The 126,504-nt window shown below is 38.9% G+C and overlaps 1 protein-coding gene across 2 annotated transcripts; it reads left to right on the top strand.

The window, feature by feature from the left end:
• The first annotated feature begins 13,577 nt into the window (after nt 1–13,577).
• Nucleotides 13,578–75,764, top strand: jag2b (jagged canonical Notch ligand 2b). 2 transcript variants are annotated; one of them, XM_028439320.1, is made up of 26 exons: nt 13,578–13,929; nt 14,461–14,772; nt 36,034–36,088; nt 45,745–46,002; nt 47,673–47,733; nt 53,303–53,433; nt 55,151–55,270; nt 55,427–55,540; nt 55,618–55,731; nt 58,369–58,482; nt 58,844–58,890; nt 58,982–59,155; nt 63,921–64,083; nt 64,175–64,336; nt 65,065–65,178; nt 65,272–65,385; nt 65,563–65,676; nt 65,871–65,987; nt 67,093–67,120; nt 67,671–67,756; nt 70,071–70,184; nt 70,297–70,412; nt 71,512–71,766; nt 71,861–71,992; nt 72,875–73,025; nt 73,126–75,764. In XM_028439320.1, the coding sequence occupies exons 1-26, from the start codon at nt 13,861–13,863 to the stop codon at nt 73,635–73,637; spliced, it is 3,747 nt and encodes a 1,248-aa protein (XP_028295121.1). In that variant the 5' UTR covers nt 13,578–13,860; the 3' UTR covers nt 73,638–75,764. The 2 variants fall into 2 exon arrangements, with proteins under 2 accessions (XP_028295121.1, XP_028295123.1); XM_028439322.1 differs by lacking the exon at nt 58,369–58,482 and having other exon boundaries at nt 13,579–13,929.
• Nucleotides 75,765–126,504: the final 50,740 nt, after the last annotated feature.

Raw genomic sequence — 126,504 nt, 5'->3', positions numbered from 1 at the left:
GTTCTTCAATATGAACAATCGTGATAAGATGGGGAATTTTGCACTTGCAAGCTCTGATGTGGGAGAGCAGACTGGCTGCGCAAAATAAAATGTTGGTGTTTTTGTGATAGAAGTGGATCAATAACCATGTTTTTGAATTACAGCAAACAAATGTGAATATAAGCAAGAGAAACGCCATAAGGGAGGCGGTCAGTGAAAAAGTCAATACTGTGGGGAAAACAAGAACATTAGATTGGGTCACATTTTCTCTTGAGGAAAAATTTACATTGTTACCTTCGTCAAGGTAATAGTTTCACCGGAATTTATGTTTGTTTGTTTGTTTGTTAGCAGGTTTAGTTACAAGGTACTATACAGATTTTGACAAAATGTTAACCAAAGATGGACCTCACACCATGGAACATTCCATTACATTTTGGAGGAGATCTGGATACTGATTATATCTCCATGGCTTTCTCTCATCATTAGCTAAATTTCAAAAATCCATATCACGTTTCATCATTGACGAATCTTTAAGAAATTTGACTCAGTTGCGTTGGGTCAGTTCCTCAATTACCCCACCAAGTTTCATCCAGGTCTAGCCGTTCCTTCAGTGCTCATGTTTTTGATTCATTCATTCCAGAATTTTTTACTCTTGAGGATGGTTATTTTTGACTCAACGTGTAACCCTTTCTTTTCAGTAGGAGAACGTTATTTCATTATGGTTTTATGTGTCAAAGGTTGGTACTACTACCACTGCTGCACAAAGGCTCATAAATCCAAATGCGGTTATTCTACTTTCTAAATCAGCGGTCTTTTGAAAGCTCGAGTTGCATGATTCATATTTTCAACCCTAAGCTGACGTTCAGCCTGTCATAATAAATAATCACATTTTTAAAAGCAATCTATGGATTATTAACTTATTGCTGATCTTTCCATCTCAAAAATTGTATCCGAAAAGCTTCTTCTCAAGAGTTTAGTCAGTGTAAGAAGTTCAGAGTATGTTATCTACTTTTTCCACTGAATCCTTCCATTAAATTACAACAAGATGTGCTTTCCTTCCCTAAACGTAGGCTCTAGACAGGTGAGGTCATGACCTTGGATCAAAAGCACAGGATGGACGGCGTGCTTCCGACTGATAAACAGTCTATGATAGGATCCAGGGGAATGCCCTCAGCCTGTTTCTGTTTTAAAGGCCTAATATCAAGCAGGCTGCAAAGGGTATGCAGCTCTTCTTTGGTCAATCTACATCGTCTGCTTGTCTTAACAGTGAGTCAAATTTATGAGGGCCCTGGGTTTTGTGATTTGGGTTTAGAGCATGTCTGGTTTCTGGTAGCTCCATATTTTAAAGGAGGCGAATGGAAAAAAATGTGTTGTGCCATGTTAACAGTGACAGGAAAGACATCTGAGTAATTCACCTTGTGCTGTGTTTAAGCGTGTCCTTAAATCAGTGATTTAAAGTCAAACCAGCAGCATTTCAGTAACCTGAGGATCATATCTCATCTCTTACAGATTGGTGAGGGTAGAGGGAGGAAGCAAAGAAGACAATAAATAAGGATCAGAGGGATTAGGGATGCAGTCGCTCCTCAAAGTCTTCCGCATTCAAGTTGATTGCCGTGTAAACAATATATTTCCAGTGCCAGGATGTCACTGTAGAAGCTGAATAAGAGAGCGTCTGTTTGAAAGATTAAGTGAGGAGTGCCACGCGCGAACAGGAAAAGCTAGACATACTCTGTGAATTGTCATCAACTGGCTCGACCTGTTGACCTTACAAATGTTTCTTTTCTCAGTTGTAAGACCATTGTTAAAAACGTGCACAAGTGTCCCCGCAGGTCAACTGTGCATTTCCAGTTTGTCTAAGCTGTAACATGTCAGTCAGACCAGCATGCTTTAGAAAACAGATACAGTAACATCAACAGAGCAGAACATATGAGGGCACATATGAAAGGCACGCCTCAGAGTTTGAGGAGATACAATCCTTCTCTTATCGCAGCGGAAATGCTTTTTAACACATACTTTTTTTTTTTTTTCTTTAACACACATAATGGCTGGGTTAACACACACGAGGGTAAAACAAAGGGTGGAATGCAGACTTTGAATATTTAAGGAAATACCTTTCTGACTTTAGGTTTTGTCAAGGAGCTGCGCCAAATGCCAATGAAGTGCTTAGGGGACGACTTTCAAGGCTGCACCTGTTCATGTGTTAAAGGAAATAGTAGGGGCACACACCTTTACAATGGATAATTAGTAACTTTGTTTTGTAAGCGTGCAAGAATGATAAGCCCTTCGGAATGATTTCAGCAATGTGAAATATACTTTATAGGCCAAGCCTAACCAACATGAGTTCTCCTGTTTTTAACGGTTCCTGTAGAGAACTTTAAAGATTGTGAATAATACAAGAGGTTTAGTCGGCTGACGTTCCTCGGGCTTGTTAGAATGCAACATGTGCCCGTCTCTGGAAAAAGTTTTCTCCTGTGAATCACTATATTTTCTTTGTGACTTCCGGTCTCTCTCCCTCTCGCTCCCGTTGTGCACAATGATCAGCAGCTGCAGGTCGTCTGTAAACATGCAGACAGTAGAAGTTACATTAACAGCAAAAGTAACTTCAACACATCGTTGCGCTGTCCTCCGTAATAAATAAAAACTGGGTGAAATGGTCCTTCCATCCTTAGAGTAGTCGATTGTGTATTCAGAAAAAGGAACGAAAAGAATCAGACTTTTGTAGCAGCTGGAAACCTGTAAAAATTTGAACCAATCCCTGTCATTCGGTCTGAAAAGAAAGCACCAATCAGATGCCTTCATGTCTCGTCTATGGATACTTCAAAATGTGCTGAAATGTTGAGTTGGCTCTTGTCTCCCCTCACTTTCAAGCTTGTGGGGGTGTGGCTTTGGATGGAGCTTTGGCGAGAGCATATGGGAAGGGGAGGAGGGGGTGGAGCTTAGAGGAAGTCTTGCTAGCTGTCCAATATTGCGGACTGCACCTTTAAGGAAAATGTGGTTTTATTTCAAGAAATTCCATAGTTCAGAAAAGCACTTTTAGGACTTTTGTTTCCTACACCATGGAGGTTATGTGTTATTTTATCTATTTACTTATTTATTTGTCTGTGAACAGTCTAAATAAAAAAAATAAAATATTTGCGGATTTTGACAACATTTACAGGATATATCTGAAATGGGGATGATCCGGATCAATAAACTGATTTGGCATCAGTTTGAAAAATCGATAAATCCCTATGTTCAGCTCTTTGAGCTGGTTCTACAACACCTCCTGCTGGTGACTTGGTCCATTACATGCTCTAGTCATAAGTTCCATTTTACTTTCTGTTTTGAGCATAAAACAGCACAGCTACATGCTAGAAATTTAACAAAAAGTAATGCGTTACTGGAAAAAGTAACTTTTGAAGATTAAAGATTGTATTATTTATTTTGGGTCATTTGTGTCCATACAGCTTCATATTAGTGCTGTAAAAATATAATAATCCACTGTTGATCAACTGCTATAAAACAACCATAAATGATGTGCATATAAAGCACAAAACAGCTGCTCCAAATTAAAACAGTAATTTTTCAGCCTTGGCACAGTAATGTAAAGTAAGCTGTGCATATTCCAGGTGCACATTCTGCTGTTGAAAATGCTTGTAAAAATAAATGTGGGAAAACAAATTCACAGCTCATTAACCTGATATGCTAAACATATCAGGTTAATGAGCTGCTGTTAGCAGTGACTCAGCAGTACCGACAGGCTGCATATTTACAAAGCATACCGTGCAATAGTTTGGCTGACCTGTCCCTGGGTCACAGTCACAGTCTGTTAAAATCCAGCCGCATTGACTCGCCATGATTGGCACACGTGATGTAAACAGAAACACGCTGACAGTGCTTCTTCTTCTACTGTTTAACGTGTTTGGCACGGCATCCCGTAAAAATATGTAGCACCACTGTAAACAGGAAGTACACTGCAGCTAGCAAAGTAACGGACAAACGCACCATATTGTAACGGTAACGGTGTTATTTCTTTAAAAACATATTGCGTTACAGTACTAGTTACTGTCAAAAGTGACTTGGCGCAGGTTTGCACTCTCTGAGTGCTCTGGTTTAATACATGAAACACAACTGATGTTATAAGCATGACTAGCACAGCTAGCTTACATGCTACTTAATTTGCTCATTGCTCTTGTTCACTTTCTGTAATAGTTTGAAGGTCTTCAAATGTTGGATTTAATGGAGTTACGAATAATGTTGGAACTCAAAACAAGAGGATCACACTCATCATTCCTGACTTTCACTGGGCTTTACATTATATAAACTGTAAAATGGGTTTAATTAGGTTCTACTAGTGCACAAATTTAGAATACATACTGTATGTACTCAGTTTTGTTTTACTAGAGAGTGAGTATACTTTACTAGTGATGTAAGTGTAAACTAGTAAAACAAAACTGACTACATATGCACTCTAAATGTGTGCACTAGTAGAACTTAACTAATCCCATTTTATAGTTTCTATAGTAAGTGTCACTTGTACTGCAAGTAATGCTAATAAGTGGGCGGGGAAAACAAATTCAGGCTTGCCATTGGTTTTCAAATATACTACAACCAATCAGGGTGCTGGGTTTTTGTTATAATGCCTCCTACTAAAAAAAATGTTTTACTAGTGAAGCTTCTTGGTGCAATAGTGTGCTAGTAGACCTTACTAGTAAAGCAAAATCGGTTACTAGGCGACAATTTTGTGTTATTACAAGTACTTGTACACTTAAAATATATTACTAGTAAAAGCTCCAAGCTTTATTAGTACTACTAGTGACACATTTTGTACTTGTGCACTAGTTAAAATCGCCTAACTATGGTTGATATCTTTGATATCACATTTAAGTTCAAAAAGCGTTCCATAGTGCACTGCTATGCTGAGTCATGGTTGACATAAGGACCACTTTTTAACATCTACCATCGAAGTGTGGCCTTCGAGGGTATTTCCACAGTTTGGGATGCAGAAAGTCGAGAGTGAGTGTTTCTTTTTGTGTGTGTGTGTTCAAGTAAGTTCAGGTCACGTCAACACTGTTGCTTGGCAACCATTCTCCTGCTAGATGATGAGTTCTTCAGAAGCTAAACACATTGCTCAAGGGCACGCTTAGGTGGTGGTCACACTACTGGGATTTATTTGATGACAGTTGTGTTATTGTTGAACTGTAAATTAATACAGTCAAAAAATGACTCTAGTTCCCATGGTAACCAGAATGAATCCCCTACAGCTGAGTAGCATTAGCTGTCATTGACAGAATAAACACTAATCTGATTCAAACTGCATCATGTAACTACCTAATTAAGGTAAACCATTCTGACCATTCATCTAAAATGATTGTTCTGTGAGTTTGTCCGTGTTCATGTAACCACAACAATCTAATCTTTTAATTTGGAATCAAAGCAATATATTAGGTTACTTGTAACCCAATATCCAGGCTAGTTTCCTCTTCTGAGGAGGAAATATTTTCACTGGCGCTTACATTTTTTATTGGTTTGTCAATCAGCAGGATTACAACAAAAGTATTTCAACCAAAGATAGACCTTACGCCATAGAAGACGCAATTACATTTTTGGAGGGGATCAGAACCAGAATTAGAACCAGATACTTTAATAATCCCAGGTGGAAATTATTTTGTTTTTAATCAATATACAGCTTCTGGATTAGTTTGAAAAATCAAAATGTCGCGAAATTTCTTGTTCCTAATTGACCGATCTTTATGAATTTTGACTGTTATGTTGGGTTTATTTTTCAATTACCTCATACAATGTCATCTGGATCAGATCCGGATTATGCATTTCATCGCAATTTTTCAAAAAATGGGAAAGCCCATACATTTGGACATACAGTATCGTTATTAATGGGGATATAATGTTCTCCAAAGCCCTTTAATGTTATGGTACCATGATCATTATCACTGATTCAAAAAATTAGTTCTGTTTTGACGGTATTGATGATATACAATCCCTGATTTCCATTTAGTGTAGCAAAATAGTATATATATTTGACAGAAATCATGCTTTCAAATCATGTCATAAGCCAAGCAACAAAAGCAGCAAGAAATTAAGTTGATCTAATTTGAAGCTTGTGCATGCTCATCTGCAAATCCTTTATGTTTTTTAATTACAAATGTGCTGCATTCCTCTTTTGACTGGTGCAACAACACTGTGCTTTGATATGCTTTGGTGTTTGTGTACGTGAAGACACTGATTCACACGTCTTTTTAATGTTCTTTGGCTTTCCTTCATTGAAAAAATCTATTTTAAGTTCTGCTGATAATATAGCATTGCAATTATTGGGTGCTGCATAAATGTCACTTGAGCTCAGAGGGACTGATGTCACCTAGGAACCAGAGGGTCAATGATGCTGAACCCTAGAGGTCACAGAAACTATTTATTATTCAAAGCTCCCTTCAAAAGGCATATGTGTTTGGAATAAAACACAAAGGAACCAAACCAGCATTATACATAACTGTTTATTCACAGGTCGTGCGGAAAGACTTCCTCCTTTGAAAAGTAGCTAAATGTGCGCAATGTCCTGTGACTGTCAAAGAAGACACTGGAGCTGCTAACCTGAGAAATAAAAACTACACACATCAGCAAACGAGCACCACCGTGTGCAGAGATAGTCATTATAGCTTAATGAAAACCAGCACGCTTTGCCTTGACACCGCGAAACGTAACTAGGCTCATGCAGAGTCCCCAAAAGATGCTTAAAGATAAAAGGGAATCGACCCGGCAGCCGCATGTACAGAGACTGGAGATCTGAAAGGAGCAAAGCCATGAAAAATGGATGAGAGAAGAAATCCACTTCACCTCCCCCCCTGGTGGCTGGCAAACCCCCCACAGTGCTCCCACTCATAATCCTCACTCCTCCTACACACACACACACACACTTCTTGCTATGCGCCTTACACACAATCTTGTGGTGTGTGCAAACAGAGAGACAAGGTATAGCACACGCCACCTGAGGCCTGCAGCTAGGTGTTAGAATTCAGGAGGTACTTTCATTTCACTGCTAATATTAGTCTTTCACGGCATTACACATTTAATCCATGACTAATGAGATGAAGTCAGGTCTCATGAAGCAATTAAAATTCACATTTATCTCACGATAATACTTTTCTATGCTTTGGTTCTTTAAGATGTTTTTTTTTTTTTCATATATTGGTAGATAAGAAGTTCCTAAAGTCTGGTGCTGGAGGTCGCCTGCATGTGTTGGAGCGGGGTGAACATCTAAAGCTTGCATTACAGAATATAGCCCTGATACTGATAGTGTGGGTTTTAAAAAGCTGATATATCGACTTATATATGAAACACTTAATATTTACTTTCTATGAACATGAATTCTTATAATACCCTTAGCATGATTTTAGACAAAGGAACCAGAACAATACAAAATGATAAGGAAATTTAATTAGTAACACAGTCAACATAAGAACCGTAAACTAAAGCCACTGATGAATAAGAAAAGGCAAACTTGTGCAAACTGTATTTCTGGAAAACAATGTAGAAAGAATATTCGAAAATAAATTTGCTCATATCGCAAACAGTAAACATGGATAAATCAAAAGAGACAAAATGTAACTGTAAACGAGGAACTAGTGATTTCTCCCTGTGTTGTCATTTTGTAATATAATCACTACCAATTCAAAAGTGGCAGCTTATAATGTAGAAAGCATAGAGTCACAGAAGTTCCACACAGCAATAGAGTGAATACATCACTTACGTATTATAACCTGACCAATTAATTAGCTTTTAATGTCAATTCATCTGTGATAGCTAAAATCATCTTGATTAATCGGTCGGGCTTTATTAATGGAGCTCTGAAGGACCACACGTTAACGTTTAGTTGTGATAGAAAAAAACAAACTGATTCCTTTGATTGTAGACAAAGTCCAACAAACAAAAGACCTGTATTTCAGTCTTATGTTTTTTTTTTTTTTTTTGTTGTTTTTTTTTAAAAGCATAGCACGCTAAAATCTGCAGCATGGAATGATTAATAGTACCAGAAGTAGTACTTTATATACAGTATGGTGGAACCATCTACAATATGAATGTTAGCATTTATTGTATTGTACGTAGGCTACCAGAGTTAGCCTCCAGTCCGCAGCGTAGGCAAAAGGTGGCTCACATGTCACGCACACACTTCACCTACACGTGCACTGAAAGGAACTCCTTTGATACATCGTTCTGTTGTAAGTTTTAGGTTTATTTGTCTTTTTTTTTACTGCATTTTTAAGACATGTTTTGTCATTCTTGTTAGCCTCATTAGCATCTAGAACCATTAGCTTGTAGCTGTTTAGCAGATACGTGTACGATACAAAAGCAAATTTACTCACTCACTCTTTATTATTATACGAATCCATGAAAAGGCCTTCGCTGTCCTTATGAAAGTCTCGTTCCACCACTGCTAATAATAACAAGACTACGGTTTTTATGCATTTTCTCATTGATATTAGTGGCTGCTCAGTACATTGTTAGCAATACTATGTCTGCGTCTAAACTGAGTTGATTTTTTTCTTCCAACATGCTTACGATAATGCTTAAAAAACGTGTCAGCTAGTGCCACTTCTGACGCTTTCATAAAGAATAAGCATTTTGGAAAACATTAGAAGGGTTTTTACTGCATTTTTAAGCGAAAAAATTAGCAAAATGTTGACAATGGTGTAGTTTAGCCGCTGCAATATAATATGGTGTGGATTTGTACGGAAAACCCCCGGTGCTATTGGTACGGTTACTGAAGTACACGTACGTAGCGTCTTAGGGTTAGGGTTAGGGATAAGATTAAGGTTAGAGTTAGGTTATAACCCAATATCACAACAATTTTTAGGGTTGGGGGAAGGTTTGAGTCTTAGTCATGTGACCTAAACTGGCCAATGACTGACCTATCACTTGACGTAAACTGGCCAAATACGGGCATTGTGTACGGATAGAATGTCGGTATATTGATACGGCAACCGTACAGATAGCCACTGCCTATAATTTAACACCATTTGGGCAGATTTTTGTTAAAATTTCTGAAGGGAAAAAAAAAGATAAAAATAGTCAATGATCATAATTGATGATCTACGAAAGATATATTTAATTTTCTGTGTAGTTGTGGAGTTATATCAAAGCATTTATTGGACACTTATCTACTCGCACAAGTTGTGTCTTGGTCACCCAAAGTCCTCCAGTTGGTGTGATCCAGTTTGAGGACCTCTCAGGCTTCTGTGACAGCGTGTGAAATGTTCAAGTCAAAGTGCCTGCAGCCGCTCAGGATATCGGCCTATCTGACGAGCTGGCAGTCGTGTGACGAGAAGGAGACATTGCCATGGGAGGAGGAGGAGGAAGAACACACAGTGTGCTGGTGGCTGCTTCCATGTTGAGCTGAGTTTTTGAACAGATACATTTCTAATAAAGATCAGTTTATTTTCCAAGAGGCTGCACTCAGGACTAATATATTCTAAAGCCTAGGTTCCCAAAGTGGGGTACGGGTACCCCCTGGGGTACCCAAATTTACATATGGGGTACGTGAATGAAAATTAAAAACAATGACAACATTGGAAACTACAATATAAATAGAGCAGTTGATGTTAATGCTATGTTAATGCTATTACTAGGCTAATGTTAGCTTACTGCTAATGCTAGATTATTGTTATTGCTATAGGTCAATGCTGTGTTAATGCTAGGCTTATGTTAATGCTAGGTTAAGGCTAGTGCTATGTCAATGTTAATATTAGGTTAATGCTAATGCTAGGCTAATTCTATTGCTCGGTTAATGTTAATGCTAGGTTAATGCTATTGCTAGACTAGTAATAATGCTATGTTAAAGCTAATACTTGGTCAATTTTAATGCTAGGCTAATGTTATTGCTAGGTTATTTCTATTGCTAAGTTAATGCTAATGCTAGATAATGCTAATGTCAATGATAAGCTAATGCTAGGTTAAAGCTAATGCTAGGTCAATGTTAATATTAGGCTAATGCTAATGCTAGGCTAATTCTATTGCTATGTTAATGTTAATGCTAGGTTAATGCTATTGCTAGACTAGTAATAATGCTATGTTAAAGCTGATACTTGGTCAATTTTAATGTTAGGCTAATGTTATTGCTAGGTTATTTCTATTGCTAAGCTAATGCTAAATAATGCTAATGTCAATGCTAAGCTAATGCAGTGCAACGCGGGCCAGCACCTGCAACCTCACTTGCATTTTCTTGAGGAAATCCAAATATTCTAATTATTATAATATATTATTCCTCAACAGGATATAGGTAAAATTCCCTGTAGGGCTGTATATACATTATTATGGTTTTTTGCAGGAGTAGGGGTACATGGTTTCTGGTTAAATGTCTGAAGGGGACATGACTGTAAAACGTTTGGGAACCACTGTCCTAAAGTCCATCATCTACTTGCTAAAATGTAAAAAATTATTTTTTATAGTTAATATGATAATAATCTGACACTATAAATCAATTTATGTATCATTAACTTGATTTTTCGGTCCTTTATCAGCTTTTATTTCTTTATACAGAAGTGTTTGACTTCCATTGTGAACAATAGAAACATTTTACATTTGTGCTGAAATGTGACTTAACTTTCTTCAGAGCAAACATAGTTTTACTGACAGTTTGAGTCAATGAAAATTTAGAAAATCAGTGAAACAGAACAAATATTTCAGCAATCATTACAGATTATTGGACAACCAAAAGCAGAGAAAATTAAAGAAACGTAACATGAATGAAAATCAAACTCGTGATTTTGTCTGAAACAGTCCTAAAATGCTGCACTGTTATCTCCTGTGATAATGTGCATTTATGCCTTAAATCACGGCTGTCAAACTCATTTTAGTTCAGGGGACAAACTCAGACAGTTTTGATATCAAATGGGCCACAGATCATAAGTGGAGACATTAATGTGCACTAGTTTGTAATTCTATGTAATCATGATATCGCATCGAAAATATCCAAGCAATAAATGACAGATAGCAGTCCCTGCAGAATATTCACTTAAGTTTAACATTTTTTAAATCTATTTTAAGGTAATTATTTAGAAAAATGTATGGAAAATTGCAGAACTTTGGAAAAATTGAAAGTTCTTTCAAAGATTTGAGATTTTAAAAAAATGCCATCATGAGCATGGGGAGCAACTGTGAGCCCTGCAAATATTGTGGAGTAATATTACATTAAAGCAACATAGTGTAACTTTTAGCCAGTAGGGGCGCTAGACCTGTAACTTTCACGTCAAGCGCTCCTAGTGGCCACAAGCACTGCAGCACTGTCGCAAAAATCAACAGTCGGGCCAGCCTCCCTCATCTTACGATTGTGTATACAGACAGTAGTTGACCTGTTGGTTGAAGAGAGATCATTGACTCACTATTAAAGAAAAGTAAAGTTTGTTTTATGTAAGTAGGAATCTGTCGCTTGAGCAAAATGCCTGAAGGCACGTTCAATTTAAACGCGACTGAAATGACTAGATTTCATTCAAATCAATGTAAATGACGTGACCTCAAGACTCAAGTTATCCCCCCTCAGGCGATGTGACTTGCGTGATTTGAGCGACTAGGTCAAGCGTGACCTCGTCGCTCAAAGTTAGAAAATTTGAACGGCAACTCTCCCGTCCTTCACTGTGTGTAGAGCTGAGTCAGCAGTTCCTTCCTGGTCCCTCCCACTACAGTGAGACGGCTGCAGTGGAGGGCTGTACTACACTTCCTCAATTTATCAGAGCAAAATAAAGTGGTTCACTTCTTGAATAAGCTTACATAGTACATACATAGTAACTCCGTAAGTTGATCATTTAAACCGTAAAAGCAGAGCTGTTTATAATAAGTGCTGTAAACGTACGGTCAGAGAAGAAGGAAAAGAAGTGATCAGACCTCTCTCTCTCTCCTCTGTCACCGCTTCTACACACACACACACACACACACACACACACACACACACACACACACACACACACACTGCTCCCTGGTCATTGCGTCAGTGGAGCGATAAAGTGATAAAGTGACCAAAAAGCACCGCTTAGTGAAAAACTGTAGCTAAAGCCTTACCTCCATGAATATATATCAGAGCCTATGGTCACATGACTGCCGTAAAGTGAAACGTTCTCCAGGCATTCTCCAGGTCACATGACCTGGTCAACAACGATCCGTCTTCTCCAAACTTACATAGTCGGTATTTCAAGAGGGAAACCCCGCTCGGAGCATTGATACTGTCAAGCGCTGTATATTAGCCTGAGGAATCATTTAAAATAACTCATTTGCGTCAACGCTTTAGGTCACAAAGTCCACGGTGTGGTTTTAAATGTGTGGATTTGGAGGGGCTGAGATATCTACAACTGAATTACTTGGTAATTTACACAATGATTCATGTGTTTGCTCTCATTTTCACACTCCCCTGCGAACCACATAGGATGCTGTAAAGGGCCAGATTTGGCCCTCCAACCTTGAGTTTGACACTTATGCCTTGAATGCTTTCCTTGTGCTGTCAGTAGTGAAACGTACAACAATTATCTTTTCAAATGTCCAAAAAAATTTGAGCGTCTAAAATCAATGTTGGATTGACAGTGTGTGTAGGTATGACAGTGACGGACCATGCACATGCAAAGTTTGTACGTTCTTCCTGATTAAGTCTATTTTTTATTTTTGTATTTATATATTTTATTTTATTGTTTAAAAATGTAGCTCTTACCTTATCAGTTTATTGTAATTGTGATATAAGTTACCATACATTGAAATAAATCATACAGATTGCAAACAACTGAAATAGTTGAAAAGCAATAGTTGATGTTAGTGGATCTTGTGTGGAATATTATTATTAATTCAAATATACAATGTGTTGCTATTTCTTAACAGTCATCCTGATTAAATTAATATACCATCAGAATAAATCTGCAAATGAACTAAAAGTACATCTTGTTTCAGTTCACATCCAACGCAGTGAAGCGTGCAAAAAAAAAAAAGAAAAAAAAGAAAAAAGGTGTCAACACACCTGCCAGTAGAGGACGCTATACACTGTTTTTCCAACCATTATTGCAGCAGAAACATAACAGACAGAAGAATAAAATAGTGCACATCTTTCCTGTACATTTATATATAACTGGGCCAAAATCTAAATGTATCAGGGGAGACTGACATTTCCAAATGTGTTTAAAGAAAATATGATTAAACTTCATTTAGAATAGGACTAATATTAGAAAAGAGGTTTTTGGTATTAATTTGAATTATAAAATATTTAAATATGTATTATTTGTAGAACCAAAGGAAACAACATTTTTAATAATAATGGCAAGATTGTCCCCTTTAAAATAATAACAAAAAGAAGTAGAAACAGACTACTAAATATTTCTTAGGGAGAAATTGTGAGAATTTTGGTTCCGCGGTCCACTTTTGTGTCGCGACCCATGAGTTGAGAAACTGTGAATTAAAGTGTTGGTTAGTGATGTGCATGAAAATCCTGCATAAGTCAAGTTTTGGGAGTAGGCGGAGGAGAGGGGGGGTGGAGGTGGTGCTGTGGGTGGGGGTGCTTTATACTATTGTCCGCCCCTTAATCCGGTTGGTTCTCACACTGCCCGCAGGCCAATTTGTCAGTGGTTAGCGGAGCTGCCAATCACAGCGCGGTCCTCTCCTCAGGCTGTGCCTACGAAGCCTCTCAGTTGCTGTGTGGAGGGATACGCTCCTGTTTCATGGACCGTCACCACTGCACTACCACACACACACACAGGCGTGTAATGCTGCCTCGGTGAAGGCTCGGACGGTGGAGAAATTACGCATGTGAATATTGCATTTTTGCATGTCAGCAGAGGAGGACCCAGATCAGACGCCGGCTCCGCGGCTGCTTGTCTTTTCTTATCGTTTCTTCCCCTCATGTCACTCTAATTAATCGGAGGCATGTGGGATCGCACCAGGATTAGGACCTGCCTCTCCACACTGTGCCTGCTGTTGACGTTCTGGTCGGAGGTAAGGTGTACCCCAGTTATTATTACTACCCAATTACATTTAAAGCCACTAATCAATAATTAATTAGATCATTGCCTAATACGAGCAGAAGTTGGTATCCGTGCGCAGATGGACTGGCCCCCCCTTTGCGTTGCACACATTCGCATTCATGGATAATTAAATTGCGTGTATTATAGCCGTCACTTGCGCAGCGTGTTTGATTGCGTTACCACAAACTGCTCCAAAATGAATTGAAATAAGCCCCTCTTCCATTTTGGTTCAACCCTGACCTCCATGTGTTCAATTTGGGAAGGTGACATTAAATAGGCCCCGAACCAATAAAGGAGTTGCATCAATTGGCCCCTGAGCGTGTTTGATAAGGTGAAGGCTGCCCATGTGCTCCATTCATAGAACAAACACTCTCCTCTTAAACCTGAGGAGCTTTTATCACCAAAGCCGTTTTGGACACTTGCGCACCTTTTTACGCACATGTTTAGAAGCGCGCAGCCCTGTGTGCGCAGCCTGTTTACACCTGCTTGTGTTCTCGTGCAGGTGGCCCAGTCAACCGGATATTTCGAGCTGCAGCTGATCTCATTGGAGAACGTGAACGGTGAACTGGCGGACGGGGAATGCTGCGACGGGTCCCGGAGCCCCTCGGACGGCCGCTGCACCCGAGACGAGTGCGACACCTACCTGAAGGTGTGCCTGAAGGAGTACCAGATGGAGGTGGCCACCACCGGCCAGTGCACGTTTGGAGTTGGATCTACGCAAGTTCTCGGTGGGAATACCTTTTCATTTAAAAGCACCAAAGGCAAGATCGAAGAAACTGGGAAGATCTTGATTCCATTCGATTTTTCGTGGCTGGTGAGTGTTTTTTTTTTTTCTTTTCTTTTTTCTTCTTCTTACTTTGCTGTGATGCGTTCACTGACACCAAAGTGGACCTCAGATCTAAGCATCGGAGTCCTCTGTATATCATCATCATCAGTGTTTTCCACCTGAGGGAACACATCCACACCACACTGATTCACTCTCTTTGTGTCCAAACATGCATCATACCTGAACCCTCCTGATTAAATCCAAGCGCTTTAGTCACTTCTGATGCCTGTAACTTCTTGTCTTCATCTTTGATGTAGTAAAAGATAAATAAATAAAAACTCTGAGCATTAAGTCGACTGTCAAGCAAAAAAAGGTGCAACTTTTTTATGTTGTGCAGCTGAAAGCCTTCAATGTAATCAGCAGCTTTTATTCATATGAATTCCGACAACATATTTGGATTGAGTTTGTCATTGTCTTTTGACTAAAATGCAACTTAGTTTTAGTCAAAATGGATTTTTTAAATCTATTTCACTTTTTTTTAGTCAACTAAAATATAAAGAATAAGAGTTTATGCATTAAAAAAAAAAGAAAAAAATTATTAAAATTAAATTAGCATTGATCAACCTGATATGTGATGGTATCAATTAGGGGTGTGTATTGCCTGGCATCTGGCGATACAGTTCGTATCCCAATACATAGGTCACGATACGATATATCCCAATATTGATGTCTAAGGCGACTATTGCGATTTTTTTTTTATATTCATGCATATATATATATTACTTAAACAACTAATCTGTAAATGTGTACACCTTCATGAGAACATTATGTATGAAAAATATTTTATTGGCATATTTTACATTCAAAACATTGTCTTTAACATGTCATGTGCCAACAACTTTAATTAAAAAAATAATATACAATCTGCCTGTGGCTTTTGAACCAACTTTGACTTTAGTGCAACATGACTTTAGTGCAACTTAACTGAGGTATATGCCTAAAATAACAAATAAATGCAGAAAGTTTGTACTTTCTTTTTAGATTTTATTGAATAAACACAAGCTGGTCAACATGCCCAGGTTTCAGTGCACTTCTTTGTGCAGTTACAATGTCTCCTGCAGTGGAAACGACTTTCCTGGTTAAATAAAGGTAATATATATATATTTTTTTTTTTATTAAAAAAAAATTCATATGGATGCATTTAGAATCAATCTGAGAATTGCGCGACGTGATATGTCGCTGAATCGATTTTTTTCAACACCCCTAGTATCAATGCGTAAAACCATAAGTTTTGTTACGTCCACAAACACTTACTTACCTCCTATTAGATCACTTACCAGCTCGTCCCGCCTTCCACGCTGAAAAATGAGTATTGATGGGATACCTTCCAAATAAGAAATGTAGTTCTGATTGGATTTTGTACCATGCAAACATTGAAGTTTAGTTATTATTATTAGTTGGCGAAAATATCAATATGTTTTATTACAGTTTTCATTCACATGCATTTTACTAAATTAGTTGCCATTTTTTTTTTTTGCCACATAAAAAACTAGTCGACGAAAACTGACAGAAACTTTTAGTCAACAACGTTAACACTGATATTGTGAGAGATCTATTTAGATCTGTTCATAAAATATACACAAACTAGCCAAAAATGATTAATAATCTTAATCACATCTGACTTCTCATGAAATGTGTTTATTTCTTTACTCTGGTTCATGAGACTCAACACCAGACACACAAAGAAACATGTCTTTAGGACTCAAAAGTATTAAACTGCAGATTTCAAGCAAGTCTGTTCCACAACTTTATCCTGATTTTGGAAATCACCTAAATAAATCATGGAGCAGTATTCAACATTGCCACCATCCAGTTATTCTCGCTCAAATGATAAATAATTGCACTTAACTTGATCCCACATGGCGACAAACTCACACTAACTCCCACTAACTCCCTATCTATGATGCTACAGTGTCGGATGCCTCTGTGTGGGATCTTTCTTGTGAACAGGCTGCTGTTGTTAACATGATGATGGACACAACATCAGGACTAAATGATGGCTTATGGCTTCCTCAGGATCCGATTGCAGCTGAAGTGTTTAGCTGTGTCATCTGGGCCGTCTTTAAAACCTGCCCTGATATATGAGGGTTGGCTCCAGTCCACCAGCTGGCACCTGTCAGAAGGTTGATGTAGTGATTAGATCCTGGAGGGGGAAGCTGTCACTTCTTATATAGTGGAAATTCAGTTTTTACCTCAAAAATGTGCTGATTCCAGGATCTTCTGCACTTTAAAAGTTATTCCATATGAATTCTGTTGATGTTTGTAGACCAGTGTGGGAAGGCACAAAGTAGATCAGGAAATGGTGATTAGTGAAGGACTTCATGAGGTCTTAGTCAATGTCGTATGCAGCCATTGTAAAGTGAGGAGCGTTCCCAGGCGTAGAATAATGAGGTTGGGGTTGGTTGGAGGTTTGAGATGGATGTTTCAATCACACCTCCATTAAAATGATGAACGGGTTTGATTCCTGTGCAGAGCTGAAGTGAACGACGCCCCCAGGCGCTGCTTCTGTCCTCTTGCCCCCCCTTTCCACAGCCTCCTTTCCTGCTGTGTGGTGCCAGGCGGTCCCTCCTCGTCCCCCCAGGGTGTTTAGATTCTTCTAACTGCAAATGAGGGGGGGAATCTGTTTGATATATACACTTGAAGTAAAAAAAATTAACAATAAGTAAATCGGTCCTCAATCCGATCTGTTTCTGTGAGTTTTTAGAGAATGAAAAAAACACCTTTCAGAATAAAATAGGCTTTATTCAGGTAGCAGTAGAGAAGGGATTCGTGCATTGTGCTAGTCATGAAACACACTGTGTTGTTAAGTGTGGCTAAATATCAACAGGCAGAGAAACGTCACTGTGGTTGCCAAACCTTTTCATCTCCAAACCCAAAACATAAATTTGGTGACTCTCAGGAAGGAAAACCAAATATTAGACTCTAAAGGGCTAAAAAAAAACTCTACTATTCTCCTATTAAATGTTCAACTTAGAGTCAAGTTATTTGCCTAAATTGCCCAAAAAATATCTCTTAAATTGTATTTTATATCAATAAACATGAAGTTGGGAAAACTGAACCCTGAAAACAATTGTCGGCAGATCTACTGTTGCATTTCTAAATTATATTTTGTGTCCTTATTAATACATACAGTAGCTGTTTAAAGGACTAATAAATAATGTTTCTCTGAAAACAAAATCCTGATTATTCATATGTCATTTTTACCTCCAGCAAGGTATTTTCTTCACTGCCGTTTGTTTGTTGCCATGATTACGTCACACTACTTAACAGATGTTGACAGAATTTTGGCCAGGCAGACCTTACACCATGAAAGATTGCATTGCACTTTTAAGGGGAACCAGATCAATATATTGATTCTGGATCAGTTTGAAAAAGAAAAAAAAAAAACCCCTATCTCTCATCATTGGTGAAATTTCAAATATTCATATTTTGGTTTGTAAATTGACAGATTTTTATGGAATTTGACTCAATTTTGTCGGATTGGTTCCTCAATTACCAATCCGACTTTCACCCGGATTGTGCATTTCATTGTGATTTTTTTTTAAAAAGATGGAGGTGCCCAGACATTAGGACCTACTGTATTGTTACCTCAGCGAAGCGCAGAGCGGGAGGTTATGTTTTACCCTGCGTGTGTTCGTCTGTCTGTTAGCAAGATAACTTGAAAAGTTATGAACAAATTTGGATTACATTTTCAGGAAATGTTGATAATAGGACAAGGAACGAGTGATTACGTTTTGGTGATGTTTTGGCTCACCGAAAAATAGGAGCTGGGCCTGCTCCTTTAAGCGCGGTGGCTATGACGATACTGTCAGTATCGATATATTGGTCAGAAATCAATCTACCATAATCTATGACATAAGAAAACAAAAAGATTAAGTAAAAAAAATCTAATTTTTATTTTATCTCAGAAAGACAATACATTTAAAAAGTGTCCTATGAACAGTGACACTATTTTAGTGCAACATTTCTGTAAATAAGTGTCAACATATCAATGTAAACGAATAAGTATCTCCAATAGTGCTTTATGTAAACAAAAAATAGGGTCTTTTTTACCAGTGACACCATTATAGTGCAATATTCCAGTAAACAATATATTGGTTCCTTTAACTGAGACAACATTTCTGTGAAGTCTACCTGCACATTTTATTAAAAAAGCAAAAAAGGTTTTGAAAAAAATAAAAGATAAAAAAAAAGTTAAATCAATATTTAGCGCGAGCATATCGATTATCGATCGTGGGAAAAAATATCGCCGTATCGAGATATCGTCACACTCCTAGTAGTGGTAGGGAAGTGCATTGTGTGTATGTCCCGCCTGGTACTGGTGCTGGACTTGGTGGAGGTCTGCGCTCTCCAAGTGCTCTAGTTTTTATTGTGCTTCAAAATGAGAATGATGCGTTCCATGTGCTCTTATTTGTTCCATCATAATGTAAATCCCTTTTACTGCAGATATAATAATCATCAGCACTGAAGATTAGCAGTTGACAATAGTAGGCGTCTCCATGTTCACTCGTCTAAGCCAAGGTGGATAATATCCACTGAATGAATATGATCGGCTTTTTCATACTGAGGTTTTTTTGTGCTAATCATTAAGTGTTAGTTCACTTGAGGCAACGCTGGATGTTGGCAGGCGCCACTAATGATCAACCTGCTGTGCTCCAGCTGTTGTATTCAAAGCGTCACCAGCCTCAGGTTGTCTCTTTGTGCGTCTGATTGGTGGTTTGTCGAACGCAGCTCGTTATTTACCTTTTGTGACTTAACAACCGTCCTGGCTCTGAAGTTTGTGGCGGAAAATAGGAGAGGTGTGATTTCACACGTGTATTTAATGCAGGCAGGGTTTTGTTCAGGTCGTCAGGTGGCGTAGCTCGAGGCCATCCATGGATTCATCAGGATTAACTGCTTGGTTCTCGTCACACAGACAATGATAAAAGGCAGTCTTGTGTTTTAGACCTGATAGGAGCAGATTGAGGAGGTGTTCTGGTGTGTTGTCCTGCTGTTGAGGACTTTGGCTGATAACCGTGCACTGTTCCACGGCCAGATGTCCCAGCAGGCCAGTGCGCTCACTGTTTGGGTGTTGTTACTCTCCTCATTGACAAACAAAGATGCAGTGTACGATTGACCGTTATCTCAACAACTGGCCTTTTTGCAGCTCATGGGAACCAGTGAGGGTTAGACACATCCTGCGTGTTTGGGAAATCTGGGACTACTGGGAACAGACATCACTGCATCACTGTCTTCCTAAGTCTACATCACCTCAGGTGATTTTAGTCAAAGTTAACATGATTCATCAATTTTATGGAAATCTATGACTGACTGTCTGAAGACTAATCCATGCAGCCAACCAGCCGTCCTCTGGTTCACCTCCAACCTTTTTTTTTTTTACTTTAAGTTTAAGAAAAACTTTTTAAATGTAATAAGTTACATTTAACTTTTTTTACTTCTCAGAAAGTGTCTGCTGCTGCTTGTATTTTTATGGAAAAGACTTCAACCCTTTACATGAGCTTTTGTTTCATGGATAATGACGTTTCAAAGCGAAGTTTGTACGTGACTTTTTGAAATCTGAGAGTGTGATTTTCTGCCAATTTGTTAAGGAAGGTAGGGCTGCTTGACTATAGAACAAAATAGTAATCACGATGATTTGTCATAATTGAAGTCATGATTATTCAAACAATTGTTTTAAGCAAAAAGTTATTATTTTTTGTACAAAAAAACATAAAATACATTATTTAAAAAACTTCAAACACTAAAATCAAGTATGTTCACTTTTGCACAAAACAAAACACTTGTTGCACGTGATGTGTCTGTGCTCTAGGTCTTCATCATCAAACCCAAAGTGTTCCCATAAAGAGACTTGCCTTGTTTACCAAGTGTTTTTGCTGCGTTTCTCCTGCCTTGTTTCAAGACCACTAGCAACAACTTTCTCTCGACATTAAATGGTGATTTCAGATTACATCTCCTGGCCTTCGTTGGGAATCTTGCATTTTTCTGATTTCACACCTGTATTAATTATCGTTTCCAAAAGCCCACATTTTCATTTAGCCTAAACGTGCTCATCTGTTCTCAGCCATTAATCAAATCAATCTTTATTTATCAAAAGCGCTTTTCATACAATAAAATGCAACTCAAAGTAGAGGTGTCCAATTCGATATTAATATCGGATATTAGTCCGATATCAGCCAGAAAATGAATATCGGATTTTATCGGACTGCATTTAAAATCACAGATATAAGCGCTCCGATAAAGTTTTCTGCTCCAGCGCTTCTATTCATGGGTGACTGTAATTCACACTCCAACAAAGTAACCTACTGTTGCTGACTATTGTTTTCTGTTTGAGTAACATTACTTGATCAAACCGTTTCTAACGTTCCACACTATAAAATAAGTAATAAAAGTTTGTATGATTCATGCTGATATCGTATCGGATCAATATCTGTATCATATCGGAAATGAAAAAGTTGTATCGCGACACCCCTAGCTCAAAGTGCTTTGACAAAGTTTAAAAAATAAAATTGTATGTATGTGTGTGTGTATATATATATATATATATATATATATATATATATATATATATATATACACAGTATTAAAATTAATTCAGTTCTGTTTTATCAGCTTTCCATAATATGAAGAAGTTACTGAAATGCTGAACATGCGTAAATCATGCCAATAATCCCTAATTTGAGTTCATTAGTTCAATAAATTACTCTAAGCTACAAAAATGTGGAACAAAACAACTCGCTTAAATCACGTCATAATAAACCTTAAAAGATTGATCGTAGCAGAGCAGTTTTACGAGATTTCGTAGCATTGCCAAATTAAAGGCTTTCATTATGCACCAATTGCCCTGCAGGTGTAACCTATGTGTTAAGGTCATAACTTCAACCAAGGTATTTCATAGCTTTGTGGCTAACAGCTAGCAGCTAAATAGGAGCAAATCACTTTGTTTTTCTCTGAAACATTATGAAAAACATGTTGTAAAGTCTTCTTGTTCCAGAACAAGGAAACATTCCAAAGTTAATCATAAATGGTGGAAGACGATGCTTAAATGCTAAATATGACGCAGTATACTAGTTTTTTTTTTTTTTTTTTTTTTATTTTTATCTAGCCTAAGACAGAAATACTGAGTTTGGTGCCTTAAATGTTTTCCTAAACTAGATTATCTGACATTAGCTGGATGCTACAGAATAGACGTCAATCATTAAGCTGGCCAAGTTAGCAGCCTGACTCCATTTGTGTGTTACTGATGTCTGTGCACAGCCGGAGCAAAAGCGAGACACGTCTTACACACATTTGATTGCTGATAAAATTGTCGGTGGAATTTTTTGTGCCCCCGCTTTTGGTTCCTCCCCGCCCTACAGCTACATCATTTGGGCGTCCTTTGGATGCAAGCCTGCCTCTCTATGGCTGCTGTGAGCCTGGGCATGTATCATTCATCCTTTCATATTCACACTGTAATTTGATGCACGCAGTTGGCCAGAACTGTCACTGTGAAAAATCACTGACTATAAAATGATATTTAATAACTGTTTTAATTGCTTTTATGGTGTTGTTAAAGCTAATTTCTTCAAATAGACAATCAGAGCAGTTTATTTTAGAACAGTGTACTTGTTAACTCCCCCTCCCCTTCTGCTGTGTATCTATGATCATGGGATAAAGTGTGTGTGTGTATGCGTGTGTGTGCACCAGGCTGCTCTGTTTGGTCTGCTGCTCATGCGCTCCCTCTGTGTGTAGATAGATAGTCGCACCACAAGGCTGATGGTTGCAGCCGCAGCGCGGTGCGTTTGCTGTCATTATAGGAGGGTTTTCATCTGCACAGACCTGCTACAGATTGTTTTTCCTGGAGCAAACCCAAGCTATTTGAACGGTTTCGACTTGTTGCCCTGCCCACTTGAATGTCAAACATGCTCGCTGTTGCATTAATGCTTATTATGAGCAATAGGCATTAGATTTCTGAAACTTGATTGACCTGTAAACTATTCGCTTTGATCGTTTATCGTCCAGCACGGAGCGTACATGTCGCAAAAGATGAGTTTTACAGAGAATTTAAAGTGTTGTCCATTCGTTCTCTTTTGCATGTTTTACGACTAAGGCTGAACGATTTTAGAAAATCTAATCTCAATATTGCGATTGCGATTTAATATGCGATTATTTTTCAATGAACACAAGCAATAAATCAATCTGTTTCATATTAAACAATACACTTTAAATAAATATAAAATATACATTTGAAAGCACAGATTACAACAATAAAGCAAACAAATCTGTGGCTTTACCTCTTCAACATATCTAACTTCACGTTTCATTAAACATGCGGACTGCACTTTTTAAACACTCTCTGAACTTAACAGGACAGTAAAAGACAGGACAAGAGAAAAAAAAAACAAAAAACTGCAGCCTTTGCAATAAAAAAAAAAAGAAAATCACGATTTGTGATATTGCGATAATATCGCAAATGCATTTAATCGTTCAGCCCTATTTAAGACGAGGAACCATTTGAACTAGGGATAGACCGATATGGATTTTTAAAAATAATAATACATTTTATTTGTAATGCACTTTACATTTGATGCCAAACCTCAAAGTGTTACAGAATTAAAACAATACAACACAACATATATGAAAAAACAGGACTTAAAAAGGCATTTTAGGGCCGATACCGATTTTTTTTTTCTTCCCCCATCAGCCTTTGCCGATGACCGATGTGGATTGCCGATTTTCTTAAGCCGATTCTACTTTTGCTCCCGCAATTTACATTATAAAAATCACACAATGATGATAACAAATAGTACTTTTATTGAAATGAACAAAGGTGAGGTAGAACCACAGCAAGTAAAAATATTTAACAAATATTAAAAATGGATGATGTAGAACAAGTAAAACATATTTCTGCTCTCTTTGAATAATGCGGATCGGCAAACGAAGCAGCCCTCATCGCTTGATGCCGATGCACATAAACAACGGAAAAATCAGCCGATAATATCACTAATATCACTAATTACTGCGTGAATTTGTTGAAAAAGTTTAATTCAGCGACCAGTATAATCCTAATGGTTTGTCACATGGACTGACGTTGTGTCCCTTTTGCCTTTCATTGTTTGTCCATTGGTTGTATAAGCATTTCTTTAAGTCATGGGTTTAACACCTTGTGGTTAAACCCATAAAACCATTTCAAAGCAGTGTTGTGTTTTGGTGCTGTTCAATGTGCCAGAGATTGGAGAAACAATATCATGATGTTGGTATAAATCTGTTGACTATTAATATTATGTCCTGATCATTGGTCATCAATGTATAATCAAGTGATTATTCTCTTTTTTCATTGTGCCTCCTGGGTATCATCAGCAGTTTTCTCAGATGATAAAACAGTGTGTGTGACTTCACACTGATGGTGCTGAGATTAGAACAAGGACACTGTTTTTATTAGAGGTTCATTAATGGGTTTTGGTCTCCCTCCTCCATCGTTCCTCCCTCTTTGACAGCAGTTAGGCTATATGTTGGATGCACTGGCAAGCCAAAGGCTAATGGAGGGTGCCCTGGTTAGCCACACCTGATACGGAGCTTGACGGCGCTGTTGCTAGGAGACCTGCGCGTAGGCCTCTCGTAAACAATTATCCTCCCTCCCCCATCCATCCTCTGCTGGTCCCATGGATGCTGCATGGGAGCCACTCACACAAGGGTCACCTGTGATGCAGCTATTGATTATGCAATTAGACCGTGAACTCCTGAGGGAGGGAACAGTCATTTTCCTAAAAGTGGCACCAGGTGTTCAGTGTTTGCATTTGAAGGACATGTTTGGTTTAATTGTATAGAGAGGGTTTGCTGTGCGTTAATTCATTATTTCACCTTTTGAAAATGTGATATCTTAACAAACATCAGCACTAACAGGAAACTGTTAAAGAGTGACTCTCCCCAGCTTTTCTTTATTGTTCAGCTTCAGTATCTGATGGATATTTTTAGAGGTGTCCCAATCCGATATTGATATCGGATATCTGTCCAATATTAGCCTGAAAATGAATATCGGATTCAAATTTCCGGATTTTCCAATTTTATTTATTTTTTCCCAATTTGTTTTTTATTTATTTTATTCAATTGTAGATATTATGTTGAAGGTTAAAATGTATGTAACCAATTGGTTAATAATAAATAGGTCAGTTTTTCTCATACCTACTGTGGCTGACTATTGTTCTCTGTTTGAATAACATCACTTGATCAAACCTTTTCTAACGTTCCACACTACAAAATAAGTGATTATTATTTTTCTTTATTAAAAAAGAAATAAAAGTATGTATGATTCATGCTGATGTCAGATCAGTATCAATATCGGCCATAACGCAAGGGTGCAATATCGGTATCATATCAGAAATGAAAAAGTTGTATAAAAGCATGTGTGAATGGCGTGTAGGCCCTTGTGGCTAATTATGATTCATGCTGATATCTATATCGGCCAGGGTATCAATACCTTGATGGAGTTAAAAAATGAGAAGCACGCATTTTTTTTCCCCCAGAGTTCTTGCCCTTGTTTTTTTTTTTTTTTTTTTTTTTTTTGGCGGGGGATGTTGATGACTGTATTCTTGATAGATCTGCCCTGAGGTTAGTAGTCGCACACATCTGGCAGACTTTTCCTCCTGGGAATTACTATATTATGAAGATGTGTGCTAATGATAAACGCTGCCCATGGGTCGACTGGACTGCATCACATCCAGCTGATAAAGGTCTCCATCAGTTATATTTCAAAAACACAGAGCTTTTAAGGTGTTCTTTGAATGAATGTGCAGAGCTTTTGTTTTCTGGTAATACTGACTAGTACAGTTATCCTTTAAGTATGCATACACTGTAAAGCATCAACAGAATACCAACATTAGATAGGACACGCGGAATAGTCAAAAAAAAACAACAAAAAAACACAGAAACTGTGGCATTCGTGTAGAGCAGGGGTATTCAATTAAAAGTCACCGAGGTCCAGTTACTAGAATTTCCTCCAAGTAAAAGGTCCGAACATTTTCATTTCAACACACATTTTCATATGGTTTCGATAATATTTATTGTCAATGCAGGAAACCTTTAACAGAGTGAACTTGTATAGTAAACTCGCTCTTTTACCATAAATAAAAGTAGTCCTGCAGGCAAATAAATTTAAGGCCTTTTTTTCAAGAAAACAGAAACCTCAGAATAAAATAAATAAAACAGAGCCTAATAACCATTTTTTCTCTTAAATTAAAGGAAATAATAAATAAAAAGTGGCTCTTTTAGGGACAAAACAAGAGCAAACAGAGCACTGACTACATTTTTCTTAAATCAAAGAGGTCCCAGCCTAAAAAACTGACAGGTCAACATCTTAAGAACATAATAAATAATAAATTGCTCTTTTAGGGGGAAAAAAATGAGAACAGAGCTTGGACATCACCTTTCTCTTTTGATTGTTCTTTTTCTCTTAATGAGAACCCTAACCCTAACTGTCCCATCACTAAATGGTTTTTTTTGTTGCCCCAAAATCCACGATACCTTTAGAGAGCATTCGTTTGCACGTTGCTGGGCTGTAAATGTATGCGTGATGAGTCGGGTAGACCTGTCATACTGGGCTTGCAGTTCGGTTATTTTGCTTGCCCTCAGCTCGGACTTCAGGGGAAAACTTTGCTCAAACGAGCTGTGCTTTGTTTCGTAGTGCCGCTTCACGTTGCCACTTTTAATTAATGCGACGTTTTCGGAGCATATGAGGCACACTGGTTTTGAACTGCCTGCCGGAAGAATGAACATAAACTTCTCCGTCCATTCATCTTTAAAACAACGGTTTTCCGCATCGACCTTCCTTCTTTTGGAACAAGCCATGTCTCTTCCTCTCTGCTCTGGTGCGCCGGCCGTGCAGGGTAAACAAAGGATTTGATTGGCTCAACGGAGTGAAGCAATTGCCGTATTGACTCGAGTAGCAGCGCCCGCCGTCTATAGTTCAGACCGTCAGAAAAAATGCTCCATGAAAATCGTCTATTCTCGTAAATTTATCAGAGATTGGTCACGGCTCACGGGTCCGGACAGAACCATCACTCGGTCCGAGTCCGGACCGAGGTCCGCCATTTGGTGATGCGTGGTGTAGAGCAATGAGGAAAGATGTGCGTTTGATGCCTTGCCCCTTGCTGTTCTACTTAACTTTCACTGTCTAAGGATTGGTGTAAGTTATGTGTACATGTATGTTTGTTCCTGTCATCACCGAGTGTTTAGGACTGTCTTTAAATATTAGATGCATGCATTCATTGCTTTTTGTTATTAATTAATGAATGACTTGATGGGAATCAAACCATGACCTGTGATGCGTTCCAGTCAGATGTCCTGTTTGGATCAGAATTTGGCAGCTATGGTGTTGTTGCATCACAATTATTCGTCTCTGTGTATTTCTATGTTTTATCTTTACATGTATTGAGCATTTAGGGATCAACAAAACTCCAAATCTTAAGGAAAAACTAGAGCGTTTTCAGAGTTACGGTAAAAAAAATCAATAGATGCGTCAATATGTGAAAAAATAGACAATAATGGTTATAACGCAGAATGTATACTAAGTGGTTTTCACTTTTAAATCTTAGACTTGTGAATTACTCTTTCTCTTTTAAGGTGTACTCTTTTTTGCAATGAACAAACAACCCACATTGTTAAAAATAAAACACTCACTGTTTCATCAAATACGAGAGAGTTCAATGATGCTTTTAAAAAAGGGAGAGCAACTCGTGCATTTTTGAATGATGTTTGGTTACAAACCAACATCATGTTGCATAATAAAGAGAAATCCCGGAGTCCATATTTCCGGTAAAACCTGATTGGTAAACCTTTGAATAATCCGTTACCCGTTTTTCCTGGCACATGGTAGACGTTGTAACTCTGTGACTGTCAGTCTTGTCAGACTGGTATGTTTAGGTAAGGTACAACTTCACTTTGATACTCAAACATCCTCAAGACCCTGGACTGAAAGATTTCCTCTGGTCAGTAATTTCATTTCATTTGTTCATTTTATCAAATATAAACTTACTTCTTAGCCACAAATGTAAACACTTTTCTTCTATTTTGTAATAATTTCATTTTAATTGGTCAAAATCCAGCAGTAGTTTTTTCTTGGCGTCTGTAATATCAAACCCATTTTTGCTGACTTTATAACTGTGCGTGAACTCATTTAGCCTCTCTATGTAAATGTGCTTATGCCAGTGTTTGTTTTACATCCCGCATGGCTTTGGATCATGTGGGTTAATTAGTGCCAATAGGGGGAGGGGTTTGTTTTATTAGAAGTGCATGGGTAATGACCCTGTTGGCATAGTAGCAGCATGCTTAATCGTCTGCGTGTGTGCACGCACAGCCAGTGCACACCAACCAAGCCAACTAACTGCCTTACCTTCTGTGCATAGGACTCTGACAACAAGTAATTAGGTACAAGCCTTTTGCATAGTCGTGTAGTGTAGAAATAATTGACAATCAATGAATGTTCTGCTTTGAACGTCTTGTTTTCTTGGTAATTATTTTTGCTTTTGTTATGTTTGTTAATTGCATGAATGTTTATTTCCAGGCAACGTGACCATATTAATGTGAAATAAACTATTGGCTCCTGGACCTCAGTCATGCATTTTCTCCTGTCATATTTGTTTCTCTGTTAGCAGGGTTACATCAAAGTACTTAACTGATTTTGACATAATTTTAACCAAATGTGACCTCATGCCTTGGAAGATTCCATTAAATTTTGGAGGCAATCCACATCAATTTGCTAATTCTTGATTAGTGGCAAAAAGTCAAGAAATCCCTCTCTAATCATTGGCATAATTTTATAAATTCATATCTCGGTTCGTAATTGACCAATCTTTTTGAAAATTCACTGTTTATTTCAGGTTGGTTCGTCAATCACTCCACTGACTTCCGTCTGGATCGGATCTGGGTTCCACATTTGATCTATATGTTTCTTTAAAAAAAAACATTTCGACCTATTGCTTTGTCATTAATGAGGGTAGAATCCAGATTGCTGCCAATATCCGACAAAGAGGATATTCGGTGCTTGGCGGAGGTTGGCGCTCTCTGAATGCTGAATTTTGCTCCTTCCCATTGCATTAGCCGACCTTTAGGACTAGACATCATTTTGCTCAGTTATCCACATGCTATGAGTTCATTGTGATACACATGCATGTCTATTACTATCAGTGATGGTGGTCTGGATAAGAGCTAAAGCCTGTTTGCACACGGCAAGCTTAGTGCAAGAGAAAGAGCATTTTAGAATTGCATTGCACTCACTAAGCTATATTAAATGTGCATTTCTGTAGCAGTGAGGGACCGACTAAATGGGTCCATGTTCTGTAGCTTGCTCATACGTGCTTTAGACTGTGTTCAGTGGGTATGTCTCATGTGCCAGACATCCTCCTCTTAATCTTGCCAACATCATATGGTTTCTCCCATTTGAGGACTTTGATCTTTATCTTGGATTCTGACCCAAAGAGATTTACTTTCTCTCTCCTCAGTGTGTTTCGTCTGTAAAGAATGGGAGGAAACTAAATATTGAAAAGCTGGTTCATTACTTCTCAGATTCTGATTCTATTAAGCTTCGTGGAAATGCTTCAAAGATGCAACAATCATCCTCTTCAATTTGCTTTGCAATAATGACCCTCGGCGTCATTAGGTGTTAATGACACTCAATGAGGTACCTCTCGTTTGTAGTTGTAATTAAATGCAACAGGACTGTTCTAAGTGGATGTCATTGATGAGCCTGTCTTTCATTCTGTGTAACGCTCCTTGAGAGACTGCTTTAATGAATTCCTCTCATTAGGGCTAAAGAACTGATTCAAATTCAGATTTTTACCAGAATGAAGTGTCACTTTTTTTGCCATTCTGGTTTCTCCTATCCTCATGTTCTCACTGGAGTAGTGTAAACTCAGCCCTAGTAAAACCAAAAGCTGGGATTGACATCACAGATTAATGAAGATTACATGCAGCGATTAGTGGCTGCTGGATGAAATGTGATGGCCTCAAGTCCCATCAGAGGGCAATAAATCAGGAGATATCAGACCAAGTCCTTGAAATGGACCTAGAGGTAAATTCTCTTTAGGAAGCATCAGTGGCATAAGTTGAGTTTGCATGGTGTGTTCGTTCAGGGGGTGTAAGCCCTATTAGTGTTATAGGTAATGCATGAAACTAGCTTCTAGTGGAGAGTCTCGGAAACCTAATTAGCATAAAATACAGAAATAAGTCAATCAAAGATCAGGTTTACAAGAAAGACACGCCCCCTGGTGATAATGAATTGTTGGCAGACTGGGATCTTGCATGGGATTACACACCAGGCCTGGATCTCACATTCTTGGTATTCTTCGAACGCAAACACGCACAACACACCACATGCAGAGGGCTGACCCTTCCTTTTAGAGTGAAGCGTGCAGATCCCATGCTTAGTGACCCCGACCTGCCCTGGCTTCCACTTCCCATTGCCACCACTGTTTTTTTTTTTTTTTAAATCTCAATGACCACCTTCTACCCATTCATCCCCTCATCTGGCGTGGGAACCTTCACCTGTGGCTCTCCCCAGACATCAACAATCAGCACCACCCAATCAGTCTTTACAAAAGTGGCCCATTGTAATGGCTGAGTTTGAATGATGACTTGATTCCAGGCTGTTTTGTAACGTGATGTAAAACTGATACATCAACTTACCATTTGATTCACCGTTTGCATGACACAGAAACATTGCTTTTTTTTTAACCATGCCCCCCTTCTTGATCTTAGAACTAAATCCTCTAATCCAGGAGGGGAAGGGCCAGGCAGGGTTTGGGAGACTTCGTCGTCTGGAATTTGATGCTGTCAGAATGTAACTGAAATGTGTTTTGCTTTAGGAAGGGATGTGGCATGTTTGTTGCACATTGGGATGTAACACTGGTGTTCATGCAACCCTAGCAGCTTGTTTTGACTTGGCCCGTGCAGCCATCCTGCTCGGGCTCAGTGGCACACATGCTGATACTAATTGTCCCCGTGCTGACTGCGTCTCTTGATGGACAATGGTTTTGATTGGAATGGGGGTGAATTACGGTGTTGGGACAAGAGTCTTTGTTAGAAAACCTCCATCCCTCCCCCACTCCTCCCCTTTATCCCTCTGCCCATCCATCTATCTTGTTCCGACCATTTGAGCAGCTGTCACTTAATCCAGCTAATCACAGACAGGGATGGTCTGTGGGAAACCAGACTATTCTGTGGATTTGCTCATCCCCAACGTGCACTGACTCCACGAACTATTTAGCCGCACATTTACAACATGCAGGCATGTAAGCCAGTATGGATAGGTTGTGTATCCTGAATGGTGCGAGTCAGTGTGTGAACACCTGTTTGTTTCCTGGTCTTTGAATGTGCCTCACTGTGAGCCTTGCATCTTACATGGTGTCATCAATTACGCACACTGTCGAGCACATGCAACGCCACTTTTGGTTATACTTGTGTGCATGTGCACAAACCTGTGCACATGCTTAGACTGTGGCAACCCGCCCACCCTTTTGTGTTGGGGGGAGGGGGATGGTGGAAAGGTCAGAAGCCGAGCTACATGTCGTGGGATGATCCACGTTCATGTCAAATAATCCATCTTTGTGGCTGCATCTGTTGTGCGTCTGCGGTTGGACGGGTTGGCAGCGCTTCTGGCAACAGCAGCATCGCTTCGAGGCACCAAACCCCCCAGTAGAGCTTTTTGTCTCTTCAAGCAAGGCCCGTTTTGGTCTCTTATACCCTTTACCTATAGATATCCCAAGCTCCTTTGCTCTCCCCTGTCCCATCATCTATCACCTCGTCTCTTGTCATCCCCTCCAAAACAACGCTCCCCTCCCCTTCCTCCTGCCGCCACATTCAGCCAGACAAGCCTTCTTAATCCCACAGCACAGCAGCAACCAGCCTACCAGCTTGCTGGTCCCCTAGATCAACAACGTGCACTCACTCTACGGCTCCTCTCCTTACCTTTTTGCTTCAGTCATGCTACCAACAAGTCCCTGAAATACTTTTTAATGCTTTTTAAAGCGCCTTAAACCCCGCCGCCCTTAGGGCAACTTCCCATCAATGACCGTACACTAGAGGTCACAGCAGTCACTCTACTACAACTGTCACTGTTGGTGACGTAATGAATGCTATTTAGGTCAGCTGGTTGCCTAGCAGTGTGCCCTGCAACACACCAGCTACATTACTCCTGATCAGTTTCTATCTCTGTGCACAAGGGTGTGTTTATTGATTGAACAGTGTTTGCTCTGCTTTCCTCCATCTGTTGAAAAGGATTTGCATTTAATTTTCTAACTCTTAACAGTTTCCTTGAATTGCATAATTTGCAGATAATCTTCATTGTGGAGTAACTAATGTTGAAGGGAAAACATTTTTAAACAATAATTATAATTGGGTGTGATGATTTAAGTTTAACCCATGCAAACCGGGCAAACTATTTTATTCCAGCTTTTCTAAGAAATTATTTATTCTAGTCATTTACAATACAGGACATGAAAGGTTGGAAAAATCAAAGTTCTCTGCAAAGAGGGTGTTCCTTAGCGTACTCTGTGGGTAAAGATGAGGTTGTTTATCAATGGACTAACTTATAAAGCCCATTTACCAGCACAGAGCTACAGTTAACCTGGTCAACAGTAAGGCTTGGTGTGAAACCACATAATCCACTTAGCTGCTGATTTACTGCACTGTCTGACAACCAAGGACAAAGGCTGCTCATCTCATCCAGCTAATACAGGCAAAGGCGACTGCCTGTTAAACGTGACGCAAGAATTTAACAATGACGATGACATTTTTAAGTATATTATACAGTCAGATTCTGATGATCAGTCATGTAATGATGTATAAAAGCACAGATGATCTTTAAGCAGTGTTGTTTCCGTTGATGATGATGAAATTATTTCGTTGACGCCCCTTTTTTCATCAGTGACGATCTAAACATGGCTCTTTTATGACTAAAACATGACAGGGTTGAGTTTTCGTTGACAAGACCTTTCACATGTTCATAATGCATGATAATTCCTTCTACTGTGCCGGTAACCTGTCTGTCAAAAGCTAAAAAAAATATATCAGCAATGCCTAGTTAGTTTACGGCCACCACTGCGGTCACTAGTTACACATACGCACAATGGAATTTATTAAGTCATTGATGGAGCATGAGCCGGAGATTGGCACCGGCAGACCCCCGTGACCCTGAACAGGATAAAGTGGGTCTGAAAATGAATGAATGAATGATGGAGCATGATGGCAGCGTCAACAAAGGGGCTTGGTGGTCAGAAACGACTGATCCATGCGTAACCGTTCCTGTTCAACAGCCTGATGGTGGTCAAAGAGCACAGGGAGGCTTTCAGGGCTGAAGTTACTGTCATTCACTCCAGGGTTAACCTCCTTCACTTTAGCAGCAGCATTAGAGCAGCACACAGGTGTGTTTAAAGCTCCAGAGTTTCTGAGAAATCTATGTTTATGTATGATTCTTTTGAAATTCATAAAAATATTTAACTAGTGTTTTACTATGGTCTACTGCTGGTGGTCATTCTTATACATTAATGTATATAAGTCCCTCCTTTGTCCTAGAGACCCCTATATAAATGGAAACGATCTTTGACTGTGCCCAGCCAATAGGCTTTGATTTCCTGTTTTTGAGACTGTCAATCAAAGTGAATGATGAACTGTGCACCGAAACAAGGTCGCGCGTCACAACAGCAAACGGGTAAATATAATTTTGGCTCTTACCTGACCCATAGACCTATATCAATGTGATCCAATGCAACCTTGTTATGTTCTGCGATGCGCTTGCAGAAAAGTAGAGGCGTGGCTTCTGGTAGTTTGGGAGAGGCAGTGGGAAGAAGTGAGGCTGTTGAGGGCGAGGCATCGAGACGTTTCTCAGAAACTCCGGAGAAATGGACATGAATGGTTGGACACATTTTGTGATTGTTTGAAGAATTTGGACCAATGAGCTTATTTTCCGTTTCAAAATTTCTCCAATTCTATTCTAGAGTTTGAAACTCTCCACATCATCTCTGCCTCAGTTATCATTTCATCGGCTTTCCCTGAAGTCATGCAAAACAAGCTTAATACGGTTAATGGAGTTAACAATTGTTGGTGTCATAGTTCATATGAACTTTGTTTTAAAACAGAGGCTTTGAACTCATTGGATTGAAAAGTATGTGGCGAAGCTTAATTTTCTGATTATGTATTGTTTATTTTTTTATCAGGCAGATATGGCAATATCATTTTGTTATTTTACAAGATTTTCCCTTGTAAAACAGGGATGTCTAGCAAGTGTCACAAACAGATGGACGTGTGATTTCACCCCCATATTTTATTCTGTTCTACTGAAGCATAGAAACATACAATTACTAACAATACTTTTTTAACCCCACTTATTATGGTTGACACAATTTTGGAAATGTAATAGCCAGTGGGGACATCTCATTAGGGAAAGCAGATTAAGCGAAAACTGAATTTCTGAATTGTAGAAAATTTGAAACGGAGAATGGGACTCGTTGTTGTGTAGGTGGTGATGATGTGATACCAAATGTTCTGATAGTTGACTAAAAATTGGTTGTTCAAATTGACCTTTTTTGATAACTGTTAAAGTTTTTCCTTGGCTTAAATCTAAGTTATGGCTAAAAAAAAAAACAGCTAATCTAAAAATAAATAAATAAAAAATGATTTCTGGTAACCCCTCCAACTACTGTACTTAAATAAGGCCATGTATGGTTAAGAGCCATGAACTTATAAACTGATTCCCATCATTCTCTCTGTTGAGAGGTGCTCAGAGATTCAGCGTCTTCTATTTTGTCTCCAGGAGATTGTCTGATTATCACTACAATGCACTAAGGTGTGCTATTTAATGATTCTAAAGTGATTTAAACGTTTCATCAGATTGAAGCTAAATTTGTTGGAGTAGCTCTTTCCTCAGCTGACTCCTGGTCGATCCTTAGCGCAGCTACAAAGCTCCCACTCACAAAGCAGCATGGGTCCATGCGGGCAGATGCCACTACAGCGCTGCACACTGAGCCAGGGAAAGGTTGCTCCATGCCAGGCGGTTTGATGTTGCTGCTTGTCTTGGCTCCTTCCCACCTTTGCACTTACCGTATCTCTACTCTCTGATTTCTGAATCATTGGATTTCATTGGGAGCGTAACTCAAGCTCTTCTCTCTGTAATGGGGCCAAGTTGCACACGAGTCTCTGTAGTAGCAAGGAAATTGATTTTTGCCTCATCGTGGTGCGTATTTCAGTATCATCTGATGTTTGTGGAGGAGCTGCAACACCAAGGCTTTAGATTTCACACCAAATGGGAATATTCTAGCAAATTTAGAAGTGAAATATTCAACAGTGTGTCATTTAGAGCAACCATACTTACCTTAAAAGTTAATTGGCATCTTGTCATGCTTTATCCAATGTACTGTGTGTTTGCCAGTGCAGTTGAAAATGGGCTTAAAAGTTCTTTCACAGTTCACCAAGACAAATTCCTCGTGTGTATTCAATACATTACTTGGTCATTAAAGTTGATTCTGATTCTGATTTTTAGTATGAGGATTTGTGCTCGCAAACTGGTGTGGAACGCAGCGAAGCTGAGAGGAGGACCACACACACAAACCAGACTTTAGATTTTACTTGCCCGAATTAAATATAGGAGATTTTGGGAAAATGTCCTATTTCCATTCTATATAAATGTATTTTCGGGGTTGGTATTGTTTTCGCATTCATCTTACAGGGATGTATTGGGTGCATTGAACAGTCGTAGTGCGCAATAGAAACTGCTTTGTGAAGTACCTCTGACGTAGAACCGAGAAGAATAAAAGCTGCTGAAAAGAATGTGAATATAAGCAGGGCATGCACAATATTGGAGGCTATCTGTGTGAAAGTCATGTTGGAAAAACAAGAAGAACAGCAGAGGAAGTCTAGATAAGATAAGTCAGATCAAAGGAGAAGAAGGTTGATAAGAAATACTTTTCAATTCATTCCTTTAACAATATTGGGTCAACCTGAAAAGATCTCACCTCCTCCTCTCAATAATGTCTGCTGCCATTGTGCACTTAAAGCTAACAGCTAACACCTGCCCTTTAAATGTGCTAAATAAATACACAAAACAATAAATCTGTTCTTCTTTTAATAAATCACACTGCCTGTGCTAATTTGATCTATTTGCATCTCCCTCCCCACTATTTAGTGCACCATAGCTGACCTGCCCAAACCTCATGCAAACTAAAAGTGCAGATCTGATAAAGGATGAGAACGTGTCATATCTGATCTTTTATCTTCTCTTCCTTCCAGCGAACGTACACGCTGATTGTAGAGGCCTGGGATTGGGACAACGACACACGAAACGGTAAGTACACGTTTACAAGTGATACATTCTTACATTAAGGCTCTCTAAGCCTACTTTTACATAGCATGTCTTCATGCTCACTGACAGTTCATGAGTACTGATTAGTCCAAATAAACTTAATAATAATTTTTTTCTTTTTTTTCTTCTTCTTCTGCCGCCGCCTTTTGGGCTGTTTTGTGTTAGAGTATCTGTTCTAATCATGCTTATTGCATCAAATGTGTTTTTGTATTACCAAAAAACAAGACGTGCACATTCTTTAAAAAAAAAAAAACTTTCATGATCAATTTTATTCCTTAAAATGCAACACACTGGACGCTCTGCAGATCACTCAGCAGGATAGAGGCTGAACAGGTATTCACTAGGGATATTATAGTAATTCTGAGGAGGAATCGAGGAATAGATGTGTTCTATGACATATCTAATCCAACAACGTTTCTCTAGCAGTATATTGATTTTATTGGATTTATTGAAGTTACTTTTCAGTCTTGTGATTATTTTATTTAATGTGTTTTATTCAATTGTAGAATATTCTTATGTTTAAGGTTAAAATGTATGTAACCCATTGGTTTATAACAGTTTTACTCTTACCACCGTTGCTGACAATTGTCTGAGTAATATCAATTGGTCGGTTTCTAATATTCCACACTACACAATAAGTAATAAGATCATTATAAAAGTGTATAGGAGGTTGCCTTTTGTGCCGTAATTCATCTCAATCTATGGATTACTGTGAATTGCAGTTACTATGGATTCCTTCTACAGGTTAGAAAGGACTCTGACCTGTACATATCTTATAATCTAGATAGATGAATGTATTGATTGATGATGTGGTCGCAAAGGGGGGTGTACAGTACGTCCTTCATTTCTTTAATTCCGTTTCAGGGTTTACCCATTTCTGCGTCACGTACGCATCACCTTGCACTTTTCCATTTTGTTTCAATTTCATCATCTCTTGCTATGAAGATGACTTTACTGGATATTACACTATTAGGGTTGTAGAGTCAACTATTGTTAATAATTATTAACATTTTATATGCTTCAGATGATTTACAGAATCCGGGAGTGTCACACTGAAATTACGCGAGATCTCGTTGCAAGACGTTAGGCATGTCCATTCACAACTTTGAACCTATTCTATGGGTTAAAATCCAATGGAAATGCATGATATGGTTCCAGAACATTATTTGTAAAACCTTTTAAATACAGCAAAACAGTGAATGACCCCCATATTTTACACAAAATTATGCCGTGTGATTGGATTTTTATTCACAGGACATGATCCCTAGTCGAACTGTAAATTTTCGAGACATTCAGTCACCCATTTCCAGGGAAAAATAGTGTGTAAATGTGTAAGGCTGGGATAAACGATTATTTTTTAAACGATTAATCTAGCTATGATTTTTTTTGATGCATTGATTAATCTAACAATTCTTTTTTCCAGTTCGATTCGACTCGATTCGATTATCAATTATCTCCTCATTAATTGACTATAAGTAATTTATACATTTTGATTTCCATATCTAAAATGGAAAAAAAAAAAAACATGAATTCCTTATGTTTGTTGCTCTTCAACTCAAAATACCAAAAATAAAGTTCAAGTAAGAATAAAAATAATGCATTCAGAGTCAGAAGTAGCATTAAAATAAACTTTCATTTTACCTTAAGAATTGTGCGTGTGCGTGTGTGTGGTCCTTTAGGAAGTTTAAAGGAAAAATAAAAGGTCAGAGTGCAAAGGAAAAACTCCAATAGATGCCTATGTGTACAGCAGACATACATTGTGTTTAGTTTACAAATCAGGACGGACTACTAGGGTATCATAGTGGTATGTAAATGTGTTCATCGTGTGTGCGCATGTGCGGCTGCTGCTTCTGCTGATGTCACGGCGGGTGTTTCCTCCTTGTCCCGTTGATGTGATGCCGTCTGGTCACACCTGGGATAAAGGACGAGGGTTACAGGGAACAGCTACCTTCGACGAACGAATGCGTGTCTTCAGTGCCTTGCGCTTTTGAAACTTGAAGGAGCCACTCGCGTTAGTTTTTCCCCGGCTACGCCATCTTTGTTTTGCTCAGACGATACATCGGCGCGCGCATTTTGCGTATTTTTAGCATCCACATCATCGATTACGTAAACGCGTTGTTCCGGCCATACAATGGAGGTATTTCCATTTTAATTTGGGTCCAGATTTTAAATTGCTTTTTCCTTTCAGAACATAAATTCTGTGTTTTCGATTCTCTGTGTGTTGGAGGAAACCTTGCACTAGTGTTATCGTTAAATCTTTGAATTCATTTTAGACGTCATAAAGAACTTGGACTTTATTGCACTACACACTGTGATCGCCTCTCATCTTTTCATGTTTAATGTTTGGTCCTTCTTTGCTGTGTTGGTTCAGACCGGCTGTATCCTGTTTGTTCTTCAGCTATGTCCGCTGGATGCACTTTTTTCCCACCTGAGCAGTAGTTCAGTCTGGGAGGAAAAGCTCCCATTCAGTGCTATAATGTCTGTATATGTGGACATACCTTTGATCTGTGTACATGGTGACATTTCTTATGGAGATTAATTTATGTACATGAACAGAAAGGTGCTAGTAATTCATAGCAGACCGTATTGTCTTTTCACCGGAATGCCTGTTTCTTAATTATGAGCTCATTCCTTCCTCTTCATTCCATGACATCAAACGCACTTCCACTCATGAACGTAGACAATGGAGAAGAAATAGATGTCAACATCACTGCTCTTTGATTAGACTGCTGCATGCTTTGTGTCAGCATTGTGTACATTTAGAGTCATTGGTCTTTGTGTTTCTGATGGATGGGAGGTCTAGAAATGGAACTGGACCTGTTTTTGTTTGCATACATTTGCCAAAAAGATCAGAAAAGGCGTTTGGCTCTAGGCTGCAGAAAAGGTTCCCAGGCAAGGTTTTTTGTAAGGCTTTTATTTTGAAACCCAAAGTGCAACTGCAGTTTTTTCCCCCGTGGTTTATACCAGTGAAAAACCCCAGCAAAACAACATAAAAACTTGTATGAAATAATGCTGCTGCCTCTTAATTTGGAGATTAAGTTTTTCTTTAAACTTTACAAACTTGTTCTACATATACAGTAGGGATGTCCCAATACAACTTTTTCACTTCCGATATGATACTGATATTGCAGCCTTGCGTATCGGCCGATACCCATATTTATTCGATACGATATCAGCACAAATCATACATACTTTTATTACTTATTTATTAGTATGGAATGTTAGAAAAGGCTTGATCAAGTGATGTTACTCAATCAGAGAACAATAGTCAGCAACAGTAGGTTACTTTGTTAGAGTGTGAATTACAGTCACCTATGGGTAGAAGTGCTGGAGGGGAAATTTTTATCAGAGAGCTCATATCTGGGATTTTAGATGCAGTCCAATAAAATCTGATACTCGTTTTCTGGCTGATATCGGACCAATATCTGATATCAATATCGGATCGAGACACCTCTAATATACAGACTTTAAAGCTGCTGAAGACAAAATTGTATTTTTTAGGTCAGCTAAATTTATAGTCTAGACTGCTGCTCGTTAATGCTGACCCAAGATGGATCTGTCTGCTGCAAAGAACTTCTTCATGACGTCTATGAATCAGCAGAGTTGGAACTGTCGCCCCCTGTGGTCACAGATTTTTTCGGGTCACGGATTTTGTTTATCAAATTTCAGCAAACAAAAGAGATTTCCATTGACTTTTTTAATTTTTACTGATGTTTAGAGCAACCCAAAGCAGCAGAAATGATCCTGAATGCTTCACCTCCTATAGAACTCAATGGACTGATTGACGTCGTCAATGACGTCATTTCGACATGGCGGCACAGGCTCTCAAACGGTAAACTGGTCCCATTTTTAAAAGTGAATAAACCAAATATGGTGCAAAATAATGCGTTTTGTTAAGCATAGATCTTCTAATAAGGATGTTTCAAAGGTTTTAGGCCACATTTGTAAAAACAGTGAAGGATCCCTTTAATAAACAAACATGCTATAAATGAGCCAGAGTTAGCCAAAAGAGGCTAGTTTTCATCTGGTGTCCCTGGCCAGATTTTGAAACGCAACCTAAAATGTATTAATACACTGAAGGAGAAAACAGGTATGACAAATGACAAATTAATTGCTGATAAAACAAAGCACAAAAACTGTCAGAACTGCCACACAGTAAATTACAACTGGAACACAGTTCAAACAAAAATGTGTCCATACTTAACACTAGAGAAACAAGCAATGTACAAAACTCAAAATAAAATAAAAACAGGCAAGACCTGTATTCGCAAGCCGAATACGTATTTGGCAATTGAAAATTGGCAAATGGAATTGTTCATGTGAAAGAAATTTTATTGTGTGTATTTTGTTGTTGAGTAATGTCCCTTTATGTTCTTTTTACATATTAAATTGAAAGTAATCATGCAGGAAAAACAGAAGACTGACCTTGACCCTAAATATGACCTTGAACAAAGGTCAAGGTCACACATTCAAAAGAAATGTTCAGTGGCACCAGTCTGAGCACTGTATCATAATTTGTGGCTAAGTTATAGGGGGGAAATTTTTTTTTTTTTTTGTGACATCATGAACTTTGACCCCTACCAATCTTTTTACTGGTTGATCGTACAGCTTCAATCCAGTTAAAATTTCCAATAAAATACTCCACTTGAGATGAACTTTTCATAAATGTAAGCATCAAAGATGTACGGTAAATATTCGTAGAGATATGGAAAATGTTGGTTTTTGACACTTGACGCAACCTTGACCTTGACAATTTGGCTCCAAAAAAGGTTGACTGCAGATTCTTGACATTGCCCCTAAAAGATGACATACATGTCATTAGTGCTGCATTAATAGCCTAGGAGGAGTTCCAGGACAAAGGGTTGCAGAAGAAAGAAAAAAAGAAACTCCTACGAGAACAATAAAATGAATGCTGTCAGTGTGAACGTAATTTGTGGTCAAGGAGCCATATTTTTGTTGTTGTTTGGTCCCAGTATTCCCTGTTAAATCACCTAAAACCGTGAGACGCTTTATTTCGTCCAAGATTCTGAACTTTTGGAAAGTGTGCACCGGAAAATAAACATACATTATTGTTTTGCATCAACTTTCAGTCCATGAAAACACCGGAAATATTTTGGTCATTTTGGCAGAGGTTTTCGGGCAAACAAAATAAATCCCTGTAAGAATAAAGTAAAAACACTTCCATGCATCCCTCTGTTGGACTAAACATCCCACAATGCATTGCAGGAAACTTCTGTAAAGGTCAATAAGTGGAGTGTCTATTGCAGCTTTAAAGAGGCAGTATTATGAAAAATTCACTTTCTAATGGTTTTGCTACAGTGATACACATTTCTTTAGGGACGGAGTTGAGAAAGCTCTGTTTTTAGCCTCCCTTGTTATTCCATATTTTGTATAAAGTCAGCTACAAATGGAAGAGTTGGATTTTTCTTGCGTTATGTCACAACATAGAAACTCCTCCTCTTGACAATCCTGGCTCCTCCTACCCTACATTGGAATGTGAGCTCCTCCCTCTCAAACTACCTCACAGGTAAAACAAACATAGTGAAGGCAGGTTGATATTACAGTTAATATCACAGTTAATATCTTTACATTCAGTATATAGATAATCCAGTATAAACTGTAGATAAACCGAAGAGCGCTCACAATCCGTTTCACTTTTAGTAGCCGTTATACCACCTTGTATTGCCTTTATGGGAGGATCTGACATGTCTGTGATCCAATGAGATGCAGCAGTTGGATAAAACAATGGGCTATCATCCTAAATGGACTATTTCTGTGACCAGAAGGGGTAGGGAAAGTGGCGTAACAGCTCATGTGAGCGTAACGATTGAGAGTTTACTTCCCTGCGGCACAGAGCGAGCGGTCGCAATCAGTTCCATTTTTAGTAGCCGTTATCACCTTGTACTGCCTTGGAGGTGATCTGATGTGTTTCTGACCCAATGTGACACAGCAGTAGGACAAAACAATGGAATATCGTCTTAAATGGACTATTTCTGTAGTCAGTAGATGTAAGGAGGAGAAGGAAGACTGAATAATTTACTGTTGCTGTGATAAACCAGCGTGTGTGTTTACTCCCACTCATGCATATGCATGAAGGCCCAAAAAACAGCCTGTTTTTAGGAGCGCTCTGTAAGTTATTATTATATCCTTTATTTAACCAGATAAAAGCCTCATTGAGATTAGGAATCTTTTTTTCAAGAGGGACCTGGCAACAGGTGAGTGAAAACAGGTGAGTTTAACCTCAAATACTATGTTGTTGGGGTTCTTAGAACAAATTAAAATAAAAAATAACAAAATAAGATTTTTAAGCCATAACGTACTGGCCACACCTCCATAGCAGACTATGCCTTAAGTGTTTAAATCTGTTTCTTTTTTTCAAAAAGCCAAAAAAGGAAAAGCTTGTTGTTGCAGATTGGTTTCTCTTTGATTACCAATTATAACTTGATAAAAGATTTTTGCCTTTTTATAGTGCAAAGACATGTTTTTTTTTTCAACTCTTATTCTATTTAAAAAAACCTGTCAGTTTAAGTGTTTAAAGCGCTTTAAGATAACATCCAGTGTAGGCCTGAACGTCGCTCTTGGTTGAGCTCTTGTGTGTGTGCTCGTTGTCTGGCCTGACTCAGCAGTGAGCTTTTGTCTGGTCTGATGTGAGTCTCCCAGTGTGTCTGTCACCATGATTCCTCTCCTCCATGTTCCCCCCTCCTCCTCAGGAAAGGCAGCCGGCTGTTTTCCTTGTGTTTATCGAGCAGGAAGCGGAGTGGACTGGCCGGCCCGGCTCAGTGTTTAGACACTTAACAGCAGCCGCCGGCTCGAGCCCAGAGCCCATTGTTCTCCATCTAGCGACGGCCGGGGTTATTTCTGTTTTTGTTGCTTAATTCTGTCTGACATTGTGTCAGTCGCCAGCAGAGGAAGGTGTGTGTGTGTGGTGCGTGTGCGCGTGTGTGTTCCTGCTTCGGCATGTCTGGGGTGCACTGAGGCCAGAGCCATAGGGAAAAGCAAATCACAGAGCCCTTATTTCCACAGAGGTTGTTTAGCTGCTTTGCTCCATCTGTGAAGGAGATTGCTTTTTTTATTTTCTGAAAGTGAGAGATGTCTATTGGAGGAGTGTTTGCATACTGGAGGCTGTGCAGCACAGATGCTTTATGTTAATCCACATGTGATGTGAGTCTTGTAAAGTGTGTGATCACCAACAACAGCATTGACTGAGCAGACAATGAATTTAAATGGCATACTTAACATTCAGTACTCGGTACTTTCCACTACACCAAGGGCTGAAAGGAATTACACTTTCTGCTTTCATTGAGAAACGTAGCAGATTTGTGCACCTCCATTGATTCCTCTAATCCTAATATATTAGGGTTTTTGTTTAAAGACAACTCAAATGAAAGAAAATAAATGTGATTTCAATCAGTACCAATGAAAGATGATTTAGAAGCTGGATATGCAATAAAAAGCACTTCAAGCTTGTGGATGTCGTAATTTCACCATTAGGCAGTTGTTTCCAATGATGAACGTCAGGTCCTCTTTTTGCTGATATTTGAAGACCCTCTGCCCATTTACATTTACCTTTAAACAAAAATAATCATTTTTCCACTTTGGTAAAACTGAAGAATAGGGGTGTCCCGATCCAATATTTATATCGGACATCGTTCTGATATTAGTCTGAAAACGAATCAGATTGAAAATTCTGGATTTTCTGATTTTTTTTTCTTTTTCTTTTTTTTTTTTTTTCTCCTCCTCCCAATTCATTATTAATTTATTTTATTCGATTGTAGAATACTGTAGATATTATGTTGAAGGTTAAAATTGGTTAATAATAAATGTGTCAGTTTTTCTCATACCTACTGTTGCTGACTATTGTTCTCTGTTTGAGTGACATCAGTTGATCAAACCTTTTCTATTGTTCTACACTTCAAAATAAGTCATTATTTTTTTATAAAAGAGGAAACAAAATAAATAAATATTGATATACTGATATTGGATCAATATCGGTATCGGCCGATACGCAAGGCTGCAATATTGGTATCATATCAGGAATGAACTGTGACTTTATCATTTATGTTTAAATATATTTAGAAGCAAAATTCCTATTTTTGATCCATTTTAACCAAGACAAAAAGACAAATGTTGGAGCAATGACATAAAAAAAAAAGTGGGAACATTTAGGATCTCCAATTTCATTGTATTTAAGTTTTATCAACTGTGCCTATGGCTGCTCGATTGTAGAAAAAATAATAATCACAATTATTTTAATCATAATTTTTCAAACAATTATCTGTCAACCAAAAAGTTCTTTCTTTTTTGTACAAAAAAACCAAAATAAATTCCTTCAAACACTAAAATCAAGTGAGTTCACTTTGGCTCTTTGCTCTAGGTCTTCATTATCAAACCCAAAGTGTTCCATAAGAGAATTTAACTGGCCTTGTTTGTTTACCAGCCATTTTTCATAACCGCTAGCAACAACTTTCCTTGTGTTGGCCTGTATGCTAGGCTAGCTTTAGCTTTGAGGGGGCGGGGCTTAGTAGATGGCATGCACTTGCATTAAACAACTCAAAATTAGTATTAATATTCTGTGTTTATAGATGTTCGTGATTATGGAAGTTTGTTTGATTTGGCAAATAAAATGTCTGTAAAATGAAGTGAATTTTTGTTTTCTTCTTGATTATGTTATTTTTGTAATTGTTGGGTGTAATAATTGAAATCGAATTTCTGTCAGCTGTGCCTTATTTGTGACATAGCAGTTAGCAATTTGTCTAATGTGATATAATGGTAGCTCTTTGTAATGATCCATTTCTTTTTTTTTCCTTCAGCTTTATAGATTTTAAAAAGCAGTAGTTGGATGTTTCTATTAATAGAGGTGCACAGTTGTTCATACAGCTCAACCTTAGCTTTGTATATCTTTATTAGTATTTTTCTGTTTCTAAACCCTTAAACATGAGGTTTATGTTCAAGGTATTGCCTGTGTTTGATCTGAACGTCATGCAGGTTTAAAATTGATTGAATAAAGTGAGTGAGAGAAATCATATTTGTTTGTGTGTTAATAGTTTACTGCCTTACTGATGTTAATAATTTCAAAGCAAAAATGACAAAGTTTGACAGACAACAGTAGAATCGAGGACCCAAAGGTTCACTTTGCACAATTAATGGTAGAATGTGGGTTAAATTGTCCGAGTAGCTTCCTTTATTTTTTTAAGCCTCTTCTCTAGGGCTGGGTCAAATGGACCGAAACTCACATTTCAATATATTTTCTCAAAATAGCAATGTACAATAAAAATCTCAATATATTTATTTCAAAGTCTGACCAGAAAAACCATTCTGAGTTAAATGTGCTGATGCAAAATGCCACACAAGCACTTTTATTAACAAACAGCTGTACAATAAGTGCCACTTTGGACTCTTTCTCATGTAAAAGACAGCATGTGTGAGTGAGTTCTGTAGTTTATGTGAAGTAGCAAATACAGTGACTCCTAAAATGAGTATTTCAATGCAAAATAAGCTATAAAATAAAAATATATCGTTCTAGGTGATATTGTGATTGCCAAAACAGAAATCTCGATATATCTTGAATCTCGATATATTGCCCCTTCTTGCTCTTTTTCCGTTTTCCTGACTCGTCTTCATCATTTCCTTTCTCTCAGATGACGTGGAGCTACTGATCGAGCGCAACATTCACACCGGTATGATCAACCCCGGCGACCAATGGCAAACCATCCCACACGATGGACCCGTGGCTCGCCTCATGTACCGTATTCGGGTGCGCTGCGACGAGAACTACTACGGCAACACGTGCACCAAGCTGTGTGTGCCTCGGGATGACAAATTTGGTCACTACCGCTGTGACCCTTCAGGCGCTCTGGTGTGTCTGGATGGTTGGATGGGACCCTACTGCACTAAAGGTGAGCTGCAATGTTCCACACGCCTCTTTCACACGTTCCCTTTTACAAAGATCATCTAGAGACCAGACTGTCCAGTTTTATCTGAAGTAGGCCACACCAGACAACATCTTTAGCAACTTTAAAAATCATGTTTGCTAAAAGCAATTGGAAAATTGTACAGAATCCTTGAACTGCAGGACTGAGCAACATCCCTCATTTGTGCAACATGATTGATACATTTTGTGTTCGAGTCGAATCAGTGAAAAACGTTGAACTGAGATAAACTGTTTGACTTTACATCTGCAAATAGAGCAACAATTGAAAAACATAATGCAATTTAAAGAGTGTGAATCAAATGTATTCCAAAACTGAACAAACTTAATAATAACTTAATAAAATAATGTATTTGTTTGGGTTTGTTTGATTAACTACATCTCAACATATTTGAAATATTCCCTATTATTGAACACAACTTTGAAAATTTATGCAGTAAGTTGTACTATACCACTGGTCATTTTCTAGTATACTGATACTATCAGACATTAAAGGGTACCTGGAGTGAAAATGTATATGACAAAAAATGTATTTAATGTATAACCAATAAACAAAATATGTCCACCTTTTTACAAAATAACTTGTTTTTTGAATGATTTTTTACCTTTGGGCATCAACTATTGAGAGTCGGAAATGACGCACGTTCGTTGATTCCTGTTAGCTGTTGCTAGGCTACGGTTTATAAACAATGGCGCAGTGTAAAGCTAATGATTGCGATAACAACAAGAGAGACACCCCCACAAAATATATATATATATCTTTTGCGTCTCTAAGCCAAATAATGACACTAAGTCAAAGTTATCCAGACGTTGGCTCCATAATATTGGTACAGGATGCAAATTGAAAACGTTTCCGTTGGGACGAAATGCGGTGATATGAGAGGGATCTGCGGGCTAAGCTAATGAGCTAAGCTAATGGGTCACGACAGAATTTAATTTCATTGTCATGGCACTAACCACACCCCCACCAGAATGTCGGGTGCTGATCCTTGGCGCATCGTCCCATCTGAACAGATATCCTTTCACACAGCTTTTATCACAGTTGCTCGCCAGTGCAATTCCAATACCGAACTACGCCGCCTCGTTTCTGCTACTAACAGCTCTGTATAATTCTGCATGCTGAATTGGTGCCGAGCCACATACGAGAAGCAGAAAGTTGGTGAGAAAGGTGACATTTAATCCTCTCCTAACACACAACCTGGATGCTGCACTTTTATCACTGAAGGAGTGGTGGCGCACAGCTGCTTAGCGCCCAGAGCTAACAGAAAAACTACACTTCCCACAATGTGAACAGACCTGTTATGCCTCTACCTCCCACAATGCACCATTTCATTTAACAACAGGCCAGGCCGATGAACGAAAATGCCTCATATCCTGTCCAAAATGGCGCCTCTCCATAGTTCATGCCTAAAAGTATAAAATCATTCTAAAAAGTTTAGTGTAATACATTAAAAAAAAATTTTGTTGCGTACATTTTCATTACATGTACACTTTACCTGATGCAAAATTAGAACTTTTCTTTCCAAAAATGAAAGCTTAATAAATGTAGTGTCATGCATACCATGTTTTTTTTTAATTGTATTTAAATGTAAACAACATCTACATGCCATGTGTGTAATTGGTTTCTGTCTGTTTCAGCGATCTGCAAACAAGGCTGCAACGTGTTACACGGCGGCTGCTCTGTTCCTGGTGAATGCAGGTAAGAGTGCACACACACGACGGTGTGGGTGCATTTTTTGTGATGCCTTTTGTGTGTATGGGTATCACGTACATGAGGCTTTGTTTTAATGAACATCACCGGATGTGCAGGAGGCAGATGGTTTTTAGGATTCCAGAGAAGGATTCACTTGTTGAAGCCTGTATTTTCCTCCCTTGTGGGCTTTTCCAACTCAGCTCAGAATCAAAGACCAGTGCACGACCTGCTTCCTGTATTTTTAGCCTTCTCCAAATGTTCCTCAGAATAACAAGCGGGTTCTGAGTTCTCCGGCTCGATCCAAACAATAGAACATGTCAGTGTGTGTGTTTGGGATCTGCTCAGACGTTCCGGAAGTTGTCAGACACCTTCCCCATCCGCATCTCAGTCTTCCCCAAAGGGCAAGGGGTCAGGAGAGGAAATGAATATCCCACCATGCTATGTATGTTGTCCAGAGTGGAAATGACACAGAAAATGACGTTGTGTTTCCAGGATGTGTTGCTTCCTGTCATCCTTCGTTTAAAAAAAAACTCCCCCCACCTGCCAGATGTAAAGAGATGAGAGTAAAAATAAAAAGGTTTTTGGCTACGAGCCGAGGAAATACAGGGGCGACCACTTTAGGACACATCCTCATTATAATTTAATAGCATTATTCCTATAGCTCTAATACAAAAAGACTTTGTACTGAAATAATACCAAACATACTAAGAATCGGGTCAATACAGTCAGCTACTGTTGTTAATATATATATATATATATATATTTTTGCATCAGATGAAGAAGGCTACCATGAAAATGTGAGATGGTTTTAAAACATAGGGTTTAGTCCATGCTATATAGCTATTTCATTTTCATTTTACAAGAAATCTCACTCAGCTTTATTACGTAATGCAATATTTTGAACTAGATTATGAGCAAAATTTCACATTAATCTGTTTACTACAAACTGGTGACATTCAGTCACCCGTGTGTAAATGCGTCATGTTATCCCAAATGCATGTTGGGTATTTTCGTGCCATACTGGGGCCGGATTTTAGATAAAGTAAAAAAAAAAAAAAAAAATACAATTCATATTGCTTTTTCTGTGTTTTCATTCCATTTTTCATAATCACAATAAAATCAGAGTCTCTTTATATGGTTTATGATGTTGTGGAATGTGAGCTAGTATGTTTTCCAAAGCATTCATTTTGTTGTTGATGCATAATAATTGCAGCCAACTCATTTTTTTTAAATATTAGTCTGGATAAAAACTAGTATTATGTATAATAACAGCTCATTTCATTTAATCTGTTGCATTAAAAGAAGCCTAACTTGCCACCACATTCAATTGGATCAGGAGAAGTCCAGGACTTGGATTGAATGGAAAGAAAATGGCTAACGCCGTGATTTAGCTCAACGCACTCTTGAAAACACTTCAAACTGGCAGAAAAGCCTGTTTTTATTATTTAATATTAAATTTTTTTTCCTGAAAAAAATCCTTAAAAATTGTGAAAGGAAGCCACAACATATTATTCAAAAAAGAAAACAAAATGAACTTGCTGGAATTAAAACTTGTTTTTAATGCTACTTAAATGTGTTTCTTCTCAGCAAGTCCCAGGTGTGTGTGTGTGTTTGTGTTTCCTGTGCATCTGCCCCTCCTCACTAATTTGGTTGTTTTCTTTTTTTGTTCCTTTTTCATTTGTGATTCCGCTCCTTTGAAATGGTTCCGTGTCAAACAAACTATACTTTCCTGGGAACTGAATCATGGAACAATTAAAGTGAACTTGCGAACCTCCTTAGTATGAAAAGGTCCAAAGAGCCAATCAGAAGTCATCTTTGAAATGAAAACATGAAGCTTGGTGGATGTACAGTGAAACTGCTACGGCTCTACTTTTAAATGTCCATTTTTTTTATTTCCGGGATTATTTTTCGAAGTCTTTTAAAAGGGCTCTCAAAACAAGTAAAAACACTTTACATGCATGATTTCTTTAAAGTTCCATTACCTGGCCAAGGTGGGCGTTAATCCGGCACATTTAAACAACTGCATTAAACTGGACTTTGTAAGTGGTATAGTAGACAGAAGCAGTGTGATAAACAGACCATTGGCTGTAAAGCGCTTTCCTGCACGAGCTTGACTTTAATGATGCCTGGGGTCACAGAAAGCTGGCATTAAATCCTTTGGAATCTCCTTTCATTCCCTTTATTTCATCACACATTTTATGGCCTTTGCCTGCTTTGCCACAGGCTTTTGAGAATCACAAAAGGCTGCTGCGTGCCTGTAATGCAGCGTGTGTTGGAGCCTTTTTATTAGCCCTCACAGGACCTGCCCTGACATATTCATGAAAAGGCTCGCCCTGCCCTAACATCTACTTGGACATCTAAAGTAATGCATTTTTTAATCAATCTCTGACATGTTGCAAGATCTTCAATATCTTCGTGCATAGGACGTGATGAGTCGGAATGACGTCACGGTGGTAAAAGTTAACACGGAATGTCCTTTTGATGCCTTCAAGCTAAAACCACAGTGAAGGAGGAGCAATGCTAAGGTTTTGTTTGTTATTACTGCGTTACTGTAGAGTCTGAGGCACGTTGCATACAGTGAAACAAGCATGCCAAGTATTCCCTGCGGCCCCCCTCCTCAGCCTGGGAATGGCTGAGATGTACTCTAGGGGGGACACTTGAAGAGGCAGCGGTGCCGTCTGCACGAGGCGACTCAAAATAGCATCTGACAAGACAGCTGGGTGGAAGACACAGCAGCTTTGGGATCTCAGAGGAGTGTCCTGAAGGTCCAAGATACACATGCAGCTTCTAGGACCCCCCTCCTCCCCCTGCTCGGGAGCCACTGGAAGTATTCTTAACCTCTCCTGCCCCCTGGAATGTCGCCCTCCTCTAAGATTAGTCGGTAGCAGACCTTGGGATGTGAAGAGCTGATACATTATGAGGGGACACTAACCTGGCTTGGTGGGGTCAGCTTAAGATATTTGAAGTGTAATTTGCAGCTTTTTTGGCGTCTTCGACATCTCCATATGGTCCTTGTTTCACCATCAAAGGAAGACATCAAAGCAACACATAATGGCTTCATCTCATTTGGAGCTAAAAGGCAAATTATTAACATTTTCTGCTACGTACACCAACGTGTTCCTCAATAATAAACTGTTGTCAGATGTTAAATTTTGTTAGCAGCAAGTCTACTTGACTGCTGAAAAAGTGCAGTGGTATCTGCACCAGCTGAAGATTTACAGCTGCTGGAGATGATAGTTTTTGTTTTTAATCAGATAAATTCATAGTGTAAGTCTCATTGAAGTGTTTTTAGTTTTTACTGCGTTTTCTTGTGTTTGACCCCAAAATTTCTGCCTAATGGCACGTTCACACCAAACGTGTCAACAGCGTCAGGTTTACATAGACAATATATGGTGGACGCGCTTCTAGAAACGTCTAGAGGTCCCGCTGAGTGTCCCCGTGTCTCCTGTGTGGCGTGTTGAGATTTCAAGCTTTTGACGTGCGTCCGGCGCCTCCAACGCTAGAGTTGGGATTATTCAACTTTTGGGGAATTTCGGCGCCAAGGCTCAAATAAAGCCAAGCCACTCTCTCAATAATATAGAGCCGATGAACGGGAGTCGGAGGCGGGGTGTTCAGCAAGGAACTCCAAACTTTATTCTCCATTCACCACACTTCTCTAACATCACAGTACACACACTGAGTCACGCCAAAATACATCCGACCGGAAACACCGCCTTCTCAACACAATGTTCCCCACCACTTCACAGTCACTGGGTGAAATATCAACGTAACTGATCGCCACAATATCATCCATTGTATAAACACCACAGGCAACAGAGAAGCTCCTCCCCTCAAAGCGCTTTTTTCCCAACTTGTTTGGACGCGTGTCTAGAGCGTCTTCGACGCTGGTGACAAGAAGCGTCTGATTCATTGAGCACAAGCGTCCAACTACGGCGTGAGGCACGATTTTGACGCCTGAAACGCGTTTGGTGTGAAGGCAGCATAAAGTCACTTCCCAATACTGTCCTCCTCGTCAAGCAAAAATAGAAAAAAAAAGAAATCACGGTAATAATGAAGGAAAAAACCCTCTTTGCATCGGTCTATTGGACTCCACATCCCACAATGACAATGTTTGAGTGAAACTATTTCATAAATGTCAATAAAAGAGTGATGAAAACAAACTTTTGAGCAGCAACGTCAACCCTTTACATGTTTTTGCTTCACATTGGTTACAAATGTAGGCTCATAAACTCTGATGCATTTTCACTGGAGATGCACTTAAAGGCCAAAAACTGAAAAAAAAAGTAATTATGCCAATTATTAGTACCATTTCATTTATGGTTATGACTACTAACCTCACTAAGATCAAGGCAATGCAATTACCCATACATAAAATAATATTAATGCTTCAAAGAACAAATCAATTAAAAATGTAACGATACACAATATAAAATAAAATACTAAACAAAATGTTTAAATTGACTCATAATGAGTACTTTGAATAATAATGTACAAGCCTATAACTGACTTGGCTGCTTGAAAGTATTCAAATTCTCTCAGCTTTATTTCAGTGAAGTCTGTGTCTCATTGAGAACATGAACTGTAGCACTGAACAGTCTCTCACTGTCAGCGTTTCAGTGATAAAAGTCCTTCGGCAGAAAAGTGAAAATGCACTTTTGGGCCGTTTTTGATGGAAAATTCATGGTGTCCAAATTTTTCGGTGCATCACTAATTTTTCCTATTGAGAAGCCGGTCTATTGGTTTGACTTTTCTGCCAGTCATTGGATGACTGCTGCTTCTGCTGCCTTGGGCCACTTGTGATCAACAGGAATTCTGTTTCAGAGCTGCAGTTATAGAGATCATATCATATATTAATCATGCTTAAATCCTTAACCTAGTCTGTGTCTAAACCTGTTCACTGAGAGGTGCAGTGCTGCATGCTTTTGATGTTTCTCTGCTCAACTCACTGAATAGTAAGGAGTGGCTTGGTATGAGGCTGTGTTATCTGCACAGCTGCACAATGACTATCAGACTCAGGTGTGTAGAAGGATCCGGCGGATCTGTGGTCCTCCAGAAAACTTTTAACAGGCAGGATATTTTCCACTTTGCTCTGTGCTGGTTGGCTATGAGTAATCCTGTGACTCTTACATGTCCACTAATGTGTCTAAATGTGCATCGAGTCCCAAGTCCAGCTTCTATTGTCCAATCTGTCTTCATGTATTGTTCTTTTTCAGAAAAAAACCCCATTAATATTGTTCCTGCCACATAGTTTTTAACCCTCATCATTTCCTTGTGACTCCACGTCTCAAAGCCCAAAGGAACCATTTGTGATTCAAAGGAGGTTTAGTGACTATTGTGAACAGGATGCTCCATAACAGACCAAGTGTTCTCTTGGTCTGTGGCTATATTGCACAAGAGTGAGAGTCATGTACTGTACGTGTTCCTGCATGTTTTAATGTGTTTAGATGCTTGTGTGTGTTCTGTACAGATGACCCTAATCGGTGTAATTATGTGATGGAAAGCGCTGAGTAAAATGTTGAAGGGAGGGTTGAGGATGTGAATATTGATTTTGTGTGTGTGTGTGTGTGTGTATCAGGTGTAAATTTGGCTGGCAGGGACAGTTCTGTGACGACTGTATGATCCACCCTGGATGCGTGCATGGAATGTGCAATTTACCCTGGGAGTGCAAGTGTGAGAGGAACTGGGGAGGACTGCTGTGTGACAAAGGTATGTATTTCTGCTCATATTCACACTGTGCATGCAACAGCACAGCAGAACTAGGGCTGAGCGGTATATCGGTTCATACCGAATACCGGTATATATTTTTGTTATATGAATTTTTAATATACCACAATACCGGTGTATTTAATTACACAAGTTTCGGAACGCTACGCTGCGCCGCGTTTCAGACCGGACCCTTTTCAACGTTGCACTTCTAAATAGGAAGGTAAACAGTAGCGCTCTGGTGTTAGTTGTGGTGTAAATCATACGTGTAAATGGATCAGAAAGACACAATTAAAAGCTCTGAAGCTGCATGTCAACATGTGCCTGCGTGCGCATGCCTCTGCTACAGGAGAACAACAGACACGGACACACGGTTAGCTTAGCATGTTGGCGGTTCAGCAGTAATGCACGCAAAAAGAGAGCAAAGTCAATCTACTGCACTAATTCCTCTCTCAACCAGTAGAAAATGCTGTGAACACCTGATTATGCATGAAAAAAAGAAAATACCATCATTTTTCGTGAAATTAGAATTTAGAAAAATACAGTGATATATATTTTTGGTCATACCGCCCAGCCCTAAGCAGAACCATAAATAACTATCACATGTAGGGCATCATGGTGATATTTACTTTCAGTAAAAAGCTAATGCTTTACTTTCAGTGCTAGTTTTTCTCTGTCTGTTGGGGACGTGGATAGTTTTACTGCCGCTGTGATCTGAGCAGCAGCAGCAGAGACACTCGATATACACGCCGAGCTCTTCAGGGGATGAGAATTAGTCCTAAGATCTCCAGCGAACACTGATCCTCACTCATTTATTTACCAGCCTTTATGTTCAGGGTTTAGTTCTGCTTAAAAGTGCAGAAATATACGCATATGCTGGTGTCGCACACAGAGATGAGAGATTTAACTACACACAAGAAAAACGCACCGACATTCACCGTTCACGGCACGTGAGCTGCCAATTGATTTCTGAAGCTACAGGAAATTGACTCTGTAGTAAATGTTGCAAAGGGACGTAACATTTTATATAATATATATTCACGGTACCTTTAGCTCAGGACCTTTTGGGGTATATTATATACTTTTTATTTACCATACATTTCCTTTTAATTCATGATGCCTTCAAGTTTGAAAATGTCCCAATAATTCCTATTGAAACTTTCCAACTTTAAAAATTCCCGACATTTTGCAGTCCTGGTTGAATTTTTTTTATATTGTATCATTTTTGAATTGTTTTTAATATTTATTTTTGGAGATTATATGTTTTTTTATTTTATTTATTTAAATTACTCCCAATTTCTGATTCATTTGAATGAATACTTACTATAAAAGGTTTTGATTTTTGAATATTCCCACAATTCCTGACCTGAAATTACCTTGTGAATGTATCGTAAACGTTCGCAACCCTAGTCAGTATCACATCCCATTTCAAAATAACAGCCTGCAGACACAGAATGTCAAACTCATTTCACATTGAGGGCTACTGTCACACCATTTTGACAGATAAAAATCCAAGCGCTTGTGTAAAATAAGTATATTATTAACTGTAATGTGCACAAATTTATCTGAACGCAAACATCATAATTTATGTTGTTGGTTTTTTTTTTTTTTTTAACACCATACCAGCCCATCTTTCTCCCATAGGCCTTGATATTGACATTATGTGCTGTAAAACCTTTATGGTTGAAGTTTCAAATCTGTGTCTGCTCTTTTCATCCAGATCTGAACTACTGCGGTCGCCACCAGCCGTGCATCAACAAAGGAATCTGCATGAACACGGCGCCGGATGAGTACCACTGTGCCTGTCCACCAGGCTACTCTGGAAAGAACTGTCAGATAGGTGGGAGGGAACCCAATGAGCTGCTGTGTATGAGTTATAAGTAAACAGTTTGAATTTAATGTTGAGTTCTGTCTAAATTGATGGATGTTATACTTGCACAATCAGAAAATGAAGATCTAAATGAGGTCCTCATGTTGTTTTTTTTCATCCCATCAGCTGAGCACTCTTGTGTCTCCAATCCGTGTGCTAATGGTGGAACCTGTCGCGAGGCGCCCGACGGGTTTGAGTGCCTGTGCCCGCCCGGCTGGGAGGGGCAGACATGTGCTAACAGTAGGTTTTTTGGGGTTTTTTCCTAATTTTTTTAATTAATTTATAAGAATGTGAGTGAGTTATTGCTTTTGTTTCAGATTTGGATGACTGCGCCTCTAGTCCCTGCGCTCAGGGCGGTACCTGCATCGACCTGGAGGAAGGATTTGAGTGTGTGTGCCCTCCGCAGTGGGAAGGAAAGACCTGCCAGATAGGTGAGCTCCTGGTTTTAGTATTAGGGTTATTTCCTGCCAGGCAGAGCTTTAGGGTGGTTTGTTCTTCTCATGGTTTTCCTGTTTTTCATTCAAACAAAAACTGACCTCTTGCATTGGGTCGCTTGTTGTGGTTGATTCTGAGTGATATCAGCACGAGTCTACAGTTCACAATAACTTTATGAGCCATAGTACGACTACATCCGGCTGTTTGTTTGTCGCCCTCGTGGCCTTCGTTTTCCTGTTGCTCACATCCCAACCAGTAAATTCAAGCACCGTGAAGCCAGGTAATGGCTTGTAAACAGTGTTGGTATGTGTGTCAATGTGTGTGTGTGAGGGGGGGATATGGTGGAAAAGAGATCCTCAAAGTTTGGTGTCATTTTACCAGCTCAGATCTCATTTTTCAGGAGTCTATAGGCTGCCTGCGTTACCTGGTGATCAGTGTGTGTGTGTACAGTGTTGAGTTACAGAGAGAGAACAGGTGTTTGTGTGTGTGCGCGCGCGTAATTAATCCTGCACGATGCCCTCTTCTCCCAAACAACTTCCACATTTAGAGGCCAGTGACTGGTTGTGAGCGTGTTGTGTGTTTGTTGTTAGGTTATTGTGCGTGTCAATGGAATGTGTTGGTGTGTGTGCTAGGAAACTGTCCACACGTTGTCATCGGACACCTGCGCACAGGAAGCCGCATGAAAAGATCCCACAGACGAGCTCTTTCCATCATGCTGTTGTGTAAACTAGCTTTGCAGAAACACAGGAGGATCTATCATGAAAAGTGAATGTTTTTTTGCACATTGGGTTGAAGACTTTGTCACTTGTTGAGGTCTTTGTGAAATTTTCCTACATGGATTTCCTTAGCTTGTCACTCACTGTACACTATTGGCTCACACCGGTGAGCATTGCTGCCTCAGTGCGGAGCTCATGGCTTCAAGTCCCATTGGTGGCCCTGTCAGACCATGTGATGATTGGCATCCTATACTGGGGTTTTTGCACTGCCTGATGCTCTGTGCCTGCTGGGAGAGGCTCCAGCATCCCTGGACAGGAACAAGCCAGTATGAGTGATGAGATCAGGGCATAAATGTGTTCAATTCTTAAAGCTGGAACAAACCATTTAGCTCTAAAACAAAGGATCTCAACTCATAGTAAGAAAAAATGTATGAGCATTTGATTATATATTTTATTTTATTCTGAAGGGGCAAAAATGTTATGGTGTCATGTCACAATAATGACAGTGTAATGTCAGCCTTTACGTATAAAACTTCAAGTAATGTTGTCCTAATTTGTTAGGAAAAATAGCTGATCTGTTATTAGAATAATGACCAATCAGATTGGTAATACAAGAGAAAACAAAAGGTTTGTGGATTTGTGTTTTTGGAGTCGGGTTGTGAGTTTTATTTATTTATTTATTTTTATTTTTTAGTAATTTTTTGGCTTTTTATGCATTTTTTTTGTGGTCACTTTATGTAATTTTATCTGATTTTACATAGTTTTGTTGTTTGTGCCTTTGGAAAGTGTCTTTGTTTTGGGGGCAGCACAAAATTCACCCGAGGGCCGCATGTGGCCCAAATCTGATTTACTTAATTTTAAAAACGTAACGATCTAAAAGAAACTGTTCAAATGAACCCTTTCTCCATCTAAAACAGCCTGAAACACCTACTGTACATAATATAAACCAACTTTCATATTGATGCTGTTCTTATACCCTTTGGAGAACATACAAACCCCTTATACAATTTTATAGGTGACGCTGGATTTTTTTTTTTAGTTTTTTTTTTTGTTCTTTAACCAGAACCAGTGCACTAAAATAAAATAAATAAATACAAAAATGTATTTTGGACGCATTTAGATTCACAAGAGCACCCCTGATTTAAAAATAAGAAACCCATACCTCATAAATCTTTGTTTGGGACAAGTATTATATGTAAAAAAGAAAAAAAGCTTTTCACTAATTTTTTCCCCTGCTCGTTCCTAATAATTTGATCCAATAAATAGGGGTGTCTCGGTCCGATATTGGCTTGAAAACGAATATCGGCTATTGGATTCAAATTTCCGGATTCTCCGATATATTTATTTATTTATTTATTTATTTATTTTTTCCAATTCGTTTTTTATTTTATTCAATTGTAGAACACTATAGATATTATGTTGAAGGTTAAAATGTATGTAACCAGTTGGTTAATAATAAATGTGTCAGTTTTTCTCATACCTACTGTTGCTGACTATTGTTCTCTGTTTGAGTAACATCACTTGATCAAACCTTTTCGAACACTCAACACTACAAAATAAGCAATTATTATTTTGTATTAAAAAAATAAAGTATGTATGATTCATGCTGATATTGGATCAATATCGGTATCGGCCGATACACAAGGCTGCAATATCGGTATCATATCGGAAATGAAAAAGTTGTATTGGGACATCCCTACCAGTAAATAAATAAGGTCAGCATTTCATTGTTTAACCCTATTTTGATGGTCATTCAAAATACGCTTTGTAACCATCAAATATCCTCTGATGTGGAGAAAAAGAGAAATTCTTAACTTATTATTGAATGGTTGGACTTGGGCTCTGTTCTGTCTTGTTTTCATCTTCTTTGGTTTCTATTGATGGATCGGGGTCTCGCTCTTCCTCCTGCTTTCACAGATGCTAATGAGTGTGCAGGAAAACCCTGCGTGAACTCTCGCTCTTGCAAAAATTTGATTGGCGGATATCACTGCGACTGTTTCCGGGGATGGTCCGGACTAAAGTGTGACATCAGTCAGTATTCCTCCCGACTGTCTAGTTTTCACTGGGGAATGTTTCCTCCAGCTGCTTTTCAGACGCAGCTTTCACTTTCTGGTCATGCTTCATAGGCGTAGTTCACTCACATTCTCACTTTGATAACTCTGGAACTCTTTTTTTTTTTTTTTTTTTTTTTTTTAATACATTTTTTCATGGTGAAATATCTATAAAACCCCATGTTTGCTCACCTGTGCATGCTCTGTTAGTCTATCAGCACTTTCTTTGCTTCAGTAGTTATTTTCCCAACTTTGATCTGTGCACACTGAGTTTCTCATCTAGAATCAACTTTATTCAGCATCTATTAAGTATAAAGTTACTTTTTTATCTTCATCTTTAGACATCAGAGGCTGCCGTGGTCAGTGTCAGAATGGGGGAACGTGTAAGGTAGGACCATTCAGTTCTCAGTCAACGCCAAACGATGAGGATTTTATGTTTTAGCTTCACCTTCGACTCTTCACCGTGTCGTCCTCCACAGGGTGGTCCGAGGGCTTACCACTGCTTCTGCCCTCCTGGGTTCGTGGGCGCTCACTGTGAAATCCAGAGGAACAAGTGTGACAGTGGGCCGTGCCAGAACGGCGGGCAGTGCCACGCCGCGTTGGACAGCTTTGTGTGCGAATGCCCGACAGAGTTTGCTGGTCCACTGTGTGAGGTGAGTGCTTTTCCACCTGTTGTTGGTGTTTGTCAGTGACTGATGCAGGTCATCTTTTCATCTCTTGTTCCTGTTTGGAAGAGGCGTAAAACAACACATTTCTTCAGTGAATTCCAAACGTATAAATGTGAATTATTGCACGTCAGGATGTAATTACTTTGAACTTTTTTATTCCATTTGTCCATGGAGCCTTACATTTCACCCACTTTTGCTCATAAACTTTATTCAGAAGGACTCAACCTTCTTTAGAAATATAAATAAGAAATATGACAAACTAAAGATAAGTCATAATGAAATCATTTCTGAAGAGTGTGTTTGTGTGGGAATGTTGGTCACTGTATGTGAGCTCTGTGATGGATTGGGGATCTGTACCCATCTTCTGCACTGAGTGACTCCAAACTCGGGATCGGCGATATGGACCAAAATTCATATCTCGATATTGTTTTTCAAAATGGCGATAGACGACATGATGTGTCACTTTTGTTTGTTTTTTTTTCTCTAAGAGACAGTATGTGTGAGTGAGTTCTGTAGTGTGGTTTGTTTAGGGGAAGGTCTGGGTAATGCTGCGTTCACACCGAATGCGTCATCTGCGGCACCGGACACGTCTGCTGCACGAAACGTTCCGCAGGTTTTGCAGGATTAAAACATTTCCCCATTCGTTTCATATGCGCGTCTGAAGCAAAGCACCGCCCACCAGCGACACATCCAACTCTGTGTGTTTCACTGCCTGCTGAAGTGAGGAGCTGCGCTCCTTTTTCTCCTCTCATAAACATAAACCACCAGTGAAAAAAGCCGGTGTGATTAGCGGCTAATGCTATCCTAGCTCAGTGCGAACTTTCAAAGATGAAAACTACAGAGAGAACTTTTACCTGCTACTACCACCTCCTCACTGATTCTCCTCCACACCAACTCTTTTGCGAATCTGACAAAAAAAATTGGGAGTGCGCTCCCATGACCACAATCTATTCATTAACTTTCTATGTAATCTGGTTGCACACATTCAGTGTGAACGCAGCATTAGGATGCTCTTAGCAATCTATTTCATTCTGCTCTGAGAAGTTTTGAAAGCAGTGACTCCTAGTATTTAAATACAAAATAAGCTATAATATAAAAATATATTGTTATAGGTGATATTGTAATTTTTTAAGTCACCAAAATAGAAATCTCTATACATCTTGAATCTCGATATATTGCCCAGGCCTACTACAAACATAGGCATGTCTCATCTGCCACGTCTTCACTCACAGATTCCAACATTTCTCTAAATAATCTGGTGTTTTTCGTGTTTACCCCACATCATTAACATTCCTCCCATATTGTGTTTATCCTGCTTATATTAAAATTAGTTTGCTATAATTCAAGAATGTGTCTTCGCCTCTTCCTTGAACAACTCCACCTTTTAAATTTGCGCTTGCAGCCACTCTGTTCTCCCTCATCACAGCTTGAGGTAACAACTTTTGTGCCATTTATCATCTGTAACAGGGGAAAAATACAGCGTGTGTAAGCGTGTTGTATGCACATCAAATTTTAAGTTCACTATTACTTTGTTAATTTAGACCCAAAGAATAGTTAAAGTAGGACATATTGCTGAATAGCCATAGCTTTGGCAAAAATCATTAGATTTTTTTTGTTTCTTTACCGGACAAGGAGGAAAGTGATTCTCTTGATTGACATTCGATTTGGTAAACCTGTGAAAACCCCAAAATAAAAATCCACCATTGTATTGCCACAACTTTCAGTGAAAACACCAGGGATGTGTTGGGAAGTCACTTTGGCAGAGTTTTTTGGGGCAAACACAAAATTCCATGGCAAGAATAAAGTAAAAACACTTTTATGCTGTTGGACTCCACATCCCACAATGCAATGTGCAAAGCTTTTCTGACAAGATCATTTATTCGAGTGTTTACAGTGGAGATCAAAACAAACTTCTATGCGGCAATTTCAACATTTTACATCTTTTTTTGAGCATATCCTGTGGTTGTCACCTTTTTTTTGCAATATGAGTTTTAAATTTGTAGTTTTGCAGTCTGATTTGGGTGTCCGTAGTTGTCATTTACATTTGAAATGTCTCGTCTTTGTTCAGTTTAGTCATGAAACAAAATTTAGCAACAGCCTCAATTATGTGACATCACAAGTTCTCCATTATGCAAAACCATTGTCATACTCATAATGTTACGTAATGTCTTTAAACAAAGCGGCCAAATCCAGAATTGACCTTACGCTTCATTTACATTTTATGTTTTTATTTTCAAACATTTGTCGTCTGTGTCCTTGCTTCATTTTGTCATGGTTGAAATGTGTGTGAATGTGTATGTGTGTGCGTTAAGTAGGTTAGCAGGGAGGAAACTGACACTTCACTACATCTCTCGGGCCCTGAATGGAGGACGGCTGGTCAGGCGCCAATCCTGATTTAGCATCTCTGATATAAATACGAGGCTCGCTCAATGAGGCGACGCTGGATTTCTGGCCAAATACTACAGAGTTCTGATGCACAGCGTGCATTCCTGCGCTGCATGGCCACAACCACAACAGCTCTCGCATCATGTTTTACTGATTAGCATCTGCTCTCCCAGTCACAAATGTAATGTGGGATACAGATTGTTCTCCTTTTGCACGGAGCTTTACTACCTTTAAATATACAGCGTAAACGGGGGCAGGTGGAGCGCCCAGCCTTCAGATTATAACATGAGCCCTGATGTCATAACACACAGCTGATCTTTTCATGAGCTTTGATAGGCTGCTGATTTTTATGCATTTGTGGTCATTTGGAGTCAAGAGCTGCTTATTTATAGAAACTACATCAGGTCTGGGATTTAAATTTGATTTAAAGTTGAATGCAAAATTATTTTTAGTGGAGAAAATTAAGATGAGGTCATCTTAATGTTTCATTTGTAGTTTCAATTTATGTATTTTTTTCCTCAATTTAGTCATTTAAATAAGGCGATTTTTCTTTTTTGTATTTATTTTAATACATATATATATATATACATTTTTTAAGGAGAGGACTTCAAGTAGATGGCACAGTAGTTATAAATATTATTTTTCTATGTATCTTTAAAATAATAATAATAAATGTATATATTACATAGAAGTAGAAAGTAATGCTGTATAAGCTGAGGAGCGATATTTAAAATGTGCATAATTGCACTATCGTGGCTGCTTTGTCCAACTTTTGCTCAGTTTGCCTCTTTGAAAGGCTCGTGCTCTGAGCCTTTGCAGAAGATTTATTGACACTTCTGACCTCAGACGTGTTGCTCTGGCCACACACGTGCAAATCCTGGAAATGGGAGAAAAAGTATCTGGATTGTAACACTTGAAGAAAAATAAACGTTGCCCGACCGCAGACTTCACCAACCCTGCTGTCAGAACCTTAAATGGAAAGAGGTGCGGCTCAGTTTATGCACAGTTGTCCCCTGTTTATACAAACATAGAGATTTTTGGTTTTGATTTATTCTCCAAAGCTCTGTGGGATTTTGGACCAAAAAACCATGTTTGCCCTTTCCTCCAACCCAGCACATTCTCAGAATAATCTTGAGATTAGTCAGAGCAGAGATGTAAAAGCAAACGCGTGGATTCCCTTGATGAGCTTAGTGAAGGTTTGGGAGGCTTACTTTGCTCATCTGCCTACCTTTGGATTGTTCTGAGCAGCAGCAGCTACACCTGAGCGCCTCAGACTTCACGTGCGTTATCATAGTTTCAGTGACCAATTGAACAGCTTATTAGGACTGTTTGCTTGGAGATGCAGTTCCTGTTGTTGTAGAAAAGCTAAACAATTGTCTCAATGATCTGACACGTGAGATGCATTGGGTCTGTGGGGAGTGATTTGTATGATGTTTGAGAACTGAAGAAAAGTAAAGATTTTTGCAAGTGGTTGCAAGCAAACTCGGCTCATTTCATACCTCTGACGTAGAGTGAATTTACAGATGGCAGCACTGCAGCATCATGACAATAAAAAACTGAAACCATAAATAGTTAAAAAAAAAAAAACAACAATCAAAAAACTAAAAAAAGGCTCGTATGCAGACATGAATCAGTTAAAAGGGTGTGCATGTTGAATATTTGTAGAAACACATCAGAATAACCAGGTTCTTAACTAGCTCAGGGAACGCACAATCATATACACATCAGCAAGTTGTGCAGTGCTTGTTTTGGCGACTGAGAATCATATCCACCCTGTATGATCTGAGTTAAATATCAAAAACAAGCAGCTCTTGTAATTGTTGGCTTTTTCCTGTAAGTTTGGAGCCATTCATAAAGCAGAGCCAAATCCCAATCTAATATTGATTTCGGATATAGGTCCGATATCCATTGGATTGATATTAGTATTGGCCAATACTCAAGACTGCAATATTGGCAACGTATTGGAAGTGAAGAAGTTGCATCGGGACATCCCTAGCGATTATATTCAAAATCAATGTAAGTTACGCAACGTCGAGCGACCTCTGCTCAAGCGACGTGACTCGCGTAATTCCAGCGACTCAGTCGCAAGTAGCTCATAGTTGAAAATTTTGAACTTTTCAAGCGACCTTGTGTGTCACTGTTGCGACATCCAATCGGCAATAAGTTTCTTCCCACGTCATTCCCCGAGTAGATGAAGCGAGCAAAAAGCGCGACTATGTTTAAGGGACTCATCACGTGCGATGTAAGCAAATATAGTCGCTGAAGTCGCTTTCAGTGTGAACGCACCTTTATCATTATCAGCTATGCTTCAGTTTACTTAGCATTTCAAATATTTTCAGTCTTTGTTGTTTTTTAATTCCCACAGATGCCTAACTGGTCTCCCTCTGATGCATGCGATCCAAACCCATGTGAGAATGATGCCAGGTGCCACAGCATGGACCAGGACTTCTACTGTGCATGTCCCGAAGGCTACGAAGGGAAAGCCTGTGAACGCCTTAAAGAAAGCTGCATCACCGCCCCGTGTGAAGGTGCCTCCACAGATGTGCTTTCAATGGTTTTTTATAAGTGCTCGACAAACACTTCAACCTCCTTTTTTTTTTTTTTAAAACCATCTCACAGTGATCGACAGCTGCACCGTTGCGGTTTCATCCAACGATTCAGCAGGAGTGCAACGCATTTCCTCCAACGTCTGCGGCCCACGAGGCCGCTGCATCAGCCACCCAGCGGGAAACTTCACCTGTGTGTGCGATCAGGGCTTCAGCGGCCTCTACTGCCATGAGAGTACGTGCAAATCTGTGGATTCATGTTAGGATTTCAAGCAACTGGAAATCATCAATATAAATGACCAGCATTGAAATCACAGTAAAGTTTGAACTTTCACACTCCTGTGCAGACTTTCTCAGATTTGTCGCTTTTCCTCTTGCAAAAGGAACACATTTCAGTGGCAAACTTCAAAATAAAAGCATGTTGAAAGGAATTATTTTCACTCCCCTTGAAGAATGAAAATCAGAGCCCCAATCCCAACTAAATTGCAACAAAATGGGTAAAAAAAATTTAAATGAATAAGATAAAATTGTGACTATTCTTCAAAACTTGTAAAAATTGCACAATCACATATTTTAGAACAGTAATAATAAAGTTATTTAGGTGCAAAGAAAAAAGTACTAGTTCTGTATTTTGTGCTCAGGGTTTAGGGAATCACTGCCATAACTTTACAGACTGAATCTCTGCCTCAGATTAAAACCACGGCCTGGTGTTTTATTTTATTTTGAAAGGTAGTAATGCGAGCAATTTATAATCTACATTAAATTAGTGTGTCAGGGCAACACTTTACCATTTATTTGAGTAGTTTAAAGTTGTGGCTTTGCTTATGACAAACTAGGAATTAATGAATTTTTCAAAATAAAAGCAAGGGAAATATAAAATTCCTGAGGCCAAATTGGAATTTTCAGGTTGCTTTTAAATGTTATAACAATCAACGTTTAGGATGAACTTTTTCTGTCCCTCAGACATCAACGACTGCATTAGCAGCCCATGTGAAAACAGCGGGACCTGCATCGATGGCATTAACTCATTTCAGTGCTTTTGTCCTGATGGCTGGGAGGGTCGACTCTGCGACATCAGTGAGCAAATATAACAGTTTTTTTAAACATTGCCTGCAGCTTCCTTTTTAGGTATGAAATATTGAGTTGGGGGAAACTTTTTGTTGCGCGCAGATGTCAACGAGTGCCGACACAACCCCTGTAAGAATGGCGGAAGCTGTGTTGATCTGGTGAATGACTTTTACTGCGAGTGTGCTGACAACTGGAAGGGCAAGACCTGTCATTCCCGTGAGTATTGTGCACTCTGTTGTAATGTGCATGTTAAGGCTCTGCACTTGCACCTCCCCTGTCGCCCATTATTTGACAGCAGATGCATGTAAACATCCATGAAAGTTCCCCTCTGGTTGCCTACTACGATTTTTAACTGGGAACGCTGTGTGTTTGCGGTTTCTTTATTCCGTCTAGGAGAGAGTCAGTGTGACGAAACGACCTGCAGTAATGGAGGCACCTGCTACGACCAAGGAGATGCTTTCCACTGTGCGTGTTTACCTGAATGGGGAGGAAACACATGCAACACAGGTGAGAGACACCTTAAATAGCTATGAATATAAAACCACCTATTAATATGATCCAAAAGTATTTGGGAATTTACTTTTTTAATTATATACAGTTATTTTCATGTATTATTCATGTTCTTGCATTCTTGGTGCATTCACTAAAGAGTCTTTCCTCATTATTATTGAATTGATTCATCATCCGTTTTCTCCCCGCAGCCAAAAACAGCACATGTGCATCCAGCCCGTGTCTCAACAGTGGGACGTGTGTGGGCGCAGGAGACACGTTCACATGCATCTGCAAAGAGGGCTGGGAGGGATCCACCTGTGAAAAAAGTTAGTCTACGCTCTTCTATGGTCTTTGGTACAAGTTGTACAATAAAATTGCAAAGCAGTTTGGGTTTGCATTTGTTTTACTGCAACACTTGTCTTTGAACAAAGACCCAAAGCTTTTTTAAGACTGGCAGTTATAAAGACTTTGATGAATGTCTTGGGCCATTTCGCACACAGTACATAAGAAATGTGGTCTCAATGGTGATCCTTGTGGAACACCACTTCTACTTTTAATCCTATTGGGCAACACATTTGAATGTATTTTTTATTTATTTCTGATTTATGTATTATGTCATCTCGACAGCTTAATACAAGTATGTACCAAGAGCTACAAAATATAGGGAGCGTTAAAGGGATCCTCAACCCAATTACAAACAAAGACGTAGTTGGAGTTAGAAGCTGCATAGTGCATATGCAATAGAAAGTTTTTCAATGTTTCACAAATTGTGTTTAATTTGCAATTCGCCCTTGTACTCAAAATAGTTTTGAGATTAACGGCATCGATGGTTGCCATGGTAGCGTAGACTTCCCCGTTTTAAGGCGTCTTCCTTGTTCAGCTGAATCTGTAGTAAGATGGGTGATAATAGTATCCAAATGTTGCGCACACAATATTTTCAAAATCAAATTTTTCACTTTAACATCAAAATCCATCCACTGTAATGTTCCTTGTCTTTTTTGAAAAAACATAATGTCCAAAGAATGGGAAAATACATAACTGAGCACTAAAATGTCAGATTGAAATTCTATTTTGCCGTAGACTCTCTATGGTTACAGAAATGTAAAGACTAGTTCCTACAAACACAGATTGGTTGAAATCTACAAAATGGCGGCACCCACATGTAAAGGGATATTATGTGCATTTGAGGCTAAATGTTGATATAAATGACTCCAAAGACATTTTTTACATAAATTATTCAGCTTTTGACGCTTCGTCTTTGTAATAGGTTGTGTATCACTTCAGCGTTTGGTCGGACATTGAGGCATTCAGTCCTTGACTTGCTTTGGGCAGGTGTTAAAGATCATCTGTGTCTTGGGTTTGCTTTTGTGTTTGAAAAGTTGCAGAAGCTTCATCACAGCTGATAAACTTTTTAATTCTTCTCTTCTCCAGACACTGACGACTGCAACCCTCACCCTTGGTAGGTAACATTTCTAATCTCCCACTCACTGGCTGTGCAGTTAAACCTTTCCCTCCTCCTCATTTATTCCCATCTCCCTTAGCTCCACACTTCACAGACCTTACAGGCTAAAGGGGTGAAGGGCCACTAAAAGCAGTGGAAGTAGTCCTTAAATCAAGCCTCAAAGGGGTATCTCACAGGGAGGGGGAGGATGTTGAATAGGACAGTGAGAGGTGGCAGTTTTCTGGGGAGGACAAGAGTCCCACCTACCCCGTGGTGAATGCAGGTGGGGGGTGGAGTGGCGGAGGGGGGTGTACATGTCCATTCTTCTCGTGCGACCTGGTGGGAAGCTCAACTTTGAGGCAAAATGGAAAGGAGGCTGTTTGAGGGGAGGGGCGGCACCGGACACTCCTATTAGCATCTGAAAGGTGGAGGCTTGTATTGATGAGCTGAATCGAGCTTTGTGACCCCCACCACAAACGGACACGCAGTCACACAAACGATGTACTCAGCCACAGCTGGAAAAGATGTACACACTGGTCCATTCCTAACCATCCCTCCTCACTTTCAGTTACAACAGTGGAATCTGCGTGGATGGAGTCAACTGGTTCCGGTGCGAGTGCGCTCCTGGTTTCGCTGGACCCGACTGCAGAATCAGTGAGTGTTGACGTTTCTTTGCCTGAGGCTGAAACTCGCTTTGAAAAAAAAAACAGAAAGCCAAATCCCCATCAGGCCATAATGATTCCATCATGGCAGCCCTAATGTCATGGCAACATGGCATGGTGAAAAGCAAAGCGAGCTAGATCCAGGGTAGGGCTGACAAAAAGGGACGGACAAGCAGGAGATGGACACATTGACACCTACATGTAAGGCTTGGACGCCGCCCTTTGCCTTTTTCCTCAGTCCTTTAACGCCTCAGGGGTCAAAGGTCGTCCCTCCTCTATACTCACATGGGCACACATTCACACACGAGAGACAAATTACCCACTGACCCTGAAATTCTTCCTTTCTGCTCCTTTGTTCGGGCCGGATAGCGCTCACCTTTGTTGTTCATGCTTGAATCTGAGAATTCTCATCCAGGCCGAGTTGATGTGAAACCTGGACCACAATGGATGAGGGCTCCCGCTGATTAGAGAAAGGGGAGGGCCACTGTTGGCTTTGTGATTTGAAGTTTTACCCAAATTAGAACTTGTTGGTTTTGCCCGGCTGCAGTTTTTCATGCCAAAGGGAGACCATAAATAATATTCAAGAACCAATCAGCATTTAACCGTTTTCACTGATTTTGACAAATATTTGAGGAAGTACAAGTTACAAATATTCTAATATTCTGCTATTAAGTCAGATGGAAATAAAGAAAACAAGAGCATTTAAAGAGTGCAAACCTCCACAAGTTCCAAATCTTGTCTTTGCCAGATATCTCGATCAGTGATCCTGATCATGCTACTATGATCATTCACACTATAATGGCTTGGAAGAAGAGCTTGGAAAGAAAAGTTTAAAAAAAAAAAAGACATTTCTATCCCCATTAACTCATTCAGTGCCAGCCATTTTCAAAATTTCTATCCACTGTGCCATTTTTTTTAGAGCATTTTGACCTATTTTTAAAAACCCACAGAATATTTTGTACTATGACATGATATAATTCTGACACCAGATTCTGAAAGATTAAGTCTCCAATTTAATCAGAAAAAATAATTTTCTTTCCAGCTTGTTTCGTTCTTCTGTAATCAGCAGTTGAATAGAGGCAAGTTTCACACAAATCGCCAGTTTGTGACAAAAAGCTCAGGAAAATGTCTTTTTCTGAAAAAGCCTATTAGTGACTTTGAAGCTATTTTTTTTTTTTGCTTTAGTGACACCTCAACATTGGTTTCCTTCTATAAAACTACAAAAACAACACTGAAACCGGGCTTTTGATGGAAAAATTATTATTATTTTACTATCTGTCAGAGTTGAATGGATTTGCTTACTACAAGTCTCTCCCCCGTCATTCTCCACACACGCAACTTCCTCTTCATCCAGGACATGCTCAGTGTCAGCACTTGCCCAGTTTTTTTGATCGTTTTATCTCACCATTGCAACACTCTCAATAGTCCACTTAGGTTCCACACATGCTTTGGTTGAGTGTGAGCTGCTATGAGCTTCAGCATCAACTCTCGTAGCGACATTTTCTGTCTTATAAACTCCTTTCCTCTCCCTCTGAGCTCTGCCCATCACGGGTGACCTCTCATCCAAAGGTGCTGCTGCCACCTACATGTCACCAGTTGGTCACTACATCATTGTACAAGTTAGATATTCACGGGAGTGCTTCGTCACACTGTCTCCTAGCAACCCCAGCCGAAAAACACAGTCTATAGACTTGAATGGCACTCAATGAGTTAATGACCATACAGTAGGTCTAAATGTATGGGAACCCCAGTTTTTGGGAAAAATCGTGGACAAAAGCACAATTAGAACCGATCCAGATGAAACACAGTGGGGTAATTGAAGAACCGACACGTCATAACTGAGTCAAATTTCATAAAGATCGGCCATTTATATATCAAGAATTTTAAAATTTTTGTTAATGATGATGGGTATTTTTTGATTTTTTTTAAACTAATCCACAATTAGTATAGTGATTCACATCCCCTCCTAAATTTAATGGAATATTCCATAGTGTAAGGTTGATCTTTGGGTAAAATGTTATCAAGTACCTTTGATGTAATCCTGCTAACAGACAAACAGACAAATAAAGTACTTTGAAAATATTAGCCCTTTGGTGGAGGAATTATGTGATTTCATCATCTTCTATTAAAACTTGGGCTTCCAAAGCGTGAACTGCTCAACGACAGATTTGAAGACTTGATTCCTTTTCTGCACATCACGTAAAACGAGGTGTTACTGTTTACAGCTGCGTTGTTCTCCACTATGTTTGTACTCTAATCTCATCTGAGATTCTGTACATTTATGCTGATTCCATTTCTCTGCACAGACATAAATGAGTGTCAGTCTTCACCCTGTGCTTATGGAGCCACGTGTGTCGATGAGATCAATGGTTTCCGATGTCTCTGTCCAAATGGAAGAACAGGAGTCCGATGCCAAGAGTGTAAAGACATTTTTCTGCTCCCTATTGTTTTAGGCTTTGTATTTTCTCTTTTGTTACTCATCCATAACCAATGCTCAAATCCAGCATATCTCTTTTTTATGTCTGTGTGCAGTCATTGGTGTAGGGAAGACTTGTCACTATGCTGGACTGCAGTTTCCACACGGCAGCCACTGGGACGAAGAGTGCAACAGCTGCCACTGCATCAATGGCAAAGTGCAGTGCACAAAGGTAACATCGCTCTTCCATTGGTGACATCACTATGTGCTGATGCCAGTGGAAAATGCAAAGCTAACATCTACAAATGATAAAGTTTTGTTCATTCATAGTTTGACTGACATCTGTATTCTTCAGTCCTGCGTGTTTTGGATGCTTAACTGCATTACATCGTTGCAACATCATTGCTGAAAGATTTACATAATGTTTTGATATTTTAGATATCAGTCATTAGATTTAAAGCTGCGAGAGACGATATTTTATTTAAATTTTTTATCAGGTAAAGACATAATGTAGGCCTCTGATGAATAAATTGAAAATCATTTGCTCGAAAAAAGATGTGAAAATTTGAAATTGCTGCTCGAAAATGTGTTTTGATCTCCACTGTAAGCACTCTCATTGACATTGTTGGAAAAGTTTGGCACATTGCATTGTGGGATGTGGAGTCCTGTAGACGGATGCATAGAAGTGTTTTTACTTCATTCTTACAGACATTTCAAAACAATAGAAGATGTTTATTTTGGGGCTTGCACAGAATATTCTGAATCTGGCCATAATTGTACAGTATGTCCATGGAGTGATGTGATATCACAGGGATTATGGGAAACGAATTATAACAAATGTTGTCAAGCCAATCACCGTCCTCCTTGTTTGGTGCAGAAACACAAGAAATTCCAACACGTGTCATCCCCAGTAGCTTTAAATACATGTGTAGGAGTTGTGTGAACACATCACTTCATGATTGCATTGCTTGGTTCTAACCCCTGATCTTGACCATGGCTGCAGGGCTCTGACGCCTATTCCAGCTCACTCAATGACACACTTTCATCTTCCAGTGTCTCTGCATTAATCATTAATGTGGGTGGTTTATGAATCATTGGAAAAAGTAGATATATTATAATTTGGTTGTTTTTAGATGTTTTTATAAATTAGAGAAAAATCTAGAGGGAAAGTTAATAGTACACTCAAACCCTACAAACTAAATACGGTACGGTAACTTTACATCCAAAGTGGCATGTTTCTCAATAAATGATAAATGAATATTTTTAAAATGCATGTATTAAATCTAACTGTTGCTGACCCAGAGTGTCTTTCTTTACTGACTCACTTGTAGGTGCTGTGTGGGCGTCGGCCCTGCCTCCTCCATTCAGACCAGGACCAGAGACCACAGTCCTGCCCCGCGGGCCGCGAGTGTCTGAAGCACAGCTACATGACCTGTTTCTCTCCCCCGTGTCACCAATGGGGGGTGTGCTCCATGGCTGGACCTTCACCTCCACAGACCAACACCAAGTGCCAGCCCAACAGCGACCATTTGGACAACAGCTGCGGCCGCATAACGCTGGTTTTCAACCGGGATAAGATCCCACAGGTCAGACTGGGTTTCCATCTCCTTCCCTCGATGCTTGTGTCTCCTCGTCTTTGTTCTTCCTGTTTGCTGAGTGTGTGTTTGTGTGTAAATGCAGGGGATAACTGTGGAGAACATCTGCTACGAGCTGAGGTATCTACCCGACACTCGTAATTTGGCAAAGGATCACGAGCTCCTGCTGCTCTGTGAGCTCTCACAGTCTAACCAGGATGCTGTGGAGGTGGCTTTAGTAAGTCTATAAAAAAAACCAAAGAGGATATTTTTACACTGAGTATTAAAATGAGTGTAAGTGGTCCTTACAGTGTCGCCTAAAATGTTTTGACTTTCATGTTGTAGCAGATCTATTTAATCCGCTATTTTAGTTTTCTATGACGATTATTTTATTGGTTTCCTTCCTGGAATCCTGCATGTAAAAAGTTGTAAGGAAAGTAGCTCAGGATGTCCAAACCTGTTCCTGGAGGGCTGCTCTGCAGTGTTTCTATCACAAGTGAATTAAATGAATGTCTGTGTAGAACCCACTCCCTCCACTTGTGTGTATGCGTATTAAGTTGGTCGTCACAGTAGTGTCTAACCCAGCTGAGGTAATAAACCTAATTTTCATGGCCGATCCTGCTGCTGCAAACTACCTTCACTTTGAAAGATTGGTGATAAGAGTATTGAGAAGACTGAACAAATGAAACAATGGCTTGTAACAGTTAAAAAGCACATTTTTTTGATTGAGATGGTAAAATAACCAGGACTTCGTTAAAGGGAGTAGATTCAGTCCATTTCTAAAATGTGTTCAGCCTCTCCTTATCTTTTATTTTAAAGACTCCATCACTTCAATTTTTCAGGACCGTTTATTGCACTTATTATTTCAATTTTGTTTATTTGGAAGAGATAATGCATATTAATGGCCATAATAGTATTATATATATATATGCCAGATTCTTTGGCTAAGTTTTTTTGGCCATCAGTAGTCCCTGCAGAGTTCAACAAATCATAAAACCACGTCAAGGCAAATGTACCAGGGATTGATCAAAGTGAGCAAATGCTTGTGTACAGCTTTATACTCAAGATAAACATTTCCCAAACTGTGCCTTTTTTAATGGTTGTCTAATCTGGTCCTCAGTCATTCCGTCCAGAAGACCTACCCAACCACAACCTGATCCACGAGACCGCCAGCGCCATCGTGGGCTCCTTGTCAAAGCGTCACAACAGCACTGTAATGCTGGCCGTCATTGAGGTCAAAGTGGAAACACAAGTCATGCCCCCGTCAGTGGGTGAGTAAAGAGGCGTCCCCCAAGGATGCGTCATAGGCACCTTTTCACTCTGCGTACACGCCTACTCATTGTTTTGTGGATGTGTGTGCTGGGTCCACAGATTACATGGTGCCTCTGCTTTGTGTGGTCTTCTGCTTGCTGTGCCTCCTCTGTGTCGTCGTGTGTGTTTGGTGGACACGCAAACGAAGAAAAGAGCGGGAGAGGAATGCACAGTCGGCCTCTGACGACAGCGTGAACAACCAGTGGGAGCCGTTGCGGCGCGTGGTGGGAAGTGAGCAGCAGCTGAAGGAGAGCAACAAGGAGGCCGAGCAGGAGCGCAAGAAGCTCATGGGCACTTCCTATCGGACGTGTGACGACGGGGAGGAGGAGACAGAGACGGAAGGCGAGCTGGAGGAGGACTGTGGAGGAGCGGAGGCGGGAGTTCAGCTAGTTTATAAATACTCTAAGACTGCAGTGCAGTCCAGTGGAGGAGTGATCTGCACCCTGCACAGTTCCAGTTCACCCCTCAAAGCCCCCCACCGGACCTCCAGCTACAGCTCCAAAGACAACCGCTGGAAAAATGTCAGTGCCGTCTTGACTGGTCAGAAAGACCACAGAGACCATTGTGTATAAGAAAGTTAAAGAAAAGACATGTGGAGAAGCTCCGAGGCAACGATGATTCTTAGTTTGGGACTACTTTTTGGAGAAAAAAAAAGGCTTTGTATTTCAATAAGCCGTTCTTTGCTTTGTTTTCATGTTTCCGTCACTGTCGCCTGAAATGCTTTTTGGTTTCAGGAGACACGGTGACCATCCTTTTTTTTTTTTTTTTTTTTTTGGCTTACATTTTCTTACATTGTGTACAGAAAGAGCTGAAATGTAACAACTCTTCAGGAGGATGAGAAGCTCTCTGCAATTTATGTTATGAGAAGAAGAAAAAAAACGGTGAACCATCGAAACAACCTGTATAAAGATTTGTTTTTTTACAGATAGCTATGAATATTGAATAAGGTGACCTGTCAGAGGCAGATGCACATTAACGGACAGAGGTGGACACGTGGACAACAACGGATGGAAAACCACCCTTTTTTCTTTTTTTTGCTACGTCTCCTCCACCTGTGACCGTCACGCGCCAGCCTTACCAAAACACTCGGCCTGGAGGGGAGAGGGGACAGGAACCCCAGTGCCTACTATGTGGCCTTCCATATGTTTTCTCCTGTCGCTCAGTTGTCGTGGCTGAAAGCTCCGTTTGAGGATTTTTTGCAGTATTTCAGTTGGTAGCAAGTGCCTTTCTACGAGCCTGGTTTCAAGCTCCGAGTCGTGCTGCCCAGTTTGACCTCCTTGTTCTAAGATCTCAAAGGGATGTGTGTACATTTAGTTCAGTCTCACAGCAACACAATCCAAGGTATTTGATCAAAGCAGAAGAGAATACTCTGTACATACGTGTAAATACTAAAGGAGTCGCTGTGTATATTTGAAATAAGTAACTTAAAGACAAGTCACATTTTTATTATTATTATTATTATTATTAATATGATTAATATTTTTTTTTTATTTTTTACAAGGCCATTCCTTTTATTTATGCCAGTCAAAATGGGCACGTTTTATAACACTTAAAATCCCCACTTTTGAATACCTTTACAGTGAGGTACCACCTATAAAGGACTTTCTGAAGGGTTTCTAAATGGTTTGCCGCGGGGGCAAGTTTAATTTGTGACTGTTTATTTAAGGATTTTTAGTTAAGCGAACGAGTCATCTTTTATTTTTTATCATTTTCGCTACTCAACAGTCTCGATGTTCCGCCGTTTTAAACCACTTTTGCACAGTTGAGAATAAAAAAAAAAAACCCTGAAATCCAGGATACTTTTGAGGCAAATCCATTTTGATCATGCAACTATATTTTTGTAATGAAGAACCAAAGCTTGAACCAATTATGCAGAATGGAAGCTCTGAGCACCCACTCCTTCACTTAGTGCTGTTAATCCTTTAACAGTTAATGGAGACTGTGACGTGGCAGATGGAGGTTGTGGACATTTTTCCTTTTTCTTTTCACATTGAAGCCTTAAAACGCTCTCAAACCATTTCTAAACCCATCACAAAGACTTTAATTTCAGGTGCCTTAATGTAACAGGTAATGCATTCTTTGTGTTATCTGATCATCTTTTTTTTTTTACGTTGTCTGTTTGTTTTCACGATTAAGGAAGTGACTTTCAAACATCATGTTTGTGTGTGTGTGTATTGTGGCGTGTTTTATTCGCCCGATTGAAGCGCTCTCCTTGTGTCATGTTGCTATCATGGAGATGAAACGCGGAGGCTTGGGATTAATGAATACGATCCACTGCGGCAGGTTTTCCGGATGTTATGAATGTGGACGTCAGTAGGTTTAAGTATAGATATCATGCATTAGCTTCATGTTTGGTTTCAAGGCTTTAATGAAGGGAACAATGTTTGCAGATTCAGATTTTGTTTCTTTTGTAATCATGCAAAAGTGTTTAAGCTACCAGCTCAACTAAAATGACGGTTTTACCCCCTTTTCATAAGTCATTGTCTCAAAGCGCCATTGTATTTCTGTAAATGGGACACAGCAAAATAAAGAATTACAGTTGCATCACTGCTGGTGTTCAAAACATATCTGGATTATACATCAAGTAATACCATTGGATGCATTGTGAGTGAGGGTGTCCTGGAAACTTTAAACCAACCTTTTAGTGGATGTTTCATTGTTTTCAATAATTTCACATATTAAAACGGTTTTTGACACGATCTTAAGGTTTGCAGGAAGTGGTTAATCATCACATACTGTATGGCGTCCTTCATAAATGCTGTTAGCAGTCTGAATCACTGCTGCAGCTCTAGCTCTGTTCTGCAGGGATCCATCGATCCAATCCACTCTCACTCCCGTCGCACCAATGGAGCCATGTCTCCTGTTCTGGGCTGATCCACTCTCCACCAATGAGAGGCTGGCGTGATTGTCCTGGCAAGATAAAGATTTCAATGTTTCATGAGTGATGTTGCGGGATCGGTCGGAGTGATAGTGAGCCGGGACACTTTCCATCCCGACTCCCATGACTACTGGTGCTAATGGGAGTTCCTTTAATCGGAAAGGCTGGATCAGCTTACAGAGCTGTGTGCAAGTGATGGTGGCACCATGAGAGAGAGAGAGAGAGGGGAAATCTAGACACATTTCTGTTGCTAGAAGCTATTTCTCACCTTTAACTTCACCAGTCTCTGCAAACACTCACAAAGAACATGAGCAACAGCTATTTCCTCTTTATTTATATCAAGAAAATAATAATTCTCTATTTTCTTGATGCATGCATGTATTTTTGCCACGTTAGAAAGTGTAAACCTGCCGTTCTGTTGAGCCTGTCAGCACCAACCCCCCCATAACTGAGCCCAGACTGCAACAGTAAACCGACACCAGATTCCAAAAGTGGCTCCTGACAACAGCCAAGGACATTTCTGTCTGCTGCATTTGTAAACACATACAGTAGTACAACCGCCCTCAGAGCAACGTGCAACAGCGTTGAGCAAACCAATTTCTTTTGTGCACGTTCACATTGTGCAGGCTGCAGCAGGCGGATTGACTGTGAGAGGGTGTTCAGCATGTTCAGATCTGCATCTGTGGATGTGGGACCATCTGACAGTGAAGGCAGCTGGGTAACAGGATTTCAGACTAAGCCCTTCGTCTCCTTATCCTCACGCACACACACTTAACATGCGTCTAATCAGACTACACACTGGTGGACAGCAGTCTGCTGTCTGTAGGAATCATTTCACGATGTGTGTGTTTTGCAGGTGATCTGGATTTATTTGTTTTCATGAAAATGCAAACAAACAGATTATTACACCAAATAATAGCACAGTACAAATGCAACATTTTCATGATTGGAAAGGAGCAGTATGAAGAATAAAATTCTTATATTTCTGCCCCTTAACATAATTATTGACCTCACCAACCTTCAGCCCACACAATTTTCACTATTCTCCAATGACCTAAAAATGACAAATCATAATTTACAAATCACACCCCAAGTCGACTTTCTGAAGCATATTGGCAGATTTTTTTTTTGCCCTATACATTTTTTTTAAATTGACAAATATTTGTACAAACCTTCAAATCATTTTGTTGAGCAATCCACAAATCAATATACTGATTCTGGATCAGTTTGAAAGATCAAAAATTCACACATTTATTTATAATTAACCGACCATTATCAAATTTGACTCAGTAATGTCAGGATGGTTCCTAAATTTAAGTTCATTCAGATTGCATCCTGATTGCAAATTTTATTGCAATTCTTTTTTTTTTTTAAATGAGGGTGCCCATACATTTGGACTTACTGTATCCTTTTTTCCAAGCATTTTAAAGTGTGAATGAAAATGGTACCATAATCAGGATCACTGATCCAGATAACTGCCATTATCTGGCGAAGAAGAGCTTTGGCACTTGACAAAGCACTCTCTGAGTGCTTTTGTTTTTTTCTTTACATTTGATCATGTGCACAGTTTGATTGTACAAGCTTCTTCTTCTGTTATCTCAGTTTTAGAGGTCAGAGAATATCAAATACCATCAACCACAAAGATGGAAAGGCCTTTGCAATACGTACGTACGCTCCATCTGAAAACATGCATGTTGGGTTATATCAAATTTGTAAACTGCCTATAGGAGTCAGTGTGTCTGTTTGATGAACTGTGACTTGTCCACAGTGTAGAGCTAAGAACTGGAAAATTGCACCCATAGAACCCTGTGACCCTGAACAGAAAACAGCGTGTGGAAAATGAATGCTTATTGTCAGATACTCTACAGACCCTTTCCCAAAAATTAGAATATCACGGAAAAGTTGTTTAATTTCTATAATTCCATTCAAAAAGTTAAACTTTGGACTGGACTGTTGGCCAGTGGTCAAGTAAATAGTGATTTCTTCACAGTAGTCTAATTTTTTGAAATCCTGTTTTTGTGGGTTTTATGAGCTGGAAACCCAAATTATGTAAAAAATAAATACTTTTAGTCGTTTAAATTGTGGGCCCTAAATCTATAATCTATGAAAGTTTAATTTTCTGAATAGAATTGTGGAAATTAAACAACTTTTCCATGATATTCTAATTGTTTGGAAAGGGTCTGTATATTACGGAGCCCCAGACATGACATAGTTAAACAAACAAAAAAAGGATTAAATGCTACAGATTAGCTATGATGTGCGTGTGAAAGTCTTTGCTGTTTAAGCAACCTGGTTCTCAATATTGTGTTCACATTCCTCTTACTAATAATGGTTCATTGCAATGTCAGGCTATTCAGAATGTCTCCAATCCAATCATACTACCCCTGTCCATCATTGTCCAAAGCCCCTCTACTGTCCATAAATGATACTAATATAAAAATTGACTGTTGTGTGCGTAGGTTGTACTTCTTTCGTGGCCCCATTAATTTCTTTTGGACCATGTCATGTCTGGGGCTCCGTATTATATTTTTCTGTTTCATTTCTCACTTATCATAAAAGCAAGTGCAGCCCTTAGTGCATTTACATTTTCAAAACACATAAAACTGTAAGTCACGACTCCGTGTGCAGCGCAACACAACTTTGTGTGCTGTGGTATGTAGAGGGCAATTAGCACCTCTGAGCCTGAGTGACATTATTGACTTTAAACACCCCCGGAGCCACTCTTAAGCTACTTTGAAGTGCAAGAAAAGTAAAATCCACTGCTGACAGAGGGCTGGCATTTCATAAAGCCTTAGAATTGTACCTTCGGTTGCGTTCCATTTAGATTTTTGATTTTGAGCAATAAAGGAATGAGCTGGTTTACCAAATGTCCTTCATCGATTTATTACAAAGGCTTTTTTTCAAAGCCTTAATTTTCCCCCATGAAGGCACTATGTCCAGCTAGTAACACTTGATGTTATTGTATAAATCTGCAAAAATTCAAAGCTTAAATATCCAATCTGATCCTAAAAATCTTTAAATGCCGTGAAATGAATTGTCGACCCTGCATGTGTTCAGGGTGTATAACTCACACCTGATGTTGCAACCCTTCGCAGAAAAAAATATAAATCATGTTCTGCCTCAGAAAATATGTAAAGTATCCATTATTAAAGACAGACATACAATAGGCGATACAGTTAAATATTGGTTTTGAGTCGAAACTCAGGTGAATGAAAGTCTGACTGCTTTTAAAGGACAAGCTGGTATTAAATCATTTAAGTAATCCTCACATGTTGCCACTCCTGTGTGACTCATTGGCTTTGGAGCAAATAAAAGAGATATTGAAAGTGGGACTTTGTAATATCACGCATTCCTGGGTTGGTTTGGGCATGTCAGAGAAATATGTAGCCTTGAGATACATACAGTGTATGAATAAAAGGGAAGGTGTGCAGTCATAATGAAACCTAGCCCTGAAATTTCAGTCGTTTGCATTTCTCTAGCATTTGTCACCAAATAGAAATATACAAAACATATTCTGTCACATAGTGCAAAATGTCATAACTTCAGGGAATGTTTATTGCTAGTCCAGCACAGAGCTGTGGGATTGTGTCCTCTGTGACTCCAGTGATGGGGGTGAAGGTGAAACTTCTCCATCGGGAACCTTTGTGATCCTTTAATCAATGCCCTTTACTTGACATTTGACAGGTGTGACCTTTTGGTGCAGTTCAAAGGTCAACTCCATCTGCTGCCAATCAATTCATTCATTCAAATGGATTTAACCACAGAGAGATGAAATCCAGTCCCTCATGGAGGCAGAAATCAGGATATCAGCTGAAATTGATGTCAATCTTTGCTTGCACATTACTAGAAAGTGTAATAGGCCACTGTTCCAGGTCTTTCCTTGTCTATGATTTAAACATCTGTTCAACAAACGCATTCGCACACGGGTCATGTCCCTTTTTAGAAGCTGTGCGCTCACTCACCTCTTTATGAGGTGCACTGCTCGAGATAAATGCTTATCAATGCAATTTCAGACACTGCTGATTTACTGGGACAATAAACAACAAGCATCTCTAGGGTTTAGAGCAGGACTGTCATTTCAGTTCAGGGGCCAAATATGGAGCGGTTTCATCTCAAGTGGGCCCCGCATTTTAGGAGGAAAAAAAGACAGTTGTAGCATTAATATCCCCTAGTTTTCACTCGCACATGTAAATGATATATAAACTACGTAAAGTATCAACAATATCCAAGCAGTAAGTGACAGATGTCAGTCCTTGCAGGTTTTTTTTTTTTACTTTTAAGTTGCTTAATTTTGTTTTTATTTCATTTGGGAAAATGTTGTGGAAACGTAACCCTGTCACCAAAATTACAGTTTAACTTTTCGCGCTGCTTCCACGACTTCCGCATTTTTTCTGTGTTGAACGACACAGCTCAAAGTGTTTCGATTGGTAGTTATTTTGTGCCATTGCAGCTTTGTTCAGGGTTTTTGTTAAAGTGATGACTCCCATTAAAATGCAATGCTTTGCAGTCCTCACCAGAGTGCCACAACATTTTGTGATGTGCAAATCGACCAACAAATGTGTCACGTTGGACAAAAAAGATTTTGTGCTGCGCGGCATGAATAAATATCATGTGCTGTAACATGTCAGATATGTGGAAATCGTGTTGCCACTTCTCTCTGTCTATGTGTATCATAACGTGAATAAACTAGAAAGCACTCAGAGAGGACACACCTCCACCACGTCATTGCAGTCACCATAATCAATCTGGACCTGATCAGGATGAAACTCGGGAGGTGGTAGAGAACCCAACTCTCCATGTCCGAGTCAGATTTCATAAACATCTATCAACTACAAACTGAGAATTTTGGCCAATGATGAGAGATAGACATTTTTTTATTTTTTTAGAACTGATCCAGATTCTGGATAGTGATCTGATCATCCCCAAAATCCAACCACTTTTTCCTTTTGTCCTATTTTGTTTTGTTTTCTGAATATTTCATCAAAGTGTAATTGTTTTTGTATCCTGTTAACATACAAACAAATAAATAAACCCGCGCTCCTGTAGCGCAGACTTTCAAAAATGGCCAATCGGATCCATACGTCTCCACGGAGACACTGTTCCAAAACAAAAAAACGGTTTTCGGAAGTATGTTGGTCAGTCTGTTTGTGTGTGTCTGTTTGTGTACACATCATCAGTGTTCTAAAACAATGTTTAACAGGAGTTCCACAGTGTGGATGGGAAAATATTGGTATATACAGTATATATTCTTTTGGTAGTCAAACATTACCAAAATTCAATCAGCTGTTCCTTGTCCCATTATCAAGATTTCCTGAAAATTTCATCAAAATTCGTTCTTCTTTTCAAGTTATTGTGTACACATACAGACAGACAAACACACACACAAACAAACTGACCAACATACTGTACTTTCGAAAAAACCGTTTTCGTTTTCAAAAGTAATAAATAAATAAAAACATTACCTCCTTGTGCAGAGGTAATAACAATAGAAGACCTCTGTTAGCGGTTGCTGCTCTGAGCTGGCCCCTGGTTTTTGGACTGTGTGTAAAATGATCAATTTTCTCACCTTTCTTACCAAACACTATGTAGACAGATGCCTGTCAGTAAGGAACGCTCGTCAGTTTGTACCGTTCAGTCCTATCCTCACATAGCCTTCTCTTTTCTACGTCAGCAAGACTTGTTCCTTTTCATTTAGGTACTCATTTACATACTGGAACATTCTATTCCTTGGTCTCCTAGCTGGTCTAGTACCTTCCACTGTGTAATTGTAGGCTATGGAGATGGGATGCTCTGGTGGTCTTCTTTGTACGTGTCCAAACCATCTGATTTGGCTGTTCTTCATTTTATTAGCGATTGGTATAACCTTCAACCTTTTGGTTAGGTCAACATTGCGGATTTGTCCATTCTAGTGACACTGTTAATCACATGGATTACTTTCATATATATTGCTGTTATCTTCTTATTGTTGTTTTTGTTGATATTCCATGTTTCACAACCACTAATTCCCTGCCTTTAGAATAAGACTGATGAACTTAATGTAAAACATGAATGTATGTGTTTTTTTTTTTATCAAACCTCTTTCTAATGTCAATCTTATCACGCCTGTTTTAAGCCGACTTCTTTTAGCTGAACAGTAGCGCGCTGACAAAGCCTCCCTACTCGTGGCTTTTCCCCTGAGTGTGAGGACTGCAAACTGGTCAAATGAGTTATCCCCTCACCTCACGTCTGTCTGACTGAGTTCCTGTCCTTCACAGCTGTGCCACAGGAGCCGCGGAGGGAAGAACACCATTGCTTTGTTTCTGCAAGCATTAAAGGCGGGCTGCGATGTCGCTGCCATGTGTGCGACCTTGTTTGATAGGGAAATTGGATCAAGACTTGAGTAGAGAGACTAATGCGGTTAAAGGCGTCATGAAAAGCCAGCAGTAACAGGATTTCATCCTTGCAAAAGCTTTAACTGACTGATGCCATGAGGCCAGTCATTAGCGGGAAATCTGTGTGTGTGCATGTGCATGTGGATCATTGTGGAATTTTCTGACTTCCTTCTCTTTTTTCCCCATCATTTCTAGAACTAATCTGTTAATCTAATAACAAAAACTGCTTCCTTATCATAATAATGCGATTTATGTTAGATTGTAGTTGACTTTATTCTTTACAACTTCTTCTCAGAGGCAGTGACTTGAAAATAAATCCAGTTTTTATTCCGAAGATGAGTTATTAGGATTATTACCACATGACTTCTGACTATAGAATTAACTCAACACTCCTCCTTACCTTGTATGGTGTAAATAGTTGGAGTTTTAAGGTGTGCCGTCGTGATCACTGAGATGATCCTTCATGCATCAAGCCATTTTGTAATAAGTGTGTCTTAGTTACGTAAACACTCCAGGGAAAACAAAGTGAGTGCTTCTGTTTACATGGAGGCTAGCACAGAAAGGGAAAGTGGCCTTAGAGGCTTGACTCAACAATGGATCACTTTCTGTTGCTGTTACCAAAACATGTTTTGTTGCATGTTGGAATGCGTCCGCTCGTGACTAAACACGAGTGTGCGTATTTGATGGGGAACGGTTTTAAAAGCATGGTGCCAAGGTCAGCCCAATACTGCGCTATGTGAGGAATGACTGGAGCCCCTCGCCTGCAGCGCCTTCAGCAGACTCCAGAGAGTCGGGCTCATTGTGTGGCAGTCAAAGGGGAACAAAGACATTTCCACTGGAGGAACTTTGGGTTCCTGTCGATAAGGAGGCCAGTACCATGAGCCCAGGTTGTGTTTATGTGCGTGTGTACAGTGGGACTGAAGTCTTGTGCTTTCCATGCAACAAATGGTGCTTATATAAATAGCCCCCCTTTGGAGACGCATCAAAGCCAGAGAGATCAGGATCAAGATTTCCAGACAGAGGATCTTTCATATGTTTTCTTGGAAGCTACTTTGCACAAAAATAAGTTGTTGAAGACCTAATATTAACTAGGACCAAAAAAACGTTATAACATTCAAGTCCAGTTAAAAACTGATGAAATTGTTTTGAAAACCTTTAGATAATGTTTAAAATTAAATCTTCAATATATAGATCCCACATTAAACTAATTTAAAGGATATATTGGAAAGCAAGTGCTAGGTAACAGCATTTACCAAAACTGCAGTTGATGTGTGAGGTAATATTTTCACTGCTATTCATTTATTTGTTTAAATTCATATTTTTAATCATTGACAAAAGTTACAAAAATTGATCGATCTTTATGAAATTTGACTCAGTTATGCCGGGTTATGTTCCTCAATTACCACACTTATGGCTCAAACATACTCAGGTGGACTCCGCGCACAACGGACCCAGCATGGACTGTCCGCTCTCCTCAGAGCTTACATACTTGGGCGCACCGCAGCGTAGCAGTTTCCATTAAAATCCTACATGTCCCATGATTCTTGGCGCTTCTCTGTAGTCCTTGTTCTCCTGGGATGTGTTTTAAAGGTACCGCTACTAGTAGTTTGTTTGCCAGCCTCTCCTCTAAGCTCGTGTTCATCTCTCCTGCTGTGTTTTGTGTGACACCAACAACGCAAAGAAGTAAAAACGTAAAATCTGAACTTTGCATTTAAGTGGCCTGGCGGACTCCTCGCGGGCTCCGTTTTGCGGGTGTCCGCCCGAGTATGTTTGAGCCTTAAGTTTCGTGGAGGTCACGCAGTAAAGCCATGCTGATATAGTGGCTTCCTATCCTTGGGGTTTACATGATAAACTCTAGCGTTCCTTTCTGCTCTGTACAGGATAAGCACAGATGGTAATTGGACTTCATTTATATAACTCTTTATACCCACTTATACTTAGGGTTCAGTGTCTTGCCCAAGGACACTTTGACACATACAAGTACAGACTTCCAACCTCTTGATCAAAAGACGATCCCTCTACCACCTGTGCCACGGTTGCCGATGACAGGTAATGCTGACATCAGCTCACTGCTAAAAACTCTGTTAGGATTACAACATGGGCATCGAATAGTGACCATGTATCATCTTGAAGAAAGTGTCCTGACATAGAGATACATTTCTCTAGCATCACATGGATGAATGAATGTGTGTGTTACATAGTGCCACCAGGATGCAGATTGGTGATCTTGGCTTTGCTGGACCAATCACCCTTAAACATAACAAGGAACTCTGATTTATTTGGGCTGCATTAATCACTTCTCACAAACCTTTACTTTTTCCTACAGTATGTGCGTGACAGCCGTGACCTCGATCACTGCTCTATGTGTATTTGTCTCTCTCTGAAGTTTGGATGATACTTACACACTCCTCGCTGCATTCCCTGCCTGTATATCAGCACTTAATTTCCAATCAAGTTAAACCACTCATCCACTTATCCCTGGTGTCGAGCTATTGGCTTTGATGTTCAATATTCCCACGGTTGAGTCCGGGACTTTCCAAACTGATAAAGTTTAGAGAGGGACATTTTGAATTACGGTGATTCAAAGAAGAGCCTCTCCAGCCTTGAGCACACAGGTTTGGCTTGTTTTATTAATCAGTTGCAGGGGGAGAAAGGAACGGGAATTGAATCCATTTGTTAATTTTGTGCACAGACTGACTTGGGTGGTGATCCTGCATGTCTCCCTACTCCTACGCAGAACGGCTGATAATAAACTTTTCATCCTAATCAAGTGTGTTAGAGCAAGGGAACATCTAGAACATGCATGACTGCAGCCCTCAAAGACTAGGTTTACACACTCCTGCTCTGAATCAGCGAATCCTTGACAAAATCTCCAACTTTTATTGGAAAAGTATGCAAAACCTTTCCTTTTCCTCCAACTATCAAATGTCTCACCCTAACCCAAACCATACCCTTAACACTAATTGTAATAAAATGTCATCAAACATGAGTCATCAATTTATATTTAGTTTTTGTACATGACACTGGGATTTTATAATTTTGAACAACGGGTTGGGCTTTTCATGTATGTAAGTTTATAACAGATATAAATATTTCTTTGCACTATTTTGAGTAAATATGGAGACTAGTTCAATAAGAGATTAAATATTTCCATCCATCATACACACATTCAACAATCATCATTGTTTTAGTCCAAATCTGATTTGATAAACACAATATACGCACAAATCCCAAGGCAAAGAGCATAAATGTATCCATCCCTCCATTTTTGGACCCGCTTGCTCCTTCTTTCAGGGTCGCGCATTGGGCGCCAGACCATCGCAGGGTGACACACAGACAGACAACCACTCACACTCACATTCACTCCTACGGGCAATTTAGAGACTCCAATCAACCTACCAATCATGACTTTTTTTTTTATTGTTGGAGGAAGCCAGAGTACCCGGTGGAAACCCACGTGGCACGGGGAAAACACAGAAAGCACCCAAGTGTCCACCCCAGGGTTGAACCAGAGCTGCCAAGCATCACCCTTTGAGTGTGACAGTCACGCAGACCCATTCTCACACCACACGCCACACTTGAGATTTCTCACACTTATATTTCCCTATTCAATGCTCTATTTTTGTTCACGATAATAAACTTTGGTCATCGCAGTTTGCCATAGTTCGAGTAACTCTGATTGACTGACCGAGATAACCAATCCCAGTCGTCCTCGTCATAGCGGCTGCCTCTACTGTCCTCCTGGCTTCTTACTGCACAGTCTACGCTCACTGCCATGTTGGCTGCCATGAAAACAAACCAACATGGCAACGAAACGACACAGCTGCTGAATGATTAGTGTTTACCTGCCACTGGTGATAGGCTGGTTCTGCCCGTCTGTTAGCTGATTGGCTGTTCGTGTGTTTCTGTTGGCTGAACCACAGACATAAATACGTGCTGAATGAAGACAGCTCCAATTCTATAGAATTATGGCTCAAAACAAACAAACAAGCTAAAGTTCTGTCTCACCCAGACGTGCGCACCGTCACAAAACACTAGGCAACACACTCACCATGGCTGAAGCACCGGACCCGAGTTTGCTGCAGAGTTGATCTCAGTGGCATCACTAATTTTACTAAAAAAAAAAAACACTCAAAAAGTCACATTTGGAACTATTTTGGCTTTAAACAAGGTAAAGAGGATCTTCCATCAAACGATAGGAGCCAAAGTAGGGAACACATCTAACCTCATAAAACACCTGCTGTGTCGTCACACACATATATATCTAATTGGCTAATATTAGTTAAAGGATGTCACAGTATAAAGCACCTACAAAATGCATAAAAATATAGTTTTAACAGTTCCTGTTTTTTGTATTTTGTCCAACATAATAAACCTCTATGGTTTACTATGTTGGAGAAGAAACAGAAAAATTGATTTTTTAAAAAGACAGTGGCTTTGTTATCCTAAGTTGATTATTTATATAGTTAAATATGCAAAGGAAACTGAATGATTATTTAATTTCAACCATATAAATTCTAACTTTTATTTGTCTTTTTTATTGCTTATATGTTTTTGTACATGTACTCTTATCATGCACCAAACAACACTATAAGTAATGAATAAGTATTTATAACTTGTACAAATATATTGGCAACTTCTATCATAGTGGGGCCCCAAAAATGGGTTTGTTTGCTCAGAAGAGGTATTTTCCTGTAAAATATATGTTTATTTGCAGTCATATTGTGTATTTGTGCTGCCATTTTGCATTTTTTGGGTAAATATTGTGTATTTTTATCTTTTTGTGTACTTTTGCTGTCATTTTCTGTGTATTACTGTTGCTTTTTGCTCCTTTTTGTAGTAGTTTTGAGTGTTTTTGGAGTATTTTCTGTTTTTCTCGTCTTTTACTGGATTTTCCTGCACTGTTGTAATTCTTTGTAATTTTTTGTGTTATCTTGCCCTTGTTTTGTGTATTTTTCTGTCACATTGTACATTTACTTTGGGGCCCGCATAACATTAGACCAAGGGCCGCATTTGGCCCCCGAGCTGCCAGTTGCTTATGCCTGCACTAGTACATGTTGTATTAATTAGGAAACGCACCTACAATTATCTAATGGGTTTAAAGCGTTTACTAACGTTAATGTCAAATGTATTAAGTGTTGGAGTGCAATTGGGGAATATGTCACAATGGAATTAACTTTAAATTCAGAAAATGGCAATAAAATTGTTTTTTATATTGTACTTAATAATTTGCAAATTTTAGGTACTATATATATTGTAATTTTTCACAAACCACAACTTAAGTGGTGTAAATAAATGTTTTTAGGCTGGAAGAAAATAGTGTATTTTGCCTTACTGTACTGTGTTCCAGATTGCTTAATTTGTGTTAAAATACAGCATTAAAATACATTTTAATAACTGTGTTGCACTGTTGTGTTGGGAGCGTATTTTGAAGTGCAGCTCGTACACCTGCCATGACCGCGCGCTCGAGAGAGAACTAGCCATACATATCACCCAGGCAGGCATCGGTGAAGAGGTGTGTGGGAGCGGCTGTGTGTGTTTCTGCTTGTGTATTGGTTGAGGTTGCAAGGGGCGGGGTCAATTAGCATATGTGCGAAACATTTAGGTTCAACATTTAGATTTAGATTTAACAATTAACATTTAGATTTAGAATAAATATTTAGATTCAGATTTAATATTTAGATTCAGATTTAATATTTAGATTTAACATTTAACATTTAGATATAAGATTAGGCATTTAGATATGATATATAACATTTAGATTTAACATATATTTACATTTAGATTTAATATTTAGATTTAACATTTAGATATAAGATTTAGCATTTAGATATAACATTTAGATTTAGATTCAATATTTAAACTTAGATTTAACATTTAGATATAACATATAACATTTAGATTTAGATTAAATATTTAGATATAGATTTAACATATACCATTTAGATTTAGAATTAAATATTTAGATTTAATGCTTTTTTTTACCTCTATATATGTGGTTAAATGTTGTGTTAAATGTAGGAAAATGTGCTAAATATGAGAAAAGTGAGATAAATAATGAAAATGTGTTAGCTACAAATTTTATACTAAATTTTTACACTTGGCACGCCATATAAAACAGGCCAAAGCCATGTTTAAAAAAGGCCAATTTTTTTCGCTGCAACGCATCATGTCACTAAAGTCTCACTCTTGTAATTTTCTGAAACTTGGCAGCCCTGCTTGAACTCTTGCTGTGAGATGGACGTGCTACCCACTAAGCCACTGCGCGCCCTCATAAATGTATCGTTATCTATACATACTTGAGTTTAGTTTATAATTTGCAATGTCAAATGCCAGAAAAGCAAATTTAACATTTTATCCCAACCTGAAAAAAACAGTAACGTTCTGTCTTTTGTTCCCTGCAACAACTTCCCTCAGTTGTTATCCAACAGTTCAGAAAGCTGGGTGTGAAGGAAAACTGACAGGACCTTCGTGACACCAAACCCACATCTGACACCTGATAACAAGGCTGGGAGCAGCACTGACACCGGCAGGCGTGGAGCCACAGATACGCACGGCGGCTCATTCTCCTGAGTGCTGAGAGGTGAGAGGCATGTGTGGAAAGAGGAAGGACTTGTCTTCATCAGGGCCCATCACTGGGTTCCTGTGTGCAAGTGCACTGATTAGAAGTGTCTGATCCAAATGTTATGAACATTTTTATCTTTTTATTTGTGAAGTGTATAACAGTGATGACACTAATCTGAATGTGTGTTGAGGCATGATTATGTTGTGATGGGGCCTCAGAGGATGGGACTTCCTATTCATGAACAGTTGAAGAAAACTTATAAAGTCAAAGTCAACACTTCTTAGAAACTAAGCAAAATTGGGTCATCAAGTTATCGACAGTTATTCGCAGACATTTGACTGGGCCAGTATAATGTCACATGCTTTTATTTTGAGAAGGGTTGTGCCATCTTGCCTCATCAAAAATAAGGTATTGGTAATTTGGGGCTCTCCTGATAGTTTGAGAAGGCATAATTTAATTTACTTTTGATTCATTTCGATAAAAGTTTTTATATAAATGCTAATTAATGATACCCAACTTTTTGCCACCGTTAGAATAAATGGAAGCTAAACTTTTTCCACAACTTGGGTTTGTAGTTTGTGATCGTGGTTCCCAAAGTCAAATTCATGGACATCAAAGCTTTACAGCAGCGCTCAACAACCTCAAAGTAGAATTATTTACTGAATTTACTGATTTCCAAATGATTTGATTTTTTTCATATATAGCTGTGGTTAAGTGGAGAAAGAGACGGCGCTCAGTCACCTTTTAAATATTTGGCACACATGCATGTAATCACCCAATCAGCAGCTCAGAGAACTGAAAAAGAAGGTGGAGCCTGTAACAAACATGCCATGTTGATCCTTAAACCTTTCTGTGATGTTCCTGGGGAACAAAAATATATCTGTAGATAACATTGTCTATTCCTATTGCTTTACATCAAATGAAACTCAATACATTTCCAGTGACTCCATTCATTGTTTCCCTTCACCAGTCCATCCCCCGCCTCCATGAAAGGTGTAATGAACATATCGTTGTCTGTTTTTCCTGCTTCCAACATGTCACCCATAAAAACAGCATGTTTACCTGCTTTCCCTGCCCTACTTTACTGCCAGGATAAAGAGTCTTCCTCACTTCCCATGTGTGTCCTAATTATATGGCTGAACAGTTTAAATATAGACACATGCATTTCCACTCCATGTTTCCATCCACTGTAAATTGTGCACTGATGGTTTGATGGTGCTGCCAATACTCCTCTTTCAGTGACTGGTTTGACCCAGGACCATCGATTTTCTCCACAGTGGGAGTCGATGCAAGGAAGAGCATCACTGCTGCTGCTGCAGGAGGGTCAGGAAGTTTACAGCCCACGGAGGGGAGGGAAGCTTTACTGCTGCTCACACTCACACAGGAGAAATGAAAGCACAGAGGAGGAAAGATAAAGAGTGGCTTTATTCTGAGACAACAGCATGGGCTGATGGAAATGAGTCAGAACATAAGCTTTAATGCTTCAGTAAATTTCTTCCCATTAAAATCCGTCATAGAAGATCCAGTCACTCACCCTGAGTGCATTTACTGCTGATTGAGGAATAACAACCAGCAGGCAAGGAAGCACTTTCAGTCAAACCAATCACAATACCTGATGTCCATGGTTTGATTTCTTTAGAGAGGCTCAGAAACACAATGGAGGATCGTTAGAGAATCTATGATGCAACTTACTCTTCATTTTACATCCACTATCCCTAATAAAAGGCAAGGCAAATGTATTTGTACAGTGCATTTCATACACAACTTAATGTGCTTTACATGAACAAAAAGTGCAATAGAAAACATTCAACAGCTTAAAATTAATAAGAACATTAAAATCGGCAGCAAAAAACGTTTAAAATAATCAGTAAAAATATTTTAAATCACCAATAAACACATTACATCAACAACAACATGACCAAAAATCTCCCTCTCAATCATATGCAGTAGAGAAAAAGACTGCCTTTAAGTTTGATTTAAAAAACTGTTCACATTGGATGCTGACTTCAGCTCTGCTGGCAGTTTGTTCCACTTCTTTACAGCATAACAAAACAACTAAACGCAGCATCACCATGTTTGCTGTGAGCTCTGGGCTCTACTATCTGACCTGTGTCCATAGATCTGAGAGACCTGTTAGGTTCATACCTGACTAACATCTTATTGATGTATTCTGGACCAAACCCATTCACAGATTTATACACCAGCAGCAGAACTTTAAAGTCAATTCTGAGGCTGACTGGGAACCAATGTAATGTGTTCTGACCTCTTTGTTCTGGTTAAGACCTGAGCTGCAGCGTTCTGAACCAGCTGTAGATGTTTGATGCTCTTTTGGGGGATTCCTGTTAGAAGACCATTACAATGGTCCAGTCTGCTAGAGATAAAAGCATGGACCAATTTCTCCTGATCTTTCTGAGTCATTAAACCTTTCACTCTGGAGATGTTCTTTAGGTGGTAGAAGCTGTTTTTGTGATAGATTTGATCAGACTGCTGAATGTCAGATCTGAGTCAATCAGAACACCAAGGTTTTTGACTTGGTCTTTAGCTTTTAAAGATCGAGACTCAAGATACTCGCTGACAGCAGTCCTCTTTTCCTTGTTACCAAAGACAATCACCTCCATCTTGTCATGGTTTAGTTGAAGGAAGTTTTCACTCATCCAGAAGTTTACTTTTTCTAAGCAGTCACACAACACCTCTATGGGACCATAGTCATCTGGGTTCAGTGATAGATATAGTTGTGTGTCCTAAAAGAAGCATATAAAGGCTAAAGAGAAGGGGTCTAAAAACAGAGCCCTGAGGAACCCCACAAGACATTGGTAATCTGTCAGATTCAAAGTTTCCAATGCTTACAAAATAACTTGGCTCCTCCAAGTAAGACTTAAGCAATTGCATTACTTTTCCATTTAGTCCAACCTACGTTTGCAGTCTGTGTAGCAAAATGTTATGGTCCACAGTGTCAAATGCAGCACTTAGATCCAATAGAATGAGAACAGATACTTTTCCTGATTTCAAATATTTTGTTGAATGTTAAGAATTGACTTTGTTGGTTGAAGACCACCTTCTCAATGATCTTGGTCATGAATGGAAGGTTGCTGATTGGTCTATAGTTAGCCAGTAGTTAGCCAGTATAGGAGACATCCTGTGTTCTCTGTTTTAACAGAGGTTTCACAGCAGCTACTTTCAGGGATTGTGATACGGTGCCTGATTGGAATGAGCAGTTAATTATCTGACACAAATCAGTGACAATTGACTTTACAACAGTTTTAAATAAGTTTGAGGGTATTTGTGTCAAGGCAACACGTTGATGGATTCAGCTACTGAACGGTTTTCTCTATTGTTTTTGGGTTCACTGTAATAAACTCTAACATTGTAGTTGACTCATCCCTCAGTGGTTGAAGCTGTTCAAGCTTTTTGTGATTTTGCTGGTTTTTTCTGATGTTTGACCTTATTGATTGTATTGTTTCACAGAAATATACAGCAAATTCATTGCATTTTCCAGTTGACAGTAATTCAGGGGCTATCTGATCTGGGGGGGTTGTGAGCTTTTCAGTTACAGAAAGCAATGTGTGAGAGCTGTTGACATTTTTAGCAATAATTTCAGAAAAGTATTGCTGCCTTGCTTTGAACTAGCCATTATTGGATATACGCAGACTGATTTTGTACAGTTCTAGATGAATTTGGAGTTTTGTTGATCTCCATTTAAGCTCAGTTCTTCCACAATCAAATTTCAAATTCTGCGTTATCTCAGTCCTCCTCCAAGGTGTTTTCTGTGTGTTTTGTTTTCTCTTATATTTGATTGGAGCCACCACATCTATGACATTACAGACGTTCGTATTAAACTCATCCAAGAGGTTATCAACTGTCTCAGCACTCAAGGTTGGTGTCAGCGCTATTGTTTCCATAAACTGTGCACATATGTTGTCATTTATGTACCTTTTCTTAAAACACACAGAAGTAGGGGGAACAGATGTTACAGTCTCTAGGTCAAAAAAGACACAGAAATGATCAGATAGAGCTAAGTCTCTTACATCAACAGCAGAGATATCAACACCTTTAGAGATAATCAAATTCAAAGTGTGACCTTGAGTGTGTGTCGGACCAGTCACATGTTGTATAAGACCAAAAGTATCCATTAAAGCATACAGTTCTTTGACAGTATTGTCCATGTTATTGTCTACATGAATATTAAAGTCACCTGTTATTAATAAACAGTTGTATTCAGTGCATACAACTGACAGCAGTTCAGCAAACTCATCCATGAATTCTCCAGAATATTTTGGGGGTCTATAAATGACCAAAAACCGAACTTTTAAATCACCCTTCAGTAAGAATGACATATATTCAAAGGAGATAAAATCACCAAATGTTATTTCTTTGCACTGAAATATTGATTTAAAAATGGCAGCAACTCCACCACCTTTCCTGCAAGTACGACACTTATTTAAATAAATAAAGTCTTGTGGTGCACTTTCATTGAGAATAGTATAACTGACACCATCATTCAACCACGTTACATTAAGAAATAAAAAGTCCAAGTGATGTGTCAAAATAATATCATTAATTAACAGTGATTTGTTAACAAGAGATCTAACGTTAAGAAGAGCTCATTTTAAAGACTTTACTGGACACACTGGTAGACTCTTTGGTTGACATGTTATAGGAGTCAAATTATTATTTCTATTAAGCTTTTTGTTTCTCTTTAATTTAACAATTTAACCTGTGTTACCTGTCACCACAGGAATTAAAGAAGCTGCATTAACTCCATAAGGCCCTGACTTTTTCTTGTTGTTCCTACAAATAGAGGTATTGCAGTCCGGACCCAGCACACATCAGACGTGTAGCTCTAAGTTGAACACAGCTGGCTGTTTGGATCATGCTTTTATCAGCCTGAGGAGAAGAATGATCCTGGGCCTGGTATTGTTGAGGAGGGTTGGGTGGTGCTGATTGGTTCTTTAGGGGAGAGATGATTGGAGCATGGTGGAATTACAACTAATAGTTGTAAGATGTGTGTGTTTGCCTGAACCTGCAAAGCATGTGTTAAACTCAAGGCACGGGGACCTAATCCGGCCCTTTGGAGCATCCAATTCAGCACTCGGTAAAAGGTAAAAAATGACAGAGAGAGCATGAATAATTGTGTAAATTACCAACTAATTCAGTTGTAGATATCTCAGCCCCTCTAAATACACAAATTCAATGAAAATCCACAATGTTTGCACAGCTTTTCCAAAATGCAAATTTCCTCTAATTATTCCACATTTCCCCAATTTAAATAAAATCAATTTAAGTGAAGATCCTTGATTCTTTACTTATCATATACAGTATATGTGGAAGTGCAAACTAAGGCAGATTAATGTTGAAATTGCTAATTTTCCCGCCTAAAATCTTTGGCCCACTTGAGATCAAACTGGTCCGTATTTGGCCCCTGAACTAAAATGAGTTTCAGACCACTGCTGTAAAGTCTAAATTATTTGCTATTGAAGATTTTAAAAATGGGCAAAAAAATCAGAGTAAGACCCTGATTTTTTTTAAAAAATAGATCAAGAAATGCAATAGACCAATCCAACATCTCAGCCACACACTGCAGTGTGGAATGAGGTTGAAGGAATACAGCTTTCGACAATGACAAACGCTAGACATCTACAGAATATTGGTGATTTTTAGCACTGGAAAGTGCCAAAGTTGAAAGGATATTGATGTAGCGTGTATGTACAATGTATCCATCTTGCATGTAGTTTAGCATCGAGGAGTATTTCCCCTGAAATGAATGCACGGACAATTTTCACGCATAAAGGACAACTGCAAAGAAGGTAAACATGCACATTTAACTGTAAATCAATCTTGAATCAAGTCAATGTGTCAAAACAACATGTTGACCTATATCTTATGATAGATCTCGCATACATCAGAAACTGACCTGATAGAAAGTTCTCAAGCTGGAGGTATTTATATAACATACTATCATACATTTACACACAAATTTCCTCCACACTTTGCGTTTCTCAGCGTCTCGTCTTTCAGAACATATCCAATATAAACGGAGGATCCCAGATGCATCTCAAAGTACCGTATATACAGCCCCCATTTCTCCTGTTTATACTTTCTGAGTGCATTAGTATTGTTTGTGCAGACCTTAATGGCACATTCACCAGGAGTGATCATTTATCATGTTATAAGGGTTAAAAAAGCTTCAGGCACAATGTAAATCATTGGATTGTTTTGACCTTGAAAATGGTAGTATATTTATTTATTTTTCTCTTCTCTTTGTCTGCACATGCTGTTGAAGGTTAACATTGCAAGAAGTGCAATCTTTTTTAGCACAGCATTGCATGTTTTGTTATTGCAATTAAATAAATGAATTTATTTAATAGCATAATTGTGACCATCACCAGCCCTCCCTAAAGAAGGGTAAGAATAACTTTATTAAAGAGAGGAAATAAAAAGAGAGGGCAGTGTTACACCTAGGTGTGGGGGAAGGGAACAGGAAAGAGGGAGTCAGGGTCGGAAATGGAAAAGGTGGGTAAGAAGTGACTCCTTTAAAGTGAGAAGGAGATGTGATGTTATAGTTGTGTATATTGTGCTTATTGTGTTGTGAAATCCATTCAGCCAGTCTGGTGACAAGTGTGGAGCTTTAGTATAATGGTGGTGGCCGTGACTAGAGGGAAGGAGTGAGTGGTTATACTTAAAACTGGTATTTGGGATCAACGTGTCTAAGGTTAAGCCCAGTACGAGTTTATCCCACAGCCCAAGACATGCCAGTGCATCCATGACCAAAGTTTGTGGAAGAACTTCTTCTGCGAACCAAGGCGCCACCCCGGGCCGAAGAGGCCGCGAGGCTAGCAAAAAAAGCGGGGGCCAAGGAGCCCCGGGCCACCCCCCACAACCGAGCAGCCCCTCAGACGCCCCAGAGACCACAGGCCGAGAGGCAGCCACCGCCCCTAACACATACCCGAGAAAGTCTGAGGGCCTAGCGCACCCCGCCACCGACCCCAACCCCAAGCACCAAACCCCCTGGAAGGGAGGGCCCAGAGAGCCCCCCGCCTGAGACCCCAGGGGAGGAGCAAAGGCCCACCCATACCGGTATGTGGTGCGCACAGCCCCAAGACGGTAGAATCGCAGAAAATGACCCTGCAGGGCACCGCCCAAGCAGGGGCCGCCCCAAGCCGCACCCGCAGGCATGCAAGGGCACGGCTCGAAAGACCCCCGCCGAGAGCGGTCTAGTCATTGGGCCAATCCCGCCGGATCCCAAGGGCGCCACACGGGACCGGGAACCCCCCTAGGGAAAGTTTAAATGTCGGATTGGTCTTTTTGATCATACCTCTCCTGATATATTGGCACATCTTCAATATAGCAGCAGCGAAAAACACTTCAATAACCAACAGTGACACGAGCTGTGTTTCCATTATCCTTGGAAATGCACAAAATCTAAAAAACTGGTAATGGAATCACCTGCATTTAGAAAAAACCCTCAACTATCGGCGAAAAAGTTTTTACGCTTTCACGAGTTTTTCAGACATTTTCAGACAAGTCACAGGACGTGACGTACCTGGTCACATGACCACTTCTCCAGACAGAAGAGGAGACCGAGACATTTCTTAGCATTATACTTTAAAATGATTACTGCCATATTAGACAGCAGACAACAAAGGAATGCAGTGTTATAATGAGGTTTTGAACGTTCATCTTCCTGCAGCAAAGTCTCACGGAATGAGATTTCACCAGAATTACAAAGCTTCCGCTCAAACCAACCTTAAATGGAAACATGTTCAAAGCGCAATTATATTTTGTTGAGATTTTTAAAATATACCTTTTAATTTGCAAAAAACTGCAATGGAAACACAGATTGTGTCTGTTTCAAATAGTGCAGCTTGATGAAGGCTGTAAAATAATAAATGTAATAATAATAATAATACTGTTTGTTGGTAGTATGTGTAAAGTAAGGACAGTTAAACCAAAGGGTTGCTGGTTTAATGCCTAGTTTATGTTCACCACAGTTGCTTCAAATTCTTTAGGGGTAATTTTCATAGACTATTTTTTTTTTTTTTTTTTAAAGTTACAGTTTTAATATGATCTTTGTATTTATACTAGTAGACAACATGCAGGAGTATTATCATCTTGTTTTATAATATATGGAAAAAACAGACATACCTGCTATTTTAATGCCATTTTAAGCACCTTTGCGACAAACTGGAACGATGATCATGAGGCCACGTCTTCTCGTCCAACATCAGTGTCTGACCTCATAAATGCTCTAGAAAATGAATGGACACTCCATCATCTTACAGAGAGGCTTTAAAGAAGAGAAGAAGCTGTTCATTCAAACTGTCCAAATACTTTTGTCCATTTTCAGTGTACATGTTTTTGATCACGGTGTTGGTTTTACAGCAGATACACAAACTTGTACTGCCCCCTACTGTTAAATCACAGCTTTTACACTTTGTGTCAAAAGTTAGGAAAGATTTTAGGTTATTTTCTTTCATCATAGCTCAAATATTCAAATGTACTTTTTTTGACTTCTTAACCATTGTTTCAGCCTTTTTTCTCCCCCCCCACCCCCCCTCACTCTGGCTGGTTGATTTTTATTGAACCTTAAGATCTGACCATCCAGTCCTGTGTGTGTTTTTTCTGCATGTGTGAGAAAACAAAGTGGCTTAATCATTACTTGTGCATCCAGGGAGAAGCTCCACAAACATCCCAATTAATGGAGCATTCAACATTCCTGACTTTCAATCACTGGGACACAAAGAGACCATCTTTTGTGGCTCAGCGATAAATCAGCAGCAGCAGCATGTGTGTGTGTGTGTGTGTGTGTGTGTGTGTGTGTGTGTGTGTGTGTGTGTGTGTGTGTGTGTGTGTGTGTGTGTGTGTGTGTGTGTGTGTGTGTGTGTGTGTGTGTGTGTGTGTGTGTGTGTGTGTGTGTGTGACCTCTGTGGTGCACCGCCTGTTTTTAGGAAAGAGGGCTGCCCATGAAATCAGGCGTGACAAGGGGTTAACAGTTAACCATGGATGGTTGAATCAGACAACGGTTGAGGATCTTAATGTTTTTTTTTTTTTTTAGGTAAATTAATGAAATCGGTTCCAGCAAAGTTATACTAAACTGATGCATCATGTAAATCCAACAAATGTGTAAACAAACACATTTTGTTCACTACATTGCATGAGGAAATGCACAATTTGGAAATAACATGTATGTTTTAATCTAGGAATATCAAACTCAAGGCCTGGCACAATTTTATTCAAGGTAAACATTAGAGAATATAATAATCATTTTGTAAATTACCATGGGGTCATTCCATTTCATTTCAACAAATGGCCCATGCACTGAATTAGGTCACAAAAAAAATAAAATGTTGTTTTACCAATTGTTCCTTAATAATTCAATTGGCACACAGGTACATTTTTAGTTTGATTGGATGAATATTTTTAGAGATATGTCCAATTTAGTGAGGAAGTATGTGTCAGTTTTTGTGCTTCCTTATTGTTTTTCCATTTTCAGCTTCCAATATCTCAAACAATACATCACATAGGAAAAACATTTTTAGTATAGTAATACAGCTCCACCTACTCACTCAGAATACACAAAACATCTGCTATACATCCTATTTGGTGGACATGCCAGCCCCTGCCTTGCATATGCCTCTTCTCCCTGTAATGTGATCAGCTCTGAGTGATGTTCAGTGACTGTTCAAATCTACTAATGATTCGTCACATATATGCATTTGTTCTTGGGTGACAGTGACTTGAAATTAATTTTTTTTTCTTCTTCATACTATTTTTATTGGCCCATACCTGCATGTGTGAATGTATAAACCCAACTTTGGGTTATTTCACCATTCGCAAATATTGAAAATTCTTTACACGAGGCCATTGTAACTTGCCCCCATGTCTCAAAATAATTTATTGCTTATTAGTTTTTCATGAATAACTTAAAAAAATATAACAAGCATTGCATCAGAAAAAATATTTATTTAAAAAAATATATAATATTCATTAAGAACAAATTTTTCATGTTCTACATTTTCTCTTTTTTGGGGGGTGTTTTCCCCTCATATATATCTATAATTATTATCATAACAGTAATTAAATGCTGCATCAGCAATCATTAATTATATCAGGCATTACTGGGAATAAGTTCAATCAGTCTCCTGCTTTTTAATTAGACACAAAGGAAAAAATACCAAGTACATCTTTGTACACTTTTGATAACATAATAACTGACATCAGTTGACATTAATTTTCAGCTTTTAATTAATTAGTGCTGTTCTGATTATCAGTTATTTCAACAACCAAACTATAGATCTTAGATTAGAAATAAGACTAGTGTAGAGCAACAGATGTGATCATCCTGTGTTTGTGTGTGTGTGTGTGTGTGTGTGTGTGTGTGTGTGTGTTTATCTGATGGTTGTCTGTCATCACCATCAGCCTCATTAGTTAATTAGGTTGTGAAAGGTTGTCCTATTAGCTTTTTTACAGTTGACTGAACATCTCCATTTGCATCAACATCTTTTTGTGTGTTTCTGTGCATGTGTTTGTGCATGCATGCCTCTCTCTCTCTCTCTCAAACAGTTTTATTGGCAGTTTACATTGCCGAAGCAAGTGTGAGAACCATGTACACACGAAAAGCTTAAATGTTATAAAATAGCTACATTTGTGCAAAACAATAAGATTGAAAAAATAAAATAAAATAGGCTTTCACTATATATATATATATATGAACAATATTTACAATTAAGTTATAAATGTTATGAAAGGGGAAAGGTTTAGGTGCAGAATTTTACATTTATCAATATACACACACATATGCATCCAGTTGCAACCTGGAGGGTGAAGGCATCAGTGGTGCGCGTGGTCATTGGGGCACTCGGGGCAGTGACCCAGTGCTGGGCTTGTAATCGGACGGTTGCCGGTTCAAGCCTCACCTGGGCCATCACTGTGGGATGTTGAGCAAGTCCCTTAACCCCGAACTGCTCCCCAGGTGCCGCAAAATGGCTGCCCACTGCTCCTCAGGGATGGGTTAAATGCAGAGGGCAAATTCCATTAATGTAATGACAATACACGCCCAATTTTTCAGTTTTTTATTTGTTAAAAATGTTTGAAATATCCAATAAACTTCGTTTCACTTCATGATTGTGTCCCACTTGTTGTTGATTCTTCACAAAAAATTACAGTTTTATATCTTTATCTTTGAAGGCTGAAATGTGGCAAAAGGTCGAAAAGTTCAAGGGGGCCGAATGCTTTCACAAGGCACTGTATATGCCCAGTGTCTGATTATTGCTCTGGTGTCTGGGGGTCCCATGCAGCAGACTTTTCATTCTATACATTACAGAGCAAGTCGGGCCTTCTTGGAAGTTAAAAAATCCACATCAATCCTGGCCTTGAGTGGAGATATGGGATGAGAACCTCCAAACATCAGACAAAAATGTGAAATGTTGCGGCTTTGGAATAAACTTGTAAAGATGTCTGATCAGACTGACTAAAATGATTTTTCATTTGGATGTTACTCACTTTCATCCCTGGGCTAAAACACTGAAAACTGCCTATCCTGTACTATTTTTACACAATTGGCCTAGAATTTTGAAAATGTACTTATTAGAAGTTATATGTGTACTAAAACACACTAGTTTAAGAGACTATGTTGTGACATTTTGAATACACGGGATTGATGACATCACAGTCTCACTGCCTATAAACATCCCATTGTTTTCTATTGGATTTGATTTATACAGCAGTTTATAACCACTGAGAAAGTCCCAAAGCACTTCACAATATCAGCTCATTCACCCATTCACACACCAATGGGACTAAACTGCCATGTAAGGTGCTAATCAACCACTGGGAGAAACTTTTGGTTCAGCGTCTTGCCCAATGACACTTTGAAATATAGACTGGGATTGAACAACACATCTACCACCTGAGCCATGGAATCCATCCTCATTTTGTATTATTCAATGTTTAATAGCTTTGCGAGTGGAATGTAGAAGGCTTTAAGTTAAAAATCAAACATCCCCTTTTCAAAATAAAAACATTGTTTCTTGTCTTCCACTAGTTTTAACGCTTTTGTAAATAGGGCTCTTATTTTGAAGTTAATCAGAAGTTTTGTCAGTAGCACAGTGGAGGGTCTCTGAAATGGAGATATTTAGCCTCAGTGTGCTTTGAAATGCATCTTGGGAAAGTTGAAAGAATATGGTCATCATCATAATCCTCCTAACCATACTTAAAGTATATAGTAGACAATATATACTCATTGTTTTTTGTATATTGACAAATGTTTTATTTGAAATAAATGTTTTTGTTGTAATAAGGAACACATCCAACTGTTTTAAATACATACTTTATTATTTCAGCAAGTTTTATTTATTGTTAAACACATTTTTAAAAATGTTTCACTTTTCCTCTAAAGAAACTGAATAGTTTCAGTTAAAACCTCACAGACATATAAAATCAGAGGGTTTCTGTATCCTCTCTGTTTTGGGTGCAAACAGTAGTGGTGACTGTAGTGTGGGAGACGTTTCTGATCAAAAAGGAAACTCAGGAAAGATGAAACTACGTGATCCACCAAGATAATAATTATAAAGTGCTCAGTGGTTTCATTTAAAGGCAGAATGTGCTGAATCAGTGATATGTGTCTGTCCACTATCACAGCTGTGCAGGGAAGTGAACTAAATGTGCCCAAAGGTTAAAAATGGCTGAGCTTTAGTCAAATATTGTCATGTTTAAAACCCTGGCTTTTTAAATTACGGTCGATCTCATTCCTCATGTAAACTTTAGTTCAGTTCTTCATCTTCTGACCAGGAAAACAAAGCCAGTGGAGGAAGAATGATGATGAAGGATGACCTCACATCTCAAAATGACAGAAAATGCTTTCTACGTATCCCAGTACTCTCTGCCAGTCGGGCCCTTCGTCCCTCAGGATGATCTCTGGTGTCTGAGGAGGAAACACCTGCTGTAAACCATCTTCCATTCAGTTAAATCATTTTCAGATTCAACTTCTCACCAGAGTAGCTGTGATCCCGATGCTCTCTCCTGTTTTAAAAGTCAGCTCAAGGTTTTTCAATATGAATACAGATGTGACATCAACCTAAACACACTTTAGAGCTCTTGTCCTGTATGTTTGAGATGTTCTCCCTGCTCCAACACACCTGAATCTAATGATGGTGTCATCAAGCAGCGCTACATAAAGTCTGATAATGAGCTACTCATTACAATCAGCATCTGAAACATACAGGACAGGAGCCCTCCAGGACTAGACTTGCTGTGCCTTGTGTGTGTGTGTGTGTGTGTGTGTGTGTGTGTGTGTGTGTGTGTGTGTGTGTGTGTGTGTGTGTGTGTGTGTGTGTGTGTGTGTGTGTTGTGTGTGTGTGTGTGTGTGTGTGTGTGTGTGGCTACGGTTTCAGTTCGGAACACGGAGCGGTTTGAGTTTGTTTTATTTAGGTTCGCCATGTTATCTCTTCGCAGAAATGCTTTTAAACACTTGCTATACATTCAGAGGGGTATTCCATAAAGGCGGGTTAACAAACTCTGAGTCTATCCATAAACTCTGTGTCAACATACCCCGCGATGGGAAACTCTGGGTATCGGATTACATTAAAGCTGGTATGAAGTGGGTCAATCAACCCTGAGTATGTAAACCTTGGGTTACTTACGTGCACGCGCGCGATAAAAAGCCATCATCAATGGATCAAAGAATACTCAAACTGCCATGACAACCAAACGGAAGATAGTCATTTATTCACCCTGATGGGTGAAATAAGTCGTTGTTTGATGAATATGAGCCTGTTCTAAAGGTGTGTTCAGTCTTCAGTGATTATAGTGGCTTAAATCACCAGTAATTAGTCACACTTTTTGGTCACTTCATCACTTTATTGCTTCAGTGACGTGACGAGCGGTGAATAATATGAATAAAGTGTGTCTGAGGAGACGTGTCAGCAGCATAGTATGTCTACATACAGAGCCCTCCTGTTACACTGGATATAAAGACAGTGGTTGCTGCTTCATATCACATGATTTATATTGATTCTTAATGTAATATTGTCACCAGAGTCATCTCAACGTCCTAAAAAATGTCATAAAATAACACTGAAGCGGGACACGAACCCATGACCCATCGCTCTCAAGAGCCGTGTCACACTTCACTGCGCCATCATACCTTCAAATATGTATGATCTACAGACTTAACTGTATAACAATATAAAACAACAATCAAGCCTTAAAAGTTGATTTATTTAAATGATCATCTCCTCCTTTATATTATCCACAGGTTTTTATCCAGAGAACTTTACTGCAGACGTCAGTAGATGTTTTAATGCAGATCAACCTCTCAGTGACTTTCACTTAATGATCTACATCTACAATGTTATAAAGAAAACTACCGTTATTACAAAAAAAAAAAAGACGTAAAGCAACACAACATTGGTAATGATGTGATCACGTCTGTGGTGTGTGATGTTACTAATGTGTTTCAGAGAAAAGTGTTAAAGTTTATTAAAGTGTTCAGAAACGGTGTTCAGGTGGGCGGAGCCAGGTAGAAATCCAGAATTTCTTTGATAAAACCTGCCAGCGACCAGGTTTAGTTCACGGACAATGTTTCCATGGTAACATACTCAGAGAAGAACATACCTCGCTTTTTGGAATGGGATACTCAGAGTTTCCCTCATTTGAGCCTGAACATACTCAGAGTTTGAACATAACACGCTTTATGGAATACCCCTCAGCTGACACAAAAAATCTTGTTTTCAAATATGTAGAATAATTGTGAATTTATCAGTAGCAGTAGTAGCTTTGATATTTTAGTTAATTTTTTTCAGGCACCTTTTTCTCCGTCAAATGTATTTAAAAGAAACTAAAATTAAAGAGAGAATGTTATTTAACCGTCGAACCATGTCATAATTTTATTTATTTATATATTTTTTTTAAATAAAAAAAAAAAAATGTTTATGGTCTTGGTCTTGGTCTTGGCTCCCGGAAGTCTTGGTCTTGTCTTGGTCTCGGTGCATTCTGGTCTCAGGCAAGTCTTGGTCTAGGATAGTGTGGTCTTGAACACAACACTATTGGTCACTTTTACAAAGGCAGTCTCTGTGCTGTGATGGGCTCTAAAGTCAGACTGAAAGCTCTCATATAAATTTCCAGTCTCTTACTTTGCAGAGTCTGACGTCAAAATTAGTATGTGTTCACATTAGATATAGTATGGAAAGACTGAATATGTAAGAAATACCCAGATGTATATACGACATGGAGACATTTTTTAAGTGTGCACAATGGGCCTCATGATGCATAATGCACTTCTTTTTGGTAGCGGCAGTGCTGAAATATCAGCACAACAGATTTACAAACTGTTTTGTAAAATCGTGTGTCACTGAGTTTGTCTTCTGTTTGGATTTTTTTTTTAACAGAAAAAAAAAAGTATGAAAATAGAAAGAAAAGGTCAGCATTTATTATTATTATTCATTATTATTATTATTATTATTATTATTATTATTATTATTATTATTATATTTAGTTTTCTTTTTAATGGGTATCATGGATGAGAAGAAGAAAAAGGGGTAATTATCTCGGAATCCCGACTTACTAACTCGGGGTCCGAGATAATTAAGTCGGGAACGAGATAGACTGCAGTAACGCCATCAGCGGTTTAAAACTAAAATGCCCGTTTACATCACGTGTTACGGTAAATCCGTACTGTACCGTGTTTCACCCAATACACACAGTACTGTGTGTTTTGTGTAATTATGAGAGAATGCTTCATTGATTTTAGTTGACAATTGACACAGAGGTACCTAGAGGCTGTAGAACAAAAATCTGGTGCAGTGTCCTGAAAACAATTTGATTTTGATGAATCTTTGGTCCAATAAACCTGTACTGTTGGTGTGATTTATGTGTGCAACTGAGATGTACTTGAACGCACCATGAAGGCTTTTTGGTACAATACGCCTGTACAGTGCTGTTGGTGTGATTCGAGGTGTACGTGAACGCACCATGAAGTTCCCGTCGGCTTCTGATGACTTTACCGTAATACGTGATGTAAACGGTCATTCAAGTTTTAAACCTCCAAGGCTCCGTATATTTTTGTTACTAAAGATATAATATTAAAAAAAAACAAAAAACTTCAGCGTGCGTGAGTCACGTGACTTCCACAGCAGTACGGTGACGTCACAGTTCCAAAGTTAAGACGAGGAAGATGAAAGAGCCTCGTCTTAACAGGTGAAAGATGAAAGAGACAAAATAAATACATAAATACATTACAGATCAAAGCGCCGCCGCATTCTACAGAAGCTTCACAGCAGAGATACAGAGACTCACCTTCAGCTGAACAGCAAACTTTAAAGACCAAACATTCACCTGCAAAACCAACTCATCCTTTAAGCAAATGGCATCGCGTGGGGGCCAAAGCCGGTTTACGGACACCAAAAGTCTGTCGTATGAAAACACACGACTGAAATATATTTTGAGAAAAATGCAGAAAGAAAATGCTTCCACTAAGAGACAACTGGAACTAGCACAGAGCGAGTGCAAGAAACAGAAGGAAATCGTCAAAGATCTTGAAAAGAAGGTGAAAGAAGCATACTGTCCCATGGAAAATGGAGAGAAAACAGAGTCACAGCCCCAAAGAGAAACGTCTGAGAGTTGTGCACATGCAGTGACACAGAGTGGTCAAAGGGGGCGCTGGAAACAAACACCTTTTGTTATAGTGAACAACTCCCAACACCCTGACATGAAATGTGACTCTGACAGACCAAAACAACTCCATGAGATACAGGCAGAAGTCAGAGAAAGTGAAGTGGAGATAATCATGGACCCTGATAACACGGTGTCCATAGAAACCAAGATGATTCAGGAACAGAACAACAGGCTGATTTCAGAACTGAACTCCTCTATCAATGACTCCAATCAACTCTTTGCAAAGTACGATATCATGAGGATCCAATGCCTCACACTGTTTTCAGAACGGAATCAGATTCAGGAACAGAACAACAGGCTGACTTCAGAACTGGAAGCCTGTATCAATAACTTGAATCACATCTATGCAGAGTACTATGCCATGAGGAATGAAAACAATAAACTGTCTTCAGAACTGAATCAGATTAAAGAACAGAACAACAGGCTGATTTCAGAACTGGACTCCTCTATCAATGACTCCAATCAACTCTTTGCAAAGTACGATATCATGAGGATCCAATGCCTCACACTGTTTTCAGAACGGAATCAGATTCAGGAACAGAACAACAGGCTGACTTCAGTACTGGGCGCCTATATCAAAAACTACAATCAAGTCTATGAAGAGTACGATGCCATGAAGAATGAAAACAATAAACTGTCATCAGAACTGAACCAGATTACGGAAGAGAACAACAGTCGGATAGCAGAACAGGAAGCCTATATCAACGACCTTTATCAACTCTATGCAGAGGACGATGACATGAGGACCCAATGCCTCACACCATCTTCAGAACTGAATCAGATTACAGAATAAAACAACAGGCTGACTAAAGAACGGATGCCTATATTAACAATATAAAGCTCCTGTATTCAGGGTGTAAGTGCCCCAGATTGCAATAAAATATAAAAAAGGAACAAAGTTTGTCTCTCTTTGTATGTGATGTAGTATCTACATGTGAGACTTGTGACCTCATAAATACCTAAACATCACAGTTCACACACAATTTAATTATAAGAAAATCAATAAATATATTAAAATATCACTTGTCTAAACATGCAGAATCTTAAATGGTACATTAAATGTTAATTCCAAAATAAAACAAGAAAGCCAACATTGGAATTTCCTTTATAAATGACATCACATTAGGTGCAAATATCATTTACTGAACAACAAATTATGCAGCACATATATTCAGTAACCAAACATTGCAGAAATAGAAAACAAATAAATGCTATTACATTTATTGATGCAGATTGTTCAGAATGTGATGCCTATATAAACAACATGGATGTCCTCTATGCAGGGCGCTATTTGTAACTGCCCTAATGCTACAATCTGGTTTCAGAACTGAAAGATTTTTGAGATTAGAACAAAAAAATCTGTTTTAAGAGCTGAACAGCTATAAGCTCTATTACAAACATGCTTTAATATAATAATTATAATAAAAATAGTAATATATATATATATATATATATATTTAAAAGCTTTCTGCAGTGCTCGAGAGAACACTCTTCCCAGAAGGCAAGTTCTTTGCAGGAGGATTTTAATTCTAATGTTACCCAGTGCATCACTCAACATAACACATGTTCCCCCAGTGTCTTAATAGGTTTATTTTGGGTTCTTCGTTTTCCTCCTACAGTCCAAATAAGATGTATATTTTGATAAATTTGCATTTGGGGTGAAAAAGATGAACTATTTTCATACAAGGGATGGCTTGGAGCAGCATCGCTCTATGGGCACAACAACAAGCTGCAGCCGCCCTTGAAATCCTTGGAGGAGGAACATTAAATAAAGCTAAACACTGTGGTAATCTTGGATTTCAAACTGATACACAGGACTATAACTCATGTATATGCCCAGTGTCTGATTATTGCTCTGGTGTCTGGGGGTCCCATGCAGCAGACTTTTCATTCTATACATTACAGAGCAAGTCGGGCCTTCTTGGAAGTTAGAAAATCCACATCAATCCTGGCCTTGAGTGGAGATATGGGATGAGAACCTCCAAACATCAGACAAAAATGTGAAATGTTGCGGCTTTGGAATAAACTTGTAAAGATGTCTGATCAGACTGACTAAAATGATTTTTCATTTGGATGTTACTCACTTTCATCCCTGGGCTAAAACACTGAAAACTGCCTATCCTGTACTGTTTTTACACAATTGGCCTAAAATTTTGAAAATGTACTTATTAGAAGTTATATGTGTACTAAAACACACTAGTTTAAGAGACCATGTTGTGACATTTTGAATACACGGGATTGATGACATCACAGTCTCACTGCCTATAAACATCCCATTGTTTTCTATTGGATTTGATTTATACAGCAGTTTATAACCACTGAGAAAGTCCCAAAGCACTTCACAATATCAGCTCATTCACCCATTCACACACCAATGGGACTAAACTGCCATGTAAGGTGCTAATCAACCACTGGGAGAAACTTTTGGTTCAGCGTCTTGCCCAATGACACTTTGAAATATAGACTGGGATTGAACAACACATCTACCACCTGAGCCATGGAATCCATCCTCATTTTGTATTATTCAATGTTTAATAGCTTTGCGAGTGGAATGTAGAAGGCTTTAAGTTAAAAATCAAACATCCCCTTTTCAAAATAAAAACATTGTTTCTTGTCTTCCACTAGTTTTAACGCTTTTGTAAATAGGGCTCTTATTTTGAAGTTAACCAGAAGTTTTGTCAGTAGCACAGTGGAGGGTCTCTGAAAATCTCTGAAACGGAGATATTTAGCCTCAGTGTGCTTTGAAATGCATCTTGGGAAAGTTGAAAGAATACGGTCATCATCATAATCCTCCTAACCATACTTAAAATATATAGTAGACAATATATACTCATAGTTTTTTGTATATTGACAAATGTTTTATTTGAAATAAATGTTTTTGTTGTAATAAGGAACACATCCAACTGTTTTAAATACATACTTTATTATTTATATTTATTACTTTATAGTTTTATTTATTGTTAAACACATTTTTAAAAATGTTTCACTTTTCTTCAAAAGAAACTGAATAGTTTCAGTTAAAACCTCACAGACATATAAAATCAGAGGGTTTCTGTATCCTCTCTGTTTTGGGTGCAAACAGTAGTGGTGACTGTAGTGTGGGAGACGTTTCTGATCAAAAAGGAAACTCAGGAAAGATGAAACTACGTGATCCACCAAGATAATAATTATAAAGTGCTCAGTGATTTCATTTAAAGGCAGAATGTGCTGAATCAGTGATATGTGTCTGTCCACTATCACAGCTGTGCAGGGAAGTGAACTAAATGTGCCCAAAGGTTAAAAATGGCTGAGCTTTAGTCAAATATTGTCATGTTTAAAACCCTGGCTTTTTAAATTACGGTCGATCTCATTCCTCATGTAAACTTTAGTTCAGTTCTTCATCTTCTGACCAGGAAAACAAAGCCAGTGGAGGAAGAATGATGATGAAGGACGACCTCACATCTCAAAATGACAGAAAATGCTTTCTACGTATCCCAGTACTCTCTGCCAGTCGGGCCCTTCGTCCCTCAGGATGATCTCTGGTGTCTGAGGAGGAAACACCTGCTGTAAACCATCTTCCATTCAGTTAAATCATTTTCAGATTCAACTTCTCACCAGAGTAGCTGTGATCCCGATGCTCTCTCCTGTTTTAAAAGTCAGCTCAAGGTTTTTCAATATGAATACAGATGTGACATCAACCTAAACACACTTTAGAGCTCTTGTCCTGTATGTTTGAGATGTTCTCCCTGCTCCAACACACCTGAATCTAATGATGGTGTCATCAAGCAGCGCTACATAAAGTCTGATAATGAGCTACTCATTACAATCAGCATCTGAAACATACAGGACAGGAGCCCTCCAGGACTAGACTTGCTGTGCCTTGTGTGTGTGTGTGTGTGTGTGTGTGTGTGTGTGTGTGTGTGTGTGTGTGTGTGTGTGTGTGTGTGTGTGTGTGTGTGTGTGTGTGTGTGTGTGTGTGTGTGCGTGTGTGTGTGTGTGTGTGTGTGTGTGTGGCTACGGTTTCAGTTCGGAACACGGAGCGGTTTGAGTTTGTTTTATTTAGGTTCGCCATGTTATCTCTTCGCAGAAATGCTTTTAAACACTTGCTATACATTCAGAGGGGTATTCCATAAAGGCGGGTTAACAAACTCTGAGTCTATCCATAAACTCTGTGTCAACATACCCCGCGATGGGAAACTCTGGGTATCGGATTACATTAAAGCTGGTATGAAGTGGGTCAATCAACCCTGAGTATGTAAACCTTGGGTTACTTACGTGCACGCGCGCGATAAAAAGCCATCATCAATGGATCAAAGAATACTCAAACTGCCATGACAACCAAACGGAAGATAGTCATTTATTCACCCTGATGGGTGAAATAAGTCGTTGTTTGATGAATATGAGCCTGTTCTAAAGGTGTGTTCAGTCTTCAGTGATTATAGTGGCTTAAATCACCAGTAATTAGTCACACTTTTTGGTCACTTCATCACTTTATTGCTTCAGTGACGTGACGAGCGGTGAATAATATGAATAAAGTGTGTCTGAGGAGACGTGTCAGCAGCATAGTATGTCTACATACAGAGCCCTCCTGTTACACTGGATATAAAGACAGTGGTTGCTGCTTCATATCACATCATTTATATTGATTCTTAATGTAATATTGTCACCAGAGTCATCTCAACGTCCTAAAAAATGTCATAAAATAACACTGAAGCGGGACGCGAACCCATGACCCATCGCTCTCAAGAGCCGTGTCACACTTCACTGCGCCATCATACCTTCGAAGATGTTTGATCTACAGACTTAACTGTATAACAATATAAAACAACAATCAAGCCTTAAAAGTTGATTTATTTAAATGATCATCTCCTCCTTTATATTATCCACAGGTTTTTATCCAGAGAACTTTACTGCAGACGTCAGTAGATGTTTTAATGCAGATCAACCTCTCAGTGACTTTCACTTAATGATCTACATCTACAATGTTATAAAGAAAACTACCGTTATTACAAAAAAAAAAAAGACGTAAAGCAACACAACATTAGTAATGATGTGATCACGTCTGTGGTGTGTGATGTTACTAATGTGTTTCAGAGAAAAGTGTTAAAGTTTATTAAAGTGTTCAGAAACGGTGTTCAGGTGGGCGGAGCCAGGTAGAAATCCAGAATTTCTTTGATAAAACCTGCCAGCGACCAGGTTTAGTTCACGGACAATGTTTCCATGGTAACATACTCAGAGAAGAACATACCTCGCTTTTTGGAATGGGATACTCAGAGTTTCCCTCATTTGAGCCTGAACATACTCAGAGTTTGAACATAACACGCTTTATGGAATACCCCTCAGCTGACACAAAAAATCTTGTTTTCAAATATGTAGAATAATTGTGAATTTATCAGTAGCAGTAGTAGCTTTGATATTTTAGTTAATTTTTTGCAGGCACCTTTTTTCTCCATCAAATGTATTTAAAAGAAACTAAAATTAAAGAGAGAATGTTATTTAACCGTCGAACCATGTCATAATTTTATTTATTTATATATTTTTTTTAAATAAAAAAAAAAAAATGTTTATGGTCTTGGTCTTGGCTCCCGGAAGTCTTGGTCTTGTCTTGGTCTCGGTGCATTCTGGTCTCAGGCAAGTCTTGGTCTAGGATAGTGTGGTCTTGAACACAACACTATTGGTCACTTTTACAAAGGCAGTCTCTGTGCTGTGATGGGCTCTAAAGTCAGACTGAAAGCTCTCATATAAATTTCCAGTCTCTTACTTTGCAGAGTCTGACGTCAAAATTAGTATGTGTTCACATTAGATATAGTATGGAAAGACTGAATATGTAAGAAATACCCAGATGTATATACGACATGGAGACATTTTTTAAGTGTGCACAATGGGCCTCATGATGCATAATGCACTTCTTTTTGGTAGCGGCAGTGCTGAAATATCAGCACAACAGATTTACAAACTGTTTTGTAAAATCGTGTGTCACTGAGTTTGTCTTCTGTTTGGATTTTTTTTTTAATAGAAAAAAAAAAGTATGAAAATAGAAAGAAAAGGTCAGCATTTATTATTATTATTATTAATTATTATTATTATTATTATATTTAGTTTTCTTTTTAATGGGTATCATGGATGAGAAGAAGAAAAAGGGGTAATTATCTCGGAATCCCGACTTACTAACTCGGGGTCCGAGATAATTAAGTCGGGAACGAGATAGACTGCAGTAACGCCATCAGCGGTTTAAAACTAAAATGCCCGTTTACATCACGTGTTACGGTAAAGCCGTACTGTACCGTGTTTCACCCAATACACACAGTACTGTGTGTTTTGTGTAATTATGAGAGAATGCTTCAGTGATTTTAGTTGACAATTGACACAGAGGTACCTAGGAGGCTGTAGAACAAAAGTCTGGTGCAGTGTCCTGAAAACAATTTGATTTTGATGAATTTTTGGTACAATAAACCTGTACTGTTGGTGTGATTTATGCGTGCAACTGAGATGTACTTGAACGCACCATGAAGCCTTTTTGGTACAATACGCCTGTACAGTGCTGTTGGTGTGATTCGAGGTGTACGTGAACGCACCATGAAGTTCCCGTCGGCTTCTGATGACTTTACCGTAATACGTGATGTAAACGGTCATTCAAGTTTTAAACCTCCAAGGCTCCGTATATTTTTGTTACTAAAGATATAATATTAAAAAAACAAAAAAAAAACTTCAGCGTGCGTGAGTCACGTGACTTCCACAGCAGTACGGTGACGTCACAGTTCCAAAGTTAAGACGAGGAAGATGAAAGAGCCTCGTCTTAACAGGTGAAAGATGAAAGAGACAAAATAAATACATTACAGATCAAAGCGCCGCCGCATTCTACATGAGCTTCACAGCAGAGATACAGAGACTCACCTTCAGCTGAACAGCAAACTTTAAAGACCAAACATTCACCTGCAAAACCAACTCATCCTTTAAGCAAATGGCATCGCGTGGGGGCCAAAGCCGGTTTACGGACACCAAAAGTCTGTCGTATGAAAACACACGACTGAAATATATTTTGAGAAAAATGCAGAAAGAAAATGCTTCCACTAAGAGACAACTGGAACTAGCACAGAGCGAGTGCAAGAAACAGAAGGAAATCATCAAAGATCTTGAAAAGAAGGTGAAAGAAGCATACTGTCCCATGGAAAATGGAGAGAAAACAGAGTCACAGCCCCAAAGAGAAACGTCTGAGAGTTGTGCACATGCAGTGACACAGAGTGGCCAAAGGGGGCGCTGGAAACAAACACCTTTTGTTATAGTGAACAACTCCCAACACCCTGACATGAAATGTGACTCTGACAGACCAAAACAACTACATGAGATACAGGCAGAAGTCAGAGAAAGTGAAGTGGAGATAATCATGGACCCTGATAACACGGTGTCCATAGAAACCAAGATGATTCAGGAACAGAACAACAGGCTGACTTCAGAACTGGAAGCCTGTATCAATAACTTGAATCACATCTATGCAGAGTACTATGCCATGAGGAATGAAAACAATAAACTGTCTTCAGAACTGAATCAGATTAAAGAACAGAACAACAGGCTGATTTCAGAACTGAACTCCTCTATCAATGACTCCAATCAACTCTTTGCAAAGTACGATGTCATGAGGATCCAATGCCTCACACTGTTTTCAGAACGGAATCAGATTCAGGAACAGAACAACAGGCTGACTTCAGTACTGGGGGCCTATATCAAAAACTACAATCAAGTCTATGAAGAGTACGATGCCATGAAGAATGAAAACAATAAACTGTCATCAGAACTGAACCAGATTACGGAAGAGAACAACAGTCGGATAGCAGAACAGGAAGCCTATATCAACGACCTTTATCAACTCTATGCAGAGGACGATGACATGAGGACCCAATGCCTCACACCATCTTCAGAACTGAATCAGATTACAGAATAAAACAACAGGCTGACTAAAGAACGGATGCCTATATTAACAATATAAAGCTCCTGTATTCAGGGTGTAAGTGCCCCAGATTGCAATAAAATATAAAAAAGGAACAAAGTTTGTCTCTCTTTGTATGTGATGTAGTATCTACATGTGAGACTTGTGACCTCATAAATACCTAAACATCACAGTTCACACACAATGTAATTATAAGGAAATCAATAAATATATTAAAATATCACTTGTCTAAACATGCAGAATCTTAAATTGTACATTAAATGTTAATTCCAAAATATAACAAGAAAGCCAACATTGGAATTTCCTTTATAAATGACAACACATTAGGTGCAAATATCATTTACTGAACAACAAATTATGCAGCACATATATTCAGTAACCAAACATTGCAGAAATAGAAAACAAATAAATGCATTAGGCTATTACATTTATTGATGCAGATTGTTCAGAATGGGATGCCTATATAAACAACATGGATGTCCTCTATGCAGGGCGCTATTTGTAACTGCCCTAATGCTACAATCTGGTTTCAGAACTGAAAGATTTTTGAGATTAGAACAAAAAAATCTGTTTTAAGAGCTGAACAGCTATAAGCTCTATTACAAACATGCTTTAATATAATAATTATAATAAAAATAGTAATATATATATATATTAAAAAGCTTTCTGCAGTGCTCGAGAGAACACTCTTCCCAGAAGGCAAGTTCTTTGCAGGAGGATTTTCAACATAACACATGTTCCCCCAGTGTCTTAATAGGTTTATTTTGGGTTCTTCGTTTTCCTCCTACAGTCCAAATAAGATGTATATTTTGATAAATTTGCATTTGGGGTGAAAAAGATGAACTATTTTCATACAAGGGATGGCTTGGAGCAGCATCGCTCTATGGGCACAACAACAAGCTGCAGCCGCCCTTGAAATCCTTGGAGGAGGAACATTAAATATTATATTATATATTATAATAATTTATCAATATACACACACATATGCATCCGGTTGTACAAGTACATAATATATACATACAGTACATGTACACAAACACCTACATATGTATATATTCATGCATGCATGAATATATACTCTCTCTTTCTCTCTCTCTCTCTCTGTGTGTGTGTGTGTATTATTCACAGAATATTACAGTGAAAAAGCTTGAAAGTGTACATTTCATGCAAGCAAAGGCAAAGCCACTAGGCTGTGCTGTCATTCCACTCCAAACCTGTCTTTTTGTCAAGCCTTTTTTTTTTTTTTTTTTTTTTTTTTATTAAATGAAACCACCAATACATTTTCTACTAACCCTTTCATCGCCACATCACCATTCCCAGCTAATTTAATTTAGTTCATGCAGGGGTACGTGTACAGTAGAACATTGCAGGGGAGTATATTTAGGCCATATTTATTTTTTTATTTTTTTTACAAATTCACAATAAGCTATTCATACTAATTCTCAATAAAATACTACATTTTCTTGTAATTATTGAAACAGGTTTATTTTATGTTGTGGAGGCCATTTTATCACATTTCTGACAATAGGAGACAATAATTAGCTACATTTTACACAGGAGACTGTGTTTACTTAATATTGAAGCAATCACATAAAAGTTGTACTGTAGTTTAACTAAATTCCACTTTAAATTCCACTCACTGATTTGAATTTGTTTGAGTGACATTTAGGGGTTTAGGACTGGAGAGACCGCTGTTCTACAAATTAAAAAGCACATGAAATTATTGAGAGGGTACTTATGATATGAAAAGGGGTACACATGATTTGATAAAAATGTGAATGGGGTACATGGGACAAAAACTATCAAGAACCACTTGTCTACATGATTCTAAATGAAGTGGTATGATGCTTTCCTGCTCAAACCCACCTCAGCTTAAAAATAGTGTCACCATGCAGTTCTACGTAAGGATGAGTAATAATGAAGATACTTGAGAAGAATGAAGTGGTGGAGAAAAAAACAGGTAAAGAGGGTTTAAGAAGGACTTTCTACTTACACACGCGCAAAAATGGAGGAAAAAGGCTGTAATTAAAGATGTTATTACAAAAAACATCACATCCTGCTAAGCTTTCAGTAGCCCATTACCTCTGAGAGTGGAGAAATATGTGGTGGTCAGAGGCAGTAAAAGGTTCATGGCTGGGGCTGCTGAGTACATTAAATAAAAGGACACAATTTTTGTGTGTTATTTGTCAGTATTTTTAGATTTTGGTTGAGTGGTTTGAAGGTTTTCAGGTTTATAGCTTTGGCACTGAAGGAAAAAAAATAACTATTATTGTCTCTGAGCAAATACACTTCAAATCTGTATTTAATAAGTTTTTGTAACCATAACATGTGCAGAGCTAAGGTAATTATTTTTTAAAAAAGCATACTAACAAACAATCAGTTATTCAAGCTAATGGCTAATTTTAAAGTGTGATGTAGATTTAATTTGATATACTGTTCATTAAATTTGAACACAATCAAGTTTTTTTTGTCTATCTGACTCTTTCACTGAAGTTGACCTTCTTTCCTAACAAAACACTTCCATTATTTATGATAAACAAATCTATAGAAAACTTAATATAGTCTATAACATTCATAAACTAACAAAGCACACGTCTTCAACTCAAGCCAAGGGCCAAATCTGGCCCTTTAGAGCGTCCAATTCAGCACACAATAGAAGGTAAAAATAACAGAGAAAACATGAATTATTGGCCCGTTCCCAATACCCACACTGCACCCCACGCCCCTCTACGAAGTGTGCACTTGTTAGAAGTGCACGAAGGGTTTGAGTGAGCAGGTAAAAGTGTGCAAAAATTTCAGAATTGGGACAATGCGGTTTACATCATTGACTTGTGCTGCCACGTCATATCTGTAACACTCTGCTACTACTTTACAAGCACATCTCTCTGAACATGATTACATTTAGTTTCATGATTAGAATTCATTTGTTATGCAGTTCAAGTGTGAAATTTTAATATTGTGACAACTCTTAGATCAATTGCAAGACTAAAACATAAATTAAATATGGATGCATATTCTGTTCAGTTTCTTTATTGGATTAAATGGTGATCATAATGAACAATTATCGATAAAAAAAAGTGGTTCACAGTTTATCTCATTGTACAAATAATTTTATAGAGTTTATACCTTGGTAGCAGCAAGTCAGATTTAAGGTTTTAATGCCCAATTGCTGTATTTTTAATGTCACAAATGAAGATAAATTTGCATATTTCATTTAAGATTTGTAAACATTCCATCTTTCTAATTGTTACACTAGAACTCTGTCGTGCATGTGTTGTTCATGTGTGCACAGCAGCCTCCATGTGAGCTGCTGTAAGTGACACTGTGTTGTTGCTGCATAAGCTGTTGATAGATTGACGTGTGCACATAGAGAGAGAGAAGTGCAGCGGTAATATACTTTTAACAGAGCATGTTATATTGCTGTGATGTTGCTGTCCGACTAACGTTAGCTTGTTAGCTCCTCTGAGGGAGGGACTTTGGAAAGTTTGGAGGTAGGGCAAGAGAGCAGCGGGGAGGGAGGGGGAGAGAGGGATCTGGGAGTTGCGGACTGCACCTTTAATTAGTGACAAAAATGATATCCAGGGATTTTCAATAAATGGTCAACAACGTTATCTATTTATGCAGATGACGCACTGTTATACATCTCCAATCCTACAGCAACCATTCCCCATCTTAAAGACGTTATTATGGTTACCTTTCTGGCTACAAAGTTAATATTGACAAAACACTGGCAATGGATATTGTAGGAAATATATCACAAACTGTTAAAGACCAGAGCCACTTTAAATGGCCTAAAGAGGGTATTAAATACTTGGGCATTCAAATTCCCCATCATTATTGAACTGTGTAATACAAACTACAAGGTGATAATAAGGAAAATTAAAAGACAGTCCTGTCTCTATCTCTCTTAGGTCGAATAGAGAGTATACGTATGAATGTGCTACCACGACTCTTATACCTCTTTCAGATGCTGCCAATAAACATACCAAATTCTACGATTGATGAATTAGACATGCTGTTTTCCAAATTTATATGACAAGGTAAACGTCCAAGGATCAAGTGGCAAAGTCTAAAATGATGGGGGTGGGGCTTGCTGTCCCAAATTTTAAACATTATTTCTGGGCAGCTCAAATGAGACCCCTGACTGTGTGGATGCAGGACTTGTCCGACACCGGTTGGCTCGATATTGGAAAAAGTTTGTGTAACAGACCTTTCGAGGCTCTGCCTTTCTCTGACATTCCATTTAAAATATGCTGATGGGTGAATGGACCATGATTACACTAAAGATCTGATGTAAAATAAAGCAGTCGTTTGGCTTGCCAAAAGAAATTTCAGCCCTCTCTGATATTCCCTCCAAGGCTTTACCCCGTCTATTATTGATAAGGACTTTAAAACTTGGTCATCTTCTGGGCTCAGCAAACTCCGTCATCTTGTACACAATGGTTGTCTGAAGTCCTTTGAACAATTGAGAGGACAGTTTTGGCTTCCTTCCTCAGATTTCTTTAGATACTTACAATTAAGGAGCTTTTTGACAAAACATAAAGAATGGAAAAAAGTGTTAGAACCATCACTTGCTGAGGCTATTCTTATAAAAATACAAGGTAATCGACTCCAAAAGCCATTTTTATAAGACATTTCTAATTTTGAATACAAACATTACTTCTATTATGAGGTGGAAAGCTGAGATTGACACTGAAATTACTGAAGAGAAGTGGGACGAAATCTGCTCTGAAGTGCACCTGGTGACGAACTCTAGTTCTTGTAAAGAGTTTAAATGTAAAATTTTAAACAATAAAAGGACATCAGAAATAACTTCAAAAATGAATCCGGTAAATTATGATACTTGTTGGCAAAATTGCAGTACTGATCTTGGGAGTCATACTCATATTTTCTGTCCTTGTCCCTAGATTGGTCCCTTCTGGAATCATGTTTTCACTGCCCTCAACACAGTATTCAGGCAACTATTTGTTAAAGAGCCACAGACGGCCATTTTATTTACAATTCCTGACGGGTTTGTAGGAAATAGCTGACAGCTGCACTCAAATGTATCAAATGGCTGCAGTCTGATCCACCTACTTATTCTATATGAATTGAGAAATTTATTGGATGGAAAAAAATTAAATATTCTCTGAGACTTCAGAAAGAGCTATTTCTTAAAAGATGGAGTCCCATGTTGGATTTTTTTTATCCTAAAAAGATGAGCATAGTTTGTGTCATTTAGTTTTTATGTTCAGGTTTATATATCTTTTTTTTTGTCTAATTATTTGTGCAATAGTCTTTTGAATATCTCAATAATGCCATGCACTTATGAAGTGTGATAAACATGATTGTATTGTACAATGTTATAAACCTCAATAAAAATTGAGTTCCAAAAATTGGATGTTATATGAATGATTGCACAAAAAAGTTATGAAATTGTTTGCATCTAATGTCCGTAAATACCGGTGCATAAATCACTGTAATGCTTCATCAGATATTTATGCTTCTTTCCATGTAACATAGCAAACCTTGATTGTATTTACACATATACAGCATAAGAAAAGTTAAAACTTATACTTAAAAGCACATTTTCTCGGCACAGGAGCCACAGACGGATAAAACTCACGTGATATCAGTAAAGTCGTTGCAAAACCTCTTTACCTCAAAGGATTATGGGTAATATGCTCATACCTGTCAAGTATCCTGTTTTGGCTGGGAAACTCCCATATTTTACCCCTCTTTCCCGCCATCTTCCCGTATTAGTATTTTCCCGTAAATATCCTGTATTTTAATGTAATAATAATTAAAAAATGCCTTACTGAACTGAACGCCGTCACTAGCCTTGCGAGAATTGTCACCTGAAATGGCCTGAGAACTGGTGTAAATATGTTGTGAAATGTGACAGAGAGTTTACCTTCCTAAATAGCAGCAGGATGTTGCATGTTCTGTTAGATTAATAACTGAGATGTTAGCGTCTACCACAGCGGAAGGAACCACGTAAGTCACATTGAAAAATCAGCCACAGATATAAACTCCTTTCAAAAAGTGTTAAAGTTGTAAAGTCTGTAATGAATGTGTCTAAAAAGTCATTAATGAATACCAGAGAACCACATGAGTGAACATGAGAAACAATAAGAAAATATATAATGAAATAAAATGTTAATGTCTAACTTAAAGACAAGCAATGTGAAATTAACAGTAAATATGCAATGTGTTGACTTGTATATGAACTGTAAGTATATATATATATAATATATATATATATATACATATGCTTCATATACACATTTATGTTTTCATTTAGGCTGTTTTATAATTTAGGAATTAGGAATTAGGGCTGGGCAAGATATATATATATATATCAGGATATTAAGAAATCCTACCAATGGCTAGACAGAGCCAGACTAAAGGACAGCACAGAGGCACTCATCATGGCTGCACAGGAGCAGGCCTTGAGCACCAGAGCAATAGAGGCCCAGATCTATCACACCAGACAAGACCCCAGGTGTAGACTGTGCAAAGAGGCCAATGAGACAATCCAGATCCAGCACATAACTGCAGGGTGTAAGATGCTGGCAGGGAAAGCTTACATGGAGCGCCATAACCAAGTGACTGGTATAGTGTACAGGAACATCGGTGCAGAGTATGGGCTGGAAACCCCAAGGTCAAAGTGGGAAACACCTCCAAAGGTGGTAGAGAATGACCGAGCCAAGATCCTGTGGGACTTCCAGATACAGACGGACAGAATGGTAATGGCGAACCAACCAGACATTGTGATGGTGGACAAAGAGCAGAGGAAAGCCGTTGTGGTCGACATAGCAATACCAAGTGACTGCAACATCAGGAAAAAGGAACATGAGAAACTAGAGAAATACCAGGGGCTCAGAGAAGAGTTGGAAAAAACCTGGAGGGTGAAGGCATCAGTGGTGCCCGTGGTCATTGGGGCACTCGGGGCAGTGACCCCCAAACTGGAGGAGTGGCTCCAGCAGATCCCAGGAAATACATCAGACATCTCGGTCCAGAAAGGTGCAGTTCTAGGAACAGCAAAGATACTGCGCAGAACCCTCAAGCTCCCAGGCCTCTGGTAGAGGACCCGAGCTTGGAGGAAAAAAGAGAGACCGCCCGCGGAGGGTGAGTAAGAGTTTTATATATATATATATATTTTGGTGATATAGAATACTATAATACTTCATATCTATATATCTATCTATCTGTTTGTCCCTGTGTGGCATTTTGCATCAGCAAATTTATCGCGATTTACATCGTATATCACAATTTTGAGAAAATACATTGAGATATGAGTTTTGGTCCGTATCACCCAGCCCTAGTAGGAATGTTCACAGCATTTAAATGTTAATAAAGGTTGACCTACCAGATTCTAATCACATAATTGTATTTAGTAAGTGGTTGATAAGTGGGTATTTTAGATTTCTTGTACACTTGGCTAAAGACCACTCTGAAGAATTGGGACACCCTAAGGTCTAGGGCCTATGCACTCCTGTCCCAATACTCGCATTTGCGAGTATTGGGACGGGACCATTGTGTAAATTATCATATATTGTAGATATCTCCGCAAGCAGAAATTCACAAATTTAATGAAACTCCACGATCAGGGCTCACAACAAGCTAAACTGGCTCCCTAAACAGAGCTGGCAGAGGAAAATAGCGTGTAGTATGCGGTGCAGACTTTTAAAGCCTCTTCTTGCTGTGGTTTCATCAATATAGCGCAGCTTATGAACGTCTTCTCCGTGGCGGACCCAATGTTTGCCTTGACACTGCTTGGTGCTCGAGATATGACGCACTTTCTGTACGGCTCTGATTGGTGCGGTTTCTTTCGAATCAGGGAATGGAGCAGAAACTGCCATATCCACTTTCTTACAAAAATTAAGTAAGTTGATGTGGCTTATTGCCAGACTAGTTATCGTTCACTCATGGCTTAGATATTGTAGGTCCTTACATACTTTATAGAACGTGTCTATTTGTACGGTTGCCATACGGACAACCCCTGATGCTATTGGTACGGTTACCGAAGTACACGTACATAGCATTTTAGGGTTAGGGTTAGGGTTAGGATAAGGTTATAACCCAATATTGCAACAATTTGGGTTAGGGTTAGGTTTAGGGTAAGGTTTAGTCTTAGTCACGTGACCTAAACTGGCCAAATAGGGGCACTGCGTACAAATAGAATGTCGATATATTGATACAGCAACCGTACGGATAGCCACTGCCTACTTTATTTATCAGGTATACATGGAAGTGAAAACTATGACACAATAATGTTGGAATTGCAATCAAATGAAAATGAGTTTGACACCCTGCCTTAGAGGAACCAATCTACTGTAATGCCCTAATCGTTCAGAACCACTGATCAATAATCCTACATCAACTCAATAACTGTACACTATGAATCAATAAAAACTTGTGAAAACATATTCAAAGCTAATGTTAAGATTGATAACAGAAAGCATCGGAGTGGGCCCAGGTTTTGTTTATCTCATCTCTCAATGTTCCAGACACTAGCAACTGCAAGGTTACAGTGCAGAGTACAATTTTACTGATTCAAAATGATTTTTAATTAGTTGTTGAAGTACATTTTACTTAGTGATGAATGATGTCATATGATTTGGTATCACAGCACTGTGGGGCAGCTAAACTGTGTATAAGCTCGTATGAATAAGTACCAGTATGTAAAGTGCAGAGCTTTCAATTACAACTATCAGGAAGTAAATAATATATTCTAAGCAATGACCAATGCTTCCTCTGTCATGTATACAGTAATCCTTAATATGGTGAAGTAACTTCAAGGTTGGGGCCCCCTGGTGGTTTTACTGCCCCATGCGGCCACGCGGCCTGCGTACAGCAAGATACGGTTTATTGTGTAACATTTAAATCACACTACTGACATGAAAAGGACTGATATAATGATTGGGTTGTGATAAACATACGTAGCCTATGCATTTACATAAGTAGCTCAACGGTACATCTTTTTATTCCAATGCAGAATGCTCTGCTGCCACAAAGGGTGGCAAAGTTCCAGAATTTTTCCAAATTGGAAACTTTGCATGGAAATTAAAAGGAATAAGATGGTAATTTACAAAATTTTCTAATCTTAAACCTTGGAGATTTAGTTTCGGACAAATAAAAAACAAAGTCCTCATTCCTTGTCGTGTTTCTCCTCTTGTTTAAAAGGAATCAAATTCCTGACATGACATTTTCAAGGTCAGTTAGTCTCAACAAGCCTTTATAGTAGAAAGCGACCAAGGCAAATTATAATGTATTCAGATTTACAGTTCAAACTAATCAATTCCCTCTTGTGCATCATAAATCACCTAATTTCACGCATCACAGAATCTGATTGTGAAATGAAGCATTACAATAAAGTCATACACTTTGGTCCCCAAACAAATGATTGTGTCTCTACTGAAAAAAGGGACAAAATGTAAAAAGAAAGACAGAGAAAAGCCAAACAAAAACAAAATATATTTCCAAAACACTTCGTCCAAGACAACAACCACATCTCTGCACTTGGCATCAGCTGGGAGCTTTACTCGTAATGTCATTTTTTCTTTTAGACCCTCCCGGATGATTTTAATTGCTTTTCGGAAGAGAAGCATTACTCCCACATAACAACATGTACCCAGAGAGAATGTGAGGCACTGAATGCTCCTGCGATAAATAACCTCCTCAGCCCCAAACAGGAAAGCAGCCGCACAGGAGTTCATGGATTGGCCTCAAGTGCACCGAAACTTTCCTGCACACATGCACTAACTCTCCTGCAATTATGCTCTAATTTAATTTTACTTTTCTTGTCATTCTTATTACTCAGTCCGCAAGAGAATCCTCCCAAATTCCTAAAGTTTTTCAAAATAATGGAGAAGAAAATATATTTCTACTATAGATCATATATCAATATTAGCATTTTGCAGATATGCCGATGTTGTCCAACACTAACATTCCAATTTCCGATATCAACCATCACTGATATATACACAGGCCCCCTCCCCCCAGCCTAATGTTAGGTCACATACAGTAAAAATGTCTCCATGGAAATAACATGTTGATCTTACTTTTAATGTGATGCTTCACTGGATGCATTCCACAAATAAACTAATAATAAATAATATAATGACAAGAAATCACTTGTGCACTTTAGTTATCAAAAAGTACCATCGACATCTGTCTCAGCCTCAGTAATCGTCCAGACTAATTATTAAAGAACTCCACAACAAACAAGGAGTGTTTGGAACTGTAACAATTCAGAATAAAAAAAAGCTAGCGAGTTAGCGTTAGCTTAGCTCACTGCTGTGAGGACAGTAAGAGGCTCACAAGCAGCTGCTCCTCCACCTCCTGATCCCAGCTGATCAGAGCACAGAGACAATCCAGTGAATGAAATTTGTCTGTTCTCTGTCTCCACCTTATATTAAATTTCTCTTAGTTTTACAAGCTATTTATTCCATCTGTTCTCTCTCTCTCTCTCTCTCTCTCTCTCTCTCTCTCTGACTCAGGGCAGACGATGCATAGACTGAAAGCGGTTTGCTCGCAGTACGCCGCATACCAAGTCTCTGGACACGTTTGTGCCTTTATTCTGTTGCTTCTCCACCTCGGTCTTCCTTTTTCCTCTTGCTTTGCTTTGTAGCCCCTGTGCCAAAAGCCGCATTAGAGACTTCTACTTGAATATAATGCCATGGGACTGTTCCTATTCTCAGATTGGGAACATGCATTGACTTTTGACGAGCAGCTCGAGCAGCCAATAGTCACGCTTAAAGCAGCTCATGGGATTGCTCTGTTGGTAGAAAGATCTCTGATTGGCTGAAGTCCAGAATCACGCTCCTGTATTTCTAAAGATCATTTACAGAGCCAGGAGAAGAAGCAGAGATTCACTGTGCACACTTTGGATTACAATATGCAATACAATATAATAAGATGAGTATTGATTTTTGACTTAATAAGCCCAAATAAAACTTACGTACCCCAGCTTTAAGGCAGAGCAGCACATATAATTTTTTCAAAATCTGTGGAACAACCTATAGCGATGTCAAGCGATATTACATATTACGGCAAATGTCGGCCAACCGATAATATTTCCCATCTCTAATTTTCACATTAAAATACGTTTTACAACATAATTGTGGTAGGAGGCTGGAGTACCCAGAGGAAACCTACACAGCACAGTGAGAACATGCAAAGATCACACAGAAAGGACCCAGGTGTGCACCCCAGGGCTTGAACCCAGGACCTTCTTGCTCTGAGGTAGATGTGCTAACCACTAAGCCAGATCATAAACTGACTAAACCAGTGGTTCTCAAATGCAGGATCCCTTACAGGGAAGAACACAATCCTCACATCAATGAAACACAATTTACTATATTTGTTCCCCTAAATGATGCAATAGTGCTCATAAAGGATAAACGTATGCATCATGACATATTTGAGGTCAGATTTAATATTTTTTACTGCAGCTTTTTGTGAATGGTTTGCATTTTGCATGTTCAATAAATTCAAGCTTCTTCCCACCTTAAAAACTTGCAGATTTTCCACCTCCTTCTATCCTCTCAGGCTACTGCATCCTGTGAGAACAGAGAATAGGAAATATATCACAAACACACTATTTATGCACATCTAAGTGTTATTTTCACAATGTAATTCCAGGTTGTGTTTTACATAGTTGAACTTTGAGGAGGACTTCTGTGGCTTTTTTATATTCAGCAAAAACTCAAAGTTTGAAAGTGATCTATTCCAGGGTGTCATGAAAAAAGCTGTAATGTAAAACTGTGACTTTGAAAATATACTGGATTATGCTTGAAGTGAGCAGAAGGTGTGTTATATTGAGAGCTAAGTGCTCCCATCAGCCATGCCTCTTCTACATGCGTTCACATACTGGTCAGCATTGCCCTCAGCGTCACCTCGTGGGCCAGGTTGCCACAATAAGAGCAACAACTTCCCATTCTCACTTCTACAAAGCTGGCAGCATGTGATGCCTGCCCTGTGCCATCCCAGAGGTCAGCGTGAACCTCTGACCTCCAGCAGAGACGTACCAGCCAGGAGGCAACTTGCATCCTGTTTTGTGGCAAACGAATTGTCAAATAATAGATGATGATTTACTTCATTACATTAAATGTCAATTTCCACACACACGTTGGCCTTCAGATTTAGACAGATTTGCACCTTTTGATATGATAAAATTTGCTAAGCATTTACAGCTGACATGATTTTGACAGTCTGTAGGACGGATGTTGTCGGGTTTATTACGAGCAACCCCTGAAACCTGACGGCCCCGACGCGACCGTGGGTCAGCGATGAATCTGAGGGCAACTTTATGGAGTTGTGAACTTTGAAGGCAACATAACTTTGTGTGTTCCTCTTACTGCTTGATCTCCTGGGGCACAGAGGACTTCTCCTTTCTCTGTGCCAGCTGTTTCCGCACAAAAACACCCCCAAAAAAGTTTGTCCTCTCACCATCTTGATACAAAAACTCAACAATGTATTTACATGACGGTCATGGTGCTCATGGCTGCAGCTCTGAGTCAAAAGGTCACCAAACTGTGGTTAGGTGCTGGGAATTTGACAAAGAAACGAGAAGGAAAGAAAGAGTGCGATGTGAAGCACCTTGTGCAAACTTTGTGGAAATGATTTTACATATTTTAAAACCTATTACTACATCATTTCACTTTCTTTATTATTATTTCGTGCATGAAATGCAACAAAAGGATGATGAAGTTGGGATACAATCCTAACACTGTTACTACTTGGCAGTCTTTGACATGTTTTGTATTAATGTGTTGGATTAGATCAGATTTGGCACAAAGAAAGGCTTTAAACATTTAAACAGCCAATGTAAAACCATCATTGGTGTAATTTGAGCTGAGATGACACATCCAGATTGTAAAAGTACCAAAATGTTGCGAAACTTTGTGCCGAATTTCTCTCAAACCAAATTATTTAAGCGCCTTTATGACAAACGAGGGTTAAAAGCTCAAATTTAAGAGCAATTTGCTCCCACAGCTCCACATCAACATCAACCAAATGATAGTGGGAGGCGACAGAAGCTGGAGCT

Source organism: Gouania willdenowi, chromosome 24 (genome assembly GCF_900634775.1).
Source record: "Gouania willdenowi chromosome 24, fGouWil2.1, whole genome shotgun sequence".
NCBI classification, from domain to species: domain Eukaryota; kingdom Metazoa; phylum Chordata; class Actinopteri; order Blenniiformes; family Gobiesocidae; genus Gouania; species Gouania willdenowi.
The sequence above is the reverse complement of the archived record's forward strand: the minus strand, read 5'-3'. Positions and strand labels throughout refer to the sequence as shown.

Excerpts from the sequence above, each read along its gene's own strand:
- jag2b (XM_028439320.1), top strand. The coding sequence starts at position 13,861 with ATGTGGGATCGCACCAGGATTAGGACCTGCCTCTCCACACTGTGCCTG. Across the intron at positions 55,271-55,426 it reads TGGAAAGAACTGTCAGATAG|CTGAGCACTCTTGTGTCTCC; the intron begins GTGGGAGGGAAC and ends TCATCCCATCAG. Across the intron at positions 73,026-73,125 it reads AGTCATGCCCCCGTCAGTGG|ATTACATGGTGCCTCTGCTT; the intron begins GTGAGTAAAGAG and ends CTGGGTCCACAG.